The sequence below is a fragment of the Muscardinus avellanarius genome (genome assembly GCF_963383645.1).
Source record: "Muscardinus avellanarius genome assembly, chromosome: 18".
Lineage (NCBI taxonomy): Eukaryota > Metazoa > Chordata > Mammalia > Rodentia > Gliridae > Muscardinus > Muscardinus avellanarius.
Window position 1 is genome coordinate 31,593,875 of NC_137804.1, and position 143,601 is coordinate 31,737,475.

The following is a 143,601-nucleotide window of genomic DNA, read 5'->3' on the forward strand; positions in this document are numbered from 1 at the left end:
CAGCCACCCAACTACTAGGATTATAAGCATGTGCCACCATGCCTGGCTTTCTTTTTTAATTTTGAAACCGGGTCTCACTAAATTCCTGAAGGTTTGCTGGGCTGACCTCAGACCTCCTCCTCTCCTAGCCTTCCAGCTACTTACTGGTATATGCCACCATGCCCAGCAGTGATTTAATTTTCTTAAGTCATATTTCAACTAAAACATCACTACACCAATGAATGCTAGGATGAATAGTATGAATCCCTCTTGTGTCTTGGATTTTGATATTTAAGGTAGTTTAAAACAGAATACAGCTTTACCTTGGAGATAATCCTGAGTCATGTGTTAGAGAAGTTCCTTCTGAGATCAGATGTCTGACCTGGGAGGATTGGATGAGCCCCTCTACCTGTAGTTCTCCCTTTGGAGCTCTAGGAAAAGGAGGATCTGGGAGACTGGGAGCACCTGGAGAGGTCTTGTCTTCCTCAGTTTTCCTTTCTGCATTCCAGTGCTCTAAATTTCTGGCATCTACTCTCTCAAGTTTCTCTTCACCACAGAAATTTTGTTTATGCTTCTGCCACAAGTATTTTCGCTTTCATGTAGTACTTATTTTATATTCATGATCTTGCTTATTTCTTCATTTCCCCAAAGAAGAATCTGGGCATAAAGAGTGATTCACTCAGGATCTCAATAGTAACAGCAGAATTGGGATACTTGTTCCTCCCTCCTGGTAGGCACTAGCTCTCTTCTTGTCTCCTGCTTGGTACTTCAGGATCCTTCGCTACAGGCCAGTTTTAACCTTTATGCTTTGTTTAAATGCTGTAATGACCTTTGAGGAGATGGTATTATCCCGTGGAGACTGAGGATGAGAGAAATTTTATGATTTTCTAACTGAGCATGATAGCTCTTTAACATTAAGCTTACTTTCAACCTGTATCTCCTTTCTTCTAGACCATCTGGTGCAGCGATAAAAGAATTACTTTAAAAAAGACCACCTAGCTGGGTGTGGTGGCACACACCTGTATTTCCAGAACTTGGGAGGCTGAGACTGGAGGATCACAGTTCAAAGCCAGCCTTAGCAATTTAATGAGGCCCTCAGCAACTTAGGGAGACCCTGTTTCAAAATGAGAGATAAAAAGGGCTGAGAGTGTAATTCAGAGGTAGAATGACCCTAGGTTCAATCACCAGAACAACAACAAAAAAGAAAAAAAAAAAAGAAAGAAAGAGAAAAAATCTACTTTGGTAGTGGTTTAGTTAGGGATAATCTGCCATTATAATCACATTATCCTTGTATGGCTAGCTACTTGTGCTGGCCTGTATGTGGATGTTAACCCAGAAGATTCCTTTAGATGTCACTGAACTAGTTACTATAAAAAGTATTTCACTTTCAAACTCCCACGTTTCAAGAGCAGAGAAACTCAGTACAAAGGCAATTTTGAAAGTAAGTATAGATGGAGAGAATTTATTGAGTCCTCTTTTTGGAATGCCAGACACAAAGGTTTCAGTAGAAGGGCCACCTAGAAACTCTGGGAAGGCAGTAGTTACAGGTTTTATTGGACTTGTTCAAGGTTTATATCTAGAGGCTTATTTTGCAATGTATAGGTTGTGACATAGGAGTAGGTCTTTGCCTTGGGGGATTCCTATTCTTTAGTAGAAATGATAAACTCAGAATGTTTATATGTAATTAGTTAACCATAACACATAAGCTGGTAAATGCTATTCTGCTGTGGTAAGGAAGATGGCATGTAGGGGTTCTCAGGTTATTTTTTAAGCTATTAACTTACTGGATTGTGTAGTTATCTGTATTTTCTTATAAAGCTTCTACAAGTTCTTCAGTATATGTTTTCCATAATTGAATTACTTCCTAACAATACGTAGAGTTTATACATTAAGCTTAAACAGGTGGATTTTCAGTGCTTTTTTATAGTCTTCCAGAAGAGAATTTTTATTTGCATCAAAGTTCAGATCTTTTCAGGTGAACTGATTATACAAGGTCAGAAAGCCTTCCTTTCAACTTTATAATTGTGCTTGGTTGTATTCACTGCAGTAAGGAAAGTCATTTTATTTTTTAATTTATTTATATTGTGGTATGGAAATTGAACCTAGGGATAGTCTACCTCAGAGCTACATCCCCAACCCCATTTTTTATTCTTAATTTTGAAACAGGGTCTCACTAAGCATCTGAGGCTGACTGTGAACTTGTGATCCTCCAGTCTCAGCCTCCCAAGTACTGGGTCACAAGCGTGCGCCACCACGCCTAGCTGGAAAGTCAATTTAAAGAAAAGAGTTTTTAAGCTGGGCATTTGGGAGGCTGAGACTGGAGGATGGCGGTTCGCAGACAGCTACCCTCAGCTACTTAGGCCCTCTGCAACTTAGTGTTTTTTTCTTGTTTCCCTTATAATCTTTATTCCTTGCAAATTTTCTGAAATACTAGATGTTTCTTTACCTTTATGAAGTAAAGCAGGATCATTTGCTGCCCATGGTCACTTAACTTGTCATTAAGCAAGCCCTCCACTGGAGTCTGCCAGAATGGAGAGAAGATGAGAAGCAAACGAATCATTTTCTAATTGTTAGCAGCTCTGGAAAATCACTTAGTAGACGAGATGGAAGCTATTCCAGAAATTTCTTTGGATTATGATTTATTTCATTCATCTGCATTGTCTCTGAGGTGGGTTGTGTGTGTGTGTGTGTGTGTGTGTGTGTGTGTGTGTGTGTGTGTGTGGTATCTGGGAATGGAACCCAGGGACATTCTACCTCCAAGCTACACTCCCCCTGCCCTATTTTTTATTCTTTATGGGGTCTCACTAAGTTGTGGAAGGCCTCACTAAGTAGCTGAGGCTGTCCATGAACCGCGATCCTCAGGTCTCAGCCTCCTGAATGTTGAGATTACAAGAGTGCGCCGCCACCATGCTGGCTCCTATTTTTTATTCTTTATTTTGAAACAGGATCGCACTGAGTTGCAAAGGGCCTTACTAAGTAACTGAGGCTGGCCATGAACCACGATCCTTCTGTCTCAGCCTCCCAAATCCTGGGATTATAAGTATAAGGCACCACGCCAGGCTCTGAGGTGTTCTTAATAGTAATTCAGAATCCAGCTCTTAGATAAGCAGATTGTTCCTGGCTTTTTGTTGTTTCTTTCTGTATCTAAGCATTTCTATGGAGGATGTTTAGAAGCAGGGAGTAGAGATAAAATTAAAACTAAAAATTTTTTTCTTTGAGTTCTTTAATGAACAATTTGAATTTTTGGACAAGTTTAGTCTTTTTTGTTTTGTTTTGTTTTGGGCTGTACTGGGCATTGAACCCAGAAGCATTCTACCTCCAAGCTACACCCCAGCCCTGTTTTATTCTTTATTTTGAAACAGAGTCTTACTAAGTTGCAGAGGGCCTCACAAGTTACTGAGGCTGGAGGAGAACCAGAGATCTTCCTGTCTCAGCCTCCCAAGTACTGAGATTTACAAGTGTGCACCACCAAGCCCAGCTGGACAGTTTATTCATTGTTACAGACAAATGTAGAAAGGTGTTGGGATGCTTTTTAAGAAACGTGGGCTTATATGGATTCCTATGATTGATTTCCTGAATTATTAAGGTTTTGTTACATCATTGTACTGAAATCTGTGGAACAGTTTGAGAGACATCTAATTTTCTCTCTTATGACTGCTCAAGAAGTTACTTTTTTAAAATTTTATTTATTTATTTATTTTGAAACTGGGTCTCACTGAGTTGCAGAAGGCCTTACTAAGTAGCTGAGGCTGTCCGCGAACCGCGATCCTCCGGTCTCAGCCTCCCGAATGCTGGGATTACAAGCATACGCCACTACGCCCGGCTTTTTTTTACTTTAGAAGTAAAAAAAGGAGCCAGTCGTGGTGGCCCATGCTTGTAATCCCAGCATTCAGAAGGCTGAGAAAGGCTGAGACAGGAAAATTGCAGGTTCGCAGCCAGCCTCAGCTACTTTAGTGAGGCCCTTTGCAACTCAGAGAGAACCTGTTTCAAAATAAAGAATAAAAAATGGGGCTGGAGGTGTTGCTCAAAGGTAGAATGTCCCTGGGTTCTATCCCCACTACCACAAAAAATGTTTGTTTGTTTGTTTAAAAAAAAAAAGAAGTAAAGAAAGGATTAGTAGTGATCAGACCTTTTATAACAGCTATAATGTCTGTTATTTTTCTTGTTTTTGGTCCTCCATTTCTCATTTAACCATTTTGATATTTCTGAATTGGAGTTCTTATGTCACTTTAGACAAGGGACAACAGCCATAATTTACACTAGTGAGTAGGTACCTGTCTCTTTTATTTAACCTTAGGGGAGTGTGTGTGTGTGTGTGTGTGTGTGTGTGTTACTGGGGATAGAATCCAGGGGCATTCTACCTCTAAGCTCCACTCCCAGCCTGACTTTTTATTCTTTCTTTCTTTCTTTCTTTCTTTCTTTCTTTCTTTTTCTTTCTTTCTTTCTTTCTTTGTAGTACTGGGAATGGAACCCAGGGGCCTTCTACCTCCAGGCTACAGCCCTGACATATTTTATATTTTATTTGGAAACAGGGTCTCACTAAGTTACTGAGAGCCTCACTAAGTGGCTGAGGCTGGCTTCGAACCTGCGTGATCCTCCCATCTCTGCCTCCCAAGTACTGGGATTACAAGCATGCTCCACCATGCCCAGCTTATTCCTTATTTTATTTTATTTATTTATTTTGGTGGTATTGGGGTTCCTGGAAACCCTTCTACCTCCGGGCTACACTCCCAGTCCTATTTTATACTCTTTTAAATTTGGAAACAGGTACTGGGGGTGGAACCCAGGGACTTTTCTACCTTGGGCTATACTCCCAGACCTGTTTTATATTTTATTTGGAAATAGGATCTCACTAAGTTGCTGAGAGCCTCACTAAGTAGGTGAGGCTGGCTTTGAACCTGTGGATCCTCCTATCTCAGCCTCCCAAGTACTAGGATTATCCTCAAGGGACTTTTTTTTTTTTTAAACTGGATTTAAACTGGATTTGTTTTTAAAACTACCTCCGAGCTACATCCCCAGCCTCATTTTTTTTTTTATTTTTTAAATTTCTTTTTTTCTTTTCTTTTTCGTGTGTGTGTGCGCGCGCGCGTGTGTGTGTGTGTGTGTGTGTGTGTGTGTGTGTGTGCTAGGGGTGGGCCCCAGGGGCTTTTCTTGAGACCATGAGGAAAGAATACATCTGTTAGGGAATGCCAAAGATGAGCATCTTATCCTACGTTTTGAATGACCAGCCTTTTAAGTTGCTCAGTTACTGATTTGTTGTTATCAGTAACTGAATCAGATGCTGGTAATATATATCTATATCTATATATATCTATATATCTCTCTATATATAATCTCAGTTCTTGGTTCTGTTTACTGATGTTTGTGGAGCAAGTCAGAGAAATAAGTTTGTCACAACAGCCCAACAGCCCTGAGTTCAACATTTGGTCTGTTTCTTCTTGGGTAGCATGTGGAGGCCTATCTGTATCCCACCGCTGAGTATAAAGAATAAAAACTGACTGCATACCATCCAGTCTACAGTTTAGCTTGTTTGCTTTGAAGAATTTGCAAGGTAGAGAAATAGATGCTTCAAGCTCTGATTTCAGCCCCTGCTGTGCTATGCAAATGTTTTCTACATGCCTGAGTGACCTTTTGAGAAAGAGCCTTTGTGATCTTCTGTACAGGGCTTGTTCTGGGAACTGTGTGCCAGATTCCTCTAAAGTGGGAAAAGTGGATCTGTTCAAAGACCACATAAAAAAGCTGCTGCTTTTCCTGGATGAATACCGAGAAGTCCCTGTTCCTTACCATCTCTTGCCAGCGCTTTTGAAATTTGCTCTGCAGTTTGCTTTACAGGTTGATTGAGGAATGAAGTGTGTGAGAGGGAACTGACTAAGGCAATTCAGTAGCTGGGAAAGTGTTTAAGTGCTCTTGAATTGTAGATAAAAATAAATTCAAACTGGCATCATTAGCTATGGGTGTTTATTAGTGGCCTAATGCTGCTGTCTAGGAGTGCTGGCTAAGGACTCTCAACCAGATCTGGAAGGATCTTCTTGCCCCAAATTATGCTATAATAATTTGTCATTTAAGTTGTTTATTTGTTTTGATTCTTCTTCTTCTTCTTCTTCTTTTTTTTTTTTTTTTTCCTTTCGGTACTGGGGATTGAACCCAGGAGCATTCTACTTCTGAGCTATACCCCCAACCCTACTTTTTATTCTTTTTTTTGGTGTGTGTGGTACTGGGGTTTGAACCCAGGGGCATTCTATCTCCGAGCTACACTTCCAGTGCTGTTTTTTATTCTTTATTTTGAAACAGGGTCTCTCTAAGTTGCGGAGCGCCTCACTAACTAGCTGAGGCTGGCTGCAAACTGATGATCCTTCTGTCTCAGCCTCCCAAGTACTGGGATTATAAGCCCGTGTCACAATACCTGGCATTGTTTGGATTCTTGTATAAAGAAGAATCAAAAATCATTATTAAAAGTATAATTAGATTTTATAATATGCTTTTCTGATTGATTTCTCTTGTGTCCTGGTAAATTTATTATTTTGAATACCTTTACTGAGATGTTTAGTTTATGTAGCTGAAATGATAATGAAAAGGACTCTTTTAGGGGTACTGTGGGCTGAACCCAGGGCATTCTATCTCTGAGCTACATCCTCAGTCCTTTTTTTTTTTTTTTTTTTGTGGTAGTAGGGGTGGAACCCAGGGGCTTTCTAACTCCGGGCTATACTCCCAGACCTATTTTATACTTTATTTGGAAACAGGGTTTCACTAAGTTGATGAGAGCCTCACTAAGTAGCCGAGGCTGGCTTTGAACCTGCGTGAACCTCCTGTCTCAGCCTCCCAAGCACTGGGATTACAAGTGTGCGCCACCACACCCAGTTTTTATTCTTTATTTTGAAAGAGAGTCTCACTAAAGTTGCAGAGGGCCTTACTAAGTAGCTGAGGTGGGCCACGAATTACTATCCTCCTGTCTCAGCCTCCCAAGCACTGGGATTACAAGCGTACGCCATTATTTAAGCCTGGCTTTTCAGTCCTATTTTATATTTCAGTCTCACTAGGTTTACTGAGGCTATACTTGAACTCGTCTGTCTCAACCTACCAAGTACTGGGGTTATAGGTATGTGGCCAATACTCTCTCTGCTGAACCCAGAGCAGAGACTTACCTTCCTTCCTTCCTTCCTTCCTTCCTTCCTTCCTTCCTTCCTTCTTTCCTTCTTTTTTTTTTTTTTTTTTTTTTTTGCAGAACTAGGGAAGGAACCCAGCGGCAGTCTAACTCTGAGCTATACCCTCAGCCCTTTTTTTTTATTCCTTATTTTGAAACAGGGTCTCACTGAGTTGCAGAGGGCCTAAGTAGCTGAGGATGGCCACGAACAGCAACCTCCTGTCTCAGCCTCCCAAAAGCTGGGATTACACGTGTGTGTCACCACACCTGGCGAACCCAGAGACTTTCTACCTGTGAGCTATCCCCCAGCCCTTAATTATTTTGGTACTGGGGATTGAACCCAGGGACATTCTACCTCTGAGCTACACCCTCCAGCCCTATTTTATGTTTTATTTTGAAAGAGGGCCTGGCTAAGTTACTAAGAGTCTTTTTAAGTTGCTGAGGCTGGCCTTATACCTGTGATCTTCTATCTCAGCCTCCCCAGTACTGGGATTACAGGTATGCGTTAGCACCCCTGGCTTTTATTTTTTTTTATTTTGAAATAGGTTCTTGCTGGGTTACTGAGGGTCTCATTATTGCTGAGGTGGCCTCAAAACTGCAGTCCTCCTATCTTCAGCCTCCCAAGTACTGGTATTACAGGTATGCACCACACACCCAGCTGAGAAGAGAATTTGAGTGACTTGTTTATTAATTTAGTCTCTTCCTCGGTGTTCAAGTATAGGATAATAATTTCTCTGTTCTAGAAGAGCTCTGAAGGCAAGGACGGAGCACGTATATCACCCCAGGGAAATGCTTTCATCCTCAGATCTTTGCTCACAGTAACTTTTAAACAAAGACGAGTAATTTTTCTGGCATTTGGCCTGTTTTGTTAGGTGGGAAACCTTTCTTCTTTATTTTCACATTTACATGTGCTATCATACTAATGTCTCTTCCCAGAGTTTCCCTGGGAGCTGGGTTCCTGAAGACGCAGCGCTGGAGCAGATGGATAATGGAGACTGGGGCTATATGGTAAGTGCTTCTTGCAGCTGCACCTTGAAGGCTGGTAGATTATTTTGTCTTTTTTTTTTTTCACTTATGTGTTCTTAGGTATATCTGTGTGTGTGTGTGTGTGTGTGTGTGTGTGTGTGTGTGTGTGTGTGTGGTGTGTTGCTGAGGATTAAACCCAGGGACATTCTACCTCCGAGCAACACTCCCAGCCCAATTTTTTATTCTTTATTTTGAAACAGGGTCTCACTAAGTTGTGGAGGGCCTCACTAAATAGCTGAGTCTGGCCATGAGCCTGCGATCCTCCTGTCTCAGCCTCCCAAGTACTGCGATTACAAGTGTGCGCCATCATGCCTGGCTAGGTATATTTTATTTTTTATTTTTATTTTTTTGGTACTGAGGATGGAACCCAAGGGCATTCTGCCTCAGAGCTATACCCCCAGCCCTATTTTTTATTCTTTATTTTGAAATGGTCTCACTGAGTTGCAAAGTGTCTTACTAAGTAACTGAGGCTGTCTGAGAACCACGATCCTCCTGTCTCAGCCTCCCAAATGCTGGGATTACAAGTGCACGCCACCATTCCCAGCTTCCGGCTAGGTATATCTTATAAGGATGAAAATTATAAATTTGTGCAATCCTTCCACCTCTAATTGAATTAACAATTAAATGTATCATGGAGAACATTTTTGTTTGGTTTGGTATTTTAATGGAAACAGTGTTAGCTCTCCAAGTAACTTTTTTTTTCAGTACTGGGAATGGAACCCAGGGACATTCTACCTCCAAGCTACACCCCCAGCCCTATTTATTTTTATTTGGAAACAGGGTCTCCCTGAATCTCAAAGGGCCTCACTCAGTAGCCTCCCAAATGCTGGAATTACAAGCATGCGCCACCAAGCCCAGCTCCAAGTAACTTTTATTTATTTATTTTTTTGAGGTCTGGGGATGGAACCTAGGGGCATTAAAACTCTATGCTACACCCCCTTCCCTATTTTTTATTCTTTATTTTGAAACAGGGTGTCACTAAGTTGCGAAGGGCTTCACTAAGTAGCTGAGGCTGTCTGCGAACCGCGATCCTCTGGTCTCAACCTCCCGAATGCTGGGATTACAAGCGTGCACCACCACGCCTGGCTTCCAAGTAACTTTTTATAATCACTTATTTAAGAGATGTTTTGTATGTTGCATTTAAAACTTTTTATTCGTGGAGTGGTGACACTGAGAGAGCCTAGAGAATACTGGAGTGGGACGTCTTGTGACGAAGGATATGCCTCTTCTGCTTGCACTTTTTGTGTCTCCCTATTTTTCTCTTTTTCTGATAAGAAGTACATTGCTCTCCTAGTACATGAAAACTACCTGTCTTTATTTTTTCTTAAAAATTTAAAGGTTTTTTTTTTTTTTTTTTTTTTTGTGGTACTGAGGGTGGAACCCAGGGGCTTTTCTATCTCCAGGCTATCCTCCCAGACCTATTTTATACTTTATTTAGAAACAGGGTTTCACTAAGTTGCTGAGAGCCTCACTAAGTAGCTGAGGCTGGCTTTGAACCTGTGTGATCCTCCTGTCTCAGCCTCCCAAGCGTTGGGATTGCAAGTGTGCACCACCACGCCTGGCTTTTTTTTCCCTTAAATATGATTTCTAAAACAGGAAGGTATGTGTTATTTAGAGAAACTTTTTTCTCAAAATTAAAAGTCAAATTGCAACATTTATGTTGCAAAAGTTGATACATTATCAGAATATACTTTTTTTTTTTGGTGGTACTGGGGATGGAACCAAGAGGCATTCTACTTCTGCGCTACACCCCCAGACCTATTTTATTTGGAAACAGGGTCTCGCTAAGTTGCTGAAATCCTTGCTAAATTGCTGAGGCTGGCTTCGAACCTGCAATCCTCCAGTCTCAGCCTCTCAAATATAGGAATTACAAACATGTACAACCACACCTAGCTCAGATTACAGAATTTTAAAGCTGCTACTACTCTGTGTATGTGATGATTTTGTGGTTGAGTTGTATTAACTAAACTGTGTATTTTAGCTTAATGTTTGAAACTGTTATTTCCATGAAAAAGTAATGAAGATTAAGTCTGTGCAAATTTTATTTTATGTATTTTTTATTTTTATTTATTTTTGGTGAACCCAAAGACATTATACATCTGAGCTATACTCCAACCCTTTTATTAATTAATTAATTGTTTATTTATTTATTTTTGAGGTACTGGGGATGGAACCCAGGGGTATTCTACCTCTGAGCTACAACCCAGCCCTATTTTTTTTTTGTCTTTTTTAGGGTTTGAAACAGGGTCTCACTGAATTGCAAAGGGCCTCACTAAGTAGCTGAGGCTGTCTGTGAACTGCAGTCCTCCGGTCTCCACCTCCCATATCTCCCGAATGCTGGGATTACAAGCCTGTGCCACCACACTCGGCCAAACCCTTTTTATTTTGAAACAGGGTCTCGCTAAGGGCCTAAATTATTGAGGCTAGCTTCAAACCTGCAATCTTCCTGTTTTAGCCTTCCCAGTACAGATCACAGGTGTGTGCCACTACACCTGGCTACAGATTTTTATTTTTAAAATAAATTTCTAGCTAGGCATGGTGGTGCACATCTGTAATCCTAGCACTTGAGAGGCTGGGACAGGAGGATCATAAATTCAAAGCTAGTATCAACAATTTAGATCCTGTTTTTCAAATAAAAATAGGACTGAGAGCCAGGCATGGTGGTCTATGCTTGTAATCCCATTACTTGGGAGGCTGAGACAGGAGGATCACAGGTTTGTGATCCTCGGCTACTTAGTGAGGCTCTCCACAACTTAGACCCTGTTTCAAAATAAAGAATAAAAAATAGGGCTGGGGGCCTAGCTTGGAGGTAGAATGCCCCTGGGTTATCCCCGGTACCACAAAGGAAGGAAGGAAGGAAGGAAGGAAGGAAGGAAGGAAGGAAGGAAGGAAGGAAGGGAGTGAGGGACTTGCCCTTTTTTTCCCCATTGAAAGCAGATGTTTAGCCGGGCATGGTGGTACATGCTTGAAATCCCAGCATGTGGGAGGCTGAGACAAGGAGGATCTGGGTTTGCGGGCAAACCTCAGCTACTTAATGAGGCCCTTTTTAACTCAGTGAGACCCTGTTTCAAAGTAAAGAATAAAAAATGGGAAGCCGGGCGTGGTGGCGCACGCTTGTAATCCTCGCACTTGGGAGGCTGAGACAGGAGGATCGCACAGGTTCGAAGCCAGCCTCAGCTACTTAGTGAGGCTCTCAGCAACTTAGACCCTGTTTCCAAATAAAAAAAATAAATAAAAAGGTCTGGGAGTATAGCCCGGAGGTAGAAAGCCTCTGGGTTCCACCCCCAGTACTACCAAAAAAAAAAAAAAAAAAGAATAAAAAAGAATAAAAAATGGGGCTGGGGGTGTACCTTAGAGGTGGAATGCCCCTGGGTTCTATACCCAGTAACACACACACACACACACACACACACACACACACATACACACACACACACACAAAGAGAGAGAGAGAGCACAAAAGGAAGGAAGGGAGGGAGGGAGGGAGGGAGGGAGGGAGGGGAAGGAAAGAAAGGCAGGCAGGTAAGCAAAGCAGGTGTTAGATGTCTTTATCTAGGTGGGTTTATCACTGAAAGTAAAGTCATCTGTATTGCATAATTGTCAAATATTATATAGCTTGAAGGAATCTTGTGCTGTTACTTTTCTTAATTTGTCAAAGTTAGGATTTTAAAATTTCAGGTGAGTTGGGCATGGTGGCATACACTTGTAATCCTTGGGAGGCTGAGACAGGAGGATTATAGGTTCGTGGCTAGCCTCAGCTACTTAGTGAGGTCCTCTGCAACTTAGTGAAACACTATTTCAAAATAAAAATAAACCCTATTTCAAAGTAAAAAATAGGGCTGGGGCTGTATCTTGGAAATAGAATGCCCTTGGGTTCAATCCTGCAAAAAAAGAAAAGAAAAGAATTTCAGGTGACTGATTTTTTTTTTTTTTTTTACAAATTTCAGATGACTGACCCAGTCACGTTAAATGTAGGTGGACACTTGTACACAACATCTCTCACCACACTGACACGTTACCCAGATTCCATGCTTGGAGCTATGTTTGGGGGGGACTTCCCCACAGCTCGAGACCCTCAAGGCAATTACTTCATTGATCGAGATGGACCACTTTTCCGATATGTCCTCAACTTCTTAAGAACTTCAGAGTTGACTTTACCTCTGGATTTCAAGGAATTTGATCTGCTTCGGAAGGAAGCAGATTTTTACCAAATCGAGCCCTTGATTCAGTGTCTCAATGACCCTAAGCCTTTGTATCCTATGGATACTTTTGAAGAAGTCGTGGAGCTCTCTAGCACTCGGAAGCTTTCTAAGTACTCCAATCCAGTGGCTGTCATCATAACCCAGTTAACCATCACCACCAAAGTCCATTCCTTACTAGAAGGCATCTCAAATTATTTTACCAAGTGGAATAAGCACATGATGGACACTAGAGACTGCCAGGTTTCCTTTACTTTTGGACCCTGTGATTATCATCAGGAAGTCTCTCTCCGGGTGCACCTCATGGAATACATTACGAAACAAGGTTTCACGATCCGCAACACTCGAGTGCATCACATGAGCGAGAGGGCCAACGAGAACACCGTGGAGCACAACTGGACCTTCTGCAGGCTGGCCCGGAAGACAGATGACTAACCTCCAGCCCGGGAGAAGCTCCTGGAAGCAGACTCCCCAGAACGTGGACAAGACTGGGGTTTTTTGTTTGTTTGTTTTGTTAATCACAGTGTGGACTTTTATTTTTCTGATTTTTTAAAAGTATTTATATTTATTTGAAGGCATTAAGGACCAGAAGGAAGTTTTGTGCTTTAGCAGACTCTTCCATGTTTTGTTCTCTTTACCCTGAGTATGCATGTGCCTGTTCAGAGTCTCCAGGTACCTTTTTTATAAAAAGAAACCTGAAAATCATTATGGTATATAATCTACCCTTAAAAGTGCTTTTTTATTACAGTGATTTCTGATAAAATGGTCCCTGACTTAACTAGACGCCTAAAAATACAAGAGTGAAAGAAGAAGAGTACTCAGTTATGCCTTTTAGAAAAATCAGAATATCATGTAGGGTAACCTTTCCAAATCAACAAGCAGTATTATAATATTCAAGAAAACTGTTTCAGTCATTTAAAGGTTCTTATTAAGTACTGCTCTTCACAGTTGTGACAACTGTTTCTTTCTATGCATATAAATCAAGCAACCAAATATCTGTAGCCATGGAAATGTCTGACTAGAAATATTCATATTGGATTCTGAATACAAAATGTCCCTGTGGTAGAAATCTTACTTCTTATGCCTGGTGCAGTTAAACTGCTATCTACCAGAAAGAAAAATAATAATAAAAAATGAAATATGAAAATTAAGTTTGTATTTACTGAATGTTATTATTATTACTTAACAGAAAATTATTTTATCTAAATTATGAGTATGTATTGTTTGTATTCCACTATTTGATTTGAGAGGACTCAATGGAACAGTCAGTTGTTTATAAGAACTCTATTGGGTCATTGAAGTAAGGATGGATAGAATTTTGTCTAAAAGAGTAGGTTTTTTTTGTTTGTGTGGTGCTGGGAATTGAACCCAAGGGAATTATATCTCTGAGCTACACTGTCAGCCCGATTTTATTTTTTATTTTGAAACAGGGTCTCATTAGTTTCAGAGGGCCTCACTAAGTAGCTGAAGCTGGTCACCAACGTGCAGTTTTCCTGTCTCAGCCTCCCAAGTACTAGGATTACAAGTGTGTGCCACCATGCTTTTATTATTTATTTATTTATTTATTTATTATTTATATTGGGGATTGAACCCAAGGGGGTTCTACCACTTAGTTACACTGCCAACTGCGTGTGTGTGTGTGTGTGTGTGTGTGTGTGTGTGTGTGTATTGTACTGGGGATTGAACCCAGGGGTAAACTACCTTTGAGCTGCACTTGCAGCCATATATATACTGGGCATTGAACCTGGGGGCATTCTACCTCTGAGCTATACCTCAGCCTTATTTTTTTAAATTTTTATTTTATTTATTTATTTATTTTGGTGATACTGGGGTTCCTGGAAGCCCTTCTACTTCCGGGCTATACTCCCAGACCTATTTTTACATTTTTATTTGGAAACAGGGTCTCCTAAGCCAGCGCGCGTGGCTGGCTTCGAACCTGCGCGATCCTCCTGTCTCTGCCTCCCAAGCGCGGGGATTACAAGCGTGCGCCACCACGCCTGGCCTTAATTTTTATTTTAAAGCAGCATCTCACTAAGTTGTGGCGGGCCTCACTAAGTTGCTGAGGCTGGCCTTGAACCTATGATCCTCTTGTCTCGGCCTCCCAAGTACTGGGATTATAGGCATATGCCACCATACCCAGCTTTGTTTTTTATTTTTGGAATAGGATCTTGCCAAGTTACTGCACACAGGCCGCAAACCTGAGATACTCCAGTCTCAGCCTTCTAAGTACTGGACATACAGGTGTGTGCCACCACACCTGGCTAAGAGTTATTTTATTGGTGAACATACAGTTTGAAAAATTTGTCCAAATAGGACTGTTAAAAGACTACAGGGATTTTATTTCAGTTTTCATAGCTATGAATATGATTCATTATTTTAACTTTGTGCTAAGCATGAGGACAAAATGATGCTAATTATTTTATTCTTCTACATTGTATCTGTTTCTATGAAATTTTAAATCATTTTTGCTGTGGAAGAGTTTTGTTTTTCTTGTACTGGGGATCAAACCCAAGGCCTAGTGCCTGCTAAGGCAAATGCTTTACACTGGGCTGCATTCCCAGCCCAGAAGAGTTGACTTTTTTTTACCCCCCGGTAGTACTAGGGATGAAACCCGGACATTCTTCCTCTGAGCTAAACCTCCAGCCCTATTATTTAATTTTTAAAACAGGGTCTTGCCAGGCGTGGTAGCACACATAATCCCTGTGCTTAGGAGGCTAGGACAGGAGGATTGCACAGGTTCAAAGCCAGGCTCAGCTACTTAGTTAGTGGGGCTCTCAGCAACTTAGTGAGACCCTGTTTCCAAACAGAATTTAAAATAGGTTTGGGAGTATAGCCTGGAGGTAGAAGGCCCCTGGGTTATACCCCCAGTACCACCAAAAATAAATAAATAAACAAATACCCAAAAAAAAACCCCAAAACCGGGTCTCACTAGGTTTCTGAGGCTGGCCATGAACCTGTGATCCTCATGTCTCAGCTTCCCAAGTACTAGGATTACAAATGTCCCATCACACCTGGCCAAAAGTTAATTTTAAAAAATGGATGTTTAGTTGCATTCTTAGAGCTATTTATTTATTTATTTTGTATTGGTACTGGGAGTGGAACCCAGGGGCTTTTCTACCTCTGGGCTATACTCCCAGACCTATTTTATACTTTATTTGGAAACAGGGTCTCACTAAGTTGCTGAAAGCCTCACTAAGTAGCTGAGGCTGGCTTCGAATCTGTGCGATCCTCCTGTCTCTGCCTCCTAAGTGCTGGGATTACAAGCGTGCACCATCACGCCCTGCTCTATATTTTATATAAATTATACAAGCATAGGCACTTCGGGAGGAGAGTATACATATATATGTATGTATATGTGTGGCCTTTTAAACCTCAGGATAAATGCTGAAGTAAGCTGGAGGTGTAGCTCATTGATGGAATGCTTGCTTAGCATTTTTTTCTGTTGTAATGGGTATTGAACCCAAAGGCAGTCTACCTCCAAGCTATACCCCCAGCCCTATTTTATTTTTATTTTTAAACTGAGTCTCGCTAGGTTGATGAGTCTCACTAGTTGCTGAGGCTGTCTTCAGACCGGCGATCCCCTGTCTCAGCTGCCCTAGTACTAGGTTACAGGCATATATCACCCAGGCATATACCACCCTGCTCAGCTCTTGCATAACATTCTTTTTTTTTTTTTTTGGTGGTACTGGGGCTCCTGGAAACCCTTCTACCTCCGGGCTGCACTCCCAGATCTATTTTTATACTTTTTTAAATTTGGAAACAGGGTCTCTTAAGCCAGTGCGGCTGGCTTCAAACCTGCGCGACCCTCCTGTCTCCGCCTCCCAAGCGCGGGGATTACAGCGTGAGCCACCATGCCCAGCTTGCATAACATTCTTGAGGCTTTGGGTTTGAATCCCAGTGCTGGGAAAAATAAACAAAGGATATAGTAAAAGCTGAGCGAGGTGGCACATGCTTGTAATCCCAGTACTTGGGAGGCAGAGACAGGAGGATCGCAGGTTCATGGCCAGCCCTAGCTACTTAATGAAGCCCTCTGGAACTTAGTGAGATCCTGTTTCAAAATAAAGAATAAAAAATAGGGCTGGATGTATTAAAAACATAAAAAATAGGGCTTGCTTGGAGGTAGACTGCCCCTGGGTTCAACCCCCAGTTCCACAAAAAGAAAGACATATATAAATGGTAAAAAAAAAATACATTTATTGACTTTGCTATATCTGAAACAAAATTATAGTATTTAATTAGATAGGTGCTACAAATAGTGGTACTTTTTTATTGTGAGAAATTTCAAACATACACAACAGTAGAAAGAATAGTGTAATGGATACTCATGGACACATCAAACTCTTTATTTCCCATTTTTTCTTTTGTGGATTATTTTGAAGTATTCACAGGTAACATTTCACAGATACTACTTTGGACTATGTGGATGACTACACATACATACATAGTTTTAAATGTATATGTATATATGCCATAGACCCGTCCTGGTGCTGCCTATGCCTTGGATCATGTTGGTTATTTCATAGCTTGGAGCTCTGTATTAGTGGTCGGAGATATTTCTCATAGGCAGGATTCTCCTGTTTTTTTTAAGAAAGAAGTGCATTATTAAGACAGAATGTGTTTGCCAGGATTAATGACTTTTTACTTTCAAATTAAATGTTTAACTTCAAAAAAAGTAACATTACATAAGAATCATCATTTTTCAAATTATTTTTTAAACTCATTTGGTGTGAACATATGGAGAAGCATTTTTCCAAAGGGCATCCTTCCTTTCTCATGCAGATTTTAAATTGTGGACGCAGGTGGCCAATTTAAAAAAAAAAAAAAAACAACAACAAGCCAGGCATGGTGGTTTACACCTTTAATCCCTGGACGTGGGAGGCTGAGACAGGAGGATCACAGTTTCGAGGACAACCTCAGCAAGTAGTAAGATGACACTCTCATCAACCTAAAAAGACCCTGATTCCAAATAAATAAAATTGGGCTGGGGCTGGGCATGGTGACACACACTTGTAATCTCAGCATTTGGGAGGCTGAGACAGGAGGATCCAGGTTCACAGACAGCCTCAGGTACTTAGTGAGGCCCTTTGCAACTCAGTGAGACCCTGTTTCAAAATAAAGAATAAAAAATTGAGCTAGGGGGTGTAGCTCAGAGGTAGAATGCCCCTGGGTTCAATCCCCAGTACTGCATAAATAAGTAAATAAATAAATAAATAAATAAATAAAATTGGGCTGGTAATGTAGCTCAAAGGTAGAACTTCTGGGTTCACATACACACACACACACACACACACACACACACACACAATCTTTGCTTTTGGAATTTATTTTGTTTTTGGGTTTTTGGGGCGTTTTTTTTGGTGGTACTGGATGGAACCCAGAGGCCTATTTCTGGGCTATACCCCCAGACCTATTTTATATTTTATTTGGAAACAGGTTCTTGCTCGCTAAGTTGCTGAGGCTGGCTTTGAACCTGTGGGATCCTCCTGTTTCCGCCTGAGCGCAGGGATTACAAGCGTGCGCCACCACGCCCGGCTTGCTTTTGGAATTTAAAACAAATGAAAGGCTTGACTTTGAGGCTCTGGTGCCACAAGAAAAGGCACTAGAAATCAGAGTCAGGTAAGCAACATTCTGTATTAGAGTAAGTTTTTGGCATCATTCTCTAATGCAGTGTCTGGATTCACCTTCCACAGCACTAGCCTCATCTTCCACCACCATCACCACCACCACCATTATCATCATCATCATCATCATTCTGGAAATTGAACCGAGGACAATCTACCTCGAAGCTACACTCCCACCCCTTTTTTTGTGGTACTGGGGATGGAACTCAGGGGCATTCTACCTCCAAGCTACACTTCCCAGTTCAATTTTTTATTCTTTATTTTGAAACAGGGTCTCACTGAGTTGCAGAGGGCCTCACTAAATAGCTGAGGCTGGCCATGAATCTAGATCCTTTTGTCTCAGCCTCCCAAACACTGGGATTACAAGCGTGTGCCACCGTGCCAGTCTCACCCCAGCCCTTTTTAAAATTTTTTATTTATTTGTTTATTAACCTTTTCACAATACTAAGGGTTGAACCCAGGGGTATTCTACCTTCAAGCTATACCCCCCAGCTCTGTATTTTATTCTTTATTTTTGAAACAGGATCTAAGTTGTGGAAGGCTTCAGTAAGTAGCTGAGGCTGGCTGTGAAGCTGTGATCCTCCTTTCTCAGCCTCTAAAATACTGGTATTACAAGTGTGTGCCACCATACCCAGCCTAATTTTTTATTTTGAAATAGAGTCTTGCTAGGTTATCGAAGGTTTCATTATGTTGCTTAGGCTAGCCTTGAACCCATGATCCTCCTGTTACATCCTCCCAAGCATTGTGATTACAGGCATGTGCCACCACTTCTGGGTAGCCTCATGTCTCATAATACTTGCTCATTTATTTATTTGCCCCTCTATACTAATACTGTAGGCCCTCTGAGTGCAGGGACTACAACTCTTGTTCTCCATTGTATTTTTAACACCTAGAGCGGTTTCTGGTACCATAGCAGGGATTCAATTAATATTGGCTGGATGACTGAATGAATGAAATCAGTAGATGTATTTAATACATTTAATACTACTTGGGCAGAATTTTTACAATAGAATGATGTAGGGGAAATGAGATTTTTTTTTTTTTTTTTGTGGTACTGGGGTTCCTGGAAGCCCTTCCACCTCTGGGCTACACTCCCAGACCTTTTTTTATATTTTTTTTATTTGGAAGTAGGGTCTCTTAAGCCAGCACGGCTGGCTTCAAACCTGTGCTATCCTTCTGTCTCCACCTCCCAAGCGCAGGGATTACAAGCGTGCACCACCATGCCCGGTGGGAAATGGGATTTTTGACTTGAGATGACCCACAGTGTTTTCTTCACTTTATCTATAGCAAATGACTTAGATAATAGTTTTTTTTTTTATTGCAGGGAGGGGGAACTGTCTTGCAGATTTTTGTTTTTTGAGAAGCTGAGATGACGAAAACCAAACAGCAGATATTGTGGCTAAAGAGCAAAAAACCTTACTACCTGTCCCTGACAGAAGGGAGACTCTCCTTTGATTCTAAGACATTTAATTTAGCATAGCACTTTACTTTTGGTAGAAAAACATCAGGGAAATACATTCCTGTTTGCCTCTTATGTCTACAGGGCACATTCCAATCTAGCTGGGTTTTTTGTTTTTTTGTTTTTGTACTGGAGATTGAATCCAGAGGCATTCTACTTTCAAGCTACACCCTAGCCCAATTTTTCTTTTTTCTTTTTGCGAGTCTGGGAATGAAACTCAGGGGCATTCGACCTCCAAGCTACACCCCCTGCCCTATATTTTATTCTTTATTTTGAAACAGGGTCTAACTAGGTTGCAGAGGGCCTCACTAAGTAGCTGAGGCTGTCTGCGAACTGTGATCCTCCTGTCTCAGCCTTCCAAATGTTGGGATTACAAGAGTGTGCCACCATACCCGGCCCCAGCCCAATATTATTTCTTATTTGGAAACAGGGTCTTGTTAAGTTAATGAGAGTCCTCTTACTACTTACTGAGGCTGTCCTCAAACCTGTGATCCTCCTGTCTCAGCCTCCCAAGTACTGGGATTATAGGTGTGCACCACCCCACTCAGCTCCTGCTATGAACACCTGTAATGGCTGGGCATGGTACCTCATGTTAGTGAGACCCTGTTTCAAAATGGAAAATAAAAAATATGGCTGGGGTATACCTCCGAGGTCGAATGCCCCTGGCTTCAATCCCCAGTGTGCCAAAACAAAACAACATATCTATAGTGTATCTTTTTTTTCTGTGCAAATGTGGAAAAATGTCTTTATTTATTTATTGGCGGCACTGGGGGTGAAACCCAGGGGCTTTTCTACCTCCGGGCTATACTCTCAGACTTACTTTATATTTTATTTGGAAACAGGGTCTCACTAAGTTGCTGAGAGCCTAAGTACCTGAGGCTGGCTTCAAACCTGTGCAATCCTCTTGTCTCAGCCTCCCAAGCGCAGGGATTACAAGCGTGTGCCACCATGCCCTGCTGAAAAATGTCTCTTTATTAGCAGCTCCAAAATGCTCTAACGTAGGTTAGAAAAAACACTTGAAACATTTTGGTGGTCTCTAAAGAAGCCAGAAATTTAAGATCACGTGGCAATGCCTTAGCAGTCAACCAAGTATCCTTCTGAGTAACTCAAGCAGGGTCTTTGTACCCTGCGTTGCCGAATCGCCACGTGGAAGAGCCAGTGTTCTACCCGCTGCCTTCTTAGCAGCGTCACTTAAGAGAGCGCTTGTTTGCAGTGGGCTTCTTTGTCCATGTTTGTTTACTTCGTAAATGTGGACCGTCTGCTCTGTGATAGAGTCTAGAGTTAGGAAGGCGAAGACTATCCTTGTTCACAGTCAAGTGGAAGGAAGTGAAGCGTGCGGCAGAAAGCGCGGCGGCATTGTACCCGGCTGCAGACGCTGCGGGTCAGCCATGCCTCACTGAGGCCTGCTTTCACAGTCGAAGTCTTTAACAGTAACAACGATAAACAAGTGAGCCCCATGCTCTCTTGTGACCACAGAGCCTGGAGAATTAGAGTGTTTCCTGTGTTGCCAGTAAAACAGGTCTGAGCTTTGGCGTCAGCATTTCGCCATGGGCCTACAGCTGTGTGGTTCAGAGGCATATGTGTGTCTTTATGCCACAATCTAAGTCTCCTGAGTAGCTGGGATTATAGGTTTGTGGTCTCTACCTGCTTTGGATTATAATTTTTTTTGTACTAGGGATTGAACCCAGGGGCATTCTACTGCCAAGCTACACCCCAAGGCGTGTTTTATTTTTATTTTGAAATGGTCTTGTTAGGTTGCTGAGGGTCTTACTACTTGTCGAGGCTGTTCTCCAACATGTGATTCTCCTGTCACAGCCTCCCAAGTACTGAGATTAGAGGCGTGCACCACCACACCCAGCTTTTGATTATAAATCTTAACATACCCAGCATTTCATACACACACACACACACAATCTATTACCTATACACTCCTTGTTTTGCTCATCTGTGTCAAATCTGCTATTAAATATTGGTTCCCAGCTGGGCATGGTGGTGTACACTTATAATTCCAGTACTTGGGAAGCTGAGACAAGATGATCGCAGGTTCAAACCCAGCCTCAGCAACTTAGTGAGGCTCTTAGCAACCTAGTGAGACCCCGTTTCCAAGTAGGAAATAAAATTGGGCTGAGACGGTAGCTTGGAGGTAGGATGCCTCTGGGTTCAATCCCCAGTACCAAAAAAAGAAGAAAAGAAAAAATTAATTTCCCACATTCTAAAAACAGGGCTCTTTTCTTCACTTCAGTGAATGCATCCATTCACATTCACAGCTTATCCTAATGAAAAGTCTGGGACCCTGGCCCTAAATATTTGAGATTTTATGAGTCTTCCTCTCTTCCTGACACTAATGATAGAGCTCTGGCATTCTCTCCCAGGACAGCTGGGGATCTTGCCATCCTGTTTTATGTTGTCATTTATGTGTGCTCCTGGCCACCATGGCAAACAACAGCATTCTGTGCTCCTGACGTTGTTGCTGAGAGGAAGGCCCTCTAGCAGCCAGGCCTGAGTACCCTCAAGCTTCCTATCACCTCTAACGCCCACTTAGCTCTACAGAAAATAAGAGTTAAAGTTGCCAGGCGTGGTGGCGCATGCTTGTAATCCCAGCATTCGGGAGGCTGAGACTGGAGGATCGTGGTTCGCGGACAGCCTCAGCTACTTAGGCCCCCCGCAATTTAGTGAGACCGTGTTTCAAAAATAAAGAATAAAAAAATAGGGCAGAGGGTGTATCTTGGAGGTCAAATGCCCCTGGGTTCCATCCCCAAACCCGCAAAAAGGAAAAAAAAAATTTAAACAGACCTGCTAGGCCCTGTGATTTCCATCCTAATGGGAATCAATTAAAATGAAGAAACAAGGTTGGATGTGGTGGCACGCTTGTAATCCCAGTACTTGGGAGGCTGAGACAGGAGGATCATGCAGGTTGGAAGCCAGCCTCAGCTACTTAATGAGGCTCTCCCCAACTTAATGAAACCTTGTTTCCAAATAAAAATATAAGCTGGGGGTGGTGCACTTGTAATTCCAGCTTTTGGGAGGCTGAGACAAGAGGATCATGGTTCTTGGCCAGCCTCAGGTACTTACTGAGGCCCTCTGCAACTCAGAGAGACTGTTTCAAAATAAAGAATAAAAAAAATGCAAGAAATAAATAAATAAATACAAACAAATAAAAATAGGTCCAGGAGTGTAGCCCAGAGGTGGAAGGCCCCTGGTTTCTATCCCCAGTACCACATACACACAAATTAATAATAATAATAATAATAACTATTATTATTATTATAAAATAAACATAGAGTTGTAGTTACTCTTTGTTCCCTTCTGTTACATAATTTATAATGTGTTCCATTCAACTACCTGGGTATTGGTTGGTGACTCCTGAGCCCACTGGAACAGACGCTCATAGACATTTCCATCATAACAGCCAAGTGCAGAATTTAAACGCTGATCAGTGAAGTCGAAAGCATCAGTTAACAAGACAGCATCCTTCCTGAGAGAGGAAACAAGACTCGTTAGATTGTTCTTTTGAGTCTAATTTACCTGGGATGATGAATTAATCACACCTAATGAAAGCTCGCACCATCACTTACTTTACAAACAACTCAGCATTACTCTTCTGACTTCTTCTCTTTCTGCTGGGGATTGAATCCAGGGGCTTTCTACCTCTGAGCTACACCCAGCCACAGCCATATTTTTATTTTGAAGCAGTCTCATTAAGTTGCAGATTACCTCACTAAATTGCTGAGGCTGGCTGTGAACCTATGGTCCTCCTGTTTCAGCCTCCCAAGTACTGTGATTAAAAGTGTGAGCCACCACGCTCAGTTTGGTTTTCTTCCTCCCTCCCTCCCTCCCTCCCTCCCTCCCTCCCTCCCTCTCTCCCTCCCTCCCTCCCTCCCTCCCTCTTTTTCCCTTCCTTCCTTCCTTCCTTCCTTCCTTCCTTCCTTCCTTCCTTCCTTCCTTCCTTCCTTCCTTCCTTCCTTTCTGTGGGGCTGAGGATGAAATCCAAGGGCCTTCTACCTCTGGGTTACACTCACAGACCTATTTATATTTTATTTGGAATTGGAAACAGGGTCACACTGAGTTGCTGAGAGCCTCACTAAGTAGCTGAGGGACTAAGTAGCTTTTTTTTTTTCAAACCTGCACAATCCTCCTGTCTCAGCCTCCCAAGTGCTGGGATTACAAGCATGAGCCACCACGCTTGGCTCTTCTTTTTTTTTTTTTCTTGGTGGTACTGGGGATGGAACCCAGGGGCATCCTACCTCTGAGCTACATCCCCAGCCCTATTTTTTAATTCATTATTTTGAAACAGGGTCTCACTGGGTTGTAAAGAGCCTCATTAAGTAGCTGAGACTATCTGCAAACCGCGATCCCCCTGTGTCAGCCTCCTGAATGCTGAGATTATAAGCATGCGCCACCATGCCTGGCTAAGTCTTGTTATTTAGAAAACAGCATATTCAGCCAGGTGTGGTGGTGCATGCCTGTAATCTCAGTACTTGGGAGGCTGAGACAGGAGGATCACAGGTTGGAGGGCAACCTCAGCAAGTAGTGAGACTCTCAGCAACCTAGTGAGACTGTTTCAAAATAAATATAAAATAGGGCTGGGGTATAGCTTGGAGATATTAGAATGACCCCAGGTTCACTCTTCCAGTACAACAAAGGCAAACAAATAAAAAAACACCCAGTATATTCTAGTCTCTGTCCTCCATTTCCTTCTACCCAGAAGCAGATATTTTGGTGCTTCAGTGTCTCTAAATATCTTGTTTATATTGCTAGCAACTTCTTTGTTTATGTATGTGTGTGTGAGGGGGAATTGAAGGGGAGGTTGAACCCAAGGGCATTCTATCTTTGAGCTACAACCTCAGCCTGATTTTTTTTTATTTTGAAATAGGGTCTCACTAAGTAGCTGAGGACCTTACTAAGTTGATAATAATATTGCCCTTGAACCTGTGATACTCCTTTCTCAGTCTCCTAAGTACTGGGATTACTGGTGTGTGCCTGGCAAAGGTTTCTTTTTTTCTTCTTTTTTCCCCCTACTATACTGGGAAATTGAACCCAGGGTTTCATGCATGCTAGGGAAGCACTCTACCATGGAACTACATTCCAGCTATTGCTAACAACTTCTCCTCCTCCTCCTCCTCCTCCTCCTCCTCCTCCTCCTCCTCCTCCTCCTTCTTCCTTTTTTCTTTTTTCTTTTTCTTTTTTTCAGTACTGGGGATGGAACCCAGGGGCATTCTACCTCCAAGCTACACCCCCAGCCCTATTTTTTTTATTCTTTATTTTGAAATAGGGTCTCACTGAGTTGCAAAGGGCCTCACTAAGTAGCTGAGGCTGTCCATGAACCATGATCCTCCTGTCTCAGCCTCCCAAATGTTGGGATTACAAGCATGTGCCACCAAGCCGCCCTCTAACAACTTTTTGATGCTTCAGTTTTCAATGTTATCTTTGACTCTCTATTACAGAAGATGAGGATTTGATCTGGGCGTGGTGGTGTAAGCTTGTAATCCCAGCATTCAGGAGGCTGAGATCGGAGAATCAAGGTTCATGGATAGCCTCAGCTAATTAGTGAAGCCCTTTCCAACTTAGTGAGACCCTGTTTCAAAATAAAGAAAAAAAATAGGGCTGGGGGTGAAGCTTGGGGGCAGAATGCCCCTAGGATTTGCTTTTAGCACCTTCTCTGTACCCACTTCTTCTTGCCCTGTGCTTCCTCCCTTTGACTCTCCTGCTTTCTAACATAGTTGAAATTTTGGTCAGATCAATATTCAGGGTTGTCATTTATGATAACTGTGTCATCAAAGCATTTGAGGTGAAGCTGGGCATGGTGGCACACTCTTGTAATCCCAGCATTTGGGAGGCTGAGACCGGAGGATAACGGTTCGTGGACAGTCTCAGCTACTGAGGCCCTCTGCAACTCAGTGAGACCCAGTTTCAAAATAAAGAATTAAAGAATAAAAAAAAATAGGGTAGGGGTATAGCTCAGAGGTCAAATACGCCTGGGTTCCATCCCCAGACCCGCAAAAAAAAAAAAAAAAAAAAAAAAAAAAGCATTTGAGGTGGGTAGGGTGCCATCCCTAATTAATCCTTTTTTCTTTTTTCTTTTTTTTTTTCTTGGTACTGGGATGGAATTCAGGGGCATTCTGCCTCTGAGCTACATCTCCATCCCTACTTTTTATTTTTTATTTTGAAACAGGGTTTCACTAAGTTGCAGGGGGCCTCACTAAGTTGCTGAGGCTGGCTGTGAACTTGTGATCCTCCTGTCTCAGCCTCCCACTGCTGGGATTACAAGGTATGACACCACACCCAGCTCCAATTAATCCTTTTTTGATGACTCCCTTCATTTTAAGTTCTACCACCTATGCAACATTTTTCTGCCTCTCCTGGTCTCACTTCCCTCCTTAGCCAGCTGAAATTCCATGGTCTATTATATTCATACCCTCAAACATACATTTAGCAATTTGCCTTGCTTTGTCAGACTAGTTTAGTGAAGCCCATCCCTTTAATCTCTACTTTTTCACCAAGTTCATGTCACCATTTTTATATCTGGCTGGAAAAACCAGCCTAAACAGGTGTCCTAAGGGTTTAAGTGGGCCTGGTTCAGTTTACCAATCAGATTACATTTTTCTAATTCATTTACTCTTTCATTCTCTTTGGTTGTTGTTATTTATTATTATCATTATTATTATTGTGGTGCTAGCTATTGAACCCAGGGAAATTCTAACTCTGGGCAATATCACCAGTCCTACTTTATTTTTTTATTTGAAAACAGGGCCTCATTAAGTTGCTGAGGCCGTTCTCGATCCTGCAATCCTTGAGGCTTACAGGCCGTGCCACAAGGCCTGGCCTGAATGTTTCATGCATTTCTTCCCTTCTCAACTCTGTACTACCCCCTCCCCGTGTCTCTTGTGGGATTGACTGTATCCTGCTTCAGTGAGTGAGTGGAAGCAGGAAGAGGATTTTCACAGTACTACCCCCACGTTTATACTTAGGCCTTGTGTCTTAGTGCAGGTCAGGTGTCCAGGCTCCCAGCTCAGGCCAGTCAGTCCCTCCATATCTCCTGTCTACTAGAAAATGATATTTTGGGCCGGTGCCATCTTGCCTCCCAGCACCAGGCTCCAGAGAAGAAAGGGACTCAGAACGAGCTCAAAACCAGAAAAGAAATAACGCCAGCCTCATGGCCGAGGGCACAAAAGCAGTCCCATATTGCCAGCAGTGGCAGCGAGTTCACCACACCCGTGACAGCTCCAGATCAGCACACTCAACAACCCACCAGGCTCCAGAGAAGAAAGGTAAACAAGGAGCTGAAGTGAGCAGCTGTGGATCATTTGGGTATAATTCAGCAGGTTTTCTTTCAGTGTTAAAGAACATCTAAAACTCCCAGTGGCCAAGCTCATCATGCCCTCCAGGGACCCAGAATGGAGATCAAAACCAGAAAAGAAATATGCCAGCGTCATGCCTGCCAAGGGCGTAGCAGCAGCACCATATTGCCAGAGGTGGCGGGAAGTTCACCATGCTGGCGACAGCTCCAGATCAGTGCACTCAATAACCATAAGTAAAATTGTGGCCCCTAAAGGAGAAATCCCAGTACTGCATACCCAGGGACTTGCACAGCTTTTATAATCTCCCTGGGTCTGAGATTTTGCAGTCCAACCCAGTGAAGGAGTAGTGGTGGCAAAGATACCACACCCTAGTTGCAGTTTCTTGTGGGAAAACACCCATCCTGATACCCCCATGGTCTCGCGCACCCTTGATTAACTCCCTGGGTCTGAGACTTTGCGATAAAACCCAGTAAAGAAGTAGTGGTGACTGAGATTACCACAGACTCAAGATACAGAGCACCCTAAGTGATAGTAACCCAGGGAAGAACCCAGAGAAGGCACAAACTTCTGATATCATGGGAAAGAGGAACAACAATGGAGCAATGAATGCCCACAACTCCACAACATCATAACCTGATAACACAGAAATTCAGAGATCTCCAGAAGATCAAATCAGGAATATAACTGTAGAAATAATACAGGAACTTTGAAAAGAATTTAGAGAGAGTTTAAAAAAAAATAAAGGGTGCAATCATTGAAGTAAAGGCCTCAATTCAAAGTATAAATAGACCACATGGAGAATAGAATCTTGCCCCTAGAAGATGATCACTCCAAAAACGAATGCATAGTTTATAATTCAGAAAAAAAAATCCAGCAGCAGGAATTTGACATTGAAGAAATATGGGCCCATTTTAAGAGAGCTAACCTAAGAGTAACTGGAATGGAGGAAGGAAAAGAAGGTGAAACCAAAATTTATAGAATTCCCTTTAGACAGAATCAGAGAAGAGGATCCCCACGCCACATAATTGTCAAAATGACCAATGCAGAAGCCAAGGAGAGAATCTTTTTTTTTTTTTTTTTTTTTTTTTTTTGTGGTGGTATTGGGGGTGGAACCCAGAGCATTTCTACCTCCAGGCTATACTCCCAGACCTTTTTGTATATTTTATTTGGAAACAGGGTCTCACTAAGTTGCTGAAAGCCTCACTAAGTAGCTGAGGCTGGTTTCGAACCCGTGCGATCCTCCTATCTAAGCCTCCCAAGCGTGGGGATTACAAGCGTGCGCACCCCGCCCGGCTTCAAGGAGAGAATCTTAAAGGCAACAAAAACAAAAGGCCAAGTGACATTCAGAGGCAAAGCAATTAGAATCACTCCAGATTTCCCAAACCACGTAATGAAAGCCAGAACGGCTTGGAGTAACATATTCCAAACTATGAAAGATAATTTCCAGCCAAAAATGCTCTACCCAGCAAAACTATCTATCAAATTAGATGAGGAAATAAGAAGCTTCCATGACAAACAGAAACTGAAGGAATTTATGTCTTCAAAACCAACTCTAGAGAAAATACTCAAGGAGATTAACTACAAAGAAGAAATAAGTAATACATGCCAGAACCAAAGACACAAGATTTTCCATCCAGCAGACACTAAGCAAAGAAGAATACTATTATTTGAGATACTATTTAGTATCTCAAACAGAAATAAAATATTAACATGTTAGGAATTAAAAATTTTCTCTCAATAATCACACTGAATGTAAATGGCCTCAACTCCCCAATAAAAAGACATAAAGTGGCAAAATGGGTTAAAAACCAGAATCCATCCATCTGCTGCTTATAAGAAACACACCTTACAAGTAAAGATAGGAACAAACTCAAGGTAAAGGGCTAAAGCAAGGTAATCCATGCTAACAGAACTCGAAGGCAAGCAGGAGTAGCAACTATGATATCAGACAAGTTAGATTTCAAACCCAAACTTATTAGAAGAGACAAAGAAGGTCATATTTTACTGGTGAAAGGAATAAACCAACAAGAGGAAATAACAATAATCAACATATATGCCCCAAACATAGGTGCAGCTACTTTTCAAACTCTTTGTGACATGAAGTCACACATAAATCCCAAGACAATAGTACTAGGAGACTTCAACACACCTCTCACAACATTAGACTGATCTTCCAGACAAACGGTCAGTAAAGATGTTTCAGAACTAAAGAACACCATAAATCAAGTGGACCTGTTGGACACATATAGGATATTTTACCCAACAACAGCGGAGTTTACATTTTTCTCAGCTGCTCACGGAACCTTCTCCAAAATAGATCACAAATTGGGACACAAAATGAGCACTAGCAAATTCAAAAAATGTTACATACTTCTCTGTGTCATATCAGACCATAATGGAATGAAACTAGAAATCAACTATAAGAAGACCCAGAGAAACAACATACATGTGGAGACTGAACACCACACTTCTGAATGAAAAATGGGTCATAGAAGATGTAAGAGGTGAAATCAAGAAATTCTAAAAACAAATGAAAATAATGATACAACATATCAAAACCTCAGAGACATTTTGAAGGCAGTATTAAGAGGAAAATTTATAGCACTAAATGCTCACATAAGAAAAACAGAAAATCGTCAAATAAATAACCTAACAACACACCAAAGCCCTTGAAAAGCAGGAACAATTGAACCCCAAAGCCAGTAGAAGACAGGAAATTATTAAAATTAGAGCAGAAATCAACAAAATAGAGAATAAAAAAAACAATACAGAAAATCAACAAAACCAAAAGCTTGTTTCTTGAAAAAATTAACAAGATAGATAAACCACTAGCCAACCTGACTAAAAAAAAGAGAGAGAATCAACCCAAATTATGAAGATCAGAGATGAAAATGGAGACATTACTACTGACTGTGTAGAAATCCAGAGGATTATCAGAAACTACTTTGAAAAACTATACTCCAACAAAATAGAAAATCTGGAGGAAATTGACAACTTCCTAGGTAAATACAACCTTTCTAAACTGAGTCAAGAAGGTATAGAACACTTAAACCAACCAATAACAATCAATGAGATTGAAATAGCAATAAAGAGCTTACCATCAAACAAAAGCCCAGGACCAGATGGTTTTCCTAGTGAATTCTATAAAACCTTTAGAGAATAGCTACCCCAATACTCCTCAAACTATTTTGTGAAATAGAAAAAAGTGGGACTCTCCCAAATACATTCTAGGAAGCCAACATCACACTAATGCCCAAACCGAATAATGACAGTTCAAGGAAGGAAAACTACAGGCCTGTATCTCTGATGAACTTGGATGCAAAACTATTAAACAAAATACTAGCAACATGCATTCAAAACCACATAAAGAAAATCATACACCATGACCAGGTAGGCTTCATCTCAGGGATGCAAGGCTGGTTCAACATACGAAATCAGTCCATGTAATTCATCATCTAAATGAATCAAAGACAAAAATCACATGATCATTTCAATAGATGCTGAAAAAGCATTTGATAAAATCCAATATCCATTTATGATAAAAAACATCGCAGAGAATTGGAATAGAAGGAACATATCTCAACATCATAAAGGCAATCTACAATAAGCCCACTGCCAACATCACATTAAATGGGGAAAAACTTCAAGAATTCCCCCTAAAAACAGGAACAAGAGAAGGATGTCCATTATCACCACTTCTCTTCAATATAGCACTAGAGACTCTAGTCAGAGTAATAGGGCAAGAAAAGGAAATCAAAGGAGTACAAATAGGAAAAGAAGAACTCAAACTTTCACTATTTGCAGATGACATGATACTATATTTAGAAAACCCAACAAACTCAACCAAAAGGCTTATAGAACTGATCAACAAGTTCAGCAAAGTGTCTGGATACAAAATCAATCTTAAAAAATCAGAAGCTTTCCTGTACACCAACCATAAATCCACTGAAAAAGAAATTCAGAAAACACTTCCACTCAAGATCTCCCACAAGAAAAATAAAATACTTAGGAATGAACTTAACCACGGAGGTGAAAGATCTCTACAAAGAAAATTATAAAACATTGAAAAAAGAAACCAAAGATCTTAGAAGATGGAAAGATCTTCCATGTTCACATATTGGCAGAATAAATATCATTAAAATGGCCATCCTTCCAAAAGTGATCTATAGATTCAACACAATGCTCATTAAACTAGCAAGATCATTCCTCACAGACATAGAAAAATCAGTCCTTAAAATTATTTGGAATAACAAAAAGCCCAGAACAGCCAAGGTAGTTCTCAGCAACAAAAACCATGCAGGAAGAATCACAATACCTGACTTTAAACTATACGACAAAGCCACTGTAATAAAAACAACATGGTACTCGCACAAAAACAGATACATAGACCAATGGAGCAGAATAGAAGACCCAGAAACAAGTCCACACACTTTCAGCCAATTGATTTTTGACAAAGGGGCCAAAAACATACACTGGAGAAAAGATAGCCTGTTTAACAAATGGTGTTGGCAAAACTGGTTAACCATATGCAGAAAATTGGAAATTAATCCCACTTTCTCACCCTGCACAAGAGTCAATTCAAGATGGATCAAAGACTTGGAAATCAAGCCAGAGACCTTGAAGCTCCTTGAAGAGGGCATAGGTCCGACACTGCAACACATAGGCACAGATAAACACTTTCTCAACAAGACCCCAAAGGCACAACAAATGAAAAGGCAACTCAATAAATGGGATTGCATGAAACTGAAGAGCTTCTGTTCAGCAAAGGAAACTGTCAAGAACCTCAAATGAGAGTCAACAGAATGGGAGAAGATTTTTGCCACCTAACCCTCTGATGGAGGATTAATACAGAGAACTTAAAAAACACAACAATAAAAAAACAAATCATCCAATAACAAAATGGGCAAGTGAACTAAATAGACACTTCACAAAAGAAGAAATTCAAATGTCCAATAAATGCATAAAGAAATGCTCAACATCATTGGCAGAGAGATGAAAATCAAAACTACCCTGAGATTTCACCTAACTCTAACTAGAATGGCAATCATTCAAAACACAAACAACAGATGCTGGCGAGGATGTGGAGAAGTAGGAACTCTAAAACATTGTGGGTAGGATTGCAAAGTAGTGCAACCACTTTGGAAAACAGTATGGAGAATCCTCAGAAGAATGGGAACAAATCTATCATTCGATCCAGCAATACCACTTCTGGGAATCTACCCAAAAGAAAGCAAACTGAACTACCAAACTAATGCATGTGTATCTATGTTCATAGCTGCACAATTCACCATAGCCAAACTATGGAACCAGCCAAGATGTCCATCAACAGATGAATGGATTACAAAACTGTGGGATATGTACACAATGGAATTTTACTCATCCATTAAAAAAAAACTCAATTGCATCATTTTCAGGGAAATGGATGGAAGTGGAGGACATTATGCTAAGCGAGATTAGTCAGTCACAAAAAATAAGAAATCAGATGCATTCCCTAATTTGTGAAAGCTAAGGAGAAATGGGTCATAGGAGGAAGTCTAGATGAAAAAGGAAATCCTATAGAGGAGCAAACAAGACAACTTAAATGAGGAGATGGGAGGGGGGAAGAAGGAAATTCTCTAAAACACACAATGTACTTAAACATATCAAAGTCAACCACTAAGCCCATGAAAGGAAGGAGGGATGGGGGAGGAATGGGGTGGGAATTGGGTAGGGGTTAAATCAGTGATGTGTACATGTATGTACACACAAGATTTTTACCCTAATAGGGGGTATGAATATAATGCACCAATAAAAAAAATTTTTAAAAAGAAAATGATGTTTTGCAAATTCTCCTGCCTTTCCCCTACAGTGTCAAAATTCTTTTTTCTGTGGGACCATTTCCATCAATATAAAAACATGCTGTTATCTGTCCCATCTATTATTATTATTATTATTATCATTATTATTATTATTTTGTGGTACTGGGGATTGAACACGGGCATTCTACCTCTGAGCTATTCCCCCAGCCCCATTTTTTATTCTTTATTTTGAAACAGGGTTATCACTAAGGTGTGGAGGGCCTCACAAATTGCTGAGGCTGGCCACAAACCTGTGATCCTCTTGTCTCAGCTTCCTAAGTACTAGGATTACAAGCATGTGCCACCACGCTCCGCTTTCTCTCCCATCTTATTCTTTATTTTGAAACAGGGTCTCACTGAGTTGCAAAGGGCCTCACAAAGTAGCTGAGGCTGTTTGTGAACCAAGATCCTCCTATCTCAGCTTCCCAAATCCAAATGCTGGGATTACAAGCCTGTGCCATCAATCCCAACTCTCCTATGTTAAAAACAAGATTTTGAGCTGGTTGTGGTGGTGCACCTTTGTAATCTCAGTACTTGGGAGGCTGAGACAGGAGGATCACAGGTTTGCTGCCAGCCTCAGCTACTTAGTGAGGCCCTTGCAAAATTAGTGAGACCCTTTTTCAAAATAAACAATAAAAATAAAGCTGGGGAATGTAGCTCAGAGGTAGATTGCTCCTAGGTTCAATTCTCCATACTGCAAAAACAAACAAACAAATCACAAGATTTTGATTCACTTTCCTTCTTTATCTCAACTCCATATCCTGGCTCCCCTTCATGACAAAACTTGAGAGTGTTTGCCTGTTTCTGCTGACTCTCTCCAGGACTCCATTTTCTCCAGAGAGAGCTGGACTCAGCCAGGGTTCACCTCCACCACTCCACTGAAACAGCCCTTGTCAATGTCACCTCTTACCATTGAGGTGTCTTAAGACCTCTTCATGACTCACCTTGTGGTAGCATTCCTTTCATTACTTCAAATGTCAACCATATGGTGGTTACACCTGTACTTGGATCTTTAATAGGCTTTTCATAGGTAACATGTCCCAGACCAGTCTCCTGATCTCTACCATCCTTTACGCTGGCTCTCCTGTAATCTTCCTCACTTATTGTAAGGAGCCTTAATTCCTCTTTCTTTCTTGCCTCACATCTATCTAATTAATCTATCATCAAGTCCTGTTCTACTTTCAAAATACACCGAAATGTTGAGCACTTTCTGCTACCTTGAGGTGCCCACACTCTGGTCCAGTAAACGATCATCTCTCCCCTGGATTATCCCAGCTGGTCTCCCGCTGCTATTATTTACATATTGAAGCTGGGGATTGAACTCAGAGCTAAGTAAGTGATCAACCACTGAACTATACCCCTAGCTCCTGTTTTTTACTTTAAATCCTTAGTATGGCAGCTGGAGTGATCCTTTAAAAATGAACGTCGGCTTCGTCTCTGTTCTCTGGACAGATGTGCCAGGCACACGCTGGCCTCCAGGATTGACCAATGCTTTGTCTGGAATGGTCTTTTTCTGACAGCCACATGTCTTCCCCCACCCCAGGTCCTTCCTCAAATATCACTATCTCAGAGGCCTTCCTGGATGGATTTAAAAACTGCAGCCCTCCCCTGCATTCCTCAGCCTCCTTCCCTGGTATTTTTTTCTTCATAGTACTTATTACCATTTTGCATATCATGTGTTTGACTTGCTTTATGCATGTGTGTATATTCGTACATGTATGTCTGTCTTCTTGTTTGTAGGCATTGTGGCTCTGGTAATATAAAACTCCTATCTTTCATATGAGAGATTTATTTTCTTGAATTATTTTATCAATGATTTTTCCGCTTCTTTTTTTCTTTTTCTAGACTTGTTTTTCAGAGGATGAACAGCTAGGATCAGTTTTCTTACTTTTTTTTTTTTTTTTTCAGAACTGGAGATTGAACCCAGGGCATTCTACCTCCGAGCTACACCCTCAGCTCAATTTTTTATTCTTTATTTTGAAAAAGGGTCTCACTGAGTTGCAAAGGGCCTTACTAAGTAGCTGAGGCTGTCTGCAAACCTGGATCCACCTGTCTCAGCCTCCCAAATGCTGGAGTTACAAGCATGTGCCACCACTCCCGGCTTTGTTTTCTTACTTAAAAAAAAAAAATCATCTGGGTGAGGGAGTGAACATTTGTAATCCCAGTACTTGGGATGCTGAGACAGGAGGATCACAGGTTCAAGGCCAGCTTCAGCAATTTAGCAAGGCCCTGTTTCCAAATTTAAAAAAAAAATGGGGTAGGAATAAAATGGGGTAGGAGTATAGCTCAGAGGCAGAATGCCCCTGGGTTCAATCCCTAGTACCTAAACAAACAAATAAAATTTATATTCTGATCCTTATTTTGTGGCTGCATTATCTTTTCTTAACTCTTTAAAGATACTGACCTTTTTTTTTTCTTGTGGTACTAGAATTTTAACCTGAGCTACATCCCCAGCCCTACTTTATTTTGAAACAGGGTCCCCTGAGGGCTGAGGGTCTGGCTAAGTTGCGAAGTCTGGTCTTGAGGCTGTGATCCTCCCCTGTTCTAGTCTCTCAACTACTTGGATTAGAGGTGTCTGCCACCATCCCTGGTTTGTTTGTTTGTTTGTAGGGATCTAGGGATTGTACTTAGGGGTGTTTTACTTCTGAGCTACACCCTCAGTTCTATTTTATATTTTGTTTTGTAACAGGATCTCACTAAATTGCTGAGACTGGACTGGAACCTGGGATCCTCCTATCTCAGCTTCCCAAGTACTGGGATTTCAAGTGTGTGCCATCACACCTGGCTAAAATCCACCCCTTCCCTCTTTTGCGGTGCTGGGGATTGAACTCAGGATGTGTGCATGCTAGGCAAGTACTTTACCACTGAATTACAGCACCTGATGTGTGTGTGTGTGTGTGTGTGTGTGTGTGTGTGTGTGTGTCACTGGGGATGGAACCCAGGGGCATTCTACCTTTACGCTACACCCCTATTTTATCTTTTTATTTTATCTTTTATTTAGCTCTATTTTATCTTTTGTTTTAAGACAGGGTCTCACTAAGTTGTGGAGGGCTTCACTAAATAGCTGAGGCTGGCCGGGAGCCTGCAATCCTCCTGTCTCAGCCTCCAAGGATTACAAGCATGCACTACCACATGGCTTTTTTTTTTTTTTTTTTAAGTTTTCCCTGTAGATTCTCTTATGTCTCTGGAGTTGCCTGGTTTCGTCTCCATTTTTCTGTTGAACACTTCCCTTGGGTATGTGGTGATTCACAAGCATCTGATCCCAGCTAAGAACAGGGCATTAACTAGCCCCGCAGAGAAGCACATGAGTTGCACATGAATAATGTTCGCTGTAGAGCAAATGGGGTAGGCCATTGTGGGACCCCAGCTCGGACTTTACCACCTTCTCCCTGAGCTGATCAGATTCCCCAGGGAAGGGATTATCTTGTCATTTTCCAACAGGGTACTAGCCCTGGCTGCCAATTTTCTAGGACTAGAAGGAAAAGAGTGCTGGGGGAGGTGTTAGTGTTTGGCCTGTACAGCCCCCTGATTTCTATGGATAGCCCCATCCTCATCTATGCTGATGTTCTTGGCCCACAGACCCTCTGTTTACCCTTTACCCAGAGCTGGGTCACGGCAAGTCTTAAGACAGCTCACAGGGAAGGAGGAGACCCAGGGACACAGCTCCTCCTGAGGTGGCCTTCAACCGCCCTGCCAGTCTCCCAGTCATGCTATTGCCAGAGGAACACGGCACTGCTCCGTCCTGGGTTCTCTGCTGTGACCTGGCTGCCACGTCACCGTATGTCCATCTACCCTCCAACTTTGTGTTTCCTCTCTGGCTCTCTTTGTGGGTTAATACCTTTAAAATTTTTAAAATTCATTTGCTGATGTTTTAGTGGAGTTTCAGGAAGTAATGGAAGTAAATATATACATTCCATTTGCGATCTTTACTTGGAAGCCCCCAATTGAGATTTTACTACCACTTAAGTAAAAACCCTTTGGAGCCATGCATTCACATAGAATAGTGTCACCAGAATAGTGTGCCGTCCTTATGTGTCATCTCAAAAGTCTGAAGGCGATCATGACAAATCGAGGCAGGGAACTGTGACACGGAACCGTTAAAAGTACAGACTCTGTTCCATGCCTAATCACCCTGAGTAGTAAGGTTGCTTAGGAACCATAATGTAAGTAAATCAATTTGTGGGTTTGATGCGTGTGTGAGCTGGCAGCTTGCATCAGCGCTGTCTGTCTTGTCTTGAATTGGAAGTCTCGAGAGCCGAGGTAAGCACTTAGAAATGCTGTTAGCAGATTTAAAAAAAATGCTTATGAGGTGTTAAGCTTATCATCACTGAAGCAGGGCCAGAACACTGTTTTCTTCTTCTACCTTTAAAACGCTAGACATTTCACCTTGCACTTGAATTCTGCTGAACTTGATTATGCTCTCAATATTTTCTACCACTGGATTCCCTAAATTAGGGGAAGTTTACTACCCGGAGCGTAATTATATTAGATAAATTTCTTTCTTTTTTCTGTTTTTGGTACTGGGGATTGAAACCAGGGGCATTCAACCTCTAAGTTATACCCCTGGCCCTTTTTATTTTGAAACAGGGTCTCACTAAGTTGCCATAGCTGGCTTTGAACCTGTGATCTTCCTGTTTTGGCCTCCCAAGTACTGGGATTATAAGTGTACACCACCATGCCCTACTTTTTAGATATTTCTTGGTGCTGGGAATTAGAACCAGGTTCTCACATATGCTAGGAAAGCACTCGACCACTAAGCTACATTCCCAGCCTTTTTGACGGTTTTTGATAACTTAATCGAACAAATATTTACTAGCCATCACCTATCAGTTAGCTGCTTTTATGTATCCATAAGTAGCATGTAACATATTACACATTGTTTGAGATGAATTTTTCCACCTCTGTCATGAAATTTTTATAAACTTTCATTGACTTATAAATTGATTTACATTATGGCTCCTAAGTAATCTTCCTACTGCAGAGCAATTAGACATGGAACCATTCTTTTAATGGTTCTGTGTCACAGTTCTCTGCCTTGAAAAAAAATTTTTTTGTGTGGTACTGGGGATGGTACCCAGGGGCATTCTATCTTTAAGCTACACCCCCAGCCCTATTTTTTTTATTCTTTATTTTGAAACAGGGTCTCACTGAGCTGCAAAGAGCCTCCTTAAGTAGCTGAGGCTGTCCTTGAACCACGACCCTCCTGTCTCAGCCTCCCAAATGTTTGGGATTATAAGCATTAGCCACCATACCCGGCTTGAAATTTTTATAAATTTAACTTTATTTTTTATTTTATTTTATTTTATTTGCGAGTATGGGGATGGAACCCAGGGGCATTCAACCTCCAAGCTACACTCCCTGCCCTATTTTTTATTCTTTATTTTGAAACCAGGTCTCACTGAGTTGCAGAGGGCCTCACTAAGTAGCTGAGGCTGTCCGTGAATCGTGATCCTCCTGTCTCAGCCTCCCGAATGCTGGGATTACAAGCATGTGCCACCACACCTGGCTTAAATTTAACTTTAACTTATACATTTTTATAAAGTTTTGTGCATGTGTGTGGTATTGGGGATTGAACCTGAGCTATACCCCAGCCCTATATATATACTAATTAATTTTTTTGTGGTAGTAGAGGTGGAACCCAGGGGCCTTCTACTTCCAGGCTATACTCCTAGCCCTATTTTGTTTTTTATATGGAAACAGGGTCTTACTGAGTTGCTGAGAACCTCACTGAGTTGCTGAAGCTGTCCTTGAACCTGCAGTACTTCTATCTCAGCCTCCCAGGTACTGGGATTATAGGTATGTACAGCCACACCTGGTTTATTTTATCTTTTGAAATAGGGTCTTGCTAAGTTACTGCATGATTGCTTTGAACCTGCAATCCTCCTGTCTTGGCTCCCAAGTACTGAGATTACAGGTTTGAGCCACCACACTTGGCTTAAAATGAACTTTTTTGTGTGTGTGGTAATGGGGGTGGAACCCAGGGGCATTGTACCTCCGAGCTGCAACCCAAGTCCTATTTTTAGTCATTTATTTATTTATTTATTTTTATTTTGCAGTACTAAGGATGGAACCCAGGAGTATTCTACCTCCGAGCTGTACCCCCAGCCCTATTTTTTTTTCTAATGCTGGATTAGAAGCGTGCACCACCATGCCTGGCTCTCTTAGTCTTACTTTTCTTACTTACTTACTTACTTTTACTTACTTTTCTACGGGAAAAGCCACAGCCCTCCATATACGCTAGGCACCATATTTTATGCCCAATGAAATCTCAAAAAGGTTGTGTTCTCAAATTAGTCCCTTTTTTGTCTTATTGACAATGATAAATAATTCATATTGTTTTCATTTCTATTTCTTCCATTACCCTGGGCAGGTTGGGCTTTGGTTTTGATATGCTTTTAAAGAAATTATTTAGATTATATATAAAATAATGTGATGAAAGAATTGCATTAGTTTTTTTCAGGATCCTAGATCGTATTGCATTGATGCTGCATTTAAAAACTGTTTGGTGCCGAGAGTGGTGGCGCACGCTTGTAATCCCCGCGCTTGGGAGGCGGAGACAGGAGGATCGCGCAGGTTCGAAGCCAGCCGCGCGCGCTGGCTTAGGAGACCCTGTTTCCAAATAAAAAATGTAAAAAAATAGGTCTGGGAGTGTAGCCCGGAGGTAGAAGGGCTTCCAGGAACCCCAGTATTACCAAAAATAAAATAAAATAAAATAAAAACTGTTTGGATTAGAGCTGGGCGTGGTGGTGCACGCTTGTAATCCCAGCTCTTGGGAGGCTGAGACAGGAGGATCGCACAGGTTCGAAGCCAGCCTCAGCTACGTAGTGAGGCTCTCAGCAACTTAGTGAGACTCTGTTTCCAAATAAAGTATAAAATAGGTCTAGGAGTAGTATAGCCCGGAGGTAGAGGGTTCCACCCCCAGTACCATGCACACACACACACACACAAACTGTTTGGATTATAGTTTTATAGATCAATATATTAATTACATGAATCTTAAAATTTTTCATCTTGAAGCTGAAGGAGTAAAGAAAGTTTACTTAAGTTGGTAAGAATTTGCTTATGCACATTCTAATAAGTTGGGTCCCTGGTTGCATGCGCCTGTAGTCCCAGCTTCTCGGGAGGCTGAGGTGGGAGGATTGCTTGAGTCCAGGAGTTCTGGTCTGTAGTGCGCTATGCCGATAGGTGTCCTCACTAAGTTCGGTATCAATATGGTGACCTCCTGGGAGCGAGGGGGCCACCAGGTTGCCTAAAGAGGGACCCAACTTACCACATTCAACAAGGTTAACATACAGGTAAGGGCCCATGCCCTGGGGTCAGACAGGCCTGAAATTGTTCCAAACTTCGCTTTTGGCTAATTTGTGACACTGGGCAAGTTAACTCCTATAAACATGAATCCACTACCCAGTAAAACAGGGAGGTTTGCCGGGGGTGGTGGCGCACGCTTATAATCCCAGCATTAGGGAGGGAGGCTGAGACAGGAGGATTGCAGTTCGTGGACAGCTTCAGCTACTTGGTGAGGCCCTTTGCAACTCAGTGAGGCCCTGTTTCAAAATAAGGAATAAAAATTAGGGCTGAGGGTATAGCTCATAGGTAGAATGCCCTGGGTTCCATCCCCAGTACCAAAACCAAAAGCAAAACAAACAAACAAACAAAAAACCCCGGGAGATTAAATTCATTTGAGAGCAGGGTGTGGTGGCACACAGCTGTAATCTTGGGAGGCTAAGACAGGAGTAGGTTCAAAGACAGCCTTAGCTACTAGTGAGACTCATCAACCTAGCAAGACACCATTTCAAAATAAAAATAAAATAGGGCTGGGGATGTAGGTTAGAGATAGAATGCCCTTGGATCCAATTCCCAGTACTATACACACATAAAAAAATTCATTTGAGAGGGCTCTAAGGGTCAAGTGAGATGATGTATGCAAAAGCTTCTGCACATTGCCTGCCACACTAGTGCTACTCCTTAGATATTAGTGATAATTAACTATTATTAATAATGCATATTCCTATGTGGCACGCTTTGTTTTATTCATACCTCTTCAACACTGTTCCTGTTTCCTTGGCAAAGTTGAAGAGTTCAATCAAGGTAGCTAACTTATTCTCAAGCTTTTTTTTTTTTTTTGTTTGAACTAGAGGTTGAACCCAGGAGCATTCTACCTCCAAGCTACACCTCCAGCCCTAGTTTTTATTCTTTATTTTGAACAGGGTCTCACTAAGTTGCAGAGGGCCTCACTAAGTAGCTGAGGCTGGTTGTGAACCTGCCATCCTCCTGTCTCTGCCTCCCAAGTACTGGGATTATAAGCGTGCGCCACCACGCATGGCTTCAAGCATGTTTATTTCTAATTTTCTTTCATTTCTTACATTAAGCTTTAATGCTTTGTGTTGGTGTAATAATGCTAGGGTATGAACCTCTGCAGAACAATTGCTGCTTTTTCTAGACCCCATGTCTTGGGGTTTTAAGGGGCCTAGGAACCAGGGTCTAGGCTATTCTGCAAAGGCGAACCCGGCTGGAATCCCCGGCCACTCACCGGATCAGGAGGAGCAGGTCCAAGTAGGCTTTTCTCACCATATCTATTTGGGCCCCAGACAGAAAACCATCATGGAGAAAATCGCCCGAGTTCTTCAAGATACCGTGCAAGGAACAGAGGTCACAGAGGCGTTTGAGCACCTGCTGAATCTCTGGTTCACTGTCTAGTTTCTCCAGAGCTTCCTTGAAACTCTTCACTGTGACATAGTAGCAGTGTGCCTACAAAGACAGAGATGGTCAGCCACTGGTTTCTGGTTTCTAGCTCCAGAAGTGATGAGCAAATGTGTGTGTCTGCCCCAGACCAACGGCAGCCACATCTCCAGCCCACTCTGGGTCTAATCTAGCCTTTCTGGTGCTGAATACGTGTGCACACATATGAATGTTTGCAGGGAGCTGGATTCTGAATCTTGGCCCTTGGTTTCCTTGTTTTGCACAGGCAGTTTCAAGTAAGCTTGAAAGTAAAGAGCTGGGGTATCGGAGGCTGGCTTGGGGGAATTGGAGGGCAAAACTACTTTCTTTTTGTGTGGTACTGGAGATTGCACCTAGTGGTGTTCTACCTTGGGAGTTATACCTGCAGCCCTTTTTATTGTTTTACTCTGTTATTTTTTATTTTTTGGTACTGGGGATTGGACCAAGGGGCATTCTACCTCCAAGCTACACCCCACCCCTTATTTATTTATTTACTTATTTACTTATTTATTTATTTTTGTGGTACTGGGAATTGAACCCAAGGACATTCAACCTCTGAACTATCTCGCCAGCCTTATTATTTATTTTTTTTATTTTGAAGCAGGATCTCACTAAGTTGCTGAGGGCCTCACTAAGTGCTGAGGCTGGCTGCAAACTTGCGAGCCTCTTAGCCTCCCAAGTACTGGGATTACAAGTGTGTACCACCATGCCTAACTTCGTATGTAGGTATGTAGGTATGTGTGTATGTATGTATGTATCTATCTATTTAATTAGGAACTGGAACCCAGGGACATTCTACTTCCGAGCTACGCCTTTTGCCCTACTTCTTATTCTTCATATTGAAACAGGGTCTCACTAAGTTGTAGATAGAAGGCCTCACTAAGTAGCTGAGGCTGGCCACAAACCTACAGTCCTCCTGTCTCAGCCTCCTAAGTGTTGGGATTACAGGCCTATGCCACTATGCCAGGTTTTCTTTTCTCTTTTTTGAAACAGGGTCTTACTAAGTTGCTGAGTATCTCACCAGGTTGCCAAGTCTGTCCTTGAACCTGCGATCCTCCTGCCTCAGCCTTCCGAGTGCTGGGATGACAAGCACCACCGTGCCCAGCAGGACTGTACTCTTAACTGCTCCCTGTGCTGCCAAAGCACAGAAACAGGCTGGACTACACTGAGCACCAACATTTGCTCCAGGAGTCTGGAGAACTGGCCTGTCTCCCAAGCACAATGTGAGATTAGCAGGCCAGAGCCTGTTAGAGTCTAAAGAACTCTTAGGCCCCTTGGTTTTACAGGCTAAAAGCCCAGAGAGGGGATGAAGTGCTGGTCGCAGCCATTCTCTACCTACACATTTGTGGCTTCTAGAAGGGACCCAGCTGAGTGTTTGAGGTTTTTTAGAGTAGCCGAGCCCACAGAGCTCAGGGAGTGCAGAACCCCTACCCACTGTGAACTTGGAGACCGGCTCAGGCACCACCTCAAGGAAGCCAGCACCGGCTGGCTTTTCAGGTGGCGCCCCAGAACTGGAGGCTCACCTAACTCCCTCGTTACACTGGAGCTCCCCAAGGACACAGCTCACCTCTGTGGTGTGGGGAAGGAAGGCCATTTGACCCAGCTGTTTCCTACCTTTGGACATGAAGGTGCTTGGGAGGGAGAATCGGCTAGTCTCCTGAACAAGCCTGCATTACAGCACCAAATAAAGTCCATGTGAAGCAGGGCATAGGTTTGGAAAGGGGAAAAGCGAGCAGTGGGTGTCTGTGGTTCCTTTTTGGTCATCTGATGAGAGCTCGAGGACTTGGCTCAACTTGTGTTGACAGGGCATTTAGCATGGCTGGGAGGGTCCTAGCTGAAGATAGCAGCATTATTGCCCAAGCAATGGGCATAGTGTAGGCACTGTGCCACCAGGTGGCGCTCAGGCCCAGCCTTTCTGACCAGTCCTGCCCTCCAGGGGCCTCTGCAGACACAAGCCATTTTTCAGGGGCTGGGGATTTTCTGATGGCTTTAGTTTTCCAGTTTTGGCAGGGCCAGGGACAAGTGCCTATGCTGAGAAGGCAGCCACACCTCCTTCTCACCTCATGACTCTTGAGGCTTGTTCCTCTTTTCCACCCCTTTACTATCTGCATCTCCCCACTTCTCTCCATGGCCACCAGCGAGCTCAGGGTGGGAGCTACTCTTGTCCTGGCCCAGTGTCTGCGCTTTGGCTTTTTTTTTTTTTTTTTTTTTTTTTGCAGAACTGGGTATTGAACCCAGAGGCATTCTACCTCCGAGCTATACCCTAGCCCTTTTTTTATTCTTTATTTTGAAAGACTTTCAGCTTCCAGCCCATTCCTCTGCTGTAGCTTGCAGCTCTGACCACTTTGCTCCTCCCTCCCTATACAAACCTGGCAAAGGAATTCCCCTTTTAGTACAAACAAGAGCCAAGCTTCTCATGGGGCAAAAGGTGCAGAAGGCCCTCGCCTCCCTCGCGTCCTTGCACTTCTCCCAGGCTCTGGCCTCCTCCTCTAGTACCTGCTGCTCCCTGTGCTTGGAAACCTTTCAAAACTGTGGCCCTACTCTTCCACAGGCTGATTTCAGCATCCCCTCAAGATGTCAGCGTACCCTGGCGCCCTCACCACCTTCTCGGGGAAGCCCTGCACGCCTCAGGTGAGCAGAGTTGCACTTGCCCAGTCCCATGGCAGTCTGATTTTTCCCATCGCGGGCTTCCTTGACTAGCTTGGGCTGGAGAGTAGCTTCACCATGGAGCACCAGCCCACTGCTAGTGCAGAGTGGATGCTCAAATATTTGCCAAGTGACTGAATTATACACAAACACAAAACACAGTGGAAATGAAATCAGACATCTAAAGATCGCCTGTAGGACTAAGCAGAAGCGTGACCTGCTTTTCTATCTGGGAGGGAATATTTGAACAACCTGAAGCAAATCCAATAACACTGCCTCATTACCCTTTCCCCGAAGAGTTGCCAGCGAGATTGCTTTGAGTTAAGTCCCTTAATTAAAATACTCTGGACTAAAGGCTTGGAAATGAAACGAGGGCAGCGCTATGATAGAGCTGAGAAATAATGGCACAGCTAGGGTTTTCCCGGCAGGGGACCCCGCCTGGGAAGCCACATGGGTCCCTGGCCATTCAGCTGACAGGCAGCTCACCTTGGCAGCCTGGAGGTGGATGACAGTGGTCTGGTTCCAAGCGTCGTGCTGGTCAGCCCCAGATTGCTTGAGGGTCTGTAGGTGATGCACCGAGTCCTTTATGAGCCTGAAAGCCAAAGAGAAAAGGCTCAACTTCCTGACTGGCAATGATAATGGCTGGCCTGTGGGTGTCCCTGAGAAATAGAAATAATTCCTATTATTAGCCATCTATGTGTCATAAAGGGAAATGCTTAATAAACCGTCTCTAAGGACATGTCTTCCCAGTGCAGTAGGGAAAACAGAATCTCAGAGACGTTAACTCAGCTAATAAGGAGTAGGGCCAGGATTTGAACTTTTTTTTTTTTTTTTTTTTTGCAGCACTGGGGATAGAACCTTCGGGCATTCTACCTCCAAGCTACACCTCAGTCCTACTTTTTATTCTTTATTTTGAAACAGGGTCTCACTGAGTTGCAAAGGGCCTCACTAAGTAGCTGAGGCTGTCCTCGAACCTCGATCCCCTTGTCTTAGCCTCCCAAGTGCTGGGATTACAAGCATGTGCCACCACACCCAGCTTTAAATTTATTCTTTTTTTTTTTTTTTTTTTTGGTGGTACTGGGGATTGAATCCAGGGGTATTGTACCTCAGGGCTATACCCCAGCCCTTTATTTATTTATTTATTTATTTATTTATTTATTGTGGTACTGAGGATGGAACCCAGGAGTTTTCTACCTCCAGGTTACACTCCCAGACCTATTTTATATTTTATTTGGAAACAGGGTCTCACTAAGTTTCTGAGAGCCTCATTAAGTAGCTGAGGTTAGCTTTGAATCTGCGTGATCCTCCTGTCTTCGCCTCCTAGGTACTGGGATTACAAGGCTGTGCCATTGAATTTATTTTTAACCACCATGTTTTGTTTTGTTTTTGGAACTGGGAGTTGAACATAGGGGTGTTCTACCTCTGAGCTATACCCCCACCCGTTTTTATTATTTTATTTTATTTATTTATTTATTTATTTATTTATTTATTTTGCAGTACTGGGGATTGAACCCAGGGCCATTCTACCTCCGAGCAACACCCCAGCCCTTTTTTTATCCTTTATTTTGAAACAGGGTCTCACTGAGTTGCAAAGGGCCTCACCAAGTAGCTGAGTCTCAGCCTCTTGAATGCTGGGATTATAAGCATGCGCCAACAAGCCCAGTTCCTCCTTTTTTAAAAATTTTTTGAAACAGGGTCTTGGTAAATTGCTGAGGCTAGTATAAAACTTGTGATCTCCTTGTCTCAGCCTCTCAAGTACTGCAATTACAGGCATGTGCCACCATGCCCCGTTGACCACCATGTTTTTATTTATTTATTTATTTAGTGGTACTGGGGGTGGAACCCAGAGGCTTTCTACCTCCGGGCTATACTCCCAGACCTTTTTTTATATTTTATTTGGAAACAGGGTCTCACTAAGTTGCTGAAAGCCTCACTAAGTAGCTGAGGCTGGCTTCGAACCCGTGTAATCTTCCTGTCTCAGTCTCCCAAGCGCGAGAATTACAAGTGTGGGCCACTACGCCCAGCGACCACCATGTTTTAAAACCTTGGAGACTTAAGCCAGGAGCTGCCGCCTCCTTTTAATGCATCTTTCCATCCTGAGACTGGTGCTCTCGAGCCATTCTGGTGACTGGCTCCCTGTGGCCCAAGCAAGTAGAGTGGCTTTCCTTTAAAGGCTAGTGAGGAGCCAGGTATGGTGGCACACATCTGTAATTCCAGTATATGGGAGGCTGAGACAGGAGGACCATACATCAGCAACCTAGTGAGATTCTGTTTCCAAATTAAAAAATAAAATATTGAGCTGGGCATGGTGGCGCACGCTTGTAATCCCAGCATTCGGGAGGCTGAGACCAGAGGATCGCGGTTCGCGGACAGCCTCAGCTACTTAGGCCCTCTGCAACTCAGTGAGACCTGGTTTCAAAATAAAGAATAAAGCCGGGCGTGGTGGCGCACGCTTGTAATCCCCGCGCTTGAGAGGAGGAGACAGGAGGATCGCGCAGGTTCGAAGCCAGCCGCGCTGGCGTAAGAGACCCTATTTCAAAAATATAAAATAGGTCTGGGAGTGTAGCATGGAGGTAGAAGGGCTTCCAGGAACCCCAGTACCACCAAAAAAAAAAAAAGAATAAAAAATAGGGCAGGGGCTGTAGCTCAGAGGTTGAATGCCCCTGGGTTCCATCCCCAGACCCAGTAAATAAGAAATAAATAAATAAATAAATAAATAAATAAATAAATAAATAAATAAATAGAAACTAGAGCTGAGAGTGTAGCTCAGAAGTAGAATGTCCTTGGGTTGAATCCTCAATACCACAAAATAAATAAACAAATAATAAATAAATAAATTCTAGTGAGGTTTATTGGTCACTCAGCCTGCCTCTACCTACCTAAAATAAAAAACAGAAAGCTAACTCTTGTCCTTCAAGCCTCTAGATGAGCCATTTGCCATTACACTAACCTTTCACCTCCTTTTATTTTCTATTCCCTGCATGTCCATCCTTCACCCTTGGATCTTGTGCATAAAGCAAACCCTTTAATAGTATTTGTTTTTCTTTGTCAGGGAGTAGATAAGCAGATGTCACAGTGAGTTCTAAGCAAAATGAAACAGAAGGGAATTTTGATTCTCCAACAGCCTTATTTTCCCCTTCCCCAACTTCCCTAACTAAAAATTGAGTTTCGTGAGGCTTGGGATTTTTTAGGCTGGTTTATTGGCAGATCCCTGCTCCTCAGAGCAGTGTCTGGCATATTGTAGGCACTTAATGAGTATTTGTGGAATAAATAAGTGATGTCCTAAGTCACTTGTGATCTTGAAATAGCTATTAACCAATCCTGGGTCACAGGCTAGAGCATATGGCCTCTTACATATTGAAGATTTTTTTCCAGTTTGTTTTTTGGCATTTTCATTTGGGGCTGGGTTCAGAAGTTTCCTCAAGCTGGGAGTGGTGGCACATGCTTATAATCCCAGCATTGGGGAGGCTGAGACTAGAGGATCATGGTTCATGGACAGCCTTAGCTACTTAGTGAGGCCCTTTGCAACTCAGTAAGATCTTGTTTTAAAATAAAGAATAAAAAAATAGGGCTGGGGGTGTAGCTCGGAGGTAGAATGCCCTGGGTTCCATCCAAAAAAAAAAAAAGTTTCTCAATTCCTCAATTAATTTCCAATTACAGCTCTCCATCTTGGTCGGGCAGTTTCCATTTTTAGCTAGGACCTCTCTTCAGTCCCAGCACCTAGCATGTTTGGTCATTTTGATACACAGTAGGTACCTGACAATATTTGTTGAACTACAGAATGGAGGAGTCCTTGGTTTAGTCTGTGTTCTCTGGAGCCTACTAGACTCTGGAATTAAACAGAGTGTATCCTGTGAAAATTATTTTTTGTTTTGAAAATTATTGTCAGACTATGAGCTATTGCTTTCTTTATTGTTACTGGTATGCACATCAATGCAAATCTGTAGTATTTTATGTGGCTACATGCACTACAGGAACCCAAAGACTTAAAAATCTCTTTCTCTGGCCAGAGAAGCGATACCTTACTACCACTGTGACCAAGCCGATGCCTGCTGGGCACACTTGCCTTCACTCCACCTCACAGCAGCGGCTGCGGGGTCTGGGAGGTTAGGGTTGACAGCCGTTTTTACAGCATTTCCATGAACATCCACCCAACGGGTCCCAAAGCCCTAACTCGAGAAGGAGCCAACCCGCCCGGGCTGCTGACTTCTCGGCAATGGCTCACCTGGTTGCCACGTGTGCCCAGGCTGTGGTGTAGAGCTCTGGAGAGAGGAAGTCGGCTGCCTTCTGAGCTGGGCACCTGACCAGATTGGGTATGGCGAGATATGCCACAGACTGAGGGAGAGACTTCTGCGGTGTGGAACTGGGGGACACCTGAGCTTGCAGGTAGCTCTTTACCAGAAACCTGGAAAATAGGGTGGGGTGGAGACAGGTGTGGTCGCTCCCAGAACACAGTCTTACTCCACCTGGCCTCCCTGTTGATGGTGACTCCTCACTCCAGGGTCCCCTGGGGCCCGCTTGTCCTGAGGCCCTCAGTGAGGCACACCCAAGACTGCGCCGTGGAATGTGCCACAGAGCTGGGGTGCCGTCCTTAACATGAGCCCTTCTGAGGTGCTGTGTAAGCAGAATCTTTTTTGACAGAATTTTCTGATTTGAGGACTTGCAGTGATTTATAGACTGACTGTGGCGGAGGGTCACAGGTGACTCTCAGCCGCCCTAATGACAAAGCCAGTGGTTAGGGTTCTGGCTCAGGGAACCCGCACCCTCTGCAGCTCCACAGAAACTGTGACGCTCCCGAGCCAGCCTCAGTTGCTCCATCTCTAGGTAGGAGCATTGATACTCATCTGACTGGGTGGCAGCTAGTGAAACCGAATGAGGTATCTGTGAAGTCCCTGACACAGTGCCACACAGATGCCTAGTACTACTATTGTATTCCTTTTACAATTTAAAAATAAACCAATAAATGTTATATACCTAAAAAACCCTTGCTGGGCACAGTGGCACGTGCTTGTAATGCCAGTACTTGACAGACCCAGACAGGAGGACCACAGGTTTGAGGCCAGCCTCACAACTTAGGAAGACCCCTGGGAACATAGCAAGACCCTGTTTCAATATTAAATAAATCAATAAAAAGGTTCAGAGTATAGCTCAGGGGTAGAATGCCCCTGGGTTCGATCCCCAGTACAAAAAAAAAAAAAAAAAAAAAAAAACCTCTCTGAGCCCATAAATGTTACATATTTCCCAGTGGATTCCTTTCTCCCTGCACACAGGAGTTTGGTCCCCTGAGAATGAAGTGCATATGAGAGGCTTTGCAGCCTCAGAGAGAGCTGAAAAGAAAAGGCCTGTCCTGAGGAGGTGGGGTTGGCCACTCCCTCCTGCCTCTCAGGATGGCGCCTCCAGTGCTGTGTGCTAAGCCTGGGTACCACAGGGAGCAAGGCAGGTCCAGTCGCTGCCCTCACCTGGTCTAGTGGCAGAGCAGAGCTAAGAAGGTAAACAAAAAATGCAGACAAGTATAGATTGTGATAAGTGTCCCGAAGGAAACACAGGCATGTTGGGTGGCGGAGAAGCAAGTGCAGAGGCCAGGCCCTTTGGAGAGAGCCTATGGCTGGCAGCAGAGGTAGAGGCCGGAGGCTGTGAGAGGCAGGGCCAGGCAGATCATCACGGCCTTGTAGGCCACGGTGTAGGCTGTGGCATTTTCCTTCGACTGCTTTTATGTGTGTGTTACTGAGAATTTAACCTAGGGGTGCTCTGTCACTGAGCTTCACTCCTAGATCTTTATAAAAATGTTATTTTGAAGCCAGGTGCGGTGGTGCGTGGTGGTGCACAGCAGTAATCCCACAGCAGTAATCCCAGTAGTCGGGATGCTCAAACAGGAGGATCACAAGCTCAAGGCCAGCCTTAGCAATTCAGTGGGACTCTCGGCAATGTAGGGAGTCTGTTTCAAAATAAAAATTAAAAAGGGCTGGGGCTTAAGTTTCTCAAGCTGATCCTGAACTTGCAACCTTCCTGCCTCAGCCTCCTGAGATACAGGTGTGCACTACTGCACCTGGCTCAGTGAACACTTTTAAGCAAGAGAAAGATATTATTGTCCCAAGGCTTTGAAAAGAAACCCTCCCTCCAGCTGCCCAAGGAGAGCAGGGCAGGTTAGAGGCAGGAGACAGTGAGGGCCCTGGCACCAAGGCTGTTGTTGCGGTGACAGAGGGTGGCAGCCTGGCCCCAGGCACTGGTGCCTGGGCTGGGAGTGGGTGGTTGAGAGACATTTGTAGGATCCGGACAGCCCCCATATGGTATTCCCCAATGCCTGCCCCCTCCCTCTGTGGTCATTAGACAGAAACCTTTACCCAGGCAGAGGTTTGGCAGGCTCGCTAAGGCCTGGCAGAGGCCTGGGCCAGCCCGGAACTTACCTGGCCATCTGTAGGTAAAGCACTGTGTTTTCCCCCTCGTAGGTGCATGAGGCTATCACTTGGGTCACCAAGATGGGCAGACCGCTCAGCTGGGAGTAGCCGTGGCCCCCGCAGGCTCTGCGGCACAGCTCAGCACCCTCGGCACAGAGCTCCGACATGAAGGCCTTGACACCAGTGCTCAGTGCGTGGAGCTGTGACAAGGGCAAGAGGCAGCACTGACGCTCGGCTCAGGAGCCGCTGCTGGCTGAGCTGGGCTGGGAGTGAGGAGGGCCATGCAAGTAGGTGACTTAGGTCTGGAGCGGTAAGGAGCAGGGACAGCTCCTGGCAGTGACCCTGGGGCCTGGGAGGAAGGTGCTGTCTGAATAGAATCACCATTGCCCTGGAGTCCTGCAATTTGCTGGTGAGCAAAAGTTTTAGAAAACTGGCTGTGAGCTGGGTGTGGTGGCGCACGCTTGTAATCCCAGCATTCAGGAGGCTGAGACCAGAGGATCGCAGTTCGCGGACAGCCTCAGCTACTTAGGCCCTCTGCAACTCAGTGAGAGCCGGTTTCAAAATAAAGAATAAAAAGTAGGGCAGGAGGTGTAGCTCGGAGGTCGAATGTCCCTGGGTTCCATCCCCAGACCCACCAAAAAACAAAAACAAAAAACTGGCCTGTGGGGACGAGTGTCTGACTTCAGCCCACTGCCTGGGTTAAGGAAGGTGCAGCAGCCTGGGTGTGCCACCCAGAATTCCAGAATTCAGACCTTGAAATCCTGACCTCCAGCCGCCTGGCATCGGGAGATGGAGGTGGGGAGGTGACTAAGTCAGGAGAGTGAAGCCTTCAGGGTAGGATGCTCTGGTTCAAAAGCCCCTCCAAAACTGTGTTGAAATGTGATAGTATTAGAAGGTGAGGCCTTTAAGAGGTGATTAGATCATGAGGACTCTCCACCTTCGTGAATGGGTCATTATGATGGGGTGGTTTTGCTACTGTTGGAGTTGTTTGCCTTTGTGGCAGAGCTTTGTTATCCTGAGTGTGGCTTTGTTATTGTGAGTGTGCGCTGTTGGGGGAGTGGCTTTGCTATTCTGGGAGTGGCTTTGCTGTTGTGGGCGTGACTTTCCTATTGTTGTGGCTTTGCTGTTGTGGGCGTGACTTTCTTATTGCAGGTGTGGCTTTGGTGTTGTGGGATTCTTTGTTATAAAAGTAAACTCTCCAGTGCGCTCACATATTTCTTGCCATATTACCATGCAACAAGAAATCCCTTACCAGATGGTGGAAGCATGATAGAGCTAGGAAGTCTCCAGAACTGTGAGAAATAAATCTCTGCTGTTTATAAACCACCCAGTTTATGGCATTTTGTTATAGCAGAATGGATTTTGAGGGATTGCCAGACAGCAAGCCAGCTTTGAATTTTTGGTTCTTTTCTTGTGTGTGTGGAACTGGGGGTTGAACCCAGGGGCATTCTACTTCTGAGCTATACCCCTAACCCTATTTTTATTCTTTATTTTGAAACAGGGTCTCATTAAGTTGTGGAGGCCCTTACAAAGTAGCTGAGGATGACCTTGCACCTGTGTTCTTCCTGTCTCAGGCTCCCAAGTACTGGGATTACAAGTGTTGCCACCAAACCCGGCTTAGTTTTTTTTTTTTTTTTTTTTTTTTTTTTTTTATTGATAGCCCCTATTTTCTTTTTCTTTCTTTTCTTTTCTGTTTTTTCTTGGTGAGTCTGGGGATGGAACCCAGAGGCATTTGACCTCCAAGCTATACCCCCTGCCCTATTTTTTATTCTTTATTTATTTTATTTTATTTTTTATTTTTTTTTTTGGTGGTACTGGGGTTCCTGGAAGCCCTTCTACCTCCAGGCTACACTCCCAGACCTATTTTTACATTTTTATTTGGAAACAGGGTCTCCTAAGCCAGCGCCCGCGGCTGGCTTCGAACCTGCGCGATCCTCCTGTCTCAGCCTCCCAAGCGCGGGGATTACAAGCGTGCGCCACCACGCCCGGCCTTTATTCTTTATTTTGAAACAGGGTCTCACTAAGTTGCGGAGGGCCTAACTAAGTAGCTGAGGCTGGCCGCAAACCACGATCCTCTAGTCTCAGCCTCCCAAATGCTGGGATTACAAGGGTGTGCCACCACGCCCAGCTTCCCTAGTTCATCCTTTTGAACTTTCCAGCCCCTGAGAGGAAGGTTGTTGCCTTTTACCTTTCTGTGTTTCCGTTTTGTCATCTGGAAAATGGGGATCTAAATGGTGCTATTATAGTTGGAAGGATTAATGAAGCAATGCTTATAAAGCGCTAGACAGACTGAATCTTAGTGTATGTGTAAATTCACAGTGATTTGCTTAAGGCCAGATGTGTTCTGGAATCAAAATAATTTTGGATTTTTGAAGGGCAAAGCAGCCATTTAAGGTATCTTATATATAAAACCCACAGTGAGCTTAGGAGAAAACTTAGTGATTAAATATGTTATTTCTACTGTTTCTGTGCTCAATGGGATAAATCAAGTCAATTTAGTTCAAACTCTGCCACCAAATGAATTTCAAACAACTTTTGACTTTCAGAGGTCCTAGACTTCCAAATACACATCAGGGATTGTGGATCTGTGTTCCCTATATGTTATAGTTAGATATAAGATGTTTCCTAAAGAGCTCATTTATTAACAGGGTTGATAGAGTTTAGTCATGAGGGTTGTAATCCTAGCACTGGGTAAATGCATTGTAATGGATTATTGAGTGGTACCTGGTAGGCAGGTGGATGACTGATGGTGTGGAGGTGGTCCCTGGGGTGCAGCCTTGGGCATTATATATGGTTCCCCCTCTCTTGCTTCCAGCCTCTATGATGCTCACTTTCTCTTACCCCGCCTCCCCTCACCATGCCCTGAGCTCTCTGGTCCCTGGCCTCACATGGACTGAACCCAAAACCATAAGAAAACAAATTTTTCCTCTAAGTTACATGGTCAGTCTTTATATTATATCTGCAAGAATGCTGATGGAACACTATACAAAGTATGAGTATTTCCTCCAACATTTCTGGAGTTTCTGGGGGACAGGTGTGTGTGCACTTACTTATCAGGGTACAGTCCAACCTGGGTGCCCTGGATTCTGGAAGGCTGGGGTGGGGGTGCTGAGGGAGCGAGGCTGCAGTTGCTTCCCAGAGGTCAAGCAGTCTCAGCAGACGTACCTCAGGAAGAAGGCTGAAGTCTCTGTTCTTAATGGCATTGTAGGAGTTGTGGAAGAATTCCAAGAGGTTGACTGCTGTGAAATGAAAGGCGTAACTCATGGCCAGCTGAGGAAGGAGTTTCTGCTGCTGTGTCTGGTAGTCTAGGACTTTTGCCTCTGGGTCACTGTGTGAGAAAGAAGCAAAAATTGTGGATGATAGCTACATAGCCATGTCTTCCTTCCTATATCCAACACCATAAAAGCATTAGAAGCAGATATTTTGTTTTGGTTTTTTGTGGTACTGAAATTGAACCCAGGAGCATTCTACCTCCCAGCTATAGCCCCAACCCCATTTTATTTTGTATTTTGAAACAGAGTCTTACTAAATTTCTGAGTCTGACCTCAAATCTGTGATCCTCCTGTCTCAGCGTCCCAAGTACTATGATTGCAGTTGTGTGCCATTGCACCCAGCTCAGATGTTTTTTTTTTATCACTCATTGCAAAATGGACGTGACACTATTAATAATCCTCTAAAGTATCATCCAACATAGACCTTCACATATTTCACTGCAGATATTTTGACACACTTTGTTGTAGGTACCACCTCTTGTGGAGTAAGGTTTCCACAATGACAGCATATACAACCAACCATATCATCCAAAAATCTACAAAGTTCTGACCTTCAACACTCTGGACCCAAGGATAGGGTGAAGGGCTGTGGCCCTGCTCTCCTAATGATTTAACCCACGTCCTTTCACTGTCCACATACATTTGCCATGTGCTGGGAAATGTGTTGAGCTAAACAATAGCTCTGAGCATGTGAACTTGGGCCTGAGGTACACACAGGAGGGACTGGGCCTGCCTTGTCCACTGCTCTGTACTCAGGGTTTGGGACTATGGCCAGCATGCAGAAACCTATAGTGACCTTTTGGGGACTGAAATGGGCTGGTTGAGCCAGGCACAGTGGTGCATGCCTGTAATCCCTATACTTGGGAGCTGAGACAGGAGGCTCAGAAGTTTGAGGCCAGTCTTAGCAACTTAGTGAGACCACAGGTGCATACCAGCATGCCTGGCTAGTCATCACACTCCTTACAGGGAGGAAGCAAGGCCTGGAGAGGCCCAAGGCTTTGCAGGGCAGTCAGCAGTGCCAACCTTAAAGCCATCAGTCAGAGACCATCCTCAGCGTCAGGGCCCAGTTATGCTGTGACTTTTTGTCCTCACCCTATTTTACTGTGTTCTGGATATGTGCATTCTTATTCTAAAAGAAAAATTGTTTACCTGAAATGAAAGCTTAACCAAGTGTCATCTATCTGAGATTTCTGCGTGTGAACACACAGTATAGAATAGCCCTCGCCATCCTGGGCCATAGAGACTTGCCAGACGCCACCAGCCATAACAAAAGGGATTCAGACTTAGATATGCTGCCCTCAGAGGCCGCCAGTCACAGCCAGATAGAACAGGTCCAGCCCCTCACAGGCTAATAAGACAGTTAGGCTCTGTCAGACAGTCCTGACAAAACCACCAGCCCCAGGCAGAGCCAGCAAGGCAACTGGTCGACCCAGGCTCGCACAGTGGACACGGACAGATGGACAGACAGAACGAGTCAGATGAGACGATGTAGGCAGACATAGCCACACAGAGCTGAGGGGCCAGATGCTGATAGCTCGAGGGTGGACCAGAGGGAGCCAGAGAGCCCCCGCCAATGCGGCCAGGTGTGTGCGCCCCTGGTGCCTGTTCCAGCACTCTGGCATGGGGAGCAGGCACAGTGGGTCCGAGGCCAATCACGCCTTGCCTAGGCCGGAGCCGGGACTGCCGGCGGATGACGGAGTAGCGCACAGCGATGACACAGGCCTTCTGCAGGGCGGGCAGGATGCTCTGTGTCAGCAGCTTCACCCGCGTCACCACCATGCCCAGGTAGTTGCTCCGCTCAGTTCCAAGCCTGACATAGGTACCATCTGGCATGACCTATGAGAAACAGGGACAGGCGCCAGGTCAGAGGTAAGCCCCAGCCTGCCGCCGCCATGCCTGTGGGCCTCTGGACCCCATGGGTGCCAGGCTCTCTGCACATCTGGAGCAAACTCCAGGTGTGTCCATCATGATCAACTATCAGTGGTAACTAAAATGCAGACACTCCCTGATTGATGTAAATGAGTCACTTTCCCAGGGGTCCTGTGTCACCATTCCTGTGCTGGGACACCCATACTTTTTTTTAGGCCCTGGGGTTTGAATTCAGGGGCATTCTACCTATGAGTTACACCCCCAAGCCCTATTTTATTTTTTATTTTGAAACAGGGTCTCGCCAAGTTGATGAGAGCCTTGCTAAGTTGCTGAGTCTGGCCTCAAACCTGTGATCTTCCTGTCTCAACCTCCCAAGTACTGGGTTATAGGTGGTGCTACCATGCCCAGCTTGACACCCCACACTTTTCCAAGATTCACAACCAGAGGAGCAGAGCCTAGCAAAATGGGGACCAACAGACTCCCTCTAGCTGGCTCTGCTCTGTTCAGGAGCTGGGTGTGTCCGGGCCTCACTGCGGGAAGGCACGCATGTCACCCCTGGGGTTGCCTCGCTACTCTCGCTCTGCCACCCATACGGTGAGAAGTTTGAGGCTCAGAGCACCCAAGTGATTTGCTGAGGTCACACTGGCCCTCCCTCTGGGGAGCTGTGACCTAAACTCAGCTCTGTGGAGGAGGACCCAGAACTGGTGGCTGACTGCCAAAGCGCAAGTTCCCCCTCCAGGCAGTAAGGGGTTCCCGACCTCTGCAAAGCGGCTTAGCATGTTCTCCCGGGGGACCCGCACATGGTCCAGTAGCAGGAAGCCATTGTCTATGTTGTCCATGCCCATCTTGGGTCCAATGTCCCCAACAGTGATTCCTAGAGGGAAACAGATGAGAACACCTGTTGTTTGAATGCTTGCTATGTGCCCGACACCATATATCCATTCTTGTCATGCTGGGTTATTGCACCTGTCCTACAGGTAGGCAAGCTGCAATCAGACGGATGCTGCAACTTGCTCAGGGTCACCCAGACAGTTCATACCACAGGTCTGTCCAACTAGACCCCAAGCAAGACATGACCCGGCTTCTCCCAGGGACCCCTGAGGGCCTCAGGACAGAGAGGCTTTGTGGGACTTCTCCTGCAAAGGGGTCTTGAGGAGGAGGCATGGCCTTACCTGGCAGTGGGGTGTGGTCCTGGAGGCTGCGGATGGGCACGATAAAGGCGTGCATGCCCTGCTTGGCTCCCGAGCAGATCAGCTGGGCCAGGACCAGGGCATGGGTGGCTGACCATCCCACTGGGGGCAGAGAGACGAGAGGCCTATCTCAGGAAGATCTGTGCTTTGCTGCCCTCGGTCAGCCTCCTGGATGGGTCAGGGGTCACTGATGGGCACCTCAGAGTCACTGATGACAGGGAGAAGGAACAGCCCGCAAGGAATTCAACAGAAACAGCGATTGCCTGGCATGGACACTATGAGATAAACAGGCTTTTAAAGAATCTTGGTCCTCCACTAAAGATAATAATGAATCTTCTGTTGTCAACCTCATAATAATAAAAACATGGACAATAGCCATTTGTCAAAATCCAGGTGGTACCAGCCCTGTGCTGATGTTTTCTGGTTCTCCTCAGAGCTGCTGTGATGAGTCTCATCTTCCAGGTTAGAAAACTGAGGCCCAGGGAGCGCAGTGACCTTTTGCTTGTGGGGGAGGGGAGCACTGGGGAGGGAACCCAGGGCGTCTACCTCTGAGCCACACCCCCAGCTCCAGCCTCCTTTTTCTGAAACAGGAGGCTTTCTCTAGGTTGTGGAGAGTCTTGCTAATAAATCTCTGCAGCTGGTCTTGAACCTGTGATTCTTCTGTCTCAGTCTCCCAAGTACTGGGATTACAAGTGTACAAGTCAGCCTGATTTTAAAAGCTGGTTGCTTTTATCTGCAGAGTTGTTTGTTTGTTTTTTGGTACTGGCTATTGAATCTAGGGCCATTCTACTGCTGAACCAACCCCCAGTCCATTTTTATTTTGAAACAGGGCCTTGCTAAGTTGTTGAGGGTCTCCTTACGTTGCTGAGGCTGGCCTCCAACCTGAGATCCTCCTGTCTCAGCCTCCCAAGTACTAGGATTACAGGCATGAACCACCACTCTCAGCTTCTCTGCAGTTTTGTGTGTGAATGTGTGTGTGTGTGTGTGTGTGAGTGTGTGTGTGTGTGTGTGTGTGTGTGTGTGTGTTACTGAGGATTGAACCCACAGGCATTCTATCTCCAAGCCAAAGCCCCAGCTCTATTTTTATTCTTTATTTGGAAACAGGGTCTCACTAAGTTGCAGAGGGCCTCACTAAGTTGCTGAGGCTGGCTGTGAACTTGCGTTCCTCCTGTCTCAGCTGCCCAGGTACTGGGATTACAAGTGAGCACCACCACGCCTAGCTCTCTGCAGTTTTGGTAGTGGTCATTCATTTCTTCATTCACTGTCTCCCTCTTGTCTCTCTCACCTCTCTGTCACCTTCCTCCTGCGTTTGTTTGATCTATCCACCACACCTGGCATTTGCTCACGGGGTCCCCCAGTGCTACAGATGTGTCCTCAGAGTTGAACTCCCAAGCCCAAGGAAGGGCACCTTGTTGGGATCCCTTCTCAGATCCTGGCCAATCACTGTGCCTCGGAGCCACTTGGTGTGACGGCCACGCTGTGGCCACCCAGTTGGAACTGGTGGTGGCCTAAGTGTCATGGGCAAGGAGAGGGAGGGCATTTTTTTCCCCTATCCATGTGTTATGGTTTAAAGAAGACACTATATTTAAATGTTTTTGAGATTTAGTACCTGCTTTTTAGATACTGCCTACCACATGAACTCTAAAGCTGTCTGTATAAATGTAAAATATTTATAAGATGTACAGACTGGAATTTGATTATTTCTCTCTTTTAAGAATATAACTGAAGCCGGGCGTGGTGGCACACACTTGTAATCCCAGCATTCGGGAGGCTGAGACTGGAGGATTGCGGTTCGCAGACAGCCTCAGCTACTTAGTGAGGCCCTCTGCAACTTAGTGAGATCCTGTTTCAAAATAAAAGAATAAAAAATGGGGCAGAGGGTGTAGCTCGGAGGTCATATGCCCCTGGGTTCCATCCCCAAACCCGGAAAAAAAAAAAAAAAAAAGAATATAACTGTAGCCGGGCGTGGTGGCACACGCTTGTAATCCCAGTACTTGGGAGACTGAGACAGGAGGATCGCACAGGTTTGAAGCCAGCCCCAGCTACTTAGTGAGGCCCTCCGCAACTCAGTGAGACCCTGTTTTAAAATAAAGAATAAAAAATTGGGTAGGGGGTGTAGCTCGGAGGTCAAATGCCTCTGGGTTCCATTCCCAGACCCACCAAAAAAAATGCATGTAGAATTTAAAAAATGATTAAAATTAAATATTTTAATATTTGGTTTGGAAAAGCATGTTATAACATGGCTTTGCTAAAATATGTTTTCACTAAAAAAAAAAGGTAAAGTAGCTGTGGGACCTCAAGCTCTAGAAGCAGCCATGCTTGGAGGTGGGTGCCTGGGGGCATGGCCTTGGGAACTATCTCCCTCACTCCCTCCTTGCTTTCTCTGCTTTCTGCCTGAGGACTTGTGTGTGTATATATATATACACACACACACGTGTGTGTGTGTGTGTGTGTGTGTGTGTGTGTGTGTGTGTATCTCTTTCTCTAAGTGTTATGTGTCAAGTTTGGATCCCAAAGGGGAGAGTACGACTGAAGCACTGTCTGTCCACAGGGCCCGTGCTCTGGCTGGCTGGGGGCGAGTGTTATCACACCCTTGGAGATGCCAGGCAACTGGGTTGTGGGGAGTGCTGGGGACCAGGCTGAGTGTGCACACGTGCCATACACACATATGTGCACGTGCAGCCTTGTCTCTCATCCCTCAAAGGCTGGGCCAATTTCCTCATCTGTGCCACAGTTCCCAGGGGACCCCGGCTACTCACTTGGAAAGGCTTTCTGTGCTACCTGCTTTGGGGAGGTGAGCTGGCTTGCCCAAGGGGACCAGCTGAGGACAGGAAATCCACCTGAGGCCACTGGACAGCGAGGCCGTGCTCTCCATACCGTTCTCCTTGGGGAGAGATGGGAAGGGGATGGGTGATACTTACAGTCCCCAGGCCACCACTTGGCAGCAGTCTTCGTGGGGCTGTGGATCACAAACTCCTGGGTGGCTGCATCATAAGTGGCTTCAGTCTCCAGGCCTTGAAGGTATGTCCCTGGGAATCAAGGAGTGCTTGTAGGTAGGCCTGGGCCCTCAGGCACCAGCCTGAATGGAATAGGGTGTCAGTTCCCCTCTGTGTTCTCAGCCATCTCTCCCCTATTATCTGTGGGCCGTATGGGAACACACAGGGATGTATGCTGATGCTTCCAGAAGAAATGACTTGCCCCATGGGGGGGGGGGGGCGTGCAATATATTCGTGCCAGTTAGAAAAAGGCATTCCCATCCTCAAGACCCCGGACTGTCACCTGCTGGTATGTTTTCAAATTAAGTATTCAAGTCCATGAGATGTGAACTGCCCTTGGGAGTTATACAGGGCACAACCCAAGCACTGCACGTGGCAGCCCTTGCTCACCGTGTCCTAGTTCTGTCTGGGCGTATGTTGTGATGATCTGGAAGTCCTCACAGAGCGGGCCCCATTTGGCAATCTGCTCCTCTGAGCCCAGGCTCCGAAGGGCATTCATGAAGACATAGTGTAAATTTAAGGCCATTTCTCCGGAAAGAGCTCTGTGTGGGAGAGATGCTGTGGTTAGTAGCCTGTTGAAGACAGGGCACAGGTGCCTTGGCCTGGATGCAGGAGGGAGGGAGCTGCCATCCTGTTGCTCAATAAACTCTGCCTCTGTTGGGGAAAGTGGCTCTTGGGGCTGGGGTTGCAGGGGTCCCAGGTGGATTCCTCTCTGGTGGGGCTGCCCCAGAGTGAGAACCTGAAAGCGTAGAGAATTTCACAGCCATCCTCCGCCCAGCCGAAGCGCCGCGCTATCCCGCGTACGTATAATCTCCTACGCAGGGAGGCCCCATAACGCTCATTCCGGGTCATGAAATAAATGTCCTTGAGGTTTGACACTGGGTCACTATAGATGAGGCTTTCTGAAAGGGAAAGAAAGCAGAGGACTTGGGGGCTTGGGTGAAATTTCTGGCACTCCCGAATTTTCTTACTCACCTGCCTTATGGACCTGGAAAGGAATTTAGACATTATCATCATTTTACAGATGGGACTGTTGAGGCCCCAAGGTAGGAAATATGGTCTAAGGTTACAGAAGTATGCAGTGGCAGAACTAAGACCAGCTGCCTAGGACTCTTCTGTCAGTTATGTGGAATGTCTATTACGCCTTTATAGTCCAAAAGAATGAATCTCTGGGGCTGGGGGTGTACCTCAGCGGTAGAGTGCTTCCTGGCATGTGCAAGGCACTGGGTTTGATCCCTAGCACCACCAAAGGGGGGAGGGAGATTTAGGGCCCAAGGAATGAATCATTTCAAAGGCCAATTTTTATTTAAGGTGCATCCGCTAGTGAAAGACTTTTTTTTTTTTTTTAAACCCAGGAGGATTCTACCCCTGAACTACACCCCCAGCCGATTTTATTCTTTATCTTGAAACAGGGGCTCCCTAAGTTGCAGAGAGCCTCACAAGTTGCTGAGGCTGCCCATGAACTTGTCATTCTTCTGTCTCAGCTTCCTAAGTACGGGGATTACAAGTGTGTGCCACCACGCCTAGCTGAAGGCTGAAAGCTCTTCTAAGATGTGGGGGCAGAGCAGACATTCAACCCCCAGCCTCCTCCTACCAACTTTCCTCCGGAGCATGGTGTTCTGGGCACCTCCGTCGAGGATGTTGATGAGTCGCTCCACGTCGAAGGACTGCACACACCTCTCACTGTCCATGTCAGGGTGCACTCGCTGGCTCCAGGCGTCTCCCATCGACACTCGGTGCACTGGGCTACCCATCCTGCTCTGGGTCTGCCTGCTGCCCAGGAAGGTTCTTGGCCTAGCTGCTTCTGAGGTTTGTTCTGAGCACGGAGCAGACACAAGATCCTGTGTGCAAAAGGAAGGGCCAGAAGTACCTGTCAGTAGATTCCCACCTGCCCCAGCACCCCACTTCCCCATAGCCACTGCTGTGGCCAGCATTGCCCAGGCACAGTATGAGTCATTGTCTAGTATGTATTATTATTTGTGTGTGTGTGTGTGTGTGTGTGTGTGTGCTATTGGGGTTCCTGGAAACCCTTCTACCTCCGGGCTACACTCCCAGACCTATTTTTATACATTTTTATTTGGAAACAGGATCTCTTAAGCCAGCAAGGCTGGCATCGAACCTGCGCAATCCTCCTGTCTCCGCCTCCCAAGCGCTGGGATTACAAGCGTGCACCACCACGCCCGGCTAGTATGTATTCATTTAATGCATGTCAGCCAAGACTTGTTTGGGGTCTGACTGGTGCTCCTGCTGCAGTTCGTGTTATGAGTGTGGTCTGGGGGTCCTCATGAGGTTGGTGGAGGTCACATGGGAACAGAGTGCCCTTGGAGAGGTCGAGTGGCCCCTGGCCACACAGCTGGAGGTGGCCAGGATTGGGTGCGGTCTGACTTCAGAGCACATGCTGTTCACATTGTGCTGTGGCCACGCTCCTGTGGAGACCTTGACTTCCCAGTGACCTGCTCTCCAGCCCCCAGCTCCTCCTGCCCCATTTCTGTGAGCTCTGAAGCGTGCTATGTGGGGAAGCTTGCTCTCTGCCTGGGAAGTGTCTCCTGGGACCCAGTGTGTCCTCCATAGCTGGGAGAGCCCTGACTCCTCCAGGCAAAACTCCTGGCCTCTCAGGAGCTGTCATTCCTAGTCAGATATGGTGGCACAGGCCTGGAATCCCACTCCTTTGGAGGCTGAGACAGATGGGTTACAGGCTTGAGGCCCACTTCAGCAACTTACAAGATCCTGTTTCAAAACAAAAACTAACGACGGGCATGGTGGCACACGCTTGTAATCCCCACGCTTGGGAGGCGGAGACAGGAGGATCGTGAAGGTTCGAAGCCAGTCGTGCTGGCTTAAGAGACCGTTTCCAAATACAAATATATATAAAAAAAAATAGGTCTGGGAGTGTAGCCCGGAGGTAGAGGGCTTCCAGGAACCCCAGTACCACACACACACACACACACACACACACACACACACACACACACCCCTAAAAAGGGCTTGGAGATAGAATGCCCCTGAGTTCAATCCCTGGTGCCAAAAAAAAAAAAAAAAAAAGGAAGCTCCCATCCTTCACAGAGAGGCAACCATCAGGTGCAGTCTGTCCTGCTTCCCAGGTCTCAAATTCAAGTTGCTCCTCATCCCCTCCTTGGCTGCCCCCAGCCACCATCACTGTTCACACGGCTTGTACCTCTTAAGAGCCTGTTCTCCCAGCTTCCAAGGTGGGCTGTTGGGTGCAAGTCACATGGTTTCTTGCCTAGCATGAAATCGGCTCCTCGATGCCCTCTGTGTGGGGGATGGATTCTCTGCCACGCCCGCCCACCCTCCCCATTTGCTCCTGTGCTGGGAGCCATCTTGGCTGCACAGCTGAGATTACCATCTCGACCGGCTCGGCTGTGTACACAGTGCGGGCTGGGTGGAATTTGTCCGCAACTGGACAGGCTTCCCAGGGACCTGACAGAATCAATAAGAGCGTGGACTTTGATGTCTCTCCGTCTGCTACCGTAATGTTTGGTGTTTCTGTCCTCTAGGCTTGTCCTGTGACTGCCCTGCTGTCTTTCCTTATCTTGACTCATGACAATTTGCTGGCTCCTGTCTGCAATTTTTTTTTTATGATTTCTTGTTTAAACCTTCTATAAAAGAAAAGCGCTGGCTGCAGGGGCGGGGGATTTGCACTCTCCTCCTCCAGCCACCCACCCCGAATATTAAATATTACATAGAGTAAATTTCTCTAAATGATCATTTCTGACTCTGAGCCATTTCCATGTGAGAGAGACTTCTCTCCAGTGGCAGCTTTCAGCTGCAGCCTCTGTGCAAGAACACGGAACGAGTAGTGTCTGCGAGTGTCCTGCACTGAGCTGCCTCCGCTCGCCTCTGCCCTTCGCCCCTGGTGTCCCAGTGAGCCCCAGCATTCGCCCCACGTCTCTGAACTGGGAAGAGCACCCCTGGGAAGACCAGGAACCCCTTGGGGAGTTATTAGTGCTAGGGACATTTTGATTTACTCACCCGAGGCAGTGAGCAGGTGGAGGGGGCACAGGGTCCCAGGAGGCCGGCCGCACGCCTCCGCCCCGCTCCTTCCCCTCAGCCCTAGGAAGCGCTAGGCTACCATTAGACCGCTTAAGAAAATTTTATTATGAGATTGCTTATTTTTTTGGTTCTAAAGATTGAACCCAGGGTGTTCTAACTCTCATATACAACCCCAGCTCTGTTTCATTTTTATATTGAAACAGGGTCAGTAAGTTGTTGAGGCTGGCCTTGAGCCTGCAATCCTCCTGTCTCAGCCTTGTAGGTATGTGCCACCATGCCTGGCTCAGCATAGTATTTTTATTGGTGCATTATGATCATTTACAATAGTGGGATTTGTTGTTACATATTTGTACTTGTATATATATAATTTGGTCATTTCATTCCCCAGTCCCCCCACTTTCTTTCCCCTCCTCCCTCCCCTGGACCCATCCCTCTACTTTACTGCTCTCCCTTTTATTATCCCGAGACACCCTTCGCTCTTTCCCTTTTTCTCTCTAGCTTTCACATGTAAAAGAAAACATAAAGCTTTGGTTTTCTGAGCCTGGCTTACTTCACTTGACATAGTGCCCTCCTGTTCCATTCATTTTTTTCAAATGACATTATTTGTTCTTTGGGGGGGGGCTGCAGAAGATTGAACCCAAGAGCATTCTATCTCCAAGCTACAATCCCAGCTCTATTTTATTTTTATTTAGAAAAAAAGGTCTCGCTAGGTTGATGAGAGTCTCACTACTTGCTGAGGCTGTCCTTGAACCTACAATCCTCCTGTTTCAGCCTCCCAAGTACTGGGATTGCAGGCATGCACCACCATGCCCAACTGATAATTTTGATCTTTATGGCTGAATAAAACTCCACTGTAGCCCGGTGTGGTGGCACACACTTGGCTTGTGTGCCACCAGCATTTGGGAGGCTGAGACAGGAGGGTAGTGCTTCATGGCTAGCCTCAGCTACTTAGTGAGGCCCTCCGCAACTCAGTGAGACCTTGTTACATAATAAAGAATTTAAAAAAAAATGGGGCTGGGGGTGTAGCTTGGAGGTGGAATGCCCCTGGGTTCCATCCCCAGTACTGCAAACAAACAAACAAACAAAGAAACAAAGAAACAACTCTATTGTGTATGTAACACATTTTCTTTATCCATTTGTCTGTTCAGACACCTAGGCTGGTTCATAACTTGGCTATTATGAATGGTGCGTCTATAAACATGGGTATGGATGTATTACTATACCATGCTGACTTTAATTCTTTTGGAAAGATACCGAGGAGTGGTATAGCTGGGATATATGGTGACTCCATTTTGTGTGTGTGTGTGTGTGTGTGTGTGTGTGTACGCGCGCGCGCGCGTGTGTGTATGTTGCATTCTACTTCCAAGCTATACCCCCAGCCCTATTTTTATTTGGATACAGAGTCTCACTAGGTTGCTGAGGGTCTTGATAAGTTGCTGAGTTGAGGCTGGCTTTGAACCTGTGATCCTCTTGTCTCAGCCTCCCAAGTACTAGGATTACAGGTGTGTACACCACACCAGGCCTTGGTGGCTCCATTTGTTATGACCATTTTATAGAGAAGACAGGGGCTTTGGGAAGGGAGGGACTTTGTTAGTCACGGCACAGATAGCAAGTAGGATTCCTGTGCAGGTTTCTGAAGCAGGGCTGTGGGAGCTGACAAGGAGCCTGTCCACGAAGTCCCCATCACAGCCTGGAATCCCGCTGAGCCACCTATGTGTCTCCTCTGCTTCTTCCCAACACCGTCCCCCTCCCAGCCCCCTCATTCTGACTTCCATTGTCGGCTGCCTGTTCCCACCCCCACCGCACCCCCACCTCTGCCCAGCTGTGCCTCTGCCCAGGGCGCCCTTCCCCAGGTGTCACAGATACTGTGACACCCCAAGCCCGCCACAGTCCTGTCTTCACATTATTCCACTTATTCTACTCTTATTCATTCTCATTCTCTCTCTCTCTCTCTCTCTCTCTCTCTCTCTCTCTCTGTCTCTCTCAGTGGGGAATGAACCTAGAAGCATTCTACCTCTGAGCTATACCCCCCAGCCCTATTTTATTTTTTATTTGAAAACATCTCACTAAATTGCTAGGCTGGCTTTGAACCTGCAATCATCCTGTTTTAGTCTCGCAAGTACTGGGATTGCAGGTGTTTGCCACCACACCCTGCTATTTTTATATTTATTCATTATTATTTTTTGTGGTACTGGGGATTCTACCTCTAAGCTATACCCCTAGCTCTATTTTTATTTTTATTTCTTAAAATAGGGTCTTGATAGGTTGCTGAGAGCCTAAGTTGCTGAGGCTGGTCTTAAACTTGTGATCCTCCTGTCTGAGCCTTCAAAATACTGGGGTTACAGGTGTGTGCTACCATGCCAGGCTTTTTTTTTTTTTTTTTTTAAACAGGGTCTCGCTAAGTTGCGGAGAATCTCGCTAAGTTGCTGAGGCTGGTCTTGAACCTGTGATCCTTCTGTCGTAGTCTCCTAAGTACAGGTGTGCACCACTGCCTCCTAATATGCAAGATAATGAAATCACTTATTACATTTTTGTTTATTGCTGTCTTCCATATAAAGTATAAGAGAGCAGGATCTCTGGTTCAGCCTAACGTTCAGTGCAGGGCCTTCCTGCAGGAGGCTCCTGGTTAAAAAAAAAAAAAAAAAAAAAAAAGCCAGAGAGAAGGCAGCACTCTGAGCCGCGGCCTGGGCCATCCCCGGTGTCACCTTCTCAGGGATCTCCCAGTCCTTCCCCTTCCCTGACTCCCGGACTCACCTCTGTCCAGAGCGAAGGCCTAGGCTAGACTGACTGCAGGCCAGCTCTCCCAGAAGTGCAGCCCCTTCCCCTCCCCCCGCGTGGCTGGTGCAGAAGTCTGATTGCACCGCTGCAGGGTGACTCTGCTGGCTCCAGCCGCAAGCGCCTCTCCTAACTCCCAAGTGCCAGGTGGCCTGTTGTTCCCGGCAGGGGAGCTGCCCTGGGAGGTTTGCTGGGATCATGCAGCCATCCAGTCTCAAAGCTGGGGATTTCTTTGAGCTGGGGATTTCTTTGAGACTTGTGCTCAAATCTGTGTACCCCAGTTGTTTCCAAAATGAACCCCCTGCTTGGTCCTCATGGCTCCTCTGCTGTGCCTTCCTTCAGGGACTTCAACCTGTTTACATTACAGGAGTCTGGCAGGCTCCCTTCAGGTCAAGCTGTGGCAGAGGATTTTCTCCAAGGTGAAAGGATTTCCCCCTCTCCTGGCTTTCTGCTATGAGACCTGGCTTGTGTTTGCAGAACACCTGCAGAATATTGCCCGTTGTGCTGACAACCCCTAGGGGAGCCTGCGCTCCGTGCGTGGGATGGGTGCTTAGAGGTTCCTTTACTTTTAGCAGCCCTGGGGGATTAGAAGCCAGGACAGCTGGGTGCAGACGCAGCTTGCCATTTTGCTGGTAAGGAAACCTTCCGAGACTGGTTGTCACATGCCCCAGTTTGCACAATAGTTGAATTACAGACCTGGAATTTGAACCAAGTCTTGGACAACAAAGGTAATCTATTAGTACATCTGTGCCAGATTGGAACAAAGATAAAGAGAGCTGGATTCTTGTCCTGGTAGGACATCTGAGGCCGAGTCCCGCCTGGTCCCTGGGCTGTGTCTAGCTCGTGTCAGCAGGAGGCTTGGGGACTTATCACCAGTAGGTCCTGCTGGTCCTGCAGGGCCTGGGCTCGGCAGCCCCCGTCACTGGTGGCAGTGCTGCCCACAGGGAGGTGTCTGCAGCGTAGGTGGCCTTCACCTGCTGCTTGGAGACGGAAGTTCTGGCCTCAAATCTGACCTTGGCTAAGGACGGGTCCAATCGCTGCTGATGCAGAATTACTTAATTTGCCTCATAGTTTCCACATCTCAGTAAACTTGCTTTTAAGTTATTTTTCCATCAACTTTGGAGCTGGCCTGGCTCTGGATATTTGGATGTGATCATTTTAATTGCACCAAACTATTTAGTTGTACCAAACTATTAGATTCTTTAGGATAAAAAAGTGGGTTTGTTTGTTTGTTTGTTTGTTTGTTTTGTGTTTGTACTGGGGATTAAACCCAGAGGCACGCTACTGCCAGTCTATACCCAGCCCTTTTTTAAAATTTTCAAGCAGGGTCTCCCTAAGTTGCTGCGGGTCTTGCTAAGTTCCAGAGGCTGGCCTTGAATCTGTGATCTTCCTGTCTCCTGTCTCCCAAGTATTGGGATTATAGTTGTTTGCACTGCATCTAGCTTTTTTTTTTAATTATGAAAAATTTCAAACCTGTGGGAAAGTAGAAAGAGTAATATAATGAACCCACGTGTACTTAATACCCATCTTTAATGATGAGCGTTTCATATCTTCTTGTTTTTTTGTGTGTGTGTGTGGTTTGGGGGTGAAACCCAAGGGTATTATACCTCTGAGATACACCCCCACCCCTATTTTATTGTTTTATTTTGAAACAGGATCTCACTAAGTTATGAAGGGCCTCACTAAGTTGTTAAGTCTAGCCTCAAACCTTCAATCCTCCTGTCTCAGCCTCCCAAGGACTTGAATTACAAGTGTGTGCTACCTTGCCTGGCTGTCTTCTTGGTCTTTAAGTTTTTATTTTGAAATAACTGCAAAAATTTGCAGCACATGGTTCAGAGTTCCAATATGCCCTTTACCTGACTCCCTCTGTTAGGGTCCGAGATGCGCCCCCTTGCCCAAATAACGAAGAACTCACCGAGGATGTAACACACAGGCAGAGTTTTTATTATGCTGCAGCTCTTTTGTACTGGCTAGCCAGTGGTCGAAGCTCTTTTACAAGCCCGCCTGTGGTTTGAGGACTGTCCGGGTGGCTACCAGGGAGTGCCCTGGCCGAGCCAACGTCCAGCCTCACCAACAGAGAGCGAGTGGTCAGAGTCGACCCCGAGCACACTTCAGGCTCTATATTTATAGCCCCTGGAGGGGTGGTTACACACGTCACAGCCCGCCAAAAAGTAGGATACAACCAATCAAATAAAAAGGTAAACAAGTACAACCAATGATTTCAAAAGAAAGCACACACACACTTGAATCACAGCAAATAGTTTTAAAGGACAGCCTTTCTACGTCACCGCCCGCCAAGGAGTGACTTTCTCTTTCATGCTTGGTTACTATGGCAACCTTCAGCTCGAGTACTGACCGTTTGAGGAACTGTCCGGGTGTTTCCTTTAGATAAGGTTGTGGCGAGCTTGGGACTCACTTCCAAGAAAAATAGCTTCACTCTCTAAACTACTTTATACTGTTTTAAAATATTTCAAACTTTAGTAATATCCTTAAAATAATTTCTAATAGTAACTTAGGTTTTAAAATAAAACAACTTTTAACATTAAGGTAGCTGGGATATAAGCAAGCAGTTTCACAGAAGCCAGAACTCAGGCAGTTATCATAAGCAGGAACTTATAAGTTGTACTTTATATTTGGCAAGTGGGGTTACCGAAGCAGAGACTCGCAGTTTTATTTTAAGTTAATTCTATGTCTTCACATTTTAATTTTATCAGGAGAAGGGAATGTTTCCTCACAGCACTCTTACATGTTTTGTTACTCTCTTACTTCTACAATGGTCCTACTTTAATTCTAATATCCTGCTTTCTTATTTCTCTTCCTGCATTCATTCACCTCAAATATTAACATCTTCTATAACCATGGTCCAATTAATCAAGCAATTAACAATGACACATTACTATTAACTAATCTTCAGAATTTATTTGAATGTGTCAGAGTATCTCCAAAATCAGCTTCAGGTGCAGTGATGTGCTAGAAAGACTCTAAACTCAGAATGTCTACACTTGTGGTTGTGGCTTGTTATAGCGAAAGGATGCAGATTAGAGTCACAAGGGGAAAAGTGCCAGGCGTGGGGCGCGGAGCAGGTGAGACGCCAGCTCTCGGGGGGCACAGACAGCCTGCAGTTCTCCAGCAATGACGTGTGCCTACACCAACTGCTTGGGACGCTCACTTGAGTCTCGATGTCCAGTTATTTTGTGACCAGTCCCAGAGGCACGGGATGCTGGTGTGGCTGACCTTGAGCCCCTGCAGAGGTCAAACTGAGAGAGTATGGTCCCAGGGTTGCCTATAGCAATAACTGGTAGGAGAGACTGCCTGGCTGGCCCCAAGCCCCAGGTGCACAATGCCACTCTTTTCAGGTAGGAGAGCCTAAGATCTCAGAGGTTGTCTCCCAGGGCTCCTCAAAGGCAGTCTTTTCTTTGGCATGTACAGGGTTTGAAATACGGTAAGTTAGCCCTTTACTGCACACTGAGTTTTACCAGTTTTCCCACTAAGGTCCTTTCACCTGTGCAGGATACAACTTAGGACCCCATGTTGCATTTAGTCACAATGTCTATACCAAATTATATGGTTCTTTCTTTTTGTCTTTTATGAACTCAGAACTCAGTACTTTGAAGAATATTGGTCAGGTAAATGTCTTTTTTATTATTTTTTATTTTTTTTAATTTTTTATTGGTGCACTGTATTCATACATCAAAATAGGACAAAAACTTGTGTAGACAGGTAAATGTTTTTTAGTGTGGATTTTTCCTTCTCTTTTTCCTCTCTCTCTCTTTCTCTCGCATGGTATTGGGGATTGAACCCAGAAGCATTCTACCTTCAAGATACATACCCAGCCCTTTTGATTTTTTTTTTTTTTTTTTTTTTTTTTTTTTTTTTTTTTTTTACTTTGAAACAGGATCTTATTAGTTGCAGAGGGCCTTGCTAAGTAGCTGAGGCTGGCTGTGAACCTGTGATCTTCCTGCCTCAGCCTCCCAAGTACTGGCCTTATAAGCATGCACCATAACATCCAGGTACACTTATTTTTTTTCTTCTCAGTACTGGGGATGGAACCCAGGGGCATTCTACCTCTGAGCAACACCCCCAGCCCTATTTTTATTTTTTATTTTTTATTTTGAAACAGGGTCTCACTAATTTGCAAAGGGCCTCACTAAGCAGCTGAGACTGTTGGCAAACCAGATCCTCCTGTCTCAGCCTCCCAAATGCTGGGATTACAAGTGTGCACCACCACGCCCGGCTCGTAGTTTGTCTTTTAACCTCTCTACTAGACATACATGATTTGCATACTACTGTTGCAGAATTAGAATATCCTTAATTTGACTATGTTCTTATATTTACCAGTGAGTTTTATTCTCCTAAATGTTTTGAGAAAGTCTTTATCTTTTCTTTTTTCTTTTTTCTTTTTTATTTGTGGTACTGGGGATTGAATCCAGAGACATTCTACCTCTGAGCTATACCTGTGCTGGTATTGAGAAATTGCTTCAAAATGTATTTGAAAATAGCTTTGGTATTAGAAAGTCAGAGCTTGGCCACAGACAAGCACTCAGACAGGGAAGGGACCTTGCAGAGTTCCAGGCAGCAAGGGGGATTAGCAAGGAAATAGAGGGAGCCCAGGGCCTTTGCATTTTAAAGGCAAGTAACTTCTAGCAGACAGACTAGGATGTGGGAGGAGGGCACAAACCTTCAAGAGATACCTGCTTATCGAAGTAACACATTTTAGGGGTCTTAAAGATTTGAGCTAATACTTATATGAAGAAGACTTTTGGTCAATCAGGATGTAAGATAGTGAATCCCTGCATCAAAAGATTTGCCCCAGAGAAGGGGCGGATCTAGTTGGGTCAGAAGATTATCAGTTGAGCAAGATAAACAATTATGTATCTTTATAAAAACTGTTCTGTATCCAAAAACTTCCTTAACTTATTTTCAAGTTACTCCACTACACTCCCTCTGGTGTAGTGCTTCAATTTCTGTTTCTTCTTTCTGTCTTTGTAATAATAAAACTGCTTAAGCTAACAGAACAAAAACTGGGCTGAGAGTGTAGTTCAAATGCAGAATGCCTCTGGGTTTAATCTCTAGCACCTCCCTCTCCCACACAAGAAATCTGTTGACAGCTGGATTGCACTCTTATCTTCTCTAGTTAATTTCAGGAAACTTTCTTTGTCTTTGATTTTTGATAATTTGATTATAATATGTCTGGGTGCAGTGTTGTTTAAAGTGTATTTTATTTGATATAGTTAAGATTCCTGTACCTAGCCCGGTGTGGTGGCGCATGCTTGTAATCCCAGCATTTGGAAGGCTGAGACCGGAGGATCGCAGTTCGGGGACAGCCTCAGCTACTTAGTGAGGCCCTTTGCAATTTAGTGAGACCCAGTTTCAAAATAAAGAATAGACGGGCATGGTGGCGCACGCTTGTAATCCCCGCGCTTGGGAGGCAGAGACAGGAGGATCGCGCAGGTTCGAAGCCAGCCGCGCGCGCTGGTTTAGGAGACCCTGTTTCCAAATAAAAGTGTAAAAATAGGTCTGGGAGTGTAGCCCGGAGGTAGAAGGGCTTCCAGGAACCCCAGTACCACCAAAAAAAAAAAAAAAAGAATAAAAAAGAGGGCAGGGGTGTGTAGCTCAGAGGTCGAATGCCCCTGGGTTCCATCCCAGAACCGCAAAAAAAAAAAAAAAAAAAAAAAAAAAAAAAAAAAAAAAAGATTTCTGTACCTGAATGTTTATGTCCCAGATTTAAGGAGTTTTCTGTCATTATTTCTTCAAATAAGCATTGGTTTTTACAATCTGCTTGAGTTGTATTTCCCTCATTTGCTACTACCCCCCTACAAAAAAGTCTTTACTAATACAATTTCACTACTTGTCAAAGTCTATGAATATTTCCTGTGGCCCTAAAATCCAGTAAAGATGAAAATCTTCCTAGGTTAATAGATTATCTTTATAATATAATTTCATCTTTCCCACCCAGAGGAATACCTCTGCTTTTATTTTTAGTATTTTAATACTTTTACTTAAATAAATCACATATTTTGAGTTAAGTTAGCATTCATATAATTTATAATACTATTTAAAACATTATATTGGACATTGTCCTTTTTTTCCAGCTGGGCACTCCAAGGTAGGCATTGCACAGATTTCTGTGACATTATCTTATACTCTGCTGCATTAGGAATAACAGGTTCAACAATGGTACAGAAATGAAGTACCCCCAAGACACGGCCAGACACAGGCTATTCCTCCTTTATACCGAGTCCACGGCTGGATGCCAGGCTGTGCAGGACAGCTGTCTATGTGGACACTTAATGGGCCAGACTGCCTTGATTTTGTGCCCACCCATCTTACCTGTGAGCCTTCACACCTGCAACCAAGGGGAAGAGAAAGAACTGAGGGCTCCGGGGCTTCTGGCTGCCTCCGCCCAGAGGGGCTGTCATTGTATTTGGGTTTCAGTGACCAAAACTAGTGACAGCATTCTGTCTAAAGGTGAGGGGGCTTAGAAAAAGTCTTCTAACTACCCAGGAAGGAGAGGAAGGGAAGCCAGCTACAACCACATTCTTGGTTTCTAGGAGCCTGAGGGGTTTGGCTTATTGGATTAAAGTAGGAGGAGAATTCTTAAACAGGGGAATTTTAAACAGCTGCGTAAGCCAGCATGGTGGTGTATGCCTGCAACCCCAGTACAGGACAGGAGGGTCATAGGTTTGAAGCTTCAGAAACTTAGTGAGACCCTGTTTAAAAAAAAAAAAAAAAAATAGGGTTAAAGCCGGGCATGGTGGCACACGCTTGTAATCCCAGCTCTTGGGAGGCTGAGACAGGAGGACTGCACAGGTTCAAAGCCAGCCTCAGCTACTTAGTGAGGCTCTCAGCAATTTAGTGAGACCCTGTTTCCAAAATAAAAAATATCTAAAAAAAAAAAAAAAAAGGTCTGGGAGTATAGCCCAGAGGTAGAAAGCCTCTGGGTTCCACCCCCAGTACTACCAAAAAATAAAACAAAACAAACACAACAATAGGGTTGGGTTTGTAGCTCAGAGGTAGAATGATCCCTAGGGCACCCCCCCACACACACACACACAAGTTAGATGGTGTGGGGGTACTCAGAGGTAGTATGAGAAGGTAGAGGGGGACGCCAAGCGAGGGCTGGGAGGAGTTGGGTGTCTGGAGGTGGGCCAGCCACGGAGTGGAGCAGTTCATACTGGATCGGCTTAGAGACAGAGAAATACAAATGAGTGCAAATAGGGCTTGGAAGGGTTAGCAAGAAACAGAGGGAGGGACGCTTGTGGAAAAAGGATAAATGTAATTGTTAGTTTTTTTTCTTTCTTTCTTTCTTTTTTTTTGCTGGTTCTGGGGTTCCTGGAAGCCCTTCTACCTCCGGGCTACACTCCCAGACCTATTTTTACATTTTCATTTTGGAAACAGGGTCTCCTAAGCCAGCGCGCGCGGCTGGCTTCTAACCTGCGCGATCCTCCTGTCTCTGCCTCCCAAGCACGGGGATTACAAGCGTGCGCCACCACGCCCGGCTAGTTTTTTTTTTTTTTTTTGTATTGGAGATTGAGTCTAGAGACATTCTAACTCCAAGCTTTATCCCCAGTCCTATTAATTTTTTTTTTTTTTTTTTTTTTTTTGTGTGTGTGTGTGTGTGTGTGGTACTGGGAATAGAGTCCAGGGGCCTTCTACCTCTGGGCTATGCTCCCAGACCTATTTTATATTTTATTTGGAAACAGGGTCTCACTAAGTTGCTGAGAGCTTCACTAAGTACCTGAGGCTGGTTTTGAACCTGCGCGATCCTCCTGTCCCAGTCTCCCAAGTACTAGGATTACATGTATGTGCCACCATGCCCGATGTTTTTTTTTTTAATTATTTTTATTGTTATTTTTCTTTATTTTGAAATGGGGTCTTACTAGGTTGCTGAGAGTCTTGCAAAGTTGCTGAGGCTGGAAGCAAACCTGCAATCCTCCTGTCTCAGCCTCTCAAGTACTCAGATTACAGTCGTGGACCACCACGCCTGGTAATCATTAACTCTTACTGAGTACTGACCATGCCTCTGGGTACTTGTGAAATACTTTTTATTTGTAAACCTAGCCCTCTCAAAAGCCCATGGGGCAGATGTTGTTGCAATCCTCAACTGACAGAGGAGGAACAAAGAGTTATAAAGTAACTCATCCAAGGGCATGGTGGTAGAGCATTCAGGAGGCTGAGACCGGAGGATCACGGTTCATGGACAGCCTCAGCTACTTAGTGAGGCCCTCTGCACCTCAGTGAGACCTGGTTTCAAAATAAAGAATAAAAAAATAGGGAAGGGGGTGTAGCTCGAAGGTCGAATGCCCCTGGGTCCCACCCCCAGACCCGCAAAAAAAAAAAAAAAAAAGTAACTCATTGCGGTGACCTTGCTGGGGTGAGGGGGAAGCTGGATCCCCCAACACCTACAGAATATGAAGTTTATCCGCTTCAGAGCCTGGAGCCTGGGCTCTTGCTCCGCAGGCTTACCTCTTGAAAGGGGAGAGAGGCAGGACGGGGAGTGGCCGCCGGGCTCTGGGCAGGTCAGCCAGGAGCTGAGAAGGTGCCCAGGACCGTCTCTCCCTCGCTCCTCCCCTGTGCTTTCTGGACGGGGGTTGTAATGTGAGCCCCTGTGTCCCTCTGGTCACTGACTCTCCTGTTTTTTGTGAGTGGATGGGCCTCGACCAGGCCAGCATGTGATGTTACGGTGAAATATGTTTGGTGTGTGAGGGGAGAAATAATTCCCCCAACACAACCACACAAACAGAAAAACCGCAGGTTCTTGTCCTGAGCTAAGGATAGGTATACATAGCTTGGACACTTGCTGAAGATTTAAAGAAGTTTATTAAAAAGATAGAAATACAAAAGACAGTTAAAGCCCCATGCCATTCACAAATGGCATGTGAATGGCATGGAGGGGGGGCAACTCGAGTGAATACACCAAAAAACCCCTGCATGCTGAGTGTTCTTATCCTGACCAAGTCTGAGGCAGGTCCTTTGATATGTAGATATGTTGCCCTATCTCTAGCCCAGTTTTTTTGCTGTCTCCATCCCAGCCAGACCCGCCCCCTCTGATGCAGGGGGGGCAGCCCTGTCTCATGGCACAGACCTCCACACCTTTTGTTCCCAAGATGTGTTAAGTTGCTTCTCTGGGATCTGGGATTTCCTCCCATCCTTGAGGCAGTTTGTCTCTCTTTAGAAATGTAAAGAGCCCAAGCTGGGCGTGGTGGCTCACGCTTGTAATTCCTGCGCTTGGGAGGCAGAGACAGGAGGATCGCAGAGGTTCAAAGTAGCCTCAGCTACTTAGTGAGGCTCTTAGCAACTTAGTGAGACCCTGTTTCAAAATAAAATATAAAATAGGTCTGGGAGGATAGCTCGGAGGTAGAAAGCCTCTGGGTTCCACCCTCAGTACCACCAAGAAAAAAAAAAAAAAAAAGTAAAGAGCCCTTTTCTCTGGTTCCTGGCTTTCTTTACTTTTCTTTAGAAATGTAAAAAGACCCTTCTTCCGGACACTCCTGGCTTTCTTTGCTACGAAAGATATATTTTCAAAATTGGAAATCTTTCCCAATACTGGTACATTAATACATTTTGAAACCTCTTCCCAATACTGGTACATGTGAGAACCATGTGGGGGAAAGCCCACCAGGCTTTGGCAGGCTCACCGAACGTTCTGCAGACAGATGGGACAGCTCCAATGCAGGCACCACGTGAAACGCGCCTCCCCGTGGCCTCCAAGGGCAAGTGCTACCAGTGCAGGACAACCAGGCGGGTGTGGTTCAGGTAACAGGAGCAATGATAACACGAGGTAATCCCCACAGAACATCGAGCACAGTCCCTAGAATCCATAAGTGATTTTTTTTTCCTTTTTGTTATTTTGGTACTAGAGGTTGAGCCCAGGGACATTCTACCTTTGAGCCCCCAGCCCCATTTCATTTTCTGTTTGGAACAGGGTCTCCCTAGGTGGCTGAGAGTCTCACTAGATTTCTGAGGCTGGTCTCTAACCTGTGATCCTGCTTTCTCAGCCTCCCAAGGACTGAGATCACAGCATGTACCACCACATCCAGTTAGGTGATCTTATTACCCACAGATGTATAAGATGGAAATGGGGTCCAGAAGTTGCCCAGGCTCATGACAACTGGCAGAGCCTGGGCCCCTGCTACTCGCAAGCCCTGTAGGACTGCAGCTGAGCAGTCCCTGGGACTAGCTGCCCAGAATACAAGAGCGTACTCCTGCCTTTTCAGCTAGCATATTGTTCTGAATATAGAACACCGTGCAACTCTTGCTCCTTGGGCATGCTTGAATGCTCTTGGCATTTGGTGTTAAAAAGGTTTCTTTTTTTTCTAGCAAACTCTCATGATTGCTAATAACACTGTAAGAGAGAAAAATATTTTTCTCCTGAGCCATCATGGTGTGTGTGTGTGTGTGTGTGTGTGTGTGTGTGTGTGTGTGTTTTGTGGTGCTAGGGACTGAATCTAGGGAGAGCCTCATGCATATTAGGCAAGTATTCTACTACTGAATTGTATAATTATATCACCAGCCCTAATATTTTCTTTTCCTTTTTTTTTTTTTTTTGTACTAGAAATTGAACTCAGGGGTGTTCTACCATTGAGCTACACCCCAGCCCCTTTTATTTTTTTTTATTTTGAAACAACATCTTGCTAAATTGGTGAGGATTCTGCTAAGTTGCTGAGGCTAAAACCTATGATCCTCCTGTCTCAGCTTCTCAAGTACTGGGGTTACAGGCGTACACCATGACACCTGGCTTCCTCTTAGTTCTTATATAGGCTCTTTGGCTGGATCTAGGAACTGAGTTAATACAAGGCTGTTTAAGAAAAACATAAGTTTTATTAAATTTACATATACCTGGAGATCTATACAAGAGAATGAAGTCTGAAGAAATGACAAGAGCCTGATGATATACATATATATCTGACTGGAGATTGAACCCAGGAACATTTTACCTCCATTTATTTGGAAACAGGGTCTCACTAAGTTGCGGAGGACCTCACTAAATTGCTGAGGCTGGCTTGTGAACTCATGATCTTCCTGTCTAAGCCTCCCAAGCACTGGGATTGTAAGTGTGAGCCACCATGCCCAGCTGCTTTTATACTTTCTAGTCAAAGGAAAATCAATGTGTGAAGGCATAGAGGGTAGATGGCCCTCTGGATGAGGTAGTAAATTCTAGGATGTCACTAAGAGGTACATGGGGCATGTAAAAGCCCATGGAAAATAAGAGTTGCTTCAGCAAGTTTATTTATCTAGGTTTATTAGTGCAGCCCCAATTCCCAGGCTCTGGTGAGCGAGGCTATTTTCCTGCCTTGGTATGGGGAAGATACCCCTCCTGAAAGAATCTTTATGGCTTGATGCATGTTGGAAAGACAGGCCAAGTGGCCCTTTCTGAAGTTATAGTTTCCCGTGCTGTTCCAGCTTGAAATAATCAATATACCAATTTGGCATGTAAAGATGGTACATTCTTAATTCCTTCCAGAGGAAGTGTGTAGATGTTGACAGTTAAGCTGCAACCTGAAGAAAGGGAGGAGGCGCAGGCTGGGTGGCTCTGAGGAAGCCACCCCCCAACACACACACCAGGCTGAGGACCAGGCTGTGCAAAAGCGCTGCAGCAGGGAGCCCGAGCGATGTCCACAGGGCAGTCGCCCTCTGACCTCCACGCTCCTCAGCGCACAGCCTGCTGACAGCACGGTGGACACTCCAGAGATATTTGTTGAATTTGCAGCATCCAAATTCCAGTGCTCAGACTGGTGACAGGTGTTGGGAAATGTGGGGCTAAGGCATGCATGGCTCCACAGCAGGAACAGGTTTTTTTTATTTTGGGGTAAAATCTGGGAAGGGGCAACTGAGAGTCAGGGGCCCCTTCCTTACAGACCTGGGGCTTTTGGGAGGGAGGGAGAGAGGGCAGGAACTGTCCTGTAGTCCTCCAACTCATGGGTTTAACTGCAGCCCAGTGCAGGTAGATGTATGAGGCTGGGGGCAAAGGTGGGTTAGGAGCATTTTTTTCTGCTACTCCTGGAGTCCTTTGTTCTCGACCTCCCCGCAGTCAGATCCCACAGTGCCCACAACATGCGGGTAGAAGGAAGAGCCCAGCACTGCCGCTGGGGCCCCTGCTAAGGGTCACTTTTGTCTTCACTGGCAGTGGAGGGGTCAAGCCACAGGCCTCACACGGCCAGGCCAGTGCTGTGCCACTGGGCCCTGGTCCAAGGTTTCCGGTGGAAAAGAGGAATTCAAATTTTACCATTGTCTGAAGGTATTTCTGGGCAAGCAGGATTGGCCTTTTGTGTCAGCTAGGAGCACATTTGACTGCAAGTAACAGAGACTGAGTAACAATGGCTTACAGAAACAGGGCTTTATTTTGATTTACAAGAACCTGGAAATGGACAAGGGCCAGCACTGACTTGGTCAAAGAATGATAGGGCATCTATCTGATTCTCTTGGCCTTTCTTTCCTGTGGCAAATGGCTGCTGTGACACCGGATAGCTAACCCTCACCCTCCTTCATGGCAGGAAGAAATGGGGAGGGATTAGCCGTGACACCCCCCCCCCCCTTTTCCATCAGAAAAGCACAAGTTTTCCCAGAATCCTCTGTAGACTTCCACTTACATTTAATTGGCCATGCTTGCCCCCCGCAGCTGCTGAAGAGACTGGAACAGTGAGCCCCTAGTGGGAGGACACAGGAGAGACCGGCAGGACCAGCCGCTGGGATGCGCTGAGGCGGCTGCGTGGCTGCCCTTTGCCCCCAGCCAGAGGTCCCTTCTTTCCCAGAGCTTCGTCCGCGCAGTACCTCTGGAGACCGCCAGGTGGCGCCGCATGCATGCCCGCGGGCTTCCTGCTCCGTTGGGGACAGTATTGAGAGCAGCATACCTACATTTACATCCTACTTTGGCACAGGAGAAGGATGCCATTGTCAGTCACCTTATGCCACCTACTTAGGATTAAGCCAGGATGAATCCTTTCCTCCTGCGGGCCCACCTCTGCTCCCAAGAGTCAGGGCATTCCTGCACAACTCTTCCTGGTAGTTTTTTGGGAGAGGAAGGAGATGGTTTCCTCGCACAGCTCTGTCACCTGACGCAAAGGCTTTATAGGGATTTTACTCTTCAGAGAAGAAGAAACATGTCTGTTTTGTTTTCTAAATCTTCAAAAACGTCATAGGACCAAAAGGGTAAAATACTTGGATCTCAAACAAGAAGGTGTGTATGTGTGTGTGTGTGTGTGTGCGTGTGTGTGTGTGTGTGTGTGTGTGTGTGTATCCCTGGGGATTAACCCCCAGGGGTATTTTACCTCTGAGACACACCCCCAGCCCTTTTTAATTTTGAAACAGGGTCTCACTAAGTTGCTGAGGCTGGCCACAGTGGCAGGAACCTGCAGTCCTCCAGCCTCAGCTTCCAAGGGCGGGATTGCAGCTGTGTGCCACTGTGCCTAGCAGAAGGGATTTTGAGGGAGGAGAATGGGCAGATTCCCTGGAGCCGCCCCAGGGTTGTGTGTGTGGTCCTTAGAGGACAGAGGCTGGAAGTGCAGGCTCGAGGGGCCCGTCCACAAGGGAGGTAATGGGGTCTTCACACTACCATTTGTGTTTCCAAAAGTCTATTTGAAAATGTTGTATATTTGTTTTCCAAAAAGTTGTAGAGAAGGTAAAATTATTCTTTTTGTTTGGCCACACCAGTAAGAAATGTAGATTGGCAATAGCATACATGTCTGGTGAAAACCACACCACATAACCAACACAGTCCCCGAGGGTGGGGTGGGTGGATAATCCTTGGGGCTGCAGAGAAAGTGCAGGGAACCCCAGGCAGAGGTCCATGGTGGTGGATGACATTTCTGCTGTGCGCCACCCCAGGGTGCCTTGCTTCGCTGCTCCTGTGTGGTCCTCAAGCCTGGGAGCACGTTAGTGATGCAGAGTCCCATCCCCTGCCCCAGGTCGACAGGGTCAGGATGTGTATTTTAGCAGGATCCTAGTGACTTGTTCACACATTAAAGTCTGCAAAGCACTGTTCTATGTTGGGAGCAGGAATACTGCAGCCCTATCTAGTGCGGTTACCAGGCCCAGCAGGGAAGGCTGTGGAGTGGAGTAAAGGAACCAGTGTGGGCAAAGCCTGGCAAACCCTAAGCAGCTGTCTTGGTTAGTCCCCCCACCCTACCGCGATGGCCTCCTGCCCTGCTCTTGTTCAGCGTGGGCAGCTTAGCCTTTCTCTGCTGCTTATTTTTTTTTGTTTTGTTTTTTTGTTTTTGTTTTGGTAGTAGGGATTGAACCCAGGGGCATTCCTCCTCTGAGCTACACCCCTAGTCCCTTAAACATAAAAAAAAGAGAAAGAAAGAAAGAAAGAAAGAAAGAAAGAAAGAAAGAAAGAAAGAGGGTTGTGCTTAGTTGTTGAGATTCTTGCTAAGTTGCTGACATTGGCCCTGTTATACCCTCCTGTCTCAGCCTCCCAAGTACTGGGATTACAGATGTGTACAACCACACTCAAGTCAAGGTAGGTGTGTGCATCTATATCTCTTCTCTCTCTCTTTCTCTCTCTCTGTATTACTGGGGAGGGAACCCAGGGACATTCTACTTCTGAGCTACACCTCCAGCTCTATTTTTCATTCTTTATTTTGAAACAGGGTCTCACTAAATTGCAGAGGACCTCACTAAGTAGCTTAGGCTGGCTGTGAATCTGAGATCCTCCTGTCTCGGCCTCCTAAGTACTGGGATTACAAGCATGCACCACCACAGCTGCCTGCCTAAGGCAGGTATTCTTGGAGCTTAGCTCTGCTTAGCTGCCCTATACCTGGTCTCATGTAAAACCACAGGCAGAATTGTTCCCAAGACCTAAGAGCTGGCTGCTCTGAGGTGCAGAACCTCAAGAGGTCTCACAGGTCCTGCTAGGAGGGCCAGTTAAACAGAGGGCCTCCTGTCCCTCCTTCCTGATTCTGCCAGGAAACTTTCTTTGCAGGGCTTGGGGGGGGGGGGGGGGTGCCTCAGGGAAGGTTTCCCTGGCAGTGGCTCCCTCTTGGGGCAGGAGAGGTGGGTGCATAGAAGGAAAAGACTAGGAGCTTGGGAGCCCCTAGCCTCCCGGGGAGAGCCAGGCCCTCTGGGGTGACCTGTTTGTAAGGGGCAGGTGTGAACATCATGAAGAGCCCAGGGCTAGTGCTGCCAGGTATAGAAAGGCTGGAGGCGGGTCTGGGCCCAGGCGGGCGTTGGGGCGGAGCCCAGCAGCCCTCTCTACAGGGCTCTCTCTTCACTGGTCAAGGTGGCAATTCTCCGCAGGTTTTCCCTGACTTTGATAAACTCAGGGGCGTGTTCCTCTTCCTTTTCCGGTGGTTTTTCCAGCTGGAGGAGAGAGAAGCAGAGATATGAAGTGGGTAGGGCGGGCCAGGGGGATTCCTATTCTCAAAAGCAATGGGTGTGGACCAAGGGTCCTCTCAGTGAGGAAGCAGAAACAGCCTGGGATCAGCTTTGTCACCAAGCCTGGTAACTGGCAGTGGGGGCAGAGCATGAGACTGTGTTCTCATGAAGCCCACTTCAATCTGTGTATCTCCTCTGGGCGTCCAGTTCTCCATCTCTCAACTAGGAATGCCGCCAGCTCACAGGGCAGTTATGATCATCAGAACTAGTGTCTGCTGGGCTGAAGAGGAAGCTGAGGTTCAGAGAGGGAAGGCTCTCATGCTGCTGGGTGGCAGAGCACAAGCTGCAGCCAGGGGTGTCCTGGCCCTGCACCCTTGCTGCTGGCCCTCCCTGGGGAGACTGCTCGGAGGAGGCTGCAGCCCAGCCTACCTGGCCCAGCCTCTGCTGCCGCCTCAGTAGCTCCTGCTGGAAGGGGCACTGCAGTTGCTTGGCCTCCAGCTCCTCCTTCTTCTTCTTGATGAGCTGGCTTCGACGGCGATGCTCCAGGACACGCTGCAGCTCTGACTTGCTGTCCACACCAAGGCCCCTAGGGTTGGGGAGCCATCAGGAGCCCCTCCTCTTTCCACCCCCAGGGTCAGGGCTGCACCTTAGGGTGACACCAGTCCCACCGTTACTGCCTGGGGTAGCGCCTGGAGGAAGGACCGTTACTGCCCCATCTTAGAGAAGGGGCAACGAGGCAGCGAAGGGACCAGACCCAGGCTTGTCTGGCCATAGGGACCAGGTTTGCATCATTTCTTGTCCTTTTCTTAGGACAAGTTTCTAAAGGTGGAACTGATGGGTCTTTTAAATGACTGTGGGTGCATATTTCCATTTGCCCTGAGAAAGGTTACCTGATCTATACACTACAACAGGGTAGAAAAACACCTATGTCTCCCCACCATCACCAGGCAATCTTTTTAGATTACAGAATCTGATAGGCAAGAAATAATATTTGATTTCATTTGTTTCCTTGACTGTGAGTCCTTGGAGCAGCTACTGATATGCTTAGCAGCAACTTGCATTTCTTCTTTTTTATTTTAATTTTTTGTGGTACTAAAGATTGAACCCAGGGGCTTTCTACCTTTGAGCTATACTCCCAGCCTTATTTCATTTTTTATTTTGAAACAGAGTCTTCCTCAGTTACCAGGTGCTGGTCTTGAACCCATGATCGTCCTGTCTCAGCCTCCCAAGTACTGGTATCACAGATGTGCACCACAGTGCCCGGTACATTTCTTCTTTTGCAAATCGACTGTACCTACCTTTTTCCATCTTTTTTTTTTTTTTTTTTTGCAGATTGAGAGAGATGAATATCTTCATATTTTCATATATATAATTTTTTAATATCATTACATTTATAAACATTAGGCCTGGCATGGTGGTGCATGCTTGTAATCTCAGTACTTGGGAGGCTGAGACAGAAAGATCGCAGGTTTAGAGCCAGCTTCAGCAGCGTAGTGAGGCTCTCAACTTTATAAGACCCTGTTTCCAAATAAAAATATAAAATAGGTTGGGAGTATAACCTGGAGGTAGAAGTCTCCTGGGTTCCTTCCTCAGTACCACACACACAAAAAAATAAATAAATAAAAATTAAAAATTAAAAAAACTTTACAAACATTCCCTCCTACTTTGGCTGTATGCTCTTTTCTTTTCTTTTCTTTTTTGTGGGTCTGGGGATGGAACCCAGGGGCATTTGACCTCTGAGCTACACCCCCTAGCCAATTTTTTACTCTTTATTTTGAAACAGGGTCTCACTGAGTTGCAAAGGGCCTCACTAAGTTAGCTGAGGCTGTCCGCGAACTGCGATCCTCCGGTCTCAGTCTCCCGAATGCTGGAATTACAAGCGTGCACCACCACACCCAGATTTGTATGCTGTTTTCAACTGTAATTTTTTTGGTATTATTTGAAAAGTTTTGTATTGGTATAATTGTACAATGATAGTGATATTCATGGTGATTTTTGGCATTCAAAAGAAATGATCATTCCAAAAGCAATGAGAGAAAATTCTCATGTTATAATAATAAGTGGAAACAAAAACAGAAAACAGCCTGGTATACAAAAGGATATCTGCTAGAACTTTTCTGTCACACAGCTGGAAAATCACAATGAAAATCACAACCGGCTCTAATACCAGAGCCGGCCAGCAGAGGGCGCGATAGAGAAGGCGGGAGGCATTTCCCAGCCTCAGAGGGAAACCCCAACCCCACTTCACACCCTATGGATTGGGAGTCCCCCGGCCTGGCACTGCCTGGATGCCCCTGAAACCATCTCTCGCTGGGCCTTGCTGTGGAAGAGCCAACCACCGTCGATTGTGCCTCTCTGGACATCAGTGTCCACCTCAGCCAGAGAGCCTTTGCAAAGCACTCACCAGACCACGAGCCTCTTCCTAGTCCCCTTTCCAGTCCAAACTCCTCACCAGTCGGCCACATGGAGCTCCATGTTTCCCAGCCATCTGCATGCGTTGTTCTTTCTGCCAGGCGACGCCCACCTCCCAGCCCAGCAGGCTCCTGTTCCCCCTTTAGGCTTTAGCCTGAGGTGCCTGTGAAGTCCTCTTGGACCCTCCCACGGCTTCTCCTCTGGGTTCCCAGGCCCAGGTGGCCCCATCAACACAGCCCTCCTACTGCTGGTTATGTCTTTGCCCCAAGTGAGAGCAAGAACCAGGCCCCGTCTTTCTTGAATTGTAGGTATGGGCACGGTGCCTGGTACTCAGTACTGCTCAGTCAGTATATCCACCGCAGGCCATGGTGCTGGGAAGGAGAATAGGGAGGCTCTGGTTCTAGGGCCCCGCTGGGTTTCCTCCGGGGAACATGTGGGTTCCCTCTGCCCCCTGCACGCCAGGAGCCCCAGGACGACGGTCAGGCCTGCCTTCCCAGAGGGGCGCCCATCTGAGCCCCGGCAGGCCTGGGACGCCAGGCTGCACCCCACCTTCTGTGGTTCATGAGCAGCTCCCGATGCAGCTCCTGGTGGCTCCGTGACGCCTTCACAGGGTTGGGCAGCTTCTTGGGCTTGATGAGCTCCGGGTTCCAGTCTCTGTACTCTGGGCGGGCCATCAGACCCCCGATGTCTGCCCGCTCCCGCTGGATCTCTGAGTACATTGAAGCTGAGGAGGTGGGGAAGATGCTGGTCAGAGCTGGCCTCACGACCCACTTATCCCGGGCAGGCACAACTGGACGGGCAGAGTTCTCTGTTCAGATGGGACTTAGCTGCTCACTACTGTGTGATTCTGAGCAAGAGAGCTTATTCCCTGAGCCTTGGTCTCCTCATCTGTAAACTCAAAATAATAATTGCATCTATGCACTGGTTGTGTAAATAATGGAGATGTTATTTATTTATTTATTTATTTATTTATTTATTTTGGTGGTACTGGGGGTGGTACTGGGGGTGGAACCCAGAGGCTTTCTACCTCCGGGCTATACTCCCAGACCTTTTGTATATTTTATTTGGAAACAGGGTCTCACTAAGTTGCCGAAAGCCTCACTAAGTTGCTGAGCTGAGGCTGGCTTTGAACCCGTGTGATCCTCCTGTCTCCCAAGCGCGGGGATTACAAGTGTGCGCCACCACGCCCGGTTTTTAATGGAGATGTTTTAAAAAGTGATACTGGGTCACAAAATATGGGTCAACATTGGCTTATGTTTTTGGCCTGACTTTGCAAAAAAGGATTTCCCAACACGCAATAAAGGGGATTATATTCGAGTGTTTTTTTTCCCCAATGAGCTTGTACCAGAAAAAGAAAATATATCTATGTATTTATTTTTGAAGTATGGGGGATGGAGCCCAAGGAATTGCAAACATTTGGCAAGCGCTCTACTACTGAGATACATCCTCAGACCTTGTTTTTATTTTTTTAGGTACTAGGGATTGAACCCAGGGTTATTCGACCTCTGAGTTACTTTCCTAACCCTTTTTAGTTTTACTTTGAAACAAGGTCTTGCCAAGTTGCTGAGGGAGTTGCTAAGTTGCTAAGACTGGCCTAGAATCTGCAATCCTCCTGTTTCAGTCTCCCAACTACTAAGTAGTGGAATCACAGACCACCACACCTGGCCTTTTAAAAAAAAATTTTTTTTTTTAAATTTTGGGACAAGGCCTTGATAAGTGGCCTTTTTACATTTCTGAAGAGAGGCAGAGTTCCTCAAGAATGGGAGGAAATCCCAGATCTCGGATAAACAATTTAACACATCTTGGGAGTGTAACAAAAGGTGTGGAGGTCTGTGCCACAGACAGGGCTGCCCCCCCACCCCGCCTCAGAGGGGGTGGATCCAGCTGGGATGGAGAAAATCTTCAGCAAGAGTTCAGGCTGATGTGTATTTACCATTAGCTCAGGACAAGAACCTGCGCTTTTTATCTTTGTGTGGTTTTGTTGGGGTAATTATTTCTCCCCTCACACACCGCAACATATTTCACTGTAACATTTATATTCCTGCCTGGCTCCCCTGAGATTTCTCCTCATCATCTGGAGCTTCTCTTGTATCCCAATTACTCCCTATCCTGCACAATTAAAGAAAACATGACCTTTCACTCTCTGTTATTAGCTAATCTCACTTAACTGAATTGTGCTGCTATGAACATGGGTATGCACATGTTACTATAATTCTATGGTTTCAATCAGTTACTTTTAATTTTGAAACAGGGTCTAAGTTGCAGAGGGCCTCACTAAGTGACTGAGGCTGGTGGTGAATGTGAAGTCCTCCTGTCTCAGCTTCCTAGGATTACAGGTGTGCCCCCATGCCCGGCGACTCCTTCTCTTTGAAATGTCTAAAAGTGCACATGCGCTTTTATAGAGAGAAATATCCCTGCCCTCTCAATCTGCCTGGTCCTCAGCTGCTTACAGTAATTAATTACAGTGATGACAGTGACTGGGCGTGAGCTCTGCCTCCTCGCGAGCCCAGCTTTTCTGAGCTCCTTCTGTAGGCCAGGCACTGGCGTGTCTGCTCTGCTATGTCATAGCACTCAATAAACACTGGTTGGTAACTGCTAAAAAGAGCTTGGGGTTTTGGTCTTAGGGAACATGCCCTAAAGCATATGGTTTCCATAGCAACCAAGCAAGTCTGTTATAGACGGGGATGGGGAGTCCATGCAAACACCTGAAAGTGACTAACAGCTTGTTGGGGTCATAAAAATGCAGAAGGGAGGTTCATGGTATCAGTCCCAAGGTGACACTGCGGGGGGGGGGCACCGGCACCTAATGGGAGACTGTGCTTTGTGAGATGAGGTGCAGGAGAAGCAGGGTGGCCCTCCTGCTGTCACCGCCGCAGGACGCTGCGAGGAGGGTTCAGTGAGACCACGCAGACACCCAAGCGCACTAGAAAAAGGCTAGTTCTGATAAGGTATTGTGAATACAGCCAGATCAGGTGTCGGAGTATAGAAACATATCTGCTATTTTTCCATTGAATTAGCATTCTCAGAACCATTTCTTCTTCTTTTTTTTTTTTTTTTTTTTTTTTTTTGCGGGTCTGGGGATGGAACCCAGAGGCATTTGACCTCCAAGCTACACCCCCTGCCCTATTTTTTATTCTTTATTTTGAAACAGGGTCTCACTGAGTTGCAGAGGGCCTCACTAAGTAGCTGAGGCTGTCCACAAACTGTGATCCTCTGGTGTCAGCCTCCCAAATGTTGGGATACAAGCGTGTGCCACCACGCCCGGCTCTTTCAGAACCATTTCTAAAATAGAAACTATTTTTAAAAGTTGTTTTAACTAGTACATTATGATTATACATAATGGTGGGATTTGTTTAAAACAAGTATTCTAATTAATTCCTTTCTTCTCATCTTTTTCATAGGAATGTTTGTTTTCAGATTTTATATATATATATATATATATATATATATATTTTTTTTTTTTTTTTTTTTTTTTTTTTTGCGGGTCTGAGGATGGAACCCAGGGGCATTCAATCTCTGAGCTACAACTCCAGCCCTATTATTTAGTCTTTATTTTGAAGAAGAGTCTCACTGAGTTGCAAAGGCCTCACTAAATAGAAGCTGAGGCTGCCCACGAACCGCGATCCTCCAGTCTCAGCTTCCTGAATGCTGGATTACAAGCGTGCGCCACCATGCCCAGCTAGGTTATATCTTTTCTAAGTTTTTGGTTCTTAGAAAATGGTTGTAATGATATTTGGTAGGTTTTTTTTTTTTTTTGGCAGTACTGGGGATTGAGCCCAGGGCATTTATTCAACCTTCAAGCTACATTCCCAGCCTTATTTTTTATCGTTTATTTTGAAACAGGATCTCATTAAGTTGCAGAGGGCCTCACTAAGTAGTCGAGGCTGGCTGTGGATTGCAAGCGTGTGCCACCACGCCCGGCTTAGTAGTTACTTGAAAATGGGCACTTGACAAAGTTAGCAGTTGTCTCCTTCTTCCTTTTGTGGGGACATTTTCTTAAGCTGTGGAATCATCTTATCTGGTAACGAGTGTTATAGAACATGGTGATTCAAATCGGAGCTCTGGGATCCCCCTTCCAGCTTTTGACGTCTGTTTCTGTTACTGAGGTCCACCAACCTTTAGCCGAGTAATTCTTAGCTCCGTTCTTTCTTCCCTGCACCCTTAGCGCTTGCCATTGTCACACTCTACTCCCGGCTCTCCCCTCCCCTCTGTCCCTCAAACTTCCCAGGGCTGCACACTTTGCAACCGCCACAACATTGTTAAAGAACTAAGTGTATTTTGTTAAAATGATAGAGCAGGAAACAGAAATAAGTTCTCTAACTTTAGGGAAGGATGGCAGAGGATACAGTGATGGATCCAGTGAAACCCAAGGAGAGGCAGTTCAGTAATGTAGCCAGTACAAAATATGTATGCAAAAGCAAGCGCTCTTCAGGACGGGAAGGACCACTGAGAAAGTGCGCCATCATAAAAGAGCTGTGCCCTCCACAACTGCTTTTGTAGTTTTTACAATTTGCCAGGTATATTCGGCACATGGGTGGGGGGAGCTAAGTAAGCAAGGTTTCTGTTCTCATAGAGCCAAGACTCCAAGGGAGGCAGACAGTGAACAACACACACACACACACACACACACACACACACACACACACACACACAAATGCACACACGAACGCTCACACATGCACATCAATGAAAGCAATTGATTGTAAATGAAGAGGAGTTCCAGAAAGGAAACACTGGCAGCCAGGTGCAGGGGAGGCCTCCCTGAGGCGGGCCACAGCGGGATGGGACGATGGGAGGGGAGGCTGCTTGGGGCCCAGGTCATGTGGCTCATGTCCCTTGAGTGGTCTGGGTCCTTTCGGGGATACAAAGGCCCAGCATGCCCAGTGTGGCGTGAGCGAGCCGGCAGAGCTCAGAGTGAGGGTGGGCGGATGGGTTCAAGTTGGGAAAAAGCTCATTGTTCTGGTTGCTGTGTGGAGAAAACTCAGCAGGTTTGGGGAATTTTTTTTATGACTTTGTTTTCTTCACTTCACTCGGCAGTCTCTGTTTGTCTGTCTGTCCCTCCCATTAAATTCCAGAGGAAAAGCCTCTGATTAGCCTGGCTAGGTGTTTTCATGCCATGGGTCACCAGTAGCCAATGGTCAACTGCACCATGGTCAGAATTCACCCTGCAGAAGGATGCAGGGTACAGAGTTGCCTTACAAAGAGGGGTCCTGTTTGGTTTAACTTTTTGTCATCGTTTCCTTTAAATTCCTACTACATTTTTCTTTTTTTTACTGGTGGTTGACCCAGACCTATTCTACCTCCAAGATACACCCCCAGCCCTTTATTTATTTATTTATTTATTTATTTATTATTTATTTATTTATTTATTTATTTTTGGTGGTACTGGGGGTGGAACCCAGAGGCCTTCTACCTCTGGGCTATACTCTCAGACCTATTTTATATTTTTTAATTTGGAAACAGGGTCTCACTAAGTTTCTGAGAGCCTCACTAAGTAGCTGAGGCTGGCTTCGAATCTGTGTGATCTTCCCATCTCAGCCTCCCAAGCACAAGCACGGGGATTACAAGCATATGCCACCACACCTGGCCAGCCCTTTTTATTTTAAGACAGGGTCTTGCTAAATTGCTGAGGTGGGTCTTGAACTTGTGATCCTCCTGGCTTCGCCTCTCAAATACTGAAATTATAGGTGTCCTCCTCCATGCCTGGCTTAAATTCCTACTACATTTTTATTCTTTATTTTGAAACAGGGTCTCACTAAGTTGCAGAGGGCCTCACTAAGCAGCTGAGGCTGTCTGAGAACCGCAATCCTCCCGTCTCAGCCTTCTGAATGTTGGGATTACAAGCCACCAGCTCGGCTTTCTTTTTTTCTTTTTTTGCAGGTCTGGGGATGGAACCCAGGGGCATTTTACCTCCAAACTACACCCCCTGCCCTATTTTTTATTCTAAATTCCTACTACATTTTGAACAAGTGGCCCTGCAGTTTTACTTTGCTGGGTCCTGCAAATGAGGTAGTCTGCCCTGTACCCAGGTCCAGCCAGTGGCCAGCTCTGACTCCAGGGTCTGCTTCAGGCCTCTCTCCTTTTCTATTAAATCAGTAATGAGCAGTGGTGGTGTAGTAGTTGTGGCAGGCTCCCCAAGGAGGTGGCTGGCTCTTTAGCCTAGAGATGCAGTTAGGAAACCTGCTGCTTTGCCCCCCAGACTGCTGAATTCAAAACAGCGGTGAGATCCATGTGTAGGGAGTAGAGGAGGATGGCAGGGGAGGGCTGCTGGCAACCCCCAGGGCTCAAGAACTGCAAAGCCAGCCTTCTTGCTTTTTTTTTTTTTTTTTTTTTTTTTTTTTTTAGTTAGTTAACTGAGCCTCTGTGTAGAAGAGCCTCACACAGATCTGTCACAGAAGAGGATCTTTCAAAAGCAGCCTTGGAGTTGTCCAGGGTACAACCTGTCTAGCTGTACGGGCAGCCCTAGTAGACAGACCAAGCTCTCAACTCTGTACTAGGCACCTGCCAAGCACTGAACAACTCCAAGTACAAGACAATGCAAACTGTCCTGGGAGTCAGCTGGGCCTCTGGAGGTGAGATCGAGGGTCATTCCCAAGGCTGCTGGGGTCTCCTGAGAGACTGGACACTAGTGGTCATGATGGGACCAGGAGAAGAGATGGACATTATACAGGTCAGCTCTGCAAAGAAAAAGATCATTGCCCAAAGGAAGAGCTACAGGGAGAGGAACAGGAGAAATTTATCTAGCTAGTATCTCTTAAAGATATGGTTAGGACCTTTGAGACATTCAGGCCTGGATTCGAATCTCAGCTCTGTTTCTTCTTAGCCAAGGGCAAGTTTACTTACCTTCTGGATCTGGAGTCTGAGAACTACAGCGTTGGGCTCAACTCCCACCATCTGGGGACCGCCATGCCCGCTCATTGCTTACTGTCTGTGGCTGCGTTTCAGCTGGAACAGCAGAGCTGAGTGGGTGGTGCAGTGGCTGCGGGGCTGGTGTTTTCTCCTTTCTAAATGAGCATTACAGTAGAACCTTTCTTCATGAGGTTTTTTTCTAAGAAATGAGGTAATACTTGAAAGGTTCTTGGCAAATGCCTACTGGAGAGTTGAGGGTACAGCAAGGCATGTTGTACACTGCAGAATGCCAAGGCTTCAGCTCCTGTAGATTAACTTTGAATGGTGCCCCAGGACTGTACAGTATGACTACCCTGTTAGCTGCTATTGACAACTACTATTTATGAATCTCATGCCTAGTGCTGGGTTAGGCATTGTTCTTAAAGACTACCTTGGTTAAATGAGTCTTAGCATCACCATGGGAAGTTTTAACATACTAATACCAAACTGGGTGTGGTGGTACATGGCTGTGATCCCTCCCAGTACTTGGGAGGCAGAGACAGGAGGATTATAGATTTGTTGCCAGCATCAGCAATGTAGCAGGCCCTCTGAAACTTAGTGAGATCTTGTTTCAAGATAAAAAAGTAAATAGGGCTGGGGGTATAGCTCAGAGGTAGTCTCAAGCTCCTATATCACAAGGAGAGGGGGAGCAGATGGGAGTTTTACTAATGGAGTTCCAGTTCCCAGATCACTCTGAGGACAGCTGTAGGACCCCAGGCTGTCTGTTCAAGGTCCTGGTGTCCCTCTGTCTGCCTCTCCCCTGCCTGGGTGGTCCTGTCAGATATTCAATGGCATTAATTATAACCAAAGACACATGACTCAGTAAAGAAACATAGCTAAAGCAAAAGTTTCAGAAGTGACAAATTGGTTTTCAGTCATGGTGGCCCCCCTACTTAGCCACGTGGCTTAGGTAAACTGTGTGGCCACTCTGGGCCTCTGTAGGTGGGGACAATGTGGCTCCTGCTCATGGGGTCTTTGCAGGGTGGAATGCTAGAACGTGCATGCTGTGTTTGGCCCATTGTCCAGCAGAGTGGTGCTCATCAAAGGCACATTATGATCCTGTCTTGAAGGGGCCTTGGGTGAGAGCCCTGGACATTTGGTTTGGATTTCATAATCGCCCTGGGAGGCAGCCCCTATTAGAGATGAGAAAGCCAAGGCCCAGTGAGGCCAAGATATGACGCAAATAAATGCCCAAGTCAGGATCTTTGGACTCCAAATCTAGTGCTCTTTCTACCACACTTCTAAAATGCTAAATGTTTTTCAGTTGACAAAGCAGGTTTCATGAGCCCATTTTATAGATGCGAAAATGGAGGTCTGACGACTGAAGGATGACTAGCCCATGTGAAATACAGACACTGAGGAGCCTCAGCCTGGCCTGTAAGTTTTGAACTTAAGCCACGATTCCCAACCTGGCTGCCCCTGTGCTGGTCATGGGTCAGGAGAGGGCCCGCTGGTGCCCTCTCTTCCTGGGCTATTGGCCAGTCCTCATTCCTCTGCCCCACACTCAGGACCTTCCTGGCTGAGCAATTTAAGAGGGTGGCAGGGCACAGGAGAAGGGAGTCATTTAAAATAATACTGGCAAGGGAAAAAGAAGCATTCAGTACCAGTGACAGGCATGGCCACGGGATTTCACGACCCTTCTCACTTTTCCTCCCAGTGGGCAAGGTGCCCACTTGTATTACCCTGGCCAGCAACCAAAGAACAGTGTATCTGGTGCCAGATCCCAGTGCCTCTGACGAGGCCTGGAAGGCCCCATCAGGGCTGCATTCAGAGGCTCATAGCAAACTCCCTGGACACCTCGCCATGGCCAATCCTGATAGCTGGTCCAATCCCAGATCTGCCACAGACTGCATCGTCCTGAAGCCACATTCTCCAGGAAGGCCCACTATTCCCATGCTAATCTGCATGCTACAGGCCACATACTGTGCAAGCACCCAGCAGTGTTTCACCCAGCAGAGTGAAATTCTCACCACAGGCTGAGGAATTGGGAAAATCATCACCTGCTGTTTACAGATGAAGATGAGGTTGTCTGATTTCCCCAGATCACACAGCCAGTGAATACAGGAGCTTGACTCTGAGCCCTGCTATTAAGCAGATGACCCCCTAGGCTCTCTAAAAATGGGCGGGGGAGAGGCTGGATCAGGTATTAATCAAGATTTATCTAAATACCAGAAACAAAAGGTCGGCAGGAGCTCGGGCTGTATCTGGGTGCCACTTTGTCTCCTCTCCTTTTTTGAAACCCAGGACAGCAGGAGGCCTTTCCTCTTTCTTTGCACCCAGGTGGGAACATAGCCCAGCTGTCCAAACTCAAAGAGCTCAGCTCCAGCAGTGCTTGAAGGCTCTCCTTCTTCCACCCACCTCCTCCCCAAACAGAAACTGAATAGAAGTGGTCTTACTGCTTGTGCCGGGTCCTTGGGAGAAAATCAGAAGCTGGACCTCGGCTCTGCGCTCCGCTCCACCGGGAAGTCCCAGATCAGCCAGGAGGGCTGCCTTTGAAGGGCGGTCCTTAAACCCCTGGGAATGGAGGCCCCTGAAATGTGCCAACAAGGGAGGCAGCTTTGCATTCTTGTTTATTCTGGTATCAATAAAAAGGAACCGTTACCATAGTAACGGTGTTTCACTTGGTGCATGGCCACTTCCGCGATGCGGAACACCGTGTCCAAGCCACCGTTAGAGAGGCACAAATAAACGCCCATGCCGTCAGACAGAGAGGGGCTGAGCTTTGTTCCCAGCAGGGCGGCTCACAGAAAGGAATTGCCGGGCAGGCAAGAGTGGTCCCAGTACTTCCAGGAGGAAGGGGGAAGCTTCCCACTGTAGCAAAGAGTTTTTCAGGAGGAAATGACTTTTAGGGTGTCAGGGGTGACAAATGTAGGGAGGAGAAACTAAATAGCATGTGGTCAATTCTTGGTCATCAGGAAGAGTCACAAACTCCACGTGCATTAGTGACTCAACACCCCTAACTTCTCCCAGTAGGCTCCTGGTCAGCCGGGCTCTGCAGGGGCCAGTGAACGCCCTGCGCCTTGGTTTCCGAGCTAATCAAATGTGGTCGGGAGGCAACATAGACAAGTGAGCGGGAGCGCAAGAGAGATGCTTGTATGATCTAAGGGCGGGGTCCCCGCAGGTGCCACTGTGCCTGGCAAGACCTGTGTGCCACCAACAGCTCAGAGAGAGCATGGTTCACTGTGTGCAGAGCCCAGGGTCAACCTGGTCATGTGGATAATGGTAACCTAACTTCAGAATCGGCTTTACTTGGAAATCTGGATGTTTTCTTCTCCCAGCACTATCCGTTGTCCCCCAGTTAGGAAGCTGGTATCTACCAGTTAAACTGGGCTTTTGCCCTGACTTTATTTTCTCATACAATCTCAGTTGGCTTGATGGTGGTGAGGTCAGAACATGTGTCGACTTGAACAGAGGGATTAAAAATGTGCACACCTGTAATCCCTGTTCCTGGGAGACTGAGACAGGAGGATTGCAGGTTCAAGACTCACTTCAGAAATTGGATGAGACCCTCAGCAATTTATCAAGCACCTGTTTCAAAATAAAAAATAAGAAGGGCTGGGGTGTAGCTTAGATGTAGAATGTCCCTGGATTCAATCCCCAGTACCAAAAAAGAAGGAACAAAAAAAGCAATTTCATAGAGCCGGGCGTGGTGGCGCACATTTGTAATCCCCGCCTTGGGAGGCTGAGACAGGAGGATCGCACAGGTTCAAAGCCAGCCTCAGCTACTTAGTGAGGCTGTCAGCAACTTAGTGAGACCCCGTCTCCAAATAAAGCATAAGATAGGTCTGGGAGTATAGCCTGGAGGTAGAAAAGCCCCTGGGTTCCACCCTCAGTACCCCCCCCAAAAAAAAGCAATTTCATGTTCTCGCTAGCTTGTATTATTTGTTTGTTTAAAGAACATTTATTGAGTACCTATTGTGTTCCTAGTTCTGTTTTTAGTGTCAGGGGTACAATGTAAATGGGATGGACAGTATCTTCAGAGAGTAACATGCAACATTCAAGGGGAGACTGGAACAATAAATAAAAAGACACAGCTGGGTGTGGTGGTGGCATATGCCTATAATCCCTGCACTTGGGAGGCTGAGGCAGGAGGATCACAGTTTTGAGGTCAGCTTCAGCAACTTAATGAGACTCTGTTCAAAGGGAAAAAAATGGGAAAAAAATGGTATAGCTCAGAGCATCTAGGTTCTGTCCTCAATATAGAAAGAAGAAAGGAAGAAAGAGAAAGAGAGAGAGAAAGAAAAAAGAGAAAGAAAGGAAGGAAGGAAGAAAGAAACCAGGAGTGGTGGTACATGCTTATAATCCCAGTACTTGGGAGGCTGGGACAGGATTGGAGGCCTGTGGCCATCCCCAGCTATTAAAGGAGGCCCCCTGCAACTAAGTGAGACCTTGTTTCAAAATAAGGAATAAAAATAGGGCTAGGGGTGTGGCTGGGAGGTAGAATGTCCCTAGGTGCAATCTTAAGTACTATTAAAAAAAAAAAAAAGAAAGAAAAAGGTAAATAAATAAAAACAAGGGGACACACAAGAAAATATCCACCTGTGCTGTGTGCTCTGGTGAAAGTAAGGTGAAGAGAGGCTGTGGGGGCCTGGGAGGCTGAAGGGGGCGACGAAGCAGGTCAGGCCAGGTCAGCTAGTCACATTCATACAGCTGAACAGTATGTGGTCTTTTTTGTTGATTCTTCCAAAATTCTGCTTTCCTTGAAAGGTTTTGAATGATGGCCTTCCAGACTCACCCTTCCTACTCTCATGGTGGAAGAAGACATCTTCTTGCAGTCCCTGTTGGCTGTCCTGGCTCCTTCTTAGGAGTGTCTCACTCTGCACGTGAGCAACTGCAGCACCTTCTGGGGCTGGACCTTGGAACCAACTCCGGGTCCTTGCCCTGGGACGGGGCACTTCTGGCAGCCTCCCCACCCCCTGTAAGCCAGTTCACCCCGGGGGAGGAGGCTCTGAGAGTTCCCATTGCCAGCAATGACCTCCCTTCCCACTGGCCCTTTCCTGAAAGATCTGATGGCAGCCACAGAACCACTGAGGGCCCAGAGCAGGGGCAGGGAGGCTGAGGTAGGTGACACTACCCCCAGGCGTTTGGGACTCCCTGTGCTTCTTCCACTGAAGCTCTTTTCAGTGGATCTTGGGTACAGCCCCATCAGACTCACGCGGCAGCCTGAGGGCAGGAGCCTGCCTTCCTAGTATTTCTGTGCTGGTTAAGGGTGTTCAAGAGCTGTTGCTGGCCCAAAGACACCAAAACGCTGCTGCCCCTGAGCCGCTCTGACAGCATGCCTGGGTGGCCACGCAGGGGACTGGTGTTCCACGACCACTGCTTCTTAGGCCATGCCCCCACCACGAGCCGTCACAGCACCCATGATGGGTGGGATCAGTACCATGTATATTTATTTGCCCAAAAATGTCCCCTCCATATATAGGAGAAAATCAAACTACAAAACCACATTGTAGTATGATTTTTTTTCCCCAAAATAAAAAATATTATTCTATGCTTAAAGAACTGATCTGGAGGCATAGATACTAATCTATTCACAAAGGTCAGTTCTAGATTGATGTATCTCCAATATCATTACTAGATATCATTGGATGAGAGTGTTAAAAATGGAACTACTGAGCTGGGCACGGTGGCATATACCTGTAATCTCAGTATTTGGGAGGTTGAGACAAGAGGATCTCAGGTTGCAGGTCAGCCTTTGCAACTTAGTGAGGGCCTCAGCAACTTAGTAATATGCTATTTCAAAATAAAATAAGATAAAGTAGGATTGGGGATGTAGCTCAGAAGTAGAATTCTCCTGGGTTCAACCTAATTAACACACACACACACACACACACACACACACACACACACACACACAAATAAGTAAAATAAAATAGGGCTGAGTGTGTAGTTCAGAGGCCTGGGTTCAATCCCCAGTACCTCAAAGAAAAAAAAAAAAAAGAAAAGGAATTACTGGGACCTGCTCTTAGAGCATGGTTTGCTGTATCAGAACCTTTGAGTGGTGGCCTAAGAATATGGATTTTAACATACTCCCTGAGGGATTTGTTTGGATTTAACAGTTTGAAAACAACTGTTCTGTGTGAAAAAATGACAGGCTGTTGCCCTTTGTCACTTATTTCTGTAATATTTTTGGCTTAAAATTAAAACCAAGGAAGGCGTGGTGGTGCATGCTTGTAATCCCCGCCTTAGGAGGCTGAGACAGTAAGATCACACAGGTTCGAAGCCAGCCTCAGCTACTTGTGTGGCTCTCAGCAACTTAGTGAGAACCTGTTTCCAAACAAAGTGTAAAAAATAGTTCTGGGAGTGTAGCCTGGAGATAGAAAAGCCTGTGGGTTCCACTCCCAGAACCACCAAAAAAAAAAAAAAAAAGCAAACAAACAAAAACAACAAAAGCCAACACCCAAGCATATATTGCTTTTGTTTTCAGAAAAAATCTGTCAAGAGGAAAAAATATGAACAAGAACAACCTTTCCCAACCAACGACAGCTAGTTTTGAGTCACATCTGGTTCAGTTATGCCCATTTTGAATCTGGAAGAGAGGCTCTCAGCACTGTGCTCAGGAAACAACACAATGCCGCCTGGGTCTGTATGTCTCCCTGGAGGCTGACTGTACTTCCAGAAGACTCTGGAATATGAGGGGTCTGGGATCAAAATTCTTGCCCTGCTTCATGGTGGACTAGGGAACTGAAGGGGATCTCCGAGGGATCTCCCTCCCTCCCACACTCCGGCCTGCCTCTGAAGTCTGATTTCCTCGATGGAGGGATCTGAAGGACCAGATGGATCAAAGACCCAGCAGTTGCCAGGGCAATGGGGCATTTCCTGCATTGATTTGGGGATGGGATTGCAACTTGCAGGAAACGAAAAAACAAGTCCTCCTCAAACTGGAGCAACTTAACATGGGGCCACAAACTTGCACAAGAAGTTTCCATGGTAACTCAAAACTCCCTCCTGGGCTCTGTTTCAGCTGGACTCTCCAAAGCCCCAAAGAGGTTTCTGGGTAGCCCCCCACAAACAGCCCCCACTTCCCTGGCCACCCCAACCATGCTCTGTTGAGAGGACATGGGGGAGAAGCTGCATTGGCAGGAAAACTTGTCATAGGACCCGGGGAGAGAGCATACAGGACCGAGAGTCACCTGTACAAGTTGGAACAGGAAAGCATTGACCAGGACGGAACTTCAAAAGTGAACTCTGGAAAGTGGAAGGGGATGGGGAAGAACCGAAAGTCCTGCAAGTGATTTGGCTGGCTGATTTGGTTTCTAAGGTACAGAAGGACCCTGGGGTGTCCCTCACTTCATGCACATTTTAATTCTCCTGTAGCCAGACAAAAGTGGCACAGTGGATCTAGGAGTGGGGAGGGGTGTGTGTGTGTGTGTGTGTGTGTGCGCTTGCGTGTAGGGAGCCTGGGCAGGCCCTAGCTTGCCAAGACAAGCAAACTTCCAGGAGTCCTAAATAGTAGGATTCCCAGAGGTAGCAAATGAAAACGCAGCCCTCTTGTTAAAGTTGAATTTCAGATAGGCAATGAATATTTTACTGGTGTAAATGTACGCCATGCAGTATATGGAGCATACTTACATGTTATTTATGGCTTACATGAGATTCTAATTACACTGAGTGCCTTGTTTTATTTGACAGCCCCACTTGGTAGAGGCTGGGGTGGAGACAGTGCTGCCCCCTGCCTGCAAAAAAGCGCAGACACCTGGGAACATCCCTTCAGTCCACCTGCAGAGAGATACCTACCCCACTCCACCAGGACGCCTGAGCTCCGGGCAGGCTGGATAAGCACAGCGGGTGGAGTGTCAACATGGGCCAGTACCTTCCGCTCTCCACTAACCGTGGAGTGTGCGCTGCACCCCATCCCCGCTTCTCCCTTGTGAGGGGGGGGGTGTCCAGACCACAGGGCCCTCCCTGGAATCTCATTACCTCAGCACCATGGGTGACCCTGGACAAGTCGCATTACCACCTGGACCCGTGTCCCCGGACTTCCCCTGGTCGAGAGACAGATTTTATTTATCAACACTCCTCTGGCGCCCTGCATAGGACCTGGTGATATAGGGGTCCATACATTTCAGCTGACTGAGTGAGTGGGCAGGGCTGGGGGATAACAGCCCCTCGCCTCCAACAGACAGCGCGGGATAGCAAGCACCCAGTAACGATTGCCGCTATTATTACTGCCATTCTCAGAAGACGCACAGACTTGGGCGTGGGTGGACCGAGGTCTCCATGTGTTTTCCACCCCCAGTGGGATGGAAAAGGTCCCTTTGTGAACTGGGGCCAAGCTGTTGGGGCTCTCTGAGCCTCAGTCCCTCTTCTGCCATGTGGAGAAGACATCGTCTTTGCAGGACTCTTCAGGGCCTCTTTCTGGGAGCCTCTGCGCCTCCTGGCTTGCGGCTACTGTGGCACAGTCCCGAGACAGGCGAAGTGGGTTAAGAGCTAAAGAGAGGCCGCACTTGTTCAGGTGAAACCCAGGGTTTGCGGCTTAGGGCACCCTCTCTGGGGCTTGAGGTGGGGGCAGTAGGCGGGTGCTTCCTGGAGAAATCACAAGTTGGGATTTGAGACCAGGTTCCTTTGGTACGCGGCTCTTCCCTTTCCGCCTGCCCGGTCGTCGGGAGTTGAGGGCCCGCCCACTCGCCCCAGGAAGGCGCCGCCGGGCTCTGGTTTTCGCACTTGAGAACACTAGTTCAGAGGCTTCCACCCGGTGGCTGGGCGGGTCCGAGCAAGGAAAGCGGGGAGCCGGAGCTCGCGGCGGGAGCCCAGGCTGCCCTTCAGGCCCAGGCGTGCGGGAGAGCGGGTGCCCACCCACCCATGGCGGAGAGCGGGAGCCGCGCCCCTCGCCGGGCACTCACCCCAATGGCCGAGCCTCCGGCCCAGGCCGAGTCATCTCCAAACGTCCCTCCCAGCTCAGTTCCAAAGGGAGACACCTCAAGTGCTTAACGAGGTCACCCCCTTTCCACAACCCTGTTTTTCCAAATTATTTTTTTCTCGACAAAAAAGATGTTCTGAGTAGAAAAGCAGTGCGCGCTCACTGCGAAGACAGCAGCGCAGCGTGTTTCCTTCCCATTCGTTGTGCCTAAGCGCAGAAAACCGGCTCCTCGCCGTAATGTGCGGTCCCTCTCCCTCGTGTAACGAAATGCGAGACCTCAGAGTCCTCTCCGGCCACCCTCCCGCTCCTCCCTCCGCTCCTCCTGAACCTCTCTCTGTTTCTCCTCCTCCCTCCTCTTCTCTCGCTCCTCCTGCCGCTCCTCCCTCTTCTCCCTCCGCTCCTCCCGCCGCTTCTCCCTAGTTCCTCCCGCTCCTCCCTGGCTCCTCCCGCTCCTCCCTGGCTCCTCCCGCTCCTCCCTGGCTCCTCCCGCTCCTCCCTGGCTCCTCCCGCTCCTCCCTCCGCTCCTCCCGCTCCTCCCTCCGCTCCTCCCGCTCCTCCCTCCGCTTCTCCCGCGCACCCGGAGCAGGCGGCTCAGGACTGCCGGACTTTGTAGCCGGGAAGCCGGGCGCGAGCGTCTGCGTGTGTGTTCTCACACACAGGAGAAGGAAATATATGAGAGGACAGACCCCCAAAGGCTGCAGAAAGGAAGGAAAGAAAGGAAAGGGACGGACAGAGGAGAGGAGCGCCGAGGGCGCGGGGCGGCGTCGCTCTCACTCACCCGACCTGAGCAGCACCGCCCGGTAGAGCCCGGTGGCCTCAGCCGTCCCGCTTGCCCCCTCGCCGGGCCTCTGCGCCATTGCCCGCTCCGCCCGCCTCCGAGCGAGCGCAGGAGAGGGCTGGGGAGCGCTGGAGAGGGCTGGGGGGCGCTGGAGAGGGCTGGGGGGCGCTGGAGAGGGCTGGGGAGCGCAGGGGACTGTGACAGCAGGAGGGGGCTGGGGAGGGCTGGGGAGCCCAGGGGACTAGGAGCGCTGGAGAGGGCTGGGGAGCGCAGGGAGCATTGGAGAGGGCTGGGAAGCGCAGGGAGCGCTGGAGAGGGCTGGGGAGTGCAGGGGACTGGGAGCGCAGGAGAAGGCTGAGGAGGGCTGGGGAGCGCAGGAGAGGGCTGGGGAGCCCAGGGGACTGTGAGCGCAGGAGAAGGCTGGGGAACACAGGGAGCACTGGAGAGGGCTGGGGAGCTCAGGGGACTGGGAGCGCTGGAGAGGGCTGGAGAGCCCAGGGGACTGGGAGCGCTGGAGAGGGCTGGGGAGCGCAGGGAGCATTGGAGAGGGCTGGGGAGCGCAGGGAGCGAAGGGGAGGGCCGGGGAGCGCCGTGGAGTTGAGCGCAGGGGAACGGGAGCACGAAGCCGCGCGGGGGGGGGGGGAGCCCGCCTCTGCTCCGCGACGCGGCGGGGTGGGGGGGTATCTGGTTGCGCTGCAGGGCAGAGTGCAGGGCTGGTGGGCGTTCCCGCGCCCGGGCAGGGCCCGCCACACCTGGGGTCAAGTCCTCGCTTGCTGGGTGACCCCACTCTTTAGCAAGCCATCTTCACGAAAAGAAGCCTCGGTTTCTGTATCTACAAAATGGGGATAACCATAGAACTTCTTTCACAGGGCTGTACGTTTAGCTGACCGAGTATATGAGTATATACAGTGCTTAGAAGTGTGGCTGGCACCGAACAGATTCGCAATCCCAGTACCCTTGTGCATGGATGCCCCTGTCACTCTGAACTTCATTATGATGTGAGATTAAATGCACCAATAAAAGTATATTTAAAATAAAGCCTCTGTGGCAGGTAGCACTGAGACTAAGGGGCTTTGTGGGTGGCGGTGGGGCCTGAGGGTGGAGCCAGGCATTCTGCGGTACTGAGGGACTGAGTTCTAGGGTTCTGTGGAGTCCCTTTGACACCCAGAGGTAGGAGGGCTAAACAGAAGTCTGAAAGGGGAAGGCAAACCAACCAGGCAGTTTTAGAACATTTTGATGTTTTACTGTGTCTGATGCTGTGCTAAGTTTCTTCTAAAACAATGTTAATGTGTGCTTCCTAGTCCTGGCTCACCTAGTTTTCATAACCTTATGAAACTGAGTCTGCTAGCCTTCAGATTTCTCAGATGCGAGGAGACTGCAGCCCAGGGAGGTTAAGCATCTCCAGAGTCACTCAGTGTGGAGCTGGGGCGCAGGTTCAGGCGGTCTTACCCCACTCTGCTCTTTGCCTCTCTGTTGTCTCCTTTACTCTCTAGGCTGGTGTTACTTCCAGCCTAGAGAAGAGTGGGATTCTGAGGGTTGAAGTGGCTTGCCCACAGCCATGCAGCCATGACTCAGCCCCATTCTAGGGCCAGGAAACTTGTGTCCCTGAAAGCTACAGGCTGCTTTCTGCCATGCAATCTGCCAGAAGGGAATAGAGAAAAGTGGTCAACCACCCCTATGGGGTCCAGTAGCTGCCTTCAGGGTCACTACCCAAGTGTCGCCCGAGCCAAGTGCCCATCAGTTGCAAACTACTTTCTCCCAGAGTCCACGAGATCTGCCAGAAAAGAGGTACAGGTCACCCCTAGGGGCCTGGCCAGCCATGATGTCCAGCAGAGGCCTTCAGGACACTACCTTCAGATGCACTCTGCCTTCTCTCAGGGTCAACATGACCTGACCTGAGATAGAGAACAGCTCCCCAAAAGGGGAGGAAGTCCAGAGCGGGAAAATCCCCCTTTTGCCATCTGACTGGCCTTGCCTGACCGCTTACAAGTTCACTTTTGATTAGGGTGACTTTTGGGATTCCAAGGAGAATTTGCATAGGGCATTTGCAAGTCCTTTGAAGGGTCTCCTTTCAGGAATGCCAGACTTGCTCGGTGGGTTTGTTGATTAGGAAACTCAGGATGGCTTTGTGAAGCTCTGGCCTTCTTATCTCTGAGCCTTTGGAGTTTCAGGCATTTGTCGCCCCTCAGGAAACTCAGGAAATTAACTTTTTCTACCTAGGCCTTTTCCCTATCTGCCTATTTCCTTTCTATCTCCTCACTGGGACACCTTTCAAAGCTGTGTCTCAGCCAAATGGTACCACTGCCTTCTGCTCTGTGTCCTCCAGTCTCCATGCCTCCTGGGCCACCTGCTGGCATCGCACTCCTCGCTGGTCTTTGGCTGCTTGTGGGCCCAGCTTTTGCCCTAAATTCAGAGGTTCTTATACTTCTCTGCTCCTCAGACACTGTCCAGTGTCCTGAAGGTCCATCTGACACACCTGAGACACCACCCAGGGTCCCAAGGTGATGTTTGATCTGCAGAATCCTTGTGATGGGCTAAATTGATCATGTCTCTAATCAACAACCCTCCCTCAGGAGTACTGGGCGTGAAACTCAGGCCCTGGGTTCTGTCTCCAGCACTGCCACACACACAAGATAAGTAAGAAATAAAAAAGAGAGCAGGCAAGATGCCAGACATTTGGCATTCACTATCCTTTCTTCAAAGGAAATAGTAGCCCCTTTACAGTTCGTCTCACACAATACGCTAAACAGCTAGAGATGGGGACCGTAAAGCTTGCCCGTGGTCACTAGCTGGCCAGTAATGCAGCCAGAATTCCAACCCAGATGGTGATCCCCAGACTCACTGTCAGGGGGCCACAGCAGCTGTTGAATTGCTGAGCAAAGCAGGATCCAGGACTGTCTGCAATGGATGTTTCTCTGCGGGGCAGGGGCAAGACCCCTCTGGTTACACTCGAGGAATTCTGGTGGGTCTGACTTCCCCAGGCCCTGTAGTCTCGGTTTCCCATCCTCACTGTGGCATCTGACCCGAGGAGAGTATTCCTTCTGTGAACAGAAAGAAAACAGCTGACATGAGGTTCTTGGGCTGGGGGTAAGAGACGAGAGGTTCATTTAGTCCAGGAGTCTTTTGGTCAGAGAGAGGATTGACTATGGTCAGAGTCCTCTCCAGAGTATAATGAAACAAACCATTATAGTCTTGGGGGGAGTTTGTGTATGTGTGTGTTTATACAGATTTTGCCCTTTTTTTATTAAATAGCTTTTTTGGTGTGTATGATGCTGGGGATTTAATCCAGGGCTCTTCTACCTTTGAGCCACCCCCCCCCCCAGCTCTATTTTATTTTAAAACAGGGTCTCACTAAGTTCCTGAGGGCCTTGTTAAGTTGCCAAGGCTGGCCTTGACCCTGTGATTCTCCTGTCTCAGCCTCCCAAGTCTTGGGATTACAGGTTTGCACCACTGTGCCAGCTAAAAATAGACTTTATTTTTAGGAACAGTTTTACATCTAAAGAAAAATTCAGAAGATAGTACAGAGTTCCTTATAATCCACTCCTAATTTCCTTGTTATTAATATCTTACATGTATGAAGATGTACATATAAGCACTATGGTAACTTTGCTACAATTACTGAACCAATATCAATACATTTTCACTAACTAAAGCCCACACTTTATTCAGGTATCCTGAGTTTTTAAGGAATGCCTTTGTTCTGCTCTACAGCCCCATTCTGGCTGCCATGTCACACTGAATTGTCATGTTCCTTTAAGCTCCCCTTGTCTGTGACATTTTCTCAGACTTTCTTTGTGATGACATTCATGTTTTTGAAGGTCATTTGTACTTTTATGTCAAGCTTATGCTCTGGGGAAAATGGGCAGTTCCACAGAGAATGAGCCTGGGGCAGAAGCAAGCTAGGCCTGGCCACTGCCTGCTCTAGCTTATCTCTGCGGACAGAAGGGCCTGGGTCCTGACCTTTCTCCCTGGGGGCTCCCACTTTAAGCTCTGATGATAACAAGGATGGCATAGAAGAGGGGAAGTGTTTGGGGATTAGCTACGCCTCTTTTGCTTTTTTTAAATAAAAAAGGTTAAGGGGACAAGTAACTGTGGAAGAATATTTCAGGATGCAGAAAAAGGATCTGCTTCAGGGGTTTCAAAAGAGACCCAAGCTCCTTCTTTCATCTCCCTACAGACTGACCTCAGGGCAACAGCAACACCATGAAGCCAGAATTTCAGAAGGAGCATCTCCTAGGCATGGAATTCAAAGGAACAACCTGCCAACCTACTTGGCATGAAAGCCTTTTTTTCATAAGACCAAGCTGGGTCCTGTGAACTCTCAACAACTCTCAACAGGTCTCTTCCTCTTCAGTGACTGGGTGTGAACTGTTAGCTGATTAGTAAAAGTACACACAATTTCTAGAGGAAATACTATTGTATACTATGCAAAATACTGAAATATGCTGACCGCAAATCCACCTTGGCTGAAGCCCACGAAGCCTCTCTGTCCTTCCTGAGGCCACTGTCTGCCTGATTTCAGGCCCTGGTTGCAGAGAAAGTGTCTTGGGGTTGGTCCTGGTGACCTTGACCCTGTCTCCAAAGTCTCCTTTTTCCCCCTTTGCCCAGTTGCTTTCCTTGGAGGCTGCTGCCTCAGGTTGAAAAGTGCCAAGGAGACTAGGGATCTGGCACTCATCCCCCACGGTCTAACCCATCCCCCTGCACCCTGTCACTACACAGAAGGAACCTGGCTTTGCTTTTACATTTCTTAAAAGTGGAGGTGCCAGTCGTGGTGGTGCACGCTTGTAATCCCTGTGCTTGGGAGGCAGAGACAGGAAGATTGCGCAGGTTTGAAGCCAGCCACGCTAGCTTAAGAGACCCCGTTTCCAAATAAAAAAGTATAAAAATAGGTCTGGGAGTGTAGCCTGGAAGTAGAAGGGTTTCCAAGAACCCCAGTACCACCAAAAAAAAAAAAAAAAAAAAAAAAAAAAAAAGTGGAGGTATAGTGTATGGGAAAGTACAGTAATCTTTTAAAAATACTTTTATTGGTGGATTGTAATTATATGTCATAGTGAGGTTCAAGGTGAAATAAACACACATGCACACTTCATGTGCTGTATTTCCCTCCACAGCCCACCCTGCTTTCTCTTGTTCCCTGTACACGTCAGTGGCCCTATCACCATACCTTCATGTATGAATCTAACATTGTTTGAATGATTTCCTTCCTCAGTCCTTCTTTTTCCCCTCCCTGCCTTCTTCCCCTAACCCTTCCTCTATTTTCCTGGTCTGTCTCCTCATCTATCTGAAGTCGCTTGTGTTTCCTATTTGCTCTCTAACTTTCTCATAGGAGAGGAAACATACAACCCTTGACTTTCTGCGACTGGCTGGTCTCTGCATACTATTCTCTAGTTTCATCCATTTGCCTGCAAATGACATAATTTTGTTCTTCTTTGTGGTTGAGTGCAACTCCATTGTGCATATGCACATTTTCTTTATCCATTCATCTGTTGATGACACCTGGGTTGGTTTCTTCTTGTGAATTGTGATACACATTAATCTTAAACACATAGCTCAGTGAGATTTTATACATGCATACTCCCAATGTAGCCACATCCAAGATGGAGATACAAGACAGTCCACGCTCTCTTGAGCTCCTTCACCATCAATACCCACCACTTCCTAGTGTAAACACTCTTCTGGCCATGGGGTTGTTTCTCTTGATCCAGAATAGCACATAAGTAAAATCATACAATTTACTGCTGTGGGTCTGGCTTCTGTCACCTAGCAGTGTTTGGAGACTCATCAGTGATGTTGCCCATCTCAGTAACTCACTCCTCTTACTGCTGAATACCTCTTGGTTCATGGTGTATCACAATTTGGTGTTACCTTCCTGGTAGACATCTGGGTGGTGAAAGATATGGCAGGTCCCCCTGGCGCACAGAGACACACGGAGATCCATTATATGATATGGATGCCTTTGTGGGAAGTCGGCTGGTGGGGGAGAGTGCGTCTCTCTGTGTCTCTCTTTTGGGCCTCCCTCGGAACTCTGAACTCGCCTCTCCCTGACCTGGAGGCGTGGTCCCCTCTCGGAATCACCGGGCTCCGCCTCCTAGCTTCCGACCCTGCCCCCTGTGGGGCAGGGGCTGCTCGAACCTTTCAGGTGGTTTATGGTTATTGGCCACCACTAATAAAGCTGCTAGGAACATCTGTCAAGTTTTGGGCCAACACAAGTGCTCATTTCTGTTGGGCAGATACTTGGCAATGAAATTGTTGGGTTGTAAGATAGGTGATGTTTAGATGTAGAAGATACTGCCAAGCAGCTACTGTATTTTGATTTATATGTTGTATTTCTAACATCTTCACTATATAGACTTTTTCTTGACACATTGAGGTCACTTATACTCTGAATTTGTGGAAGAGAGAGGTACTAGTATCTTTTGTATCTTTTTTTCTTTTGGTACTAGCATTGAGCTCAGGGGCATTCTACCTCTGAGCTGCACTCCCAATCTCTCTCTCTCTCTCTCTCTCTCTCTCTCTCTCTCTCTCTCTCTCTCTCTCTCTCTCTCTCTCTCTCTCTCTCTCTCTCTCTCTCTCTCTCTCTCTCTCTCTCTCTCTCTCTCTCTCTCTCTCTCGTTTTGAAACAGGCTTTTTCTAAGTTGCTGAGGTCTCCATAAATTGCCCAGGCTGGCCTTGAACCTGAGATTCTCACATGCCATGGTGGCATGTGCCTGTCATCCCAGTACTTGGGAGGCTGAGACAGGATATTGTATTTTAAGCCAGGAGTGGTGGTACAGACCTGTAATCTTAACACTTGGTAGGCTGAGACTGGAATCTCAGGTTCAAGGCCAACCTCAACAACTTGGCAAGACTGTTTAAAAAAATAAAATAGGGCTGGGGGTACAACTTGGAGATAGAATGCCTCTGGATTCAATTCCTAGTGAATTCTGAACTTGGAAGAGATGAGAATAGGACCTGGGAATATTAGTCCTTGAAACCCAAAATGCACCAGAGGGAGGTACGCCCCCAGGTCTATTTACTTATCACCCCTAACCTGCCTCATTCCACTGTAAACTCAATAAGAACAGGGTCTATGACTTATCCAGGAATATGTCTTCCATGTGTTGTGGGGTTCTTGGTACCTAAATGCATTGTCAATAAAAATTAACAGTGGAAGCAAATGTTTATCAAGCACATGTTAGTGCTGGGTGCTGTGATAAGACTTTACTGGCATGATCTCATTTAAGCCTCACAGCAATTCTTTGAGGTTAGTCAATAGAAGGCTCCTGTCTTACAGACGAGGAGGGAAGCTGGGGTCTTGGACAAGTTGGCTACAGAGCTGGCAAATGGCAGCTTTGTGAGTAGACAGGCAGTCTGACTCAGGAGCTGTGTGTGTGTGTGTGTGTGTGTGTGTGTGTGTGTATGTTGCACCATTTTACAGAGGAGGAAACTAAGGTTTAGGCAGGCTAAGAATGCTTTTCCATAGATGAGATCATTTAACTCAGCCTTTCCACCAAGATTATGTATGTATATATTTATGTATGTATGTATGTATGTATGTATGTATGTATGTATTTTGTGGTACTCATTTTATCTCTGAGCTGTAACCCTTGTCCTATCTATCTATCTATCTATCTATCTATATCTATCTATCTATCTATCTATTTATTTATTTGAAACAAAGTCTCACAAAATTGCTGAGGCTGGTTGTTTTTTTTTTTTTTTTTTTTTTTTCAGTACTGGGGATGGAACCCAGGGGCATTCTACCTCGGAGCTACACCCAGACCTATTTTTTAGTCTTTTTTATTTTTTGAAACAGGGTCTCACTAAGTTGTGGATGGCCTCATTAAGTAGCTGAGGCTGTCCCCGAACTGTGATCATTAGGTCTCTACCTCCTGAATGCTGGGATTACAAGCATGTGTCACCACGCCCAGCTGCTGAGGCTGTTCTTGAATCTGCTGTCTCAGCCTTCCAAGTACTGGGATTACAGGTGTGCACCAGCATGCCGGTCTTCACCAGAGTAAATTCCCTTCCTTCCTTCCTTCCTTCCTTCCTTGTATGGTACTGGGAGTTGAACCCAGGGGCATCCTACCTCCAACCTATACCCCCAGACATTTTTTTTATTTTGAAACAGGATCTCATTAAGTTATTGAGGGTCTCACTAAACTGCTGAGGCTGGCCTTGAACCTGTGATCCTCTGTCTCAGCTTCCCAAGTACTGGGTTACACTAATGTGTGTGTGTGTGTGTGTGTGTGTGTGTGTGTGTGTGGTGTTGGGGATTGAACCCAGGGCCTGTGCATTATAGGAACATGCTCTACCACTGAGATATGAGCTATATCCCCAGCCTACACCAAGCTAATTCTAAAAGGCTGAATTTTTAAATTATTTTTTTATTTTTTATTTGCAGTATTGGGGATTGAACCCAGGGGCATTCTACCTCTGAGCTACACCCCCAGCCCTGTTTTTTTTTTATTCTCTATTTTGAAATAGGGCCTTACTAAGTCGCATAGGGCCTCGCAAAGTAGCTGAGACTGGCTGCGAACCTGAGTTCCTCCTGTCTCAGACTCCCAAATACTGGGATCACAGGTGTGGCCTACCACTCTGGGCTAAAGGCTGAATATTTTCGATGCAGATCCCTGGCTCTGGCCCCTCCCCCTCTCCCGGAGCCCACAGCCCTGTCACAAGTCCTGCCCCAAGCCTGTGCGCAGAACCTGGCGTGCAGAGCCACCTGTTGTGTGAGGTGACACCTGCCATGGGTTCTCCTCCATCCCCAGGGAAAGAAGGAATCAAACCCACAGCCCTTCTCTTAAAGTACTGTAGAAGCTGGCACCGGTCCTGGACGTGTTCCTCTCCAGGGGCCACTCACGTCACACCCGGGCCCCATTCTCAGCTGCGGTGTGGGGCACAGCACTGTTTTCCATCAAAGGAAGCCTTCATGGTTCCGGTCTCCAGGGTCTTCTCATTGCTCCAGCCAGCACCTCAGGCTATGGAAGCCCAGAAACCTGCCCTCCTGGAGCCCACACTAGGGCACTGGGGGGCTGAGGGCCGGTCTTTTGCTCCACCTCAGGACTCCTAGGAGCACTGTTCCCCTTAAAAGCTTGCGAAAAAATCAGGTGTGTTGGTACACACCTGTAATCCCAGTCCTCAGGAGGATCACAGGTTCAGGGACAGCATCATCAACTTAGTAAGCCCCTCAGCAACCTAGCAACGCTTAAAATAAAAAAAAGCTTGCAAAAGGGCGGGGACAGGGCTCGGTGGTAAAATGCTGCCTGGCGTGCACGAGGCCTGTGCTCAGCCCCAGAACACCCAGGCCTTGCAAAATAGTTTACATTAGTAATATGTCTATGGCTGGTTAAACATTTGGAACAACCCAGTTGTGTGTAAGTTATTTTTTATTTTGTTATCAGGTATTGAACTCTACCTCTGAGCTACACCTTAGCCTTTTTATTATTTATTTTGAAACAGAATCTTGCTAGTTTTCTGAACCTGCAATCCTCCTGTCTCAGCCTCCCATGTACTGGGATGATAAGCGTGTACCATCATGCTTGGATACAGTAGAATATTTTATTTTTGAAGTTCCAGGGATTGAACCCAGGAGCGTTCTAGCTCTGAGTTATAGCCCCAGTCTTATTTTATGTTTTATTTTGAAACAGGGTCTCACTAAGTTGCTGAGGCTGGCCTCAAACCTGCAATCCTCCTGTCTTAGCCTCCCATTGTACTGGGATTTATAGGCATATACCATCATCATGCCTGGATGTAGATTTTTTATTTTTTGTGGTACCGGGGTGTTCTAGCTCTGAGTTATAGCCCCAGTCTTATTTTATGTAGGTGTGTGTGTGTGTGTGTGTGTGTGTGTGTGTGTGTGTGTGTGTGTTATGGAGGATATAACCCAGGGGTATTCTACCTCTGAGCTATATCTCCAGCCTTATTTTATTCTTTATTTTGAAACAGGGTCTCACTGAGTTATCTGAGGTGGCTGTAAACCTGTGATTCTCCGTTTTAGCCTCCCAAGTACTGGGATTATAAGTGTGTGCCACAAAGCTCAGCTGTAGATTTTTTAAAGTAACATTTCTCCCCAATGTCCCATCTGAGTCCTAATCTCACCTCCGTCCTGGAGTCCTTTGTTTTTGAAGCTGCATTCTGTTTTGGCCCTTTTTCTGTAGCCTGCTTCTTAAAGTCTACATTATGTATCGGGGATATTTCTATGTCAATACAGGTAGGTCTCTTTCTCTCTCCCTGGCACTGGGGATTGAACTATTGAACTCAGGAGCATTTTTACCTACGAGCTACACCCCTAACCCCATTTTTAATTTTTTTTTATTTGAAACAGGGTCTCACTAAGTTGCAGAGGGTCTCACAAGTAGCTGAGGCTGGCTGCAAACCTGCAATCCTTCTGTCTCAGTCTCCCAAGTACTGGGATTACAAGTGTGTGCCATGTCCAGCTCCTCTTTTCTCTTTACTAGGGATTAAACTCAGGGATGTTCTACCTCTGAGCTACATGTTCAGCTCTTTTTATTATTATTTTTCGAAACAGGTTCTCACTAAGTTGCTGAGTCTTGCTAATTGCTGAGGCTGGCCTTGAATCTGCAGGCTTCCTGTACTGATCTCCTAGTACTGGGACTATAGGTGTGTGGCGCACGCTCGGGCCCTGTGCTTGGTGAGTGCTGGGCGCCGGCTCTCCAGCTGAGTCGAGGCGGCATGGGTCAGTGGAATGCTCCGCCGGGTCAGGAAGCTCTCTCGGGCTGGCGTTATAGTAGCCACTGGCCGCATGTGGCTTCTTAGCACATGCTAAATTCGTGCTCCTATGGGGCTGAAATTTTAGTCTTATTTCGTTTTAATTTAAAGTGGACCATATTGAACAGTGTAACTCTAAGGAGTCAGATCAGAGAAGGAGAAGGTATGGATAGAGGTGGCAGCCGCCACCAGGTGGGGCCATGTCCAGGCCTCCACGAGGGACCCACTGAGGGGCCCACACGGCCCTCGTTTCAGGGTTTTATTTATTTATTTATTTATTTTTGCGGGTCTGGGGGTGGAACCCAGGGACATTCAACCTCCGAGCTACACCTCCTGCCTTATTTTTTATTCTTTATTTTGAAACCGGGTCTCACTGAGTTGCAGAGGGCCTCACTAAGTAGCTGAGGCTGTCCGCAAATGGTGATCCTCCAGGTCTCAGCCTCCCGAATGCTGGGATTACAAGCGTGCGCCACCACGCCCGGCTTCGTTTCAGAGTTTAATAATCAGATGCTGCCTTAACAAGATTCTTAACCTAAGGCTCAGTTTCCTCATGTTTAATTTTAATTTTATTTTATTTTTATTGGTGGTACTGGGGATGGAACCCTTCTACCTCCAGGCTATACTCCCAGACCTATTTTATATTTTTATTTGGAAACAGGGTCTCTTTAGCCAGCGAGGCTGGCATCAAACCTGTGTGATCCTCCTGTCTCCACCTCCCAAGAGCGGGGATTACAAGCATGCGCTACCACGCCTGGCTCAGTTTCGTCATGTTTAAAATGGGCATAAAAACCGGGCATGGTGGCTCACACTTGTAATCCCTGCGCTTGGGAGGCTGAGACAGGAGGATTGCACAGGTTCAAAGCCAGCCTCAGCTACTTAGTGAGGCTCTCAACAACTTAGTGAGACCCTGTTTCCAAATAAAATATAAAAAATAGGTATGGGAGTGTAGCCTGGAGGTAGGAAGCCTCTGGGTTCTGTACTGGTATTGGGAAGAGAGTTTAAAAAGTATTAATGTATCAGTCCTGGGAAAGATGTCCAACCTTGAAACATATCGTCTTTACTAAGAAAGCCAGGGTTAGCCAACATGTCCTTGCATTCCTAAGAACAATTTAACACATTGTGGGGGAAAAGACGAAATGTAAAAGCCTGTGTTTGAAGACAGAGATGCCTCCCTCTCAGGCCATAAATCTGGGCCTGTGTTTGGAAACAGAGATGTCTCCCCCTTTCAGGCCATAAACCCAGCTGGAGAGATAACAGAAGCAGAGCCGGGGCTGGCGATAAGGTGTAACATGATCTCCAAAAAAATCAAAGGGACCTGCTGGACTTAGACAGGATAAATATTCAGTGAACTGGAGTTCGTTGGCATTTTCATTCGAATTGCCCCCCTGTGTCTGCTCCAGCACAGGGCTGTAACTACCTCTATATTTCTATCTTTTTAATAAACTTCTTTAAATCTGCAGCAGCTGTCCAAGCGATGAATACTTATTCTTAGCTTAGGACAAGAATCCACGGTTTTTCTGTTTGTCTCTGTGTGTCTGGTGGTGGTGGTGGGGGTTATTTCACACCACACACCTTTCCCCCCCAACTTATCCCCTGCAACAGGTTCCACCCCCAGGACCACAAAATAAATAAATAAGTAAATAAATAAATAATAAAATGAGCATAAAAATTGGATAGGCACTAAGATTAAATGAGAAAATACACAGCACCTGGCATGTAACTGGTACTCACTAGACTATGTAATAATCACATTGTTTTTTTTTTTTTTTTTTTTTTGAGTACTGGGATTGAACCCAGGGACATTCTACCTCTGAGCTATATCCCCAGACCTATTTTTAAATTTTTTATTTGGAAACGGTCTTGCTAAGTTGCTGAGGCTGGCTTTGAACCTGTGATCCTTCTGTTTCTGCCTCTCAAGTACTGGGATTACACATGTGTGCCACCAGGCCTTGTTAGTAACACTGTTACTAACGTATTATTTTTTATTATAAGCTCACTTTTACACTTTCAAGTAAGTTTTTATTCATGATGTAATGGTTAAGCACACTCATGGTAGTAATTTATACAATGCAGATAAGTGTGAAATAAAACCCAAGAATTCCCAAATTCTAAATTTTTTTTTTGTTGTTGTTCCTTGGGACTGAACTTGGGAGTATTCTACCTCTGACCTATCCCCTGGCCCCTTTTACTTTGAAACAGGTTCTTGCTAAGTTGCTGAGGCTGGCCTCAAACCTGTGATCCTCCTGTCTCAGCCTCCTAAGTACTCAGATTATAGGTGTGCACCACTAGGCTCAGGTTAAAATTTCCACATTCTCCAAGCTCATGTCCCTTTCCCAAATGAAGCCATTGTTAGTCATTTCTTATGCATTTGTCCAAGATTTGCCTCCACTTTTGTAAACATTTAGAATGGTTCCTATCTATCCTTTCAAAAAGTGCAAATGGGGTCTCCCTTGACAGACCATTCTGCAACCTGGTTTTACATCACAAACATTCATACCTGCATGTTCAGTGTTGTGTGGGAAACTCCTCATAACTCACTTCGCGGGTCCTTTCTCACAGGTGTTTCCGGTATTGCTACTCATCCCTCATTCAAGCCCCGCGAAGTTTCCGTGGGCCTCACTAATTGACTGAGGCTGGCTGGGAACCTGTGATCCTCCGGTCTCAGCCTCTCAAGTACTGGGATTACAAGCGTGCGCCACTATGTCCAGGTCCTCTCTGGGTTTTATGGAGACTTACTTTCTCCTCCTTGTCAGCCTCTTAAAGCACTGTGTCCAACTTAAAAGGGCCCAGAACAGGGCCATTTGGGATTTGTTTTTCTACAAGGTTCTCTACTATTTCCGGTGGCTCCTCTGTGGTCAGTACCTTGGAGGTTGGCAGTTCCTTTATGAAGTTTGGAAACCCACTAGAAGGAGCTATTCTGCTGGGTGAGCCTATGAACGTACATTTTCTTTCTGTGAAGGAGGCACCAGACATGGGGCAGGCTTATACCTGAGCCTAGAAGGGAGACTGCTGTGCCTCTGTGGATGTTGGAGACACACTTTGGGAGTCCAAGGCCACTGGATTGGACTCCTGCAGCTTCAGCTGAGGCCTGCTTCAGACTCTGCCCACCCAACTCCCAGGGATGGAGATGCTGAGCTGCTAGCATTCATTTTGAAATTTTGAACAACATTTCAGCTGACACCTGATGTGACTTCAGTGTCTTTCTCTGTATGGGAAACTGTGCGCACCCAGAGTGGAGCGTCTGACCAGTGTAATTCTAGGTCAATGGTTCGGGTGTTTTCAATTGTGTTAGATCTTGGCATATGTACAATCTCTTCTTAAATCTCTTAGGAACATTGGGTTTTAAAGGAATGTTCTGTTAAGTTCTGAAGAGATTCCTAAAGGCATGCTTATAATCGCTCTTGGAATGCATTTGCTGGGTGGGTTTGGAATTTGGAAGGAAACAGCTTTTTTTTCTCTAAGCATATTTGGTTTCCAAGGTCTCTCTGGAGAGCCGTGTGGATGGGGCCAGGAGAGGGCCTTGGAGAGGAGCCTCTGGAGATCAAGGACTGGATCCTCATTAATCCAACTCAGCTTGGCTTTGGGGCCCATAGTGGAAATTCTGCCTTTCCTTTCCAGGGCCTCTCCTGTGTGAAGCAGGGCATTGACAGGTTATGAAACAGCACACCAGGGCAGATACGAAGTTCAGGGCTCAGGGCAGGGGTGAGGGAAGAGAGGAGACACTCCGGAGGGCTGCCAAGGAGGGGACAGGGCAGTTCTCAGTAGGTGAATCTCTAACAGCCCGCAATAGGAGAAGAGATGCGTGGCCTCCCAGAAGCAAAAAGTACATATGCCTGCAACAACAGAGTATCATCTTCTGCCTATCAGAGCAGCAGAAATGGATCATAGTGATACCCAGAGTTGAGAGGGAGTTATGAGTCGGTGGCTCTGGTCCTCTCCTGGGGGCACTCAATGGACTGTCCGGCAGAAGCACATGGTCCAGCCATACACACCGCACATTATAATATCTGAATTTGTTTTAAGGAAATAATTGAACACCACACAAAACTATATGGTTGAGAATGTGTATTAACATTTTTCATAATAATAAAAAAATTGGCAAGATAGGAGATGGCTAAATGTACTGTGTTATTTCTATAAAATGTAATAATCTGGGGCTAAAATTGATGTTGTAGATTTATATTTACTCACACAAAAGATGTCTACTACCCATATACATATTTTGTGTGTGGTTCTAGTGATTGAACCCAGAAGTACTCTCCCTCTGAGCTAAACCCCAGCCTTCTTTATTTTTTTATTTTGAAACAGGGTCTCACCAAGTTACTACATTTTTGATCCTGAGATACTCCTGTCTCAGCGTTCCAAGTATCAGGATTATAGATGTACACCACTAAGTTGGGCTTCTACAAACCACATTTAAAAATTAAATTGAAAAACAAGATCACGGGATTATTTTGTGTACATTATGGCATATGTAGTGTTAAACTGTATAGTGTTATTTACATATCTATCTCTACATAATATTGATAAGTTGGGTCCTGCACTCGTTTGACTTTGTGTCACATGACCTCTGTAGGGCAAGGGAGGGGCAGAAACCACGGCGAGAATTGGGCGTTCCCGCGAGTAAACCCCCATCTCGAGAGATGCATACCTTGAAAAGGAGAGCCCGTTCCCTCTAGCTTCGGACAGGCACGCGGACCCCGCGGTGCCTCGCCCTGATCCCCGGGAGAGCCGTGCCATTAAAACTTTACATGCTACGTGTACCGGACCTCTCTCGTGTTTTTCACACTCCGCCGTACTCACATTATTTTTTATTTTACTCGCATAATTTTTTATTTTACTTATCAAATATGTGTATTGTGCTACTTATATCAATTATCTATGCATGTTTGCATGTTTAGATGTGTGTGCATATATGTGCATCTATACATGTTGTGAAAATTTATGTGGAAAATATGCTTCAAAGTTTCTCAGTGATTGATTATACTCAAGTGGAAGAGAATTTCATTCATTTTTGTAGTTTGCATTTTTTTTTTTTTTTTGGTGGTACTGGGGATGGAACCCAGGGGCCTTCTACCTCTGGGCTACACTCTCAGACCTATTTTATATTTTATTTGGAGACAGGGTCTCTTAAGCCAGCTGAGGCTGGCTTTGAACCTGCAGGATCCTCCAGCCTCCCAAGCACAGGGATTACAAGCTTGCGCCACCACTACCGCAGGGCTTTTGAGTTTTTTGTTTGCAATTAACTTGTTACTTTTATAATCAGAAAAATAATTTGTTACTCTTAGTTTAGGAAAACAAAATAAACTGGCAAATCTGCCTGCATAGCCATTCTTAGTGCAATTATTTCCGCAGAGAGGCTCCTCTCCTGCCAGGTCCATCTTTAATTATGGTAACAATAACAGGAAGGGGGATAAAAGCAGTTACGGATCACCCGCTGTGTCCCAGGCGCTGGGGAGTTCTCCGGCGCATTCTTCTGTGGGGTTCTCACTGCAGCCCCGAGGGGTGGGCACTCGAAGGAGCCTGGAGTGAGGACTTGGTGGGAGTGACTCAGCAAGGGAGCAGAGCCAAGTCAGTGAAGGAGGAGCCAGCAGAGGCCAGAGAAGGAGCTGAACAGAGCCCGAGCCCTGGAGTCCCAGGAGCCTGGCCAGGTCAGAGCGGAGGTGTGGGCGGTGCGCAGTAGCATCCCCCTGGAGCCAAGGGGCTGGTCCTTCATACCTCAGCATGGCTGGTCATTGGTTCAGGACAGTGGGAAAGGGATCGTTTTGAAATGAGTTTCTGCAGGCTGTTTCATTCTTCCTTGACTAAGGATCTCAGTTTCCTGTTTCTTCTGCAGTGATATTCTCCTCCCAGCTTAGTGACCTTAGCAGCCACACTGAAGAAATCCATATGGCAAGGAACTGTGGGTGACCTCTCGAACAACCAGAAAATAACCTGGGGGTTCTGTCCTACAACTGTGAGGAAACAAATCCTACCAGCAACCGGCAAGAGCTTGGACGAGGGCTCTTCCTCTGTGGAGCCTTCAGATGAGAATGCAGTCCAGCTGGGTGTGGTGGCACACACGCATAACCCCAGCATTCGGGAGGCCGAGACAGGAGGATTGAAGGTTCACGACCTGCCTCAGCTACTTAGTGAGGCCTTTGCAACTTAGTGAGACCCTGTTTCAAAATAAAGAATAAAAAATAGGGCCAGGGTATAGCTCAGAGGTACAATAGCCCTGGGTTCAATCCCCAGCACCACACACACACACACACACACACAAACACACACACAAATGATGTGGTCTGCTGAGGTCTTGACAGCAGCTGTGGGCATTCAGAGGACCCGGCCCCCGTGTCGGACTCCTGCCAGTCGCACGATGACCACAGTGTGCTGTTTTAGCCTCCATTTTGTTACACAGAGACAGTGGGCTTTGGGGATCAAGGGGCCTGGGTTTGCTTTCTACCCTACTCACCAGCTGTGCGCCTCTGCCTGGGTTGCGTCACCTCTCCAAGCCCCTGTTTTCTCATCTGTAAACAGTTTAGACTTGGGAGAACTAGAGATAAAGAGTGTAAAGACTGAGTGTAGGTGTTTAATCGTTAGTAGTAGTAGAAGTAATAAAGAGTTTTGTTGGATTGTTCATTTTCTTTATGTTTTCCAAATTTTCAATAATCATGTATCTTGTTCTAATAACCAGAAAAATAATTTTGCTTTGAGCAATTCTGAGGGGAATTGTCATAACTGAGATCACACCCTGGTCAGCAAGAGGGTCACATAGCCAAGCTCCCTGGGCCTGGGGAACGTTCCAGAAGAGTACCTCACCCACAGTTGCCAGGATGATGGCAGCAGCAACAGGACAATCACCCCAAGAGCTAGGTGCCTCCCCAGGCCAAGCCCACCAGATGGTATAATTGTTCCCATTTTGCTGGGAAATAAATTGGGGCTCAGAGAGGTTGAATCATTTGCCCAAAGATGGCAGAGCTGCCTCTGGAAGGGACCGCCCAGTCCCTACCATCCAAACCTGGCCTGGGTTCCACAGCCCTCGATCCCTGTTGGAGGTGGCACAAGGGACCCGGGCTTTCTGCAATGGAGCAAAGCCCAGGAAATGGGCAGTGTGGCCGGCCTGGATCCCATTACACCTGGCGAGATCACTTTCCCCCATTCTGGCGCCATGCTTAGGGCAGAGGAGCGGGCAGGCAGCCACTTCCCTGGTTATTCAAGTAGAAAATTACAGGTGTCCCCAAAATAGCCTGCACATTCTTTTATTAATGAACAAGAGCAAGCTGGGAGAGCTGGAGCGGGATTCTCTGTGTTTCTTTTCCCCGGCTACTTCCCAACCTGCAGGGACCTGCGGCGCTGGGAGGGACCCTTGGGAGCAGGGCAGCTCGCAGGAGAAGGGGCATACGGGGTCCTGTCATGGGGGATGGGGAGGATCTGGAAATGGGTCCATCCTAAGGGCCTGGGGCTCCAGGGAGCACAGGTGGCTGGACTGTGGCTGTGAGTCTGTCCTGGCCACTCCCAGCCATGTGGCTGTGGCACAGAGCTGGACCTAGCTAGGCTTCATTTTTCCTTTAAAAGGGATGAATCTTGAACTCCTGAAAAAATTTATTTCCCCCTGACTATAATGTGAATACCTGCTCATAGTTGACCATGTAGAAAGTAGAAGAAAAAGATTATCTAGGTATGGTGGAACATGCCTGTAATCCCAGTACTTGGGAGGCTAAGACAGGAAGATTGCAAGTTTAAGGACAGCCTCAGCAATTTAGTGATATTCTCAGCAGCTTAGTGAGACCCTGTTTAAAAAAAAAGGGGGGGGCTGGGAATGTGGATGGAAGGTACAGTCCTGCTGGGTTCAATTCAAAGTACTTTTTAAAAGATTAAAAAAATAACCATCATTCTCAGTAATTGGGAGGCTGAGACAGGAGGATCTGGGTTCATGGCCAACCTCAGCTACTTAGTGAGGCCCTCTGCCACTTAGTGAGACTCTATTTCAAAATAAAGAATGGAAAATTAGGCTGGGGATGTAGCTTGAAGGTAGAATGCCCCTGGGTTCAATCCCCAACTCCATAAAAAAGAAAAAAAAAAGTAAAAGAACCACCATCGTTATGGTGAAATATGTTTGGTGTGTAAGGGGAGAAATAATTCCCCCAACACAACCACACAAAGATAAAAAGTACAGGTTCTTGTCCTGAGCTAAGGTTCAATACAATTTAGCCTGGACTCTTGCTGAAGATTTAAAGAAGTTTATTAAAATGATAGAAATACAGAAGACGGTTAAAGCCCATGCCATTCAGAAATGGCACAGGGGGGTGTTTCCAGTGAATTCACCAAAAGTCCCTGCATGCTGAGTGTTCTTATCCAGATCAAGTCTGTGGCAGGTCCTCTGATATGTAGATATGCTGCCCTAGCCCAGGTATCTGCTCTGAGGTGGGGGTGGAGAGGTGGAGGTGAGGAGGTAGAAAGGAAATAGGCAGATAGGGAAAAGGCCTAGGTAGAAAAAGTTGATTTCCTGAGTCTCCTGAGGGGTGACAAATGCCTGAAACTCCAAAGGCTCAGAGACAAGAAGGCCAGAGCTTCACAAAGCCATCCTGAGTTTCCTAATCAACAAACCCACTGAGCAAGTCTGGCATTCCTGAAAGGAGACCCTTCAAAGAACTTGCAAATGTCCTATGCAAATTCTCCTTGGAATCTCAAAGTCACCCTAACCACAAACGGACTTGCAAGCGGTCAGGCATTGGCATCGGATGGCAAAGCGGGGACTTCCTGCTAGGGACCCCCTCCCCTTTTGGGGAGCTGTTCTCTCTCTCTCGCAGGTCAGGTTGTGTTGGCCCTGAGAGAAGGCAGAGTGCATCTGAGGGCACGTGGCTCGGGTGACTCTTGAGTAGTGACCTGAAGGCCTCTGCTGGACATCATGGCTGGCCAGGCCCCTAGGGGTGACCTGCACCTCTTTTCTGGCAGATCGCGTGGACTCTGGGAGAAAGTAGTTTGCAACTGATGGGCACTTGGCTCGGGCGACATTCGGGTAGTGACCCTGAAGGCAGCTACTGGACCCCGGAGTTCCGACTGCCCCTATGGGGTGTTCGGCCTCTTTTCTCTATTCCCTTCTGGCAGATCGCATGGACTCTGGAAGAAAGCAGCCTGCTCCTGAAGGCAATTCGGCTTGGGCTACTCTCAAGTATTGTCCTGAAGGCAACTGCTGGACCCAGAGTTCCAGCCCCTTTGGGGGTGTTCAGCCACCCTTGCCCCATTCCCTGCTGCTTCCAATAGACCTTTTACTCCCCTTCCTGAGGTCTGTGGGTGTCATTCTTCGCTCTCCGTAGACAAGAACTCGCCGGGGTTTTCTCGCAAGAAACCCCCGTTTCAGAGGGGCAGCTCTGTCTCTGGCACAGACCTAAGTTGCTTATCCAGGATCTGGGATTTCCTCCCATCCTTGCAGCAGTTTGTCTTTCTTTAGAAATGTAAAGGAGTCCTTGTCCTTGGTGCTCCTGGCTTTCTTTACTTCTCTTTAGAAATGTAAAATGGCCTTTTTTTCCTGACACTCCTGGCTTTCTTTATTACCAAAGATTTATTTTTTTATTTTTTGTGGGTCTGGGGATGGAACCCAGGGACATTTGACCTCTGAGCTACACCCCCTGCCCTATTTTTTATTCTTTATTTTGAAACCGGGTCTCACTGAGTTGCAGAGGGCCTCACTAAGTAGCTGAGGCTGTCCACGAATGGTGATCCTCCAGGTCTCAGCGTCCCGAATGCTGGGATTACAAGCGTGGGCCACCATCCCCAGCTTACCAAAGATATATTTTTTAAATTGGAAATCTTTCACAATATTGGTACATTAATACATTTTGAAACCTTTTCCCAATATTGGTACAACCATGTCTCTCCTCAGCCAGGGCCTTCCGCAGTGGAGACCAGCAGCGTTCACCTGTGTCCTCTTCTCATCCCTCCTGAGCCCCGAGCACTAACGTGCAACCATCGTCAGTCTCCAGCGTTGCCTGAGCACTGCCGTGGGCGCCGGGCCCCTCACCCCACATCCTCTTCAGTGTCTCCAGGCCCTGCTCACTCAGAGCCGCCTCTAGTGGGGAGGAGGGTGCGGTCTTGGAGGGCCCCTGAAATGGATGAGGGGACGAGGGTGGACCTGGAGCCCTGATGGGCCGCTGTGACTGTGCCCTCCGCAGGCCCAGGATGCAGGGGCTGCGTGTGGCTTCTTGGCCCCTGATCCTCTGGCCTGTCAGGATGTACAGCACTCAGAATTGTGCTGGTGCCGAGACAGTGAACAGCTCACAGCAGCTGCTAACTGACCATGCTCACAGGGGATGAATGGCTGGAGCCACTGCCCTTTGAAACACCAAATCACTTTCAGAACAAGCACAACAGCAGCTGACACATGCCTGTGATCCTGGTACAGGAGGCTGAGGCAGGAGGGTCACAGGTTCAAGGCCAGCCCCAGCAATTTAACAAGACTCTGTTTCAAAATAAAATAGGGCTGGGGATATAACTCAGAGGTAGAATGCTCCTAGGTTCAATCTCCAATTCTGTGCGTGTGCATGGATGCTCGCGTGCGCGCACACACACATACACACACACATACACACAAGCATACACACACAGAAATACCAACAGCACTAATGAGTGCCACCGTCTTTGGGTCATAGCACCCTGTGTTATCCCACTTGCTGCTTACAACCACCAGACTCAGTGGGCATCTTCATAAGTGAAGAGATGAAGGAGGCTCAGAGATGTTAAGCAAGGCCTCCAAGACCGCACCACTGGCAAGTGGCCAGCAGGAACTTCATCTCAGGCTTATCCCATGTAGGAGCCCTTCTGCCCACTCACGAGGATGGTCTGGTGAGGAAAGCCTGGTCTTGTCTCCCGGGGAGCCCAGATGCACAGTGAGCCTGGGTGGGCTAAGGGCTGAAGGGAGAAGGCTGGAGATGCTGGGAGGGCCTGAGCTCACAAGTGTCACAGTAGGACCCCATGCCTGGCCTAAAAGTGGAATTTGTCTTAAGAAAATAAGGGATGTGTGATAAAACAGAATGTGTGATAACAGGATGTGTGATAAATCAGGATGGGAATAAAGAACAACCCAAAGCCAGGCGTGGTGGCACACACTTGTAATCCCAGCATTTGGGAGGCAGAGACCAGAGGTTTGCAGTTCATGGACAGTCTTAGCTACTTAGTAAGGCCCTCTGCAACTCAGTGAGACCCTGTTTCAAAAATTAAAAAAAAGACTAAAAAATAGGGCTAGGGGCCGGGTGTGGTGGTGCACACTTGTAATCCCAGCGTTCGGGAGGCTGAGACCGGAGGATCGTGGTTCGCGGGCAGCCTCAGCTACTACTTAGTGAGGCTCTCTGCAGCTCAGTGAGACCCTGTTTCAAAATAAAGAATAAAAAAATAGGGAAGGGGCTGTAGCTCGGAAGTCAAATGCCCCTGGGTTCCATCCCCAGACCTGCAAAAAAAACAAAAACAAAAACATAGGACTAGGGGTGTAGCTTGGAGGTAGAATGTCCCTAAGTTCCATTCTCAGTACTGCAAAAAACAAAACAAAACAACAACAACAAAAAAAAACCAACCCGAAATATCTTCAAACCAGAGATTAATTGAATAAACGGTGGCATGTCCCTATTAGTGGAATACTATATGTACTCACAAAAAAGCTTTGGCATGAGAGAATGCCCCAGAAATGTTGTAAAGCCCAGGAAGGAAGCAAGCGTAGGGCTTTTATTTATTTTTATTTTATTTTATTTATTTTTGCAGGTCTGGGAATGGAACCCAGGGGCATTCAAACTCCGAGCTACACCCCCTGCCCTATTTTTAATTTTTAATTTTGAAACAGGGTCTCACTAAGTAGCTGAGGCTGGCCACAAACCGTGATCCTCCTGTCTCAGCCTCCCAAATACTGAGATTACAAGCGTGTGCCACCACACCTGGCTAAGCATAGGGCTTTTAAAAAACAATAAAAATTGGAGTATTGTGGAAAGTTTGCAGGAAAAGAGGACACAACCAAATCACCTATAGCTTCCCATCCATGCCCACTGCCACTCATCTGTGTGTGGTATTGGGATGGGTTTCTTTGTGGAATCTTTTCTCTGGCAGAAAGCAAACCAGCCTGCCCTCCCTTTCCACACTCCTGTCTTTGGAGAGGTGCAGGGAACAGTTCACTGCTTTCCTGCATTTCCCCATTCCTTCCTCCACTGGGGTTGCAGTCATGTCTAGAAGAATGTTTCTCACTGTTGGTCGGTTGGCAGCTCCATAGGTCCTGGAACCCATTTTGCAGGCGTGAAGTCAAGGTGGCCCAGGCCTCAGAGCTGGTTAGCCAGGAGCAGTGGGCTGCTCTGGCCGCACGAGGGCCGACTCCAGCCAGCTGGCTGGGCCTCCCATGGCAGCTCTGGCTCCACGGGTTCTGTGGACTTCTGCTCAATCAGCCCTTCCCCAGCCCGCCTGCCTCTGCCTCGGCCTGAGTTGCTTGCAGCATGCGGAATGGCAGCGAGGTCTCTCTGGCTTTTGTCAAGCAGGTCCCTTTGTTGCAGGGGATAGGTTGGGGGGGGGAAAGGTGTGTGAGGTGAAATAATCCCCCCCACCACCAAACACACAGAGACAAACAGAAAAACCGTGGATTCTTGTCCTAAGCTAAGAATAAGTATTCATCGCTTGGACAGCTGCTGCAGATTTAAAGAAGTTTATTAAAAAGATAGAAATATAGAGATAGTTAAAGCCCTGTGCCGGAGGAGACACAGGGGGGCAATTCGAACGAAAATGCCAAAGAACTCCAGTTTACTGAGTTTTTATCCTGTCTAAGTCCGAGGAAGGTCCTTTGATCTGTAGATATGCTAGCCCTATCTCTAGCCCAGTCTCTGCCGTTTCCAGGAGGATTTGCCCTGGAAGGGGGGGCTGTCCTGCCTCCAAACACAGCCCTCTGCACCTCTTGTTCCATCCCCCGAGATGTGTGAAATTGTTTCTCCAGCATCTGGGATTTCTTCAGATTTCCCTTAGGCCATTTGTTTCTCTTTCAGAAATGTAAAGAAGCCTCTCAGGCTTCCTTTCCTTCCCTTTAGAAATGTAAATTACAAGTCCCTCCTTTCTGCTAGCCCTGGCCTTCTTAGTATAAAGGATATATTTTTAAAGTTGGAACTCTTTTCCCAATACTTATACCTTAATACATTTCAAACCCTCTTCCCAATACCAGTACACCTTCACCTAGAAAAGACAAGATGGCACCCTCTCTCTGCCCGGCTCAGCTCTCTAGGACTCTGTGTAGACACACCTCCTCTGAGGCCCCTCCCCGGGGCTGGGCGCCCTGGGCAGTTATCTGGGCAGTTACCTGGAGAGGGGAGGGCTGAGAGGCCCTGCTCTGGAGGGCTTGCTGCCCCGGGGGTGGGCCAGCTTGAGTTTAAGTTTAAGCCTCCATCTGACAGAGGGACATTCCTGGAAAAGCTGCCACTGGAATTTTCCACTGACTCTGGCCTGGTTCTGTCCACAGGAGGGAAAGCTTTCCACAGTTCAGATGTACTCGCTCACAGAGAGGAGGGAGCATGCAGGCCAAAATGAATTTCAGTCTACCAGGTCCTAGAGTTTCAGAGTCCTGCTTAGGTTTTAAATTTTACTTATTTTACATTGGCTTTTATTTTTACTTTTCTTTTTTTTTTAAGATTTTTTTTATTACTCTCATTTTTAGAAATATTTATTTTATTTTATTTATTTTTTTTGGTGGTACTGGGGTTCCTGGAAGCCCTTCTACCTCCAGGCTACACTCCCAGACCTATTTTTGCATTTTTATTTGGAAACAGGGTCTCCTAAGCCAGCTGGCTTCGAACCTGCGCGATCCTCCTGTCTCTGCCTCCCAAGCGCGGGGATTACAAGCGTGCGCCACCACGCCCGGCTTTACTTTTCTTTTACTGTCCTTGTTTAGATTTTTTTTTTTTTTTTTGGGTACTGGGGATTGAGCTCAGGGATTGAATTCAGTAGAACCACTGAGGTGCACACTCAGTCCTTTTTATTATTTATCTTGAAACAAGTCCTCGCTAAGTGGCTGAGGGTCTCACTAAGTTGCTAAGGCTGGCCTTAAACCCGAGAGCTTCCTGCTTTAGCCTTTCAGGTGTAATGGTGGCCCGCTGCTGGGCGCCAAAACTGTAACGGTGTGAGATGGCGATGTGGATTCTTCTTTTAGCTAGTTTAGAAAAAATAGCCAAACTATACTGCAAATTTTATTATTACAAAGATAGAAAGAAGGGACAGAATAATAAAGCACTGCATCAGAGGGACGCAGTGGGGGGCCTTGAAAATAAGGCACTAAAGTTTTTGAACATAGAACAGGATCCATTATCTCCCATCCTGCTTAACCAATGGTCTTTCCATCTGCTCCTGATCCGATGCAGGTGTGGGCCCGCCCATTATCTCCGGTGTAAGCCCAAGTCTTTGTTAGACCAAGATGTGTTACTTGGTTAACAAAGTCAGGAGTCTGACTCCGTGACTTTGACTCTTGGGGAGTTTTTAGCTTATCTGCTAGAAGTTATTGATTATGTAAACTTGTCTTTAAATATGAAGGCCCTGGGCTATAACTCTTTTGTGTACTTGGTAATCACTTTTGGGGAGGGGAATTCTGCATGGTAACAGGTGGCCTCCCCTCCCTGCCTGAGTGCCTGTGCAGCAGCCAGGCCCTGACTGCTTTTTACATTTTGAAATTAATACCAAAGCAATTTTCCAATACCAGCACACCACATACTGGATTACTGGGATTATTACTATTGTTATTACCCATTGTGCCTGGCTGAGAGTTTCTTCTTGATTATTTCATGGGACCTAACTTTCAATTTAAATCCTCAGGCTGTTGGTGAGCAGAAATTGCATCTCCACCTCCATCATTTTGAAACCCTTTGCTCCAGGGATGTTGGGGGTTGAGGCCCTGGAGGGTGGGCTCCTTGGAGGGAGCATCTGGTCCTTTGGAGCCTCTCCATGTGGGTATCCACCGGTAGTCATGGTAACAAGTAAAATTTGAGCTTTTAATTTTTCTGGCAACCTGTTTTTTAAACAGATAAACAACCTAAGAAGGTAACTTTAGACAGTGTAACTCCCAGGAAGCGGCCTGCATGGGGTCTGCAGCTGGAGGGGCTGAGGAGGCTTCTCTCTGCCCTAAGACTGTCTCAGGAAGGCCCAGGGAGAGGGGTGCAGGTAGAAGTGTAGTAGACCCCCAAATTACTAAAATAAAAGGCCCAAATTTCCTCTTCCTAGGAGAGTGTCCCCAAAGCCAGACTTCAGAGACAGAAAATTCCAGAGCTGATAAGCAGAAGAGTGAGTGTCTTTCATCAGCTGATGTCCAGGGGTTAATTCTGGCTTTCCAGCCCCTGGCTCATAAACAGAGACATTTTAACCTTACACCATTTGGCCAAGTAATTTAGAGAGGAGTTAAAGGCAGATTACACCTAGCTGGCCTGTGTTATAAAAACCAAAAACATAGCTAAATTAAGTTGTCTTGTCTGTATTATCAGGCTGATGCTCTGTTTACACTAGAAAGGGACTCCCCACTGGTGCCTTCTCCTGGTTGCCTAGTGGGAGGAGCTGACCCCATTGACTTGCAAGGCACTCTCTTTTCTCTGCTAAGCATCAGGTGTCTGGACTGGGGGAGGGGGCAGAAAACTCCTAAACCTAGACTCTTAGCTAGGGATGTAACTACAGAGAGGCGACTCGCTGGAGGACTGGTACCCAGCAGCTGTTTGTAAGAGACACATATGTCAGTAACTTGCTCAGGAATTTCTCCTCTTTGCCCTCCCCAGACCCAACTTGGATCACTGTCCCATTCTGACCCCTGTAAGCCCGCCTGCCTGCTTCTGCCCTTTGTCACAAATCTATAAAATGGGAGCTCACATTGAACTCAAGGCTGGGATCTTTCAGGAACTATTATAACCTCAGGCCACAGGTGTAATAAACTTCCTCCCCTAACTGGCGTTGGGTCTTGGGTCGATTATTTCAGGGAATTTCTACAACAGAAGGATAGTGAGGATCCCGGTATGTCAGGAAACAGGTGAGGCCCAGTGGGACTGGAGAAGGTCTCAGAGGCTACGGTTGTACATTTCCTTGTGAACTGCTCTGGAAGAAGGGTTTCACCCAGGAGAATGGAGCATCGAATTCAGAATCAAAACAGCTTACTCTGAGTCGGGCATGGGGGCACAAGTCTATCGTCTCAGCCATTTGGAAGGCTGAGGACAGAGGCAGGAGGATTGCCAAGTTTAAGGCCAGCCTGAGCAACTGAGTGAGATCCAGTCTCAAAAAAACAAAAACAAACAAACAAACAAAAGCAAGCCAGGTGTTATACCTGAGAAGCTGAGAAAGGAAGATTGCAGGTTCGAGGCCAGCCTCAATAATTTAGCATTGCCCTCAACAACTTATTATCAAGACCCTGTTTCAAATCAAAACATAAAATTTAAAAGGGCTGGAGTATAGCTCAGAAGTAGAATGCTGAGCCGGGTGTGGTGGCACATGCTTGTAATCCCTGCACTTGGGAGTCTGAGACAGGAGGATCGCACAGGTTCGAAGCCAGCCTCAGCTACCTAGTGAGGCTCTCAGCAACTTAGTGAGACCCTGTTTCCAAATAAAATATAAAATAGGTCTGGGAGGTAGAAAGCCTCTGGGTTCCACTCCCAGTACCACCAAAAAAAAAAAAAAAAAAAAGAAAGAAAGAAAGAGGTAGAATGCCCCTGGGTTCAATTCCTAGAACAATGACAAAAAGGCAAAATAGCTGTGAGTGAACCCAGAACCCACTGTGGCTGGAGAGGAGCTAAAGTGAACTCAGGGTCCTCTGAGAGCAGCAGGGGACGCGGGGACTCAGTGGGCAGTGCAGAATTTCAGGTGCCTAGGGGAGCATGCCTGTACACCCAGAGGCCTGTGAGCTGGGTGTCGCCATCAGGGGTTGGAGTCCTGGCCCCTCGTACCTGCGAACTGACCTTACTTGGAAATGAGGGTCTTTGCTGATGTTCTCAAGCTGAGGCAAGGTCACCAAGGTAGGCCCTAAGCTGACTAGAGTCTTCTTAAAAAGAGAGAAGACACAGGCGAGCAGGGATGACGCCTTGTGTGGGTGGGGCAGAGACCGGAGGGAGGATGCAGAACTGCCCAGCTGTGGATGGTTGGCTCACTGGAAGCCAAGACAAAGGCACAGGACAACAGCTGGGGCGGTGGCACACTTGTAATCCCAGTACTTGGGAGGCTGAGACAGGAGTATCGCGCAGGTTCGAAGCCAGCCTCAGCTACCTAGTGAGGTTCTCAGCAACTTAGTGAGACCCTGTTTCCAAATAAAAAGAGCACAGGACAGTCCCCAGCATCATCGGCAGAGCCTGCCTGTCTACACCTTGATTTCAGCTTCCAGCCTCAGGGCTGAGCGGCAACATATTTCTGTCGTTCTCTGGCACCGGGCTGCTGGTGTTGCTGGTGACTTGTTATGGCAGCCCCAGGTAACTGGTGTGTCTCCATCAGGCCTTGGCAAAGGCTGCTGCAGGGTCTGCAGGGCCTGCTGGCTACATTCTTCAGGGACATCTGCCGTAGCGGATATTCACTGAAGAGTTCGAGATTTGCCCACCAACTCCAAATAACGAAGGACACACAAGGGATGTAATATCATGCAGGGTTTATTTGCCGCAGCTTTCCCGGCTAGCCGAGGGCCTGCCCGGACTGCATTCACCCGGGGAGGGGGAGTCAGTCGCGGGTCCGGCCCTTTGTCTCCGGCTCGCTCTGACTTTATAGCCAGAATAGGGAGCGGGCATACACGTCAGAGCCCGCCAAAGAGAAGCCCGCGAAAGATACATCCAATCAATTAAACTGGTAAACAGGTACAACCACTAAGTTTAAAGCAATCACACATACATTTGAATTATAGCAAATGGTTTCACAGAGCTGCCTCCCTACGTCATTGCCCACAAAGGGTCTCCTTTTGTCTTCCCTATGGGGGGATGTGCGCCCATGCTTCAGGAGCCGCCCCTAGCTGGCAAATGTTTCCCGTCAGATAAACTTTTACAGCTCCCAACATTCTTTCACCCCTGTCTGAAACAAACGGCTATCTCTTGACACTCATCTCCGGTACCTCAGCCAGGGTCTTAAGCAGGTTATAACAGAAGTAAGAAGTTTGCCCATTTATTCAATTCATTGCTCACACAAACTGCTACATTCTTATTCTAATCTTATATGCTGACATCCTACATTATGTTCTATTTTTATATAATATTCCCTTAACTCTAATATTGGAAAGGGCTTCCTTAACTAAAATCTCAGGCTGGGGAAGACTTTTCTTCCTGCATTCCTACATCACAAATGCTCTAAAGTGTTCCTAAGAGCTCAGGGAGTAAGAAAAACCCTTGGGTGGTCCTTCAGAATGGCAGGCAGAACCTGGAGCAGTGGTGCATGCCTGTTCTCCTAGTACTCAGGAGATTGAGACAGGAGGTTGCAGATTTGAGGACAGCCTTAGCGACATAGGAAACTCAGCAACTTGGCAGGATACATTTTCAAAACAAACAAAATAGGGCTGGGGGGGGGGTGTAGCTTGAAGATAGAATGCTTCTGGGTTTGATCCCCAGTACCCAGAACAAACAAAAACATAAAACAAAACCAAAAAAGAGGCAGGCGGGTGTGCGGGGGCAGCTCAGGTTCCCTCCCAGGCTTTTTAGGAGTGAGATGTCACCAAACTGGGCTCTTCTAGCTTCCCTGCAGCCTGCACTGTAGACAACAACAGAAAGTTCCAGCACCTCCGTGCCCTCTGCCACCACCCTGGGCCTGAGATCTGATCTCTCCCTTGAACAAAGCCTCTGGGTCACTGAGGCTCAGGAGACACAATGTTCTGAAAGCCGATCCCAGGGCAGTGAGGGAGTTGCTTTTGGGTTTCTGCCTGCAGGAAGACGGGCTTTGATTCAGCCCTCCCATCCCACCTCCCAGTCTTTTCATAAGAGAAATTAAATTCCTCTGAACTGTGAGGCCCCTCTTCAGCAAGCTTAAGGGGTGTAGGCTATGGGTATTAACTCTTCCTAGGGAAGTGAAGATTTATTCTGGCTTGAGATTAATAGCTTTCAATCCTGATGCTTGAAAAACAAATCAGTAACAACCTGGGCTGTGGGGTTAGGGTCAGGCCCAGGTATGTGGAGGTTTAAGCCCTGGCTCCAGCCCTTGCTGTCTGTGTGAGCTTGAGCTATACACTCAGCCTCTCTGAGCCTGGGTTTTTGCCTTGAGAAAATGTAGACCTTGAACCTTTGTGACTGAGTTTCAGGAGAGGATTCTGACAAAGGCCAATTATTAGGTGTTCTTTTTTTTTCTTTTTTTCCCCTGTGTGTTACTGGACATTGAACCCAGGGATGTCCTACTTCTGAGCCTCTCACTACATTGAGGGCCTTGCTAAGTTGCTGAAGCTGGTTTCAAACTTGCAATCCCAAGCATCGTCTCAGCCTTCCAAGTACTGGGATTAAAGGTGTAATTAAAGGTGTGCCCCGCACACCCGCCTGCCTCTTTAATCCCACCACCAAGCCTGGCCAATTATTTGGTATTCCTATTTTTATCTCCAGCAAATGCCCATTTTCAGATGAAAAGGATGGAGTATAGCGGGAAGGTACAGGGCTAGCTAGGGCTGCATGGTGTTGGGTTTCGGGGGACCTTGACTTTGGGCGAATGTGGAAGGAATCTGAATTGCAGCTTGCCTTAACACAACATGATTCTGTCTGACCCCTTCTGGGCTCTGAAATGGGGAGAACACGTCCTGGGCTAGAGAGGGCTGAGGACACATTTCTAGGGTCTGGGCTCTGTGCCTGGCTGGGCCAGGGCTGGCCCTTGCAGGAATAGTTGTTCCCACCCTCTCTTCTCCTCTAATTTTACCCCAAACCAGTGGCTAGCATAGCTACTGCTTTGGCATGGGAGGAACTCAGAGCCCAGGGAGGGAGACTACCTTGCCCAGAGTTCCTCTGGGCCTCTGAGATGTTTTGCATGTCAGTGGACATGGGCAATACGACTAAGAGGAGGGGTTGTTATGGTTGCAATGGTGCTGTCGGTTCTTTTCCTCTACACAACTGGGATTTGTTGAATAGGGAAATTAAGACTAATAGCTTGGTGCAGCTTTAAGAAGTCATTATTACAAAATCAGTAGGAAATAGAAAGGGAAGAGGAAAAAAAAGCAGTATGTCTGGGGCTCACTGGAGAGCCCGAAAATGGAACTCTGACCCCCTCAGCACCCCCAGCCTTTAAATGTAGATTTTGTATGTTCCTATCTGGGGCTCACTGGAGAGCCCGAAAATGGAACTCTGACCCCCTCAGCACCCCCAGCCTTTAAATGTAGATTTTGTATGTTCCTATCTGCGTTACCAAGGCAATAGGCTAGTGACTTGTTTTATTCTTTTGCCAGCTGGTGCCTTTGTCTCCAGATAGCACACTTTCTAAGTGCAGGGTCAGTATACTCTACCGTGTTTCCACCTCTGTTGTATTGGGCAGCATTGGCTGCTCAGCTCTGGGTGCTTTGAAGCACTCAGCATTTGCTTTTCCTATACCTAAAGAAGAGGAGGGAAACAGAGGCACTGATGTCTCTATGTCTTTCTAAGGCCTTAATTTCCTTTACATTTTTACTATAGGTTAATCATTAGAATGAGAGAGAGAGAGAGAGAGAGAGAGAGAGAGAGAGAGAAAGAGAGAACAGTAACAGCTGCCCCCCCCCCACTGGAGTACCTGTGTAGCATCCAGACTCCCAACTGCTTTTAATATTTTGGAAACTAATACTGGAGCAATTTTCTAATACCGGCACAGGGATGACATGAGGCATTCCTTCCCTTCAGTGTATCAGAAATGAGATTCACCTGCGGCTGGGGTGAGGGTAGCCATCTTGGCTCCTGCCCTTTCCTCCCAGGAGAGGATTAGATGCTGGAGGGTGGCCAGGTGTGGCAGTGCACGCCTGGTAATACCAGCACTTGGGAAGCTGACACAGGAGGATCACAAGTTTAAGATCATCTTCAGCAACTTAGTGAGACTTTCAGAACCTAGTGAGACCCTGTTTTATAACAAAAAATAAAAAGGAAGTGTAGGGGGTGTGGGTTGGAGGTAGAATAATCCTGAATTCAATTCCCAGTACCAAATCTAAATAAATAAGTAAATAACATGGGAGGGGAGAGAGGTGGGGTGGAGGCACCTGGAGGGAAGCTTGGGCTCTCTCTACTCCCTCCTCTGTACCACTGTCTCTCCTGTCTTCCTCCCTGGTGTCTTTGAGTCTCTTCCTCCCTCTCAGTCTTCCTCATTCTCTCTCAGCTCTATTTCGAACAATTAACTAGAAGAAAGGAGGGAGAGAAAAAAGAGCCTGCCTCTTGCTCCACTAGGTGGTAGTCTCTCCTCAGTCTTTGCTTCTCCATGGGGAAGGAATTCGTGCAAAAGGCTTATTTAGGGAAGTGAAGCCAGGTGCAAAGAAGGCTAGGATAAAAAGAAGGGGGGCTTTTTAAATACAGGTGTTTTATGGAGTTAAAAAAATAAATTGCTGCGCTTGGGAGGCTGAGACAGGAGGATCACACAGGTCCAAAGCCAGCCTCAGCTACTTAGTGAGGCTCTCAGCAATTTAGTGAGACCCTGTTTCCAAATAAAATTTAAAATAGGTCTGGGAGTATAGCCCGGAGGTAGGAAGCCTTTGGGTTCCACTCCCAATAGCACACACACACAAAAACAAAAACAAAACAAAACAAAAAAAACGGTGGCGAACCTGGTGTCCCCACTGGACACCTGCCCCCGTGCACATGCATTTGGAGGGGTCACTGTCTTTTCAGGCCCCACCCAGTGACTCTGCTAGCCTCCCCAGGGCAGTCTGAGCCTTCTGCTGTCCCTGCTCACGTCTGTCCCAATCCAGCCCATCTCCATCTGTTCACCTGATGCTTGGAATTGGAGGTGGAGCTGGCTATGTGCGGGGGTGGGGGGGGCAAGGTGTCACCTGAGGCTGCCCCACCTGATTGGGAGGCCCACAGGCTCCTGCAGAGCAGCGGATAGCCAAGTTCCACCCTGCCAGCCCATGCACTGGCTGCCTTGTACTGTGCACAACTTATCTTTTCGAGGCATCCATGGGCATTCAACTCTTGCACCTAGTTTGAAGACGGCCAGGGATGGAGGAGAATGAAAGCCACGTTGGAAAGCCTTGAGGGACAGGAGAACTGTCGTCTCCCTGCCTCTGCACCTTCTCTGCCTACCTTCAAGCATCCATTTCAGCTACCCCGCCCCCCACCCTGTCCTGAGCTTCCTCAGGGGAGAAATTTCAGCTTTAGCTTTTTCAAAGGCTTAACCCCGGGCCATTCTGAGGGGGGCAGCTGTGAATGGGATAGGGGACAGGTGGAAGGACAGTGTGTTTATCAATTTGCTTAGGTGGAGGAGGGGAGTGCTCAGGGACTGTTAAATCCAGGGGGTGACAGATGTTATGGTTTGAATGGTGGGGGTTCTTTTTCTTATTCAACTAAGGTTGGTTGAATAGAAAAATTAAAACTAACAGGCAGCTCAGTGTGGCTTTAACAAATCTATATTACAAAATGAGTAGGAAATAGATCAGTAGGAAATAGAGAAGAGAAGAAAAAAGCAGCATGTTGACCCACATGCTGGATAGCCAGCCTGAAAATGGAACTCCGGCCCCTTTTGGGGACCCCAACCTTTAAATAGATTTTGTGTTGGTATCTTTCTCATCAGCATTACCAAGGCAATGGGCTAGTTTCTTATTCCTTTGCCAGGTGGTGCCTCTTTGTCTCTGGACAGTGCACTTACTAAGTGTAAGTGAAAGGACAAAGTTTGACCATGCCAGAGACCACCTTGTAGCCAAGAGATTTATTGGAGGGGCCAGTATGAAAGGAAGAGAGAGAGACAGACAGACAGACAGACAGACAGACAGACAGAGGGGAGAGAGAAAGAAGAATCCGGGAAGAGAGGGAGCATGTGCTGGGATCAGGGTTATATAGGGACTTTAGGGACTTGGGGTTACAGAATGGGGCTAATAGGCTAGGAGAAATGCCCTTTGAACTAATTGGCTAGAGTCCCATGGGAGGGGGTCGTGCAGCCAGGTAATTGGCTCGGGGTCAGCGGGGAATGTCCCTTTCATTGATTGGCCAAGGGCACCAGGAGGGGGCAGGTCTCCCAGGTAAGTGACCAGGTGTGGTCAGAGGGGGATGGTAGCTTAACTGGTCAGACCAGGGCCTTTCAGGAGACTTAGCTTATGGGGGGAGATCTGAAATGAGAACCTAATTCCTCTAACATTCCTCCCTTTTTGTTTTGGTTGTGGAAACGGGGTGTTGTTCATCAGTCTGGCTGCTTCGAGCTGAATAGGGGCGTCGTGAGGGGACTCAGGGAGGAGTTAAGGGGAAGAAAGTTCAGTCTCAAAGTGACTAGGAGTCCAGCTAGGAATCCAAGGACCCAGGTACCAAAAGCAAAAATTTCACAAGGGCTGAATTTGGAAAAGGTTCCTTGTAGCCACATATCTTCAAGGACGGTGGCCCAGTTGGCGATGGAATTGATAGGAGGAATTGTCCAGCTGCCTTGTCTGAGCCTGTGTAGGAAGAGTACACCTTGGTGTGTCCGAGGTAGCATCTGTCAGCATTCAAATGAAGAGGTGAAAGTGGGCAAGGCCAGTGGTGGGCAGATGGATGAGGTAGCGAGTCAGTGTCTGCTTGTAGATCTCCAGACTTTATATCGGGGTGATCTCTTCTCCCTGTGAGCAGTCTTCTGGTGTTGCTGTCAGGAGTGGCTGATAATCCCTGAGAAGAAGCTGCATGTCCAACGTGGGCATCCCTCCCTTCCTCCAGGGTCTCTGCTAGTGTTATCCGCCTGGTCCTCCTGGAGGCAGAGGTGTTTAATCCCACTTGTTCTCCTAGATTGCGGCAGGCACTGATGAGCACATGTGGAGACTGCAGCAAACATGAGAAGAACATGTGGGCAATTATCAAATGGGCACAATTTTTTTTTATCAAGAAGATGGATTTATCTTCTCCTGTTACCTAATTGCCAGACTTCAAAAAGATACTGGCAAGGAGGTACAGTACAGTTAGGCACTGAGCAGCGTAGCTGATGTAGGAAGGCAGGAAACAGAGGCCAAGAAAAGGTAGAATCATGCTTTTTCTGGGATGGGAGAAGAGGTGCGAGCGCAGGGGAAGTGGAGTTTAAGGGGATTGTGAGAGAGGGTGTACAAGTAAAGTGAGAAGAGCGGGGTGGGAGATATTTAGGAGGGTCTGCGTTGTCACGCTCAGCAGGCTTAAGTCGGGAGACATGAATCCAGGATGTTAGGGTTCCAGACGGTTTACGCAGCTTAGCAGCAGTGGGTTGCACAGCACCACTTAGAGAGGGCATGTCCACTTTGGAGCAAGAGAAACCTTTCTTAAGTCCCAAGGGGGAGAGAAATGGACCCCAGCCCCAGGTGTTAACAGAAACTGGGAGGCAAGCCTATTTGGTCAGACAGCAGTGTGTCCTGAGATTTCCAGTTAGTGCCTTATAAAGGGAAGAAGTGGGGAGACGATTTCCTTAGGCAAGGGCCCTTAACGGGTAATTCCAGGTGGGAGGGCCGGATGCCTAAACATGGCCTCAGAAGGGGACAGCAAAGAAGGTTTTTTTTGTGGGGGAGAATTTAATTTTACCCAATCAAGGTGGAGTTGCAAAGAGAGCTTAGAGAGAACTTTTGAGAGTTCGACTGGTCCTTTCAACTTTACCTAAGGATTGAGGGTGATAAGGAATGTGAAAGTGCCACAGGATGTTAGAGCAGAGGAGGGGCACTGGGAGTGCAGATATGGGCTGGAGACAGGGAAGTTTTGCGTTAAGGAGGACTTGACAGAGAAAGCAATACAGAATGGGGGAGGGGGGACAATAGTGGAGAGGAAAAGAAGCGTGAAATCCCCACTGGTGGTCTTGATAGGGTGCAGCAGGTGGGTTTCTGGGCTGCAGGCAGGGAGTTGGTTAGGATCTCTTTCCTGCCACTGCTGGAGTGTCTTGTTCCCTACCTCCTCTGGCCAGGCCTCACAGCCAGACCTCACAGTGCCCACATATTGGGAAATGGGCAGCTGGGTTTTCTCTCTGGCTACTTCCTGCATGACAATGGGATGAAGGTAGACCCAGAAATGGGAGCTGTGTCGCAGGCACTGTGAGGGTCTTCAGAGGTCCTGTGCATCTGAGAAGAGGGTATGTTGGCTTTTGGTCTGCAAGAGAAGAAGCTCCTTAACAGAGCAGTTAGTGATTTTTTTTCTTTTTTGTTTGTGTATTTGCAACCTAATCAGGTTGATTATGCATGGCCCAAAAAGTAGGATGAAGAGGAGTAAGGAGTTAGAACAAGCCATGCTATCCAGGGGGAACATACCCAAAGATTTTACTTGCTTGGCAAGTAATGTCCAGTTTTACACATCATACATTAAACTAGTTATGCCCTTGAATTATCAGTGATATTAAAATAACATACCACAGGAAATTTCTGACATCCCAAAGGATGAAGTGAGTAAGCAGGAGTAAGAGGTTATCATTGTCCTATTTCATCTATTAAATATGGGCAAGGGACAAAAAATCAAGGTGAGAAGAAAAAAATTTGGATGAGGGTATTGAGGGGAACAGGTGTAACAAGGTTGATAACACCTTGAAACTTTTGTGACATAAATCTTGGAAAAAGATTCAGCATGTTTTATAGGACTTTGAACAGGACTCAAATCCTCTAGGAGTTTACACAAATAGCAATGTTTACTTGTTAGAAGTCTGATGGTCTTGGACCTGTAAAACTTACAAATGGCTTTAATACAGATCCTATTTGTCACCCTTGAAATAGCATATTTGCCTCTGGTTATACTGTTTTTCTGGGAATTCAAGGCCAAGCTGGGCAAACATATTTGTTTAAGAATTTTGCTGTTAAGGTCAGTCGAGGCCCCTCAGGGTTACTCTTAGGGACTTGGTGAGGCTCCACCTCTGCCCGCCGTGCCCTCTGTCAGGACGGGTCATGCATGGTACTGCTGAGCATTTTGCTCCACTTGGAGCATAGAGGACTTCTTCCTCACTGATGACCTTCCCTTTGCAGAGCATGGGTTGGTGGTTCTATCTCTGGGTCTCCACAATCTCCCTTCTTGGGAGATTGGGTGACTTCCCAGAATTTACAAAGCCATTAGAAGTCCCATCACGTATTCCCTGGGTTGCATTTGACCTTAGAGGACTAGGGCCAAAATATTGGTGGTTTTACCTTAGTCCTTTATTTTTAGATTGTTTCCTAAGTCTCAGCTTGAAGACCCAGAAGGTCAGTTCCACCAGGTCTATTAAGCTGCCTTACAGGTGACAGAACAGTTACATAGCTCTTTTTGGGGAAAAAAATACAAAGCAGAATTAGGCTTGTACATATTCAGAACACAAATAACTAAAATGTTATAGTTCATAGGTATACACAGGTCTTACAAAACTTTACCCAAGGCAGATCAATGTGATAGGAAGGATCATCACAGCAATATATATTTCCAGTGCCAAAGAAAAACCTTTTAAGAGAAATAAACATTGTATTTGGAAACATCCATGAGCTCTAAAAGAGTGGAAATGATCATAATAAACTTATATAAAGGCTTGCATCAGAAAACTAGGTCTGCAATTTACCTTTTAGGTATTTGAGTTCCTAACTAGGTGAAAGGTTTGAGCCCCCTGCCCTGCAGGGGGCGGGGCCGGAAGCTAGGAGGCGGAGCCCTGTGATTCCCAGAGGAGACCACGCCCCTCGATGTAAGAGAGCCTGTCGGCTACCTCAGAGAGAAGCCCGATAGAGAGATAGAGAGACAGAGGGACGTGCTCTCCCCCATTAGCCCCCGCGGGCCTGCGGGGCTGGCGGTCAACTCCACGAATAAAGGCATCCATAGCACCTATAAGGGATTTCCGCGTGTATCTGTGCACGATTGGGACCCGCCGCATCTTTAATCATTAATCACTAGGAACAGAACCCAGGCCACCAGGGCATTTTAAAATTTCTTTAGCTTTAAAGGTGGTGCGGAGGCAAGGCTGAGGCTCAGCACCAGGTGTGGGCAGGAAACAGGTAGACTTGGAGCCTGGACCCTGGGCCAGGTGGATGGGCGCACTGAGGAGGAGGGATGTGAGGGGGAAGCAAGTTTTACAAATGGATGACTGGGACAGAGTAGGAAAAACTCATGGAGATAGAAAGACTCCTGCCTTTTGCCAGTCTGGGTTGCAGGAGAGCGTTATTTTATAGGCAGATTTTACAGACATAATTATCTTGGATATTATCTGGAGCATCATCTGCATCTTGATGGTTTCAAATCTGTTGACAAACTTAACCACATAATTTGGTAACCACGCACCAAATTTAAGTATGAATTGAATGGTCTCCAGAGGCCTAAAAAGGTAGGCTGCATAGAAACTTACTGGTTTTTAAATAAATTTTATATAAAACCATCTTTACACATATACAAACAAGCATCCACAAATGCTTTACGATTTGCCAAAAACCCTTTGATTTTTATACTAGTCCCTCTTTTCTTTTATCCATTTAGGACAATTGTCGAATACACATTATACCAAATGCTTTCTTATTCTTACAGATTTTCCGTTCTTTATATCCTACATACAAGCTGACCCAAAAGCAATGTCATTTTATAATGTTGTCTTTACACCAACAATCTAGAAACCCATTTAAAAGACTTAAATGTTACTTTAAACCTTATGAAGTTAAGAGCATTTTAAAGCATTACTCACACTTTACATTTATTTTACTTAGTAACCGAATTACAGATTACTGTAGAGAATTAAGACATCAGATTTACAGACTAAGAAATCTTGGGAAACTGATAAGCGGGAGAGGGTCTCTCTGTAATCAGCCTGATGGTCCAGGCAGTTACTTTCAGCTTTCCAGCCCCTGGCCCATATACAGTCTGACCTTTGGCCAGGGCTGTGTAAAATAAGTTGTCCCGTTCCCTCTTATCAGGCTGATCTTCCATCTACCCTGGGCTCCCACCCCCTGGCTGCCTAGGGGGAGGGGCAGACCCAGTGACTTGTAAGGCACTTTCCCACTAGTCTGAGGGGAGCAGGCAGACGCGAGTTCTGGGTGCGCTGGCCTGTGCTTTAGGGTTTAGAGATGGAGTGAAGAACTGGAGGGCTTCCGATCACGACCAATGTTAAGGAAGCCAGGGAAGGAAATGCGTCAGCCTGATTAGCCAGCACTGAGGGGCCAGAATCCGTACAGATGGGGCAGAAAGGGGAGAGTAGGGAAAATGAGCAGCCTGTGAAGGAGAGCGTGTGAAGGGCCCACTGAAGGTGGGGAGGACGCGGAGGAAGAGAGGAGAGGGAAGAGCAGCCGCTGCACCAGGAGCTGCTGCTGCGATGCAGGGAGAACCATGGCTGATAGGCATTCTCTGAGGGTAGGGTTGAAGCAGCGGTGGACAAGACCTGAGGGTGGAGGCAGGGACTAGCTGTGAGATGGCTGCAGGAGGAGGGGTCCGCAGTTGTGCGGGAAGAGGAGGAAGGGTGAGGAGCGGAGCCAAGTAGAGGAGGCTGAAGCAGACTAAGAGGTTGGAAGGGGGGACAGGGAGGAGCCACTGCTGATTGTAGAGCTGTAGCTGTGGCGGGAGAAAAGAAAATCTCTGTCCATAGTTTCGATCACCCACAGATGTTAAAAATATTCCTTAGCAGGGAGAAATCCAGAGGCCCCTGGGGGGGCATTTTTTTTTTTAAGGGCTACATAGTCCAATCCAGACTAAAGAGTTTTATACATTGGGTGGACTAAGGGCATTTAAAAGATATCTTAGCAGAAAATCGGCCAGAATAGAAGACCACCCATGAGGGGGAGGGTTTAGTGATGGAATACCTGGAGAAGCGTCCTTCTCGAGCTAACCACCACCCTGTCCGCTCACTGAATCCTCTGAGATCATCACCGGAGTTCAGGAGGTGGAAAGAGGTCAAGAGACCAGAAATCATGGGGTTACCCGGCCGGGATTTTTCCCCCTGAGGGAGTGTGAGGGAGGGAGAGACCCACGATCTGAGGGGAGTTTCTGAGAAGGAACACACTGGGACTCCACAAAGACCACTGTGACCTTGAAGGTCTAAGTGGGGGGTACATTCCTCCCTGAGATCCTTGAACAAGTTGCCGGGGACAATCAATGGTCAATCCGAGTTTAGGAGCCCAGGAGGGTGGGGAAACTTATCAATCGGAGGTCAGTGTTGAGTGCTGCTGAGAAGTGATCGAAAGGATGGACCCTGGCTAAAGGGGCTCGGTGGGTGTTTGTCGTCCGGTTTAGATGGGGTTCTGCCCATGGTCACCACCACGAGGCAGGGAGTCCCAACTGAGTCACAAGGCACCACTAAAAGGACAAAGTTTGACCACTCCAGAGACCACCTTGTAGCCAAGAGATTTATTGGAGGGGCTGGTATGAAAGGAAGAGAAAGAGAGAGAGAGAGAGAGAGAGAGAGAGAGAGAGAGAGAGAGAGAGAGAGAGAGAGAGAGTGAGTGGCAGAAGGGGAGAGAGAAAGAAGAATCCAGGAAGAGAGGGAGCATGTGCTGGGATCAGGATTATATAGGGACTTGGGGGTTACAGATTGGGGGCTAATAGACTAGGAGAAATGCCCTTTGAACTAATTGGCTAGAGTCCCATTGTACTGGTATTGGGAAAAGAGTTTAAAAAGTATTAATGTATCAATCCTGGGAAAGATGTCCAACCTTGAAACATATCGTCTTTACTAAGAAAGCCAGGGTTAGCTAACATGTCCTTGCATTCCTAAGAATAATTTAACACATTGTGGGGGAAAAGACGAAATGTAAAAGCCTGTGTTTGAAGACAGAGATGCCTCCCCCCTCCGGCCATAAATCTGGGTCTGTGTTTGAAGATAGAGATGTTTCCCCCTTTCAGGCCATAAACCCAGCTGGAGAGATAACAGAAGCAGAGCCGGGGCTGGCGATAAGGTGTAACATGATCTCCAAAAATCAAAGGGACCTGCTGGACTTAGACAGGATAAAAATTCAGGAAACTGGAATTTGTTGGCATTTTCGTTCGAATTGCTCCCCTGTGTCTGCTCCGGCACAGGGCTGTGACTATCTCTATATTTCTATCTTTTAATAAACTTCTTTAAATCTGCAGCAGCTGTCCAAGCGATGAATACTTATTCTTAGCTTAGGACAAGAATCCACGGTTTTTCTGTTTGTCTCTGTGTGTCTGGTGGTAGGGGGGTATTATTTCACATCACACACCTTTCGCCCCCCCCCAACCTATCCCCTGCAACACCATGGGAGGGGGTCGTGCAGCCAGGTAATTGGCTCGGGTCAGCGGGGAATGTCCCTTTCACTGATTGGCCAAGGGCACCAGGAAGGGGCAGGTCTCCCGGGTAAATGACCAGGTGTGGTCAGAAGGGGATGGTAGCTTAACTGGTCAGACCAGGGCCTTTCAGGAGACTTAGCTTATGGGGGGGGGATCTGAAATAAAAACCTAATTCATCTAACAGTAAGGGTCAAGAATCTACCTGGCCTTCGGCTCTATTGTATTGGACAGTATTATTATTTTCCATGTAATTATTATTTTTCAACAATATTTAGTTAAAAGATTATTATTTTCACCACCAAATGTTCATGGAAACCTTGTCAAAAATAACTTGACAATATAGGGAAGAATTTAGCTCTAGGCTTTTATTTAACTCCAATGGTTTATATATCTGCCTTTAGAATAGTACTACACTGTTTCAATTATTGTAGCTTTATATGGTTTTAAATCAGAAAATATATATCTTCTAGCTTTGTTCTTTTTCAAGATCGTTGTGGGTATCTAGAGTCCATATTCCATATTAGGATAGATTTTTTTTCTGAAAAATAAATATATAAATATATGATAGTTTCACCTAAAAAAAATTAGAAAAAAATATTCTCTGGTAAGAAAGAAAACAAAAAGAAATATTGAAATGTTATCTTTAAGTCATCAAAAGCTTGGTATCAGACAAATGAAACTGTTATGTGAGATTATCATTTTTAATTTTGGATAAATTGCTATAATACTAGATGTCAACCACTAAGCCAAGCATGGGAGGGAGGGATGGGGAGAGAATGGGGTGGGGATCGGGTGGGGGCTGACTGGGTGATGTGTGCATGTATGTCTACAAAAGTTTATATCCCACTATGATGTATGAATACAGTGCACCAATAAAAAATACTAAATATACAATTTATTTTCTTAAATTCTTATGATCTTTGATCAAAAACACTAGAAAGGGGGAGGGGGCTCTGCCTAGCCGATTTCTCCATCACACATAATAAACTTTAACTAAACTTATCCTTAACTACTAAATGCTAAACTTACTATTTCTACTTCTAAAATAGCTGCTAATTTTATTTCTTATTTTTAACTACTAGGTATTCTATAACTTATTTTGACCCAACCAACAAATTTATACTAAACTGATTCTATTTCTTTAACATACTGTTGGGGCCCACTCGGCTGGACCGAGATGGCACCCAGGCTTGTTGCCAGCGTGGACTCAAGATGGCGCCTAGGCCTGCAGCCAAGTCATAAGACTCACAAGATTGACGTCTCCTTGAGCATGCGCAGTGTGCCATATTACGTGCCTGCAGAATGATCAGTGATGCAGCACCTCGTGCTACCACCAGCCTGCCTATGAGAGAGTCAGAAATGTGCATGCCCTAGCTGTGGGAAGCTTGGGGTTGGTAGGGAATAGAGGGAGGGTTTATGATGCTGATATATATTGTGCTTGCTGTACGCATTGAGAGATATATTGATAGACATATTGAGACATACTGAAAGAAGAATTAAGGATCCATTAAAGAAGAGTTCATATTTCAGCTGAAGAGGTGTCTGTGTCGTTCTCTAAGTCCCTGTGGGTCGGAGTCTTAGGGGACGATAACATACAATGCCTACATCTAATTTTCTATAATACCTATTAAGTTGTTTACCAAGCGAACTTTGTCTTTAGTGAGCAGACACCAAGAAGGTCCCTGCCTGCCCAACCCTCTATAGGAATGGCGGAGTCCTAATATCAAGCCATTTTCCAGTAATATTAATTCTGTGTTTTCCAATGATCATCGCTCCTTACAGGAAAGTAGAGGATGGTTGGAGGTGGAAAAGTATTCTGATTAGTGCTAGCCCCCTGAGGGGGATACTATAGTCGACCCCCTAACTTCTAAGCAGTCATATGGAGGGCCTTGCACAGTAGGTATAATTTGCCTAAAGTTAACTTTTTCCTTTCATAACTAAAACCTTAAGTGAGTCAGGTGTTGTAAGCAGAGGAGCAAAGAGTTCTTTTCTAGGTAGTTTTTTGAAAGTTT

General features: G+C 46.2%; 3 protein-coding genes across 3 annotated transcripts; 1 reads left to right on the plus strand and 2 right to left on the minus strand.

Annotated features, from left to right (window-relative positions):
* Positions 1 to 8,086: 8,086 nt before the first annotated feature.
* KCTD6 (potassium channel tetramerization domain containing 6) lies at positions 8,087 to 12,780 on the plus strand (the record flags this gene model as incomplete). Its single annotated transcript, XM_080715787.1, has 2 exons — positions 8,087 to 8,128; positions 12,094 to 12,780. Exons 1-2 carry the CDS (start codon positions 8,102 to 8,104, stop codon positions 12,778 to 12,780), a joined length of 714 nt encoding a protein of 237 aa, XP_080571913.1. The 5' UTR covers positions 8,087 to 8,101.
* A 4,082-nt stretch (positions 12,781 to 16,862) lies between these two features.
* Positions 16,863 to 61,400, minus strand: ACOX2 (acyl-CoA oxidase 2; the record flags this gene model as incomplete). The annotated part of the gene is made up of 14 exons (XM_080715814.1): positions 16,863 to 16,919; positions 22,768 to 22,900; positions 41,091 to 41,308; positions 44,411 to 44,516; positions 48,150 to 48,329; positions 50,329 to 50,519; positions 53,485 to 53,647; positions 55,255 to 55,427; positions 56,219 to 56,334; positions 56,633 to 56,752; positions 59,572 to 59,679; positions 60,037 to 60,188; positions 60,386 to 60,548; positions 61,241 to 61,400. 14 exons carry the CDS (start codon positions 61,398 to 61,400, stop codon positions 16,863 to 16,865), a joined length of 2,040 nt encoding a protein of 679 aa, XP_080571940.1.
* Positions 61,401 to 81,621: 20,221 nt separating this feature from the next.
* FAM107A (family with sequence similarity 107 member A) lies at positions 81,622 to 100,761 on the minus strand (the record flags this gene model as incomplete). Its single annotated transcript, XM_080715043.1, has 4 exons — positions 81,622 to 81,729; positions 82,174 to 82,330; positions 84,706 to 84,880; positions 100,683 to 100,761. The coding sequence occupies 4 exons, from the start codon at positions 100,759 to 100,761 to the stop codon at positions 81,622 to 81,624; spliced, it is 519 nt and encodes a 172-aa protein (XP_080571169.1).
* Positions 100,762 to 143,601: the final 42,840 nt, after the last annotated feature.